The following is a 144,179-nucleotide window of genomic DNA, read 5'->3' as shown; positions in this document are numbered from 1 at the left end:
GCCAGAAACATAATATTGTTTTTCACTTCCTTGGTCTGGAAATGCCTGGACAGTCTATGCCAAATGTATCCACTATGACCAGAGAAGTGATTGCCATGCAGGAGATGAGAAGGAAACTCCTGGGTTATTGCAGTCCAGGTGTTCACCATGCCCAGGAAGGGGGAAGCTTAGCGGGCTTTGAGAGTCCTTCAAGTGATCCTGTCAGAACAAAGCAAACTTGAAGCACTGGAAGGCTACAGCTAGCTCCTCAGCAGTGATTCTTCTTAGACGTGTCAGCAGTTTCTGCATGCAGGGAGCATCAGCCTTATTCTGACAAAGAAAAAAATAGACTCATGGCAGTAAAGGTAAGAGGCTCTTTGCAGTCTGAACTAAATCCACATTCCTTGAGCACTCAGCCGGAGTAGCTGGTTACTACATCCATGAGTTGTGACCTATGTGAAAGACATGCATGTGACTCAACAACAGAAAGGAGCTTGGACAGTCTGTGCAGCACAGGTCTGCCAGGGCTGTGTTGAGGGAAACCTTTCCTTCTTCACTCAGTGGTGTCCCAGTCAGACACACTGGAGAACCACTGGCACATGACCATCCTGTTGTATAGTGTTATCTGAGTTAGCCATGTTGATGGCTGATTAACCTCAGCTTACAAACACCAAATAATACTGCACGTGGAGGTGGAAACAGATGTCTGCGGCATGAAGCAGAAAGGTAAGTAGTGGACATCTGGCTCTCCTCTCTAGCTCCATGTGACAGCTCTGCTGCCACAACATGCAGGAGGATGCAGCATGTGTCTCCTTCATCTGCCTGGGTCTTATGGTTGTAAGTGAGGCAGCAGCAGCTGCTTTAGGCAGTATTTTCCCCCTTTGTAGAATTGGTTATGCTCGTTTAGAAGAAATATTTATTGATAATGTGCTCAGGGGGGTAGGACAGGATGTATCACTGTCATGGTGACAGATGGGAATTTATGGGCGAGGCTACATATCCATGCTGTAATGGACAGGGAATACTGAGACCTTGGGGAAGAAAGAAGGACACCAGCCCTGTGATATCCTTGTTTGTGAAGGGTACAAAGATGACAGGGACCTCCTGGAGAGATGTCTCTGGGCTCAGCATCACTCAGGCTCAGAGGACCTAAGACATAGCCTCTCTGGGCCCTCTGAGAAATGCAGTAGCCAAAATCACTTCATACATATTCAGCAACTTTAATCATGCTGACACTGTTTTCTAGTACACTTGATAGCTCACATGGGGCCTTCAAATCTCCAGGCTTGGAGAAGAACTCTCCAATGTTTGCCCTAACAGAATTTGCTGAACTGGCTTGAAACAAACCTGGTCCATTTAACACATTTAGCAATAACTCTGAAGCAGCTGCATGGGTTTTTCTGACTGATATTTTCCTGGTTCCCATCTTCATTTTAATCTGTCTTTCTTGTTCCTTATCTGTGCCTGTAGCTGGTATATTTTAGAGTCATCTTTTCCACATCTACTGAAAGCTTAAACTTCATTGGAAAAATAGGAGAAGGGAAAATGGGTAAGGGAAAAGTTCTTTCCTTTCTTTCTTTTTGTTTATTTATTTATTTTATTTTGTTTATTCTTACAAGTTCCAAAGCTGGTTTATGAAGAGTTAGAGAGAAACTAGACCATGCAGGAAAAAGAGCAGAGAATCCTCAGGGAATCACCAGAGTTTCCTCATCTAGCTGTACAGGTAAGCAATAAATCACATTGAAAATTAATAGTTAGATGCATTCACTGCTGTTTTTGCAAAACTGTTATTCCAAAGTGAGGAGCTCCTATGTCATCCATCCGTGTGCTTAAAAACATGATTGTATATATATATATTAGGGCTTAATTCCATTTTAGATTAATTAAAGTCATAAATAGTTTCACAAGTCCAGTGGAAGGAGAAAAACTTGATGGAAACAACATTCATTTAACATGATGTTTTGAAATTAGAAACATTGCTTTGAAATTGAATGGTCGTTAGGCAATCTGGGCCTGTTTAGCAAGGTTGTATTTAGTCATCTGACTTTGAAATTAAAAATCAATTTCATAGTCATGTGTTTGTCCTAAACTTCTTTGCCAGTGTTTCTAAGGAGTCTTGATATGCTACCTTGTGTAATACTCCCTTGTTTTAATGGTGTGACAACTCTGCAAAAGATTGATGGCTGCTATTACCAGTGGAGAGCATACAGGTCTCATCTCAAGCTGCATATTTGACTGTGCTTCAGAACAGAAGCCACAGCCAATGCCAGATCTCTCGTCTCCTAAAATTTTGTCCTTCTTAGGATGACCATTTTTATCCCATTGTAATATTTATCTAATTTGTGATTATAATTTGCTGAATTCTGCAACTCTAAGGCCAAACGTGGTGCATCAGTTGATCTAACTTGGACCTTGCCAGGAGGAGGAAGTCAGGATGTAGAAGCAGTTAATTATTATTGAGTATGAAGTTAAGCCATCTGAGGTTAGAGAGAAAAAGGTTAGTAAAGCAATTCTAATTGATTTGATACGGACAAGTCAATGGTATTCACTTGTGATCAGCACCTATGCAATAAAGGAAATTAAAACAGCAGGATACCCCATTCTTTTGTATGTTTTACTAGCCCCTGGGTACAATCCCATGGTTCCTGCATGAATTTGAAGTTCTATTCCACTTCACTAATCATTTTCTCTTGCACAGCTCTGTCCAGCTTCATACAATTATGATTCTATGAATCTCACAAAACTGCACGTGATTAACACCAGTGCCATTTTTTATTCTTTGTCATCACTTTAATTTACTGCAAGACTTTTTGTTCTTTGATCCACTAATTGGATCCTTTCTTCATTCTCAATTTAGAATCTGATCTTTTAGGAACATTGAACTTGGCTACTCCTTGTGCCCAGTTTCTTGCCCTCTCTTTTTTATTATTTGTTTCCTTCCTTCTCCTGCTCATGGCACATTCTGTTTTTTACAGATGAAGAAGTTTGACACATGTCTATTTTTAGGCAATTGCCATTAATAAATTAAACCTTATCCATGTACATTCACAGATTATTATTAATAAATTAAACCTTATCTGTGTACCCTCACAGAAGGAGCGTGGGCTGGGAAGCTAGTAAGATGTGGCTTTCCATGCATGGTGCCACTTGAAGTGTCAGTGCCAGAGATTCTCTCATCTCCAGAAAGCAGACAGGTATGGTTAGTGTCCTTTCTTCTATTTGGGGAACCAAATTCTCCACTAGGAAAACTAATGAGATTACTACAGGGCAAACTGTGACCTAGTGTCTGTGTGATATTTTGTAAGTGTATATTTTTGCATCCTCCCTTAGTATATTTCCTTTCAGAATAATAAAGGGCATCTAACAAATACCAGCCTGTCATCCCATCAGTGCTACTTCATGGTTTATGTGCTGCAAATATAAAATTTGTGATGGATCTGAGGAATTAACATTTCTGTGTGGCTTTTGCTTCTGAGCTGGCATGGCCTCTCCTCCACACCTGCCCTCTCTTCCAGAGCTGGGCATGGTTAAACCATGCTTTGGTTTAACAAGCTCCAGTTGTCTTTCCCCCTTGAAAGTAAAATCCTCATTAAAAAGACTGGACTTACAGTGACAAAAAGATACAAAATGAACACATATTTTTATATTGGGTTATAAACACTGAGACATTTTCTCTGGGAGAAGACAAGAGAAGAATGCATTTACATACGTGTCCTAGATATTGAAGGATAAATGCTGAAACTTTTGCATTTGAATATGTATCACAGCAACAAACTAGAGACTCTGTGTGGGAAACATCAGTAGGTTTACTGTATAATAGCTTTTATTTAAATTTATCGACAGTCTTCCATAGCATTCACAGTGAATTAAAAGATTCCATTTAAATGCTTTTTACAATTTACAGTATTTACTGTAAGCACTGAAGGTTGACTGGGAACTATTAACACCTATTTATCAGAGTGTTATGTTCAACAGTCTTCAGCCTTGGAATATGCATAATGCTTTTGGAAGAGTTTTGCAGAGACAAAAATCTGCTGTGTGTTTCAACATTAACAAAGGACACAAGGAAGGCAGAGTTGCTATAGTATCTATATACATAGCAGTTCCTCAAGCCATATTCAGAGTCAACTCAAACATGAGAGAGAGTTGAATTCTTCTCTTTGCTGTTTACTATGAACAGAAGAGTCAATTGTGTAAGATGCAGCTACTTAAGCACAAGAGAGGATGGCTGAGAGGTGCCCAGAAATGGAATTTGGTCAACACAGTCTTCATTACTGGTGATAATACATGAGAAGAAAAGAAAGAATCCAGGTTGCCACCCATCTATAAAAGCATTTTATAATGCTTAAATATAAAGCCCTTAGAAAATGCTCTGAACAATTTTGGCATTAGAAAAAGTACCATGGAGACAACAAGAAAAAAAAAAAAAAAAAAAAAAAAAAGACGTCACAGAAGAAAAAATAATGCAAAGCTTCATAATATAGATTGCTCCTTCTCTTAAATATCTGAAAGTAATATTCCAGACATAGATCTGTAATGTCTAGGAGAGATGTGACTTTTCCAGAAAATATGCAAATCCTCAAGTTCTACATTCTTTTTTAATACCTTGGACGGAGACAAAGTAATATTACACTTCAGTAAGCCAAATGTTACAATTTTCTAATATCATATACAATACAGTATTTGAGTTTTTCTAAATAATATAAGCTTACAAATTAGAGAAGCTGTAACTATTAGATGGTGGATTTGTTAAGCGAGAGTATGATCTTGCAACAATGCCAGTGATCTTCAAGCAAATAATCTGGAAGACAACAGATCTGCAAAGAGGTGTCCATGGAACATATTTTTTGCATGTACATATGTGCACATGTGTTGTGCCCCAGTGGGCAGCCAAGAAGCACACAGCCATTTCCTCACTCATCCACAGTACAAAAACAAACAAACAAACAAAACAAAAACCTTACAGATTGAGATAAATATAGTTTAATAGGACAGAGAAGGAAGGAAAATTAATTATATAAAAAACAAGTGATGCACAGTGTGATTACTCACTACCTATTGACCAATACACAGCCCACTGGCCCAACAGCCCCCCTCAGTGAATTCCCCCAGGTCTTATTGTTCAGCACAACACCACCAGGTGTGGGCATCCCTTTGGCCAGCCAGGGCCAGCTGGCCTGGCTGTGTCCACTCCCAGCTTCTGGTGCACCCCCAGCCTCCTCGCTGGCAGGGCAACATGAGGAGCAGAAAAGGCCTTGGCTCTGTGAAAGCACTGCCCTGCAACAACTAAATATATTAGTGTGCTATCAAGAGTATTTTTCTCCTAAGTCCAAAACACAGGCACATACCAGCCACTATGAAGAAAATTGTCTCACCCAAAACCAGGATAACATGCATGTACTCTTACATACATCGTTTCTTCAAGCGATAAAGTATTATTATTATTATTATTATTATTATTATTATTATTATTATTATTATTATTATTATTATTATTATTATTATTATTATTATTATTATTATATTATGATTATGTTTATTTTATTTATTTATTTATTTATTTTCAGATTCAGTACTTCAGATTGTCTGATGAATGATACAATATTTCTCCCATTACAGAAATCTCCTATACTCCTGCTCCCATGAGGAAATCCAGACTCTGGTCCACACTGCTGCAAGGAACAACTGCGCTGACTTTTAGAACTTTGGATCATACCTTTACTAAGCCAGACACTGACTGATTTTGAATTTGGCTGGAATATAGTTTGTTATTTAGTTGTCTGAGACTAGCATAAAATTGTGCTTCCTGGGTTTCCTGTAAAACACACATTCAACAGGCTAGTAAAGTATACTTTAACCTGATGCAAAACTGTCTTCATTGCCCAGTATTTCTTTCAGCTATACTACATCACTTGCAATATAACTATTATTGTGATCTGACATAATCTGTGATAGTGTTTTCTATGTCTTGCTATGGACAAATTTAATAAATAATTGTATGTTAGATTTTATGCCTTCTGTTCATGTAATTCTGTGACTCTGGTTCAGCCCCAAATACACATAAAATTAAGTCTCTGTGTTTTATCATAGATTAAAATGTCACTGTGAACAGTTCTACCATTGTCTCAATTAGATCTAATAAATGTATTCTTGTTAGCCAATTAAATAATTCTGTTTTATGAGAGATTGCATTAATAACAATTGGTATACATTAATTCAGTTTTTAGGAAGGTGTTGCCATGAATACAACTCATCAAGAACATATCTCCCTGCTGTTGTTTTCAGGCTTCTATCATTTAAATGACTTATTATCTCAAAATTCAGAACAAAAGGACTTGACTGAAGCCCTTTTAAGTTGATTGAAAGTCAAACAAATTTCAAAATCCTTAGAACTAGCCTTGCTAGTTACTGCTATCTTTCTATCATAGATTAATAGAAAATCAGAGCAGGAAAGTCCTTTACAGGGTCATTTAGTTATATAACCAGAAACAGGAGCTGTCAGTAAGTTCAGTGACTGCATAATTCCTGGTGATGAAAATTTACTTATTTTGAATGTTTTTAGTTCTTTCTTATTCTATAAAAGCATGTCTTTTCCCACTGATCATTTTTTTCTCTTTTCCTGGGCTGCACTGAGGATACAATTTATTTCAAGATGCTATTTTTTCCTGTCAAAATGACTTTTTTTCAGCCAGTTGTATTCCTTCAGCTCAGAGTCACAGCAGAGCTCTGCCCCTCAGAGGACCCCTATACCTCCCCCCCCCCGTTGAACACATCCTGTGAATGGCCCCTTTTGCTCATACCTATGTCCATGTGAGGTGTCCTTCCACTTAACAGATGTACCAATGACGAAAAAATGAAACTATGTGGACTGTGAAAAGAATAGCAGGTTTGAGTATTTACTGTTTTCTCTTGCTTTTTCTGTGTAATTTCTTCAGAGAACAAAACAAGTTTTATTCCTAGTTGCTTAAACTACCCTGGAGTTTAAACATTCTGTAAAGCAGATTGGCCTCAATGTGTACGGTGTCACTCATTTATCTCCCCCTTGGCATTCCACTGACATAAGTTTACTCTCAAGTAAAGGCCTCTCAAGTGTCATTGCTAGCTCTCTGCAAGAGTTTTGCTAAGCTTGCATAAGCACTCTACTTATTTTGTTGCTATTCCTTGCTCCAGAGTGCACTTTTCATGCCATAGCTGCTGCTGTTGTTTGCTTTGAATGTCTCTGGGCTTTCCAAAATTCCACTGACTCTTCCAGCCTTCAGGGGAGAATGAAGAAGAGCAACTGATGCAACATGGAGATCACTGTAATACCGCAATACCACTCTGTAATAGGATGGGATGCCCTGTTGAAGTTTGCAAAAACATATGAAGTATATGAATAACTGTATTCATATTTAATTTTTAAGTTTCTTTAATCCTTAGTTAAGTTAGTAAAGAAGGCAGAGACTTTTCCATAGAAAAGCTTGACTCAGGATACAGAAGACATGAGTTACAATAGTGCTGTTCTCTTCTTATGAGATCTTTTGCCCAGCATCGGTGGCAATTTCTCTACTTATGTTGGATTTATCGCCAGCCAGTAATCCATCAGGAAGGTTGTGCTGGTAGCTGCTAATTGCACAGTGGTTTCAGGTTGTCACTGCTGCCATTTTGATGGATAGTGTACACAGAAGTTTCTTACACCTCGTCTTCCAATCTAACTTAAGTCTCCTCACAGCCAAACTGGTTGGAATGTTTTTTGTGTCCTCTGTGTTAAATTTTAGAGTCTTTATTTTCTGTAGAAACATGGGATGACTTGTGATTAACTGCAGAGCTTTGAGGGTTTTTGAAAGCAGTGTTTCTCCTTTCACGTAGGACCCACTGCTTTGGCAAGAAAACGTTGACCAGTCAGTACTTTTTTCTTGCTTCATGAGTTGCACTTTTGCAGTTTCTCCAGGTTATTCTTGGTCTTGCTTCACTAAATTCAGGAGTTCACTAGCTCATAATGTCTTCCATAAGAAAATGTACAGAAAACATTGTTCTGTCATTTCCATTCCATGATTGCTAAATATGCATCTTCCACTGATACCTTGGAAAAGCGATATACTGATTTACTGATTCAAAATTACATAACAGTGAAGATAGAAAATTATATTTGTCTTGCAATAAATTCTTTGTTATAGTCATCCAGATCCCACACATTTTTTACTCATATTAGAATTGTTGACATTGTTACTAGCTTCTAAACATTTGTCTCCAAGTATAGCCTTATCTGAAGTATGTATCTCGATAGAAATAAAAAATATACATCTGTTAACCACATTGTGCACTGAAGAGTGATACATTCAGAAAACGATAACCAGCATTTTGTCACTCTGCAGATTTGAAAGAAAATGCCTGTGCAAGCATTTAGCAGTAAAAGATACCACTTTCATTAGAGCACAAAGTGGAAGGATTTGTGAGGTTTGAGGTGTTTTTAGAGGGAAAAAGTTAGGTGCTGTTGCATATAATGGTTGCTTGGTAACACACCTAGGATTACAAGGTAACAGGGTCATTGATGTGGGTTTATTTCATCACTAATACTGAGGAAAGGGAAGGGAAGGGAAGGGAAGGGAAGGGAAGGGAAGGGAAGGGAAGGGAAGGGAAGGGAAGGGAAGGGAAGGGAAGGGAAGGGAAGGGAAGGGAAGGGAAGGGAAGGGAAGGGAAGGGAAGGGAAGGGAAGGGAAGGGAAGGGAAGGGAAGGGAAGGGAAGGGAAGGGAAGGGAAGGGAAGGGAAGGGAAGGGAAGGGAAGGGAAGGGAAGGGAAGGGAAGGGGGGAAGGAAGGGGGGAAGGAAGGGGGGAAGGAAGGGGGGAAGGGGGGAAGGGGGGAAGGGGGGAAGGAAGGGGGGAAGGGGGGAAGGGGGGAAGGGGGGAAGGGAGGAAGGGAGGAAGGAAGGAAGGAAGGGAGGAAGGGAGGAAGGGAGGAAGGGAGGAAGGGAGGAAGGGAGGAAGGGAGGAAGGGAGGAAGGGAGGAAGGAAGGAAGGAAGGAAGGAAGGAAGGAAGGAAGGAAGGAAGGAAGGAAGGAAGGAAGGAAGGAAGGAAGGAAGGAAGGAAGGAAGGAAGGAAGGAAGGAAGGAAGGAAGGAAGGAAGGAAGGAAGGAAGGAAGGAGGAAAGAAAGAAAGAAGGAAAAGAAAGGAAGAAAGAAAACTGTGTTGCTTGTCAAGTTCTGTATTTTAGTATTTTGTGAGCAATTCAGTGATGCCAAGCTTTTGGAAATATATGTTCTAGAAATGCAAAAAGAGAGTAGAGGGTTGTTAGTCACTGCTTTTGTTGCAGCAAATAGAAAGCCAGTTTCGCCTTTGGGCTTGGTTTAGATTTATTTTCATTCGCCTTGCCTGTCGGTTTTCAAATATACAATGCACCTTGGATGCTCTTCTGTATGCTCCACTGCTTTAATAAATATTTGTTGATGCAGCTTTTGTAATATCTTTGGACAAGGTCCTAAAAGTCTAATTCATATTGAAAGCACAATTTATTTAATAAAATCACTCATATTCAGCTACTACTCATCACTGAGTGGCAGAATTATATTCTACATAAATGTACACTGGTGAGATTTTCTAAACGTGTACTTAAACCTATACCTAGGTTATGGCTGGACTTGATGATCTTAGAGGTCTTTTCCAAACTAAATGATTCTGTGACTCTGTGATTCTGTATCAGGTTGCTGAAAACATACCCTAATTTTCACTGACATTGAGTACAAACAATGAACATTGCTTGCCATAGGCATTTTGATTCTCGGAATGTCTTGATTTAGGCAGCATTCAACAATTTTTGGCATCAAAATATGCTCAAAATTGATGGTTATCAAATACAGTTGTCACTGTCATATTCTTAAGACCATTTTTTTCCTCCTCCAACTTGTCCTACCTTTCTGGCAAGTCTGCTCCAACCAAACTGGAAACAGCGACAGAAGTAAAATTTTGCAACTGGTTTCTGAAAGCATTTACCTGTTCCCTTGAAGAGTTTTATGTAACTTTCCCAAAATCTCACTGTTAGGGACCAGAATTCATCCTGCTTCATATCTTGTTTACTAAGTTTCTCTTTAAAGCCATGGCATCAACAGGAACCAATAGTAATTGATGATGAATCACAGTGGTCCTTGAGTTTCTTCTGCAGTAAAATCAATCTTCCTGACTTTTGCATAGATGTGCTCAGTCTGTGACCTCACAGCTAGTGACCTGTGCTGAAGCATGGTACAATGAATCATAAATGACTTTATTATAGACTTGGTTGGGAAAATTTGCTTTTTGCAGCCCCCTGGAATCTCTTCAAGGAACAGGACTGTCAAGATGGCCTGCATTACCCACTAGTGCAACTTACTCAAACAGCCAAAAGGCTCAGACAGAAAAAGAAAGGTATTCTTTCCTATGCAAAAATCTTACAATACTTGTGATCTGGGTCAGAGGGGGTGAAGGAGGTTTTTTTTTTTGTTTTCTGATTTTTATTTATTTATTTCCTCTTGTTCAATAAATGCTTGTGTTTTTCATCCTTCACTCCTGTGTTCCTTCATTCTGCCAGAAAAATAGAATCATATATTCATAGAATCATTTAGGTTGGAAAAGACCTCAAAGTTCATCAAGTCCAATTATCAACTTGACCTGCCGAGTCCCATCACTAACCCATGTCCCTTTGTGTCACTTCTGCACGTCTCTTAAATACCTCCAGGGAAGAGGACAACACCACTTCCTGGGCAGCCTATTCCAATGCTTGGCCATCCTCTCTGTGAAGAAATTCTTTCCAGTGTCCAGTCTGAACTTCCACTGGCACAACTAGAGACCATTTCCTTGCATCCTATTGCTTGTCATCTGAGAAAAGAGACTGGAGCTCTCCTTGCTGCAACCTCCTTTCAGGTAGGTGTAGAGAGAGAGATGATCTCCCCTCAGTCTCCTTTTCTCCAGACCAAACAACCCCAGTTCCCTCAGCCACTCCTCATAGGCCTTGCTTTCTAGTCCCTTCAACAGCTTCATTACTCCCCTGCACACACCTGGGCATCTCAGTAACCTCCTGAGTGAGGGGCCCAAAACTGAACACACCGTTGAAGGTGCAGCCTCACCAGTGCTGCATACAAGGGGACAATCACTTCCCTGCTCCTGCCGGCCACACTATTCCTGGTGCAGGCCAGGATGCCATTGACCTTCTTACCCAACTGGGCACACTAATGGCTCATATTCGTCCTGCTGTCGACCAGCACCACCAAGTCCTTTCTTGCTTGGCAACTTTCCAGCCACTCTTCCCCAAGCCTATACACTTCATGGGGTTGTTGCGATCCAAGAGCAGAACCCAACAGTTAGCCTTGTTGAATGTCATGCAATTGTACTTGTCCCATCAAATAAACCTATTCAGATTCTACAATGTGATACTTGGATCATCAGTAGTTTGCCACATTTGCTAAGATGTTTTTAACATCAGGTGTGGAATGTAAGCTCTGGCACTTGTGGACAGGGAAGGGAAAAAATGGGAGAATCACTGCACCAGCTTTTTTCAGACACCTGAGCCATACTTTTGTGCATGTGGTGACCTGCATTGTCCAGAGCAGCAGAATCTCTTTTTATTCACACTTTCCTCACAAAACAAACCTTAATCCCTTACACACCTCTCATGTTTGTGCCATGCTTTTGTCTATAAGAAACTGCAGCTTTTGATGTGCAGTATTTTCTCAGTATGTTTTAACCATTTCTACTATTGATAAATATGAAAGACGTATGTTCATTACAAATATGAAGCAGTTACACATTGTTTTCTCTGGGTATCCTTACTCTGTCAGGCCATCTTTTCTGCAATGAAAGTCTTGTATTTAGTAGTTTGAATTCTGCTAAGCAGAAGCCTTTACTTTTTTTTTAAAAAAAATATATATATATATTTATATATATAAGCAACCTTTAAGGTCTCCTTTCTAACATCATTTTATAATTAAAATAGGTAAGAAAATCTCCTTCTTACTTTTTATCTCCAGAAAAATAAATAAATAAAAAAATGTTTTCTCTAGAGTATTCTTCTCTTTTAACTACCTTCTTAAATTTTATTTTACTTTTTCTTTACTCAAAGTAATTTTGCTTTCCAGAAATTAGTGACGACAACGTGTTGGACAACAAACTGTTTCAAACACTGGGGGAAACCTCAGAAAAATAGTTTCCATGGTGCTGCCAGACCAGTATAACTGTTGCTTAGTGAGGAAAACAAGACTAAGGCTCAACAGCAGCAAACCAGACAGGACTTGATGTTCTGGGCTTCAGACTGCCTGTTCAGTCACACTGGCCAGCACGTGGGATCTTCCAGCCAGCCTGCTGATGTGCTGTGCCACAGCATTGGTGGGGTATTTTACCAAGGTGAATTTGCTCAAGATTCTCAGTCTGAAGGCCAAATCATTATGTTTCTTTCCTTTTCACTTGGACAGTTATAATGAATAAAAGATGATGCTAGCATCTTTTATGAAGGGGTAGATCTACAGAACTCCCTCCTTCAAAGGCCACTGTTCTTCCCTTAGCTCACCACTCATGTGCAGGAGGATTTCACTGTTCCCTAAAAATAAAAAACAAAAAAATCCTTGAGCTTTTTAGGCGTTGCTCCAAAACTGCACAAATTCACCATGAAGTTGGAGGCTGGCTACTGACTATCCTGGAGCAACAGTTCAAGGAATCACAGTAGAAATCTGTGAATTGTGTTGCAACATCTTAAAGCCAGGAATGCTATTTCTTGCTTCTACTATCTCAGGGAAGAATGTATGGAGAAAATCTCTCTGCAGGGCAATCTGCAAGTGGGACAGGCTCAGGTGTAGAACGATATAAGAACATGTTTAGAACTTCCCACAAGACATCCTGTCATTTCCCTCAGATATTAAGTCAGCCCTCTCCCTCCCCAACCTCCTTTTTTTTTTTTTTTTTTTTTTTTTTAATTTCCTGATGAAAAGGGAGTCATGTGTTGCTCCTGTCTTGATCACAGGCAAGATCTGGCAGATCCAGGGGCCTTTCCTTCATTTGTATGGGACCATACAATGCCTGAGAGCACTGAAAACACCTGAGCACTTCAGAAGACCCAGAATGCTAGCCTGAGGAATGAAAGGCTCACCCCTGACACCATGGGTGTCCCCTGTCCCTTCCTGCTGTGGCTAACAGAAAATCAAATGACTTCTACACCACACATATGAGGCAGTCAATTTAAGGGACAGGGGACAGATAGCTCGGTCCTGTTATGTCCCATGTTCCAGAGGGGATCAAAGTGCACATTTTGGTGGCTGCTTATAGGCACAATTTCCTTTACCCATTTTATCACCCTCCCTAAGCCAAGTACCACCAGCAGTGCTGCCCAAGTGGCATGCAGCCCTGGCTCTCTCTGGGCTCTTTCCCATGTAGCTGTGTTTTTAGCTATTGCATTACACTGATTTATCAGTCCCTGTTAAATCCATCCCCTGTAGATACAGCCCTGCGTTTCACTGTCAAGCTAGGAAAAAAAAAAAAATCTTTAATGTGTTAAGCCAACTCCTGCCCACAAGTGCTCCATTAATTCCATCAAATCTATTTTTGTCTTATTTCTGCCATCAGTTCTGCCACATTTTGTGCCAGCTCAAACCAATAAGCTAAATTATTAAGCCTCAGAGCCTCACTCAGATAATATGGGCACTTTCTGAACAGCACAGGACAAAGGTTAACAGCAGACCACAGCAGCGAAAAATGAAGTACAGAAGGGATGTAGCATAAAGATGTCACTAGTTTTCTAGCTAGTTGTGGCATTAATGCACTTACAGATTTTCCATGTCATTTACACCATCCTTTTCATAGTTAATTTTGTAATCTGAATCTGAGAACTGGGGCTTGGGGAGGAGAACTCTTCTGGAAAAGGAGAGGCTATTTCAACTATTTGAGAATTTAAGCAGAAATAGTAGAAATGGTGAGATGGAAAGTTGGGAAATTTTGTCTGGGAAAATGTGTTTCATTTGACTTTCATTGTGCTATAAAATGAGTGTAAATGAATTAGATTGTGGTAAGCAGCCTTAGTTTAGAAAGATCTCAAAGCTCTCAAAAAATGCAGGTGAATTTATTTTTAGAAGAAAATTCATTTTCCACTGAAGTGGAAATGATGCTTGATGGAGAAAATAAGGACTAGATAAGCCTAGTTTTGTTCCTCCTAAATTGAGGATTTAGGTTTCCAGATACCATACCATACCATCAGCAGAGATTCTCAGGTGTTAGTGTGTCTTTCCAGCTCATGATATCCAGGATAGAGACCCTAATCCCTTCTGCATAGTTCACCCTCTTCACCTTCGGGGCATTCACCAAATAGGCAACTACTTTATAAGCAAGCATCTTTGTAGCAGGTCTTGTTCCTTGGGCTGCTCTTCTGCCTTAACAAATGGCAGAAGTAGTGAGCTAATGCCCTTCACACATTCCATCTCGCCATTTGAACAAATAGTGCAGGTTGAAATGGAAGAATCATCACATTTCCCATTTCAGAGTTCAAGACCCCAAAACTGTCACTACTTATCTTTGCCTGCTTTCTGGATATCTGCCACTTGTTTGAGATGGCGTTGCAGTCACTGGAGACATATTATCAGTCCCTGAACCGAAGAGGGATATTGGGCACATCTATTTCATAAGAAGAATCACTGCTAAAATGCAGATACATAGATTCTGAAGCAGTCAGGCTTTGGAACTTAAATTAGAAGAAATGTAACCTAAACAGAGCATGCATTTTACACATGCATCAACAACTGCGAACTTCATTCATGTTAAATTATGTTTCCTTCACTGGATTTCCTCATTAACTCGAGGTTTTTCTTTCCTGGGCATCAGGGCTGAATCACAGTCTAAGACTGTTGAATCTGCAGGAGGATGCCTGACGGGTACCTGAACAGGACAGTTCTGATTGTCTGAATTTCCACTAGGTTAAATGTTATTCTTAAACTGGAACAAGTCATCTGAGATTAGCGTGTTGCAGCATGGGTGGGAATAAGATAGTTCCCCAGTTGTTTTTTTTTTACGTAATTGATTCTAACAGATTCTTAGTACAGGCTATGCAGTCTCTTCCTAAACTTTCTTATTACTCTCATCTGCACCTTTAGAAAGAATATTTTGAGATAGTTTAACCTGAGTACAGTATCCTTATTGCAATAGTTATATCTTGATTTATAAATGGGATTATGACCTTTCTCTTTTTATTCTTCATACCAGCCTTTTGAAGCCTAATATTCCATTTGCTTTCTGATTTTCCTTCACCTTCCATCATCATTAGTTTGGCTTGTGTTTTTTTATTATTGTTGTTTGGTTGGTTAGTTTGTGTCTTAAACAGTTTCTAGTCCATGGCAATAAATTCCCTTGATCCTACTGAATTTCTTTATTAGTTCAATGTGAGGGATTTTGTCAAAAAGCAGTTACAAAATCTAAATAAATTATCATCTATTAATTTATTCTATCAATATTCTTCTTCTTATAAAAAAACGTCCTGGCATTTTGAGAGTGCTAAATGGGTAAGACATAATCTTCCTTCTGGTATACTCATCCTCACTGAACCTTATGTTCATGAGTCTTTAGAGGATGTATAATTATGGTTATAATTATCCTCATAACCAATTCACAAAGGAAAAAATCATGAGATTAGATTTTTTTCTAGTATGAATAAAGATATTTATCAGAGTTTAATACTGTATTTGAATAAGAACAAATGCTTCTGAAAATATAGTTTCTCAGCAGCAAAAGCTTATGCATTGTGGAAACTTACTGCATTCAAACGGTAAGTTTCCCCTTGCAATCATTCATGCAGCCATTAAAAAGGGAGGTCACATGGTATTATGCTGATCTTTTAAGAACAAGACAACCATGTAGAAGATCTCAATACTTCTGATGTTTTCAATTACAGAAATCTTGTTTGGTAGAAAAATACTTCTACCTTTTTGGTGAACTGTTCTTCAGGACCCCTCACTTATCACATAGGCCTCTCATTTTTATTAATCTGTTGGTAAATATGTCATAGCACACTGGCATACACCAAATGCCCTATAAAAAAGGAGTTTTTATGCTTTAGTGTTGATTTGGTACTAAAGTACTTTGACATATTTGTTCATTTAAACAAACAGCTTCATTAAGGATTATAAGACATTGGTTTGAACAGTCTTAAAAATAGTAATAGACTGGGTTGTCTGATTAAATAAAAGTCAAATTTGTTAAGTAGGTAATTAAAATGTTAGATCACACTTTTCCTTCGGGTTCCCTCTAGAATCCTAAATCACTTTTACAAGGGGTAATAATTGTCAATTATCCCCTGATTTAACTGGTCTGAATGTATCAGCCCAATACGCACATCTCCATAGATTTCTTTTGTGTTTCTGTCCAATCACCATTTCTTCCCCATTTTGAATTGCCAGACCATGTTATTATTATTACTAATAAAAAGCAATAAGTAATTTTCTGCACATCATTTCCCTTCTTTTCAACTGGGATAAAAAATACTTTCCTAAGCTCTGGAAAGGTCCTGGAGGACCGAGCATGAAACACAACCATTCAGAGCGTGAGTGAACTTACTTATCTTGCAATAGACATCAAGACAGTAACTGCATTGCTTTAGAGAAGTACTTCTCTCTTCTCATTGACTGTGGAAAATAAATGATACAACTACATGGCCCAGCAGTGCTACACCGAGATACTTGTGTTTATTCTGTAGCCAGAAGCATGGTGGGCACTCCACCCTCATGAACTAGTCCTGAAAAAGCAGCACCGGGGCTGAAGGAGCACCTCTGCTTGACACTGGTATTTACACACGTCTAGGGAACTTTACACGCAATATACTGCATTAAGTAGGTGTGCCATTACAGGTTAGGCAAATATCAGATGGAGATGGCAAGTCCAGGCTCAAAAGCTGCTGGAAACATGCATCTATTTTGCTCTTGAAACCATCCACAAAAATATCAGGCAAGTCTATATATCTAATATCAGGCAAAATATGTCTCCCATAAAACCGGGGGAGGGGAGATATTCTAATGCTAGAAAGCCTGATGAGAACCTTCTGGCCTTCAAATTATTAAAAAGGGATACATGGAGAACATAAAGTGTCTCTGATTCTTTAAAGATTTTGAGTTTTTAACTAATTATAAAGGATGTTTTTAAATCTTAATTTCTCATATTGTAAATAAATTCCTTTCCACTTGAATATGTAGATTTTCTCTGTGCGTACAGAATGCAATTTAAATCAACTTTCATTTTTTATTTTATCAGACTATCGATCTGAATAAATATTTAATCTGAGACTTCCTGAATAAAAATAAATTTTCATGATGGAAGACCATTAGAAGAAAATCAAGTAATGAACATTACTTCTAATAAATTAAGACTGATCTTTGTATATTAAACTTTATTTTCATCATGGATATCTTGACAGGATTAAGTGAAAAAAAAATGTGGAAGCTTCTCCAACCTGTTCCCATGTACTGTTTTACTCCATTACCAGGTACTTGCCTCATTTTCTCTCTAGTGCATAGGTTACATGTTCACTCAAGATGATATTGGATGCAGTCTAAATATGACTAATGTTTTTAACCAGATGGCTGTACAGATACCTCTTTTTCAATTATGTTTTTTTGTTTTGTTTTGTTTTTCTTCTTCTACATTTTCTTCCTGGATCTCTTATCTGTATTTATTTTTAGGTTTTAGCACCTTACATCCATCTTCTATACCTCTTAATTACTTGGAATTGTTATTCAACATTTTCATTATGAAAGACTCCACAGAACAGGGAAATAATCAAACTGTTACAGTTTATTATCAATTTCATACTCTAAACTCTTTCATATTTTATTTAAAATAATTATTGTATCTTCTGCAACTAATGCTGTGTCCTGTGATGTTGTCCAAAGAGACATCTTCAGAAGACATGAAAGGTTTGCGTGTTCATTGAGCAATATGTTTGTGAAGACTAAGTTCAGCATCTATCATATCCCCACTTTTGGATATGCAAATTTCATTATTAGATGACATATTTGCAAGAAGTGAGATTGTTTCTGTAGAGAAATACCAGATTTTTCTCTTTATAATAGAAATAGGTGTGAATGAACACTCGATTTTGCAAGTACGTTTGGTGACTGCATTAACATCTTCCTAATTTGGAACCATATTTTCCACTCATAAATTTAAATTTATTTATGTGAATAATACCATGGAAATTTGTTTTATTTATTGTATTTTATTGAAAATATTTCATGTACAATGTCTGATTAAGGATGTCTATATGAAGGTGTTGTTTCTCTCTATGTAAGGAACAAGAGTTACAGATAACTGCTGAAGTAATCTACAACAGGAAGAAAACAGAAGCATTTTAAGATGTGTAACCATTTTTTCACCAAAATGCAGATTTTATTGCAAGTAACTGTTTGCAGTCAAGTGGCCTGAAATGGGCAGCGATCTTACTGGTTTACATCATCTTCCTGGATGTAGCAAGTGGGGAGTCACTGCTTTACTGAGAACCCTCAGCTTATGTTTGAATTTCTGTTCTGTCTTCTTCTATTAGCAGAATATTGGCACAAAATTTGCTCTCATCAACTTCAAGCTGCCTGTATATCATCAATATACATCTATATTATTTTGCTTGGTGGTTCAAGCAATTTTCTTTTTGCTCTTTTGAATAATGTTGGAATTGTTTCTCCTTTGGAGGTGACATATTTTAAATAGTTTCCTTAATTTGTTATTATAAAAAAGGTACTTTCTAAAAAGTCAAAAATGATCATGCTGATGTAAAAGCTGTTAAGTATGTTGAACATAGAATCATAGAATCGTTAAGGCTGAAAAGCTTAAATAAAGCTTTAAACTTATTAAATACTTTATCAGAAGAGTTTCTTAGAGAGAAAAAAATCTCATATAGAGATAAAGTTAATTAATATTGGCAATGGATTCACCATGAGGAAACAACATTCCTCTCATATAGTCAACTAAATGATGCTTTTATACTGACTAAATCAGAAAAGCTGTCATCTTGACAAACAGTACAGTTCTGTGGTCCAAATACCAGATTTTAAAACTAAATAAAACCAGATTTTGTCACAGGTGTTGGACAGTTTGTTCTCATTTTGCCTGTAATGTGATATCTCTTTTGGCAAAGTATGGTGCGCTCAAGTGGTGCCTCCAGAGATCTGAGAGATGGCCACTGGCCCGAGGGAAGCAGAAGGGTTCTGACAATGGGAGAGCCATGGCAAGAAGGCAGCTGCTAGAGCCCTTAGCGGTAATGCTGAAAGGAGCAGGGACTGACCCCTAACAAAGCCCACACAGTGGCAGAGAGAAACACTTTCGGGACCGGAGGGAGCTGGCCAAAATCAAAATTAAATTAGAATCGAAAACCACTGTGGTCGTAGTAACCAAGCAGAGAAGCTAGAACTTGTCTGCAATGATGTAATGGATAGTCTTAAACCTAAAGCAGGGGCCAAGACACCCACCCCAGAGCTTTACCTGTCTGTCCTCTTGCACCATGGTGCACTCACATCTTTTGATTAACAGTATGCAGGCTTTGAAGTTACCAGAATTGGTGACAAATCAAGAATTCCATCCTGTGAAAATGGCAAGGTTTCAAAATTTGTTCAGTGTCCAACAAAATATGGATAATCTTTAACATGCAAATCAAATTTAATGGCATCCCATTCTTTTGTTATGTTTTATCATTCCAAGCTAAACAACATATCTTAACAGTTCCAGATACTGAGTTCGTCCTGAGCTCAACCAAAAGCTTTAGATTCATATTCACCCAGTTTACGCTGAAACTTGAGTAATAAATCCTGAAGGCTTGGTCTTTGTACCTCCATTTCATTCTAACTCTATTTATAAAACTGTTTATGAAATGTCCAGTGGCACGCTGAAATATTTCATCCTCTGCTTTTGAGTTTGGGGATTGTATTTTGGTTTTTAATTTAGGAAAATTCCCAATCAACTCTACTTTTCATTTATAAATATACCAGGATTAATTTGAGGAAGAAGTTTTTATGGCATTCCCATGGAAGAAAACTCTTAAGTTATTTAATAGTCACTATATTTTTTTATGTTGGCACTATAAGTCTCTATGGTTGGCACTGATCTACTTCTTCCACTGGCCGCTTTCCCCATTTGGACTTAGTCCCAGATCATCCAGAAACTTGGGAAAACACTACAAACATCCTAAGAATGTGGTTTATACTTACAAGATTATTATTTTTTTCAATTATCTGTATAGTATTAAGTTATAAGTATGGAATAGAAACCTTACATTTCAATACTGCACTATTATTAGGAGTACCCTTTTTGTGGCTAGAGCCTTAATTTAATTCCTAGAATAACTGCTGTTTTCAGACTCTGACTCCCTGCTTCCCTGTTGGTGCTCTCTACTTATCTCCTCCTTCACAGCATTTCCTTTCTCTCATGCTGGCTTCGTATGATCTCTTACATTTACCACAAATACCATTCCTGAGAGACAGGCAGGGTCATCCACAAAGCTTCTTAGTTCTGTGGGAAAGGCACAAATGATCTAGGGCCATCAGGATTTGTTATTTATTTATTTATTTGCAGGCAGAGAGCCTAATTCTTTAGTATGAATTAATTCAAGGTATTTTAGGGGTAATACTCATTTTGGCTGAGTAGCTGAGATAATTTATTTTTTGTGTTTCTCCAGTTTTAACCAGGGTTAAATACTTGAGAGCTGTGTCTGAGATGTTAAACAGCTTCCTTATCTAAGTACAAGGGAATATTTTTGGTATCCATTCTTGTTGCTTTTTTATTGTTTGTTTGTTTTTTATAAAATTGGAATTTATAACAAGGAGTACCTAGGAAATCGTTAAAGAAAATCTTTTTCTGTTTACTTTCTTTCTGCCTTTATTTTTATAATTGAATATTGAAATTATGTAAAACCTGTCTTTACTTTTAGTATGCTGTTCTACTTTACTAATTTTCTTGTTTCTGTAATTATGGTGAGATCCTGGCATGTGGAAACATATTTCTAGTTGACAATTTGATGAGTATTGTACCACCTTCTTATTGTGTGTGCATACTGTTTTCTTCAAACACTAGTAATTTCTATGAGTCTACATGAATTGTGTTCCTGTTTAGTTCTGACTAAATGGTAAATGAGAACACTCTAAAGAATATTGCATTTCCTCATTCACACACACTTACAAGGGTATATATCTATATGTGTGTGTATGTGTACATACACAGACACATATGTATATATCCATTCTAAGCCCAAGCAAAGGATAAAATAACTGCCATTTAGCCATGTGAGAATATCCTGAAGCTATTAGACAGTATATATTTTTACACTGACATTATGTCGAATATTCATAGTATTTGTGACATTTTCCATTTTAGGCGTTTAGAACTCTATAATTACTATCCAATTACACTATTATTTTTGCTTAAATTGTTCTGAGTTTTATGTTGTCCACAATAATTCTGCTTAGAACTGGGGAAATGCAGTCATAAAATTAAAAAGTATTTTGCCTTATCTATTTGTTTCAATGTGTTAACAATTTCATTTTAGATAATATTACCTTCTGCTTTCTCAATATAAAGTTATGTTAGATGTTAATTTATTGTATGTAGAACTACTTTATTGGAACTTTTGTTACCAAATTGCACAGTAAAATAATGTATTTTCAATCTTCCAATAGAGAAGAAATAGTATAGTTCAGAAGGTGAAGGTCTGGAAATAACTCTAATGCATAAAGGGCCTTTCAGTGGACAGGTGCTTCAAATAAAATAACATCTGTAATGTGACAGGCATGCAATAACTGGTTTCTTTGCCTATTGTGATTTGAACACTACTGAAACCCACAGGATATGAAGATCAATTTGAATATGTAACCTAGTGCCTTGTTCTAGATTTGTGATGTTATGGTTTTTGAAACCCTAACCCCGCTTGCTTAAAAGCCACCCTGTAATACACACCCAGTAAACAATATCTCTGCCTCAATATACTTATTTTTATTTTGAAGTAGGAGACAGCTATGGAGATAAAGAAGGAAAACTAACAAGTAAATAAATAAATAAATAAAAATAAAGCAAATGTGCAATGAGAGAGGAAATAGCAAACAAGTGGTCACACTACCCAGATGGTTTATCCTGCTTTAATAACAATTCATGACAATTCATAACTGCTGCATACATCCAATTTAAATGCAGGATAACTGTCAGCAGTGACTATGTTTTGTAATGCTAGCTAAGAACTGTTTTCACAGTATTACAAAGTAGTCTCCTTCATATTTCTTATTTCAAAGGAATAGATCTATTGCCTCACAAACAAGATTTCTGTTCTATTTCTAATCTAGTGCTAAGAATTTTAATATACTTAATCTTCACTTGATTTATTCATCTGCTTGATTGTTTAAACAGTGATCGCACATGTAGGTGTCTCTGGGATGTGCCTTCTCTTGTATTTTCTATAAACTTGCCATCCTTTGTGCTGAATGCTTGTCAGAAGAAGTCATCTTAGTTAGCACTCTATTCAATTATAGGACTGTTGTGTTTCACCTTTCCTATTTGTGTAGCATGATTTCATCCAGAATGTTATTTGGCTTGTCCATTATTATGCAAAATAGTATTTCCAAATAACTTTCTTTCTTATCTATAATTTGCTTCCTCATAGCTCTTTCTGACTGCTTCAAAATTTCCTTATTTGAATTCCCATGGTCAGACTCTCTTTTCAGCATGAGTACAGGACAACTTGGACAATATATCAAAGTATTTTGAAGCTGCTGGCATTGCTGATACTAGTTTTCTTTCCTCCAAGCACAGCTTTCTCCTACCTCCCGTTTTGCCCATCACTTTAGCAATCTCCTTTCCTTTGAACATCTTGCAGAGCAAGCATCCTTAAAGTAATATGGAACATTGTACTTCTCTAACGTTACTTCTCTTATCCTATTTCTTACCCTATTCCTTCAGTCTGAAAGACTTCCAATAACACAGCTTTGCCTCTAGCAGTGCAGTTGTCATGATAATTAAAGAGTAGCAAAGTTACTTTTTAGCTTTTTACACTGAAATGAGGAGATCTTTCTTAAATGTATTTGTAGGTTTTTGAAATACAGGGAAGCTTTTCTAGGTTCTGGAAATCATAATACAAAGGGACAGACCCCACAGACACAACAATGCTAATTACTAGGCATAAATCTCCGTACTTCAAGGGCTATAATCTTAGAAGTTCTTGGGCTCCCAGACGTTCTGATAGCTGTAAATAGAGATTTTGGTATTACTTCTAAAATCCAATCCTTAGAAGGGTAATTCTTAGGAGCACAAATGAAAATATGTGCATATGGGTGCTGTAACTGAAATAGTGAGAGTATGAGCAATTTTGTGGCTGTCTTCAATGGTAATTTAAACCGATTCAGTCAAATGCCTGCACTGATGAATTGCTAATATTGACCTGATAAATGACAGACTATTGAATATCTCTGTAGCATAGGCTAACCATGCCCGGGTCCATTCCCAGCAGGTAAGTTGGAAGCGGCTACCCCATTTAGGAGGCTGAGAGAATTAAACAGGGTGGGCACAGGCAAACAATGCCAGCTGGCCTGGGGATTCATGAATGGACCATTGGATGAGTTAGTTCCCTGGTACAGATATCACCATCTTGTCCACTGGGTGCTTGGCTATGCATTGAGCACATTGCAGAATTGCAAGTGGACAAAAACCTTTCTGCACCAGGGAGGAGGAATGGGGCAGGAGGTGGGAGTCTGACAGCCTCATCAAATCTGATTTAGTTATTTCACACTAGAGGCAAAAATCCAGAGCCTGAAATAGGTGTGAGGGAACAGTGTTTGAAACCCACAGCTTATGCAAAGGTGGCATCCATATACAATTCACAAATTGTGTCTGCATGTATAGAGAGTGGATTTTATAGAGAGTATCTGTATTTGGGCCACAAGCACTGGAAACTCAAGGACAAAAGCTCCATGCAGGCTCTGATGACCTTTGTAGTGCTACCCCGAGAGGGAGCTCTTGCATTAAGTGCCAGATGGTAATAGGCCCTGAGCTGAAAATTCGCTTGCACCATAAGATTTTTGCTGTGCTTATGAAAATAAATGGACTACTGTAAATAGGCATTTTATCAATTTCCCCTGGTAACAGATAAGGATATAGCAAAGACAGGTAATAAGGTGTGTCATGTTGGCTAACTCTAAAAACCGATAGGGGAAGTGCTATCATTGTAGGCATTATACCTTTTACATTGTTATTTCACTTTCATAACACTTGTATCTGTGCAGAACAAGATTTGCTTTTATTTTATGCTATAAACTTAATGTTCATAATCCTCCATTGACGTTCACTCCCTGTTTCCTTCTATGATCTTGGCAATATGTGTAAAATACTACTGATCTCGCTGGATTTCTTTAGATCACTTTACTGTTTCCTATACAGAAATAAGAAACATAATGGAAAATAGGTGTGTGTCATCCAGGAAAGCTAATATGAAGTTGGTGGGGCTGAGAATCAGCATAGTGTTAATCAGCAGTGAAACAATGGATGAATTATGGGTGGATGGATGATGGGTGGATGAAAACAGAAAGGATTTTGGTAAGTTGCCTTCTGGAAGGGTTGCAAAAGATTTCACTGAGGCAGCCTTTGATGTACAGCCACAGATCCTGGAAGAGGTGAATGCAGGTCTATATTTCTAGTAAATTCTTATTACTGATACTACAATTTTCCAAGGTTATGTTGGAGGACAAATATAAACAACTGCATAGGCATTTACACAGGAAAAACAAATATAATAGAATAACAGCCATATGGGTTTGTGCACCATATTGAGTTGATAACTGAGTTATTAGAAATGGGACAACATTTAGTGGCAAAAAACAGAAAGCTAAGGATTGAGGAGTAGTTTCTAGAGCTTTTGCAGTGAGTTAGGAGCTTGCCTAGTTGGAAAAACAGACAAGAAAAAAGCAATTAGAAAAAAAATAATAATAATCTGGTAATGATCCTGTGACAGACTGATGTGGTGCAGCCATATAAAAAGAAAAATCATCCTCAGGGACAGGGAAGTAGTAAATGGTACTCCAGCAAGAGTTTACCTGGAATGTAATGTAAAATTATAGCCAGTCATGCAAATTAATTAAGCATGATGAAAGGCAGAGAAAGACTTTAAGATAATTAGGTGAAAGAAAGGTTATCTTCTGAGAGGAACTTGGCTTTCACAGTCTAACAAAAAGGAGGTCTATAATGTTGCATGCTAGTACACCAGAGAAAAGCTATTTGAGCTAATGATCACTGTTGGCACAAGAACAAATGGGTGTAAACTGGCCATTAATAAATTCATCCTGAAAAGAAGGTTTCTAAGCATCAGAGCAGCAATGTTTTGGAACAGCTTTCCTAATTGCAGCAAAAAAAAATAAAAATTGTTGTTAAACAGCATGATCACAACCAAGAGTAAATGATGTGATTTACCAAAATAGCAGAACTCTGATGCCTTCTTATGGCCTATATTACTAGAGAGAAGCATTACACAAGGTTTTGGGCAATGGAAGTTAAGATCCTGTACACCTAGATATGTTTCTGAATTCAGTGCGCACTTATATTCATTGTTGCTTTTTTTTTTTTTCTTGCCACATTTAATTCTCATTTTTGTGTCTGTTATTTGTAAACAAGAGTTTGTGCACTTGATTGTACATTGATTTTCTTCTTTTTAGGTACTTAGGTACTTTAGGTACTTAGTCATTAAATGTGTTTTAATTCTTTTAATAATATGTATAAATACCATTTTATTATTTCAGCACTACTTTAGACTTCTGCAAGATACTGTTAATTTTTTGGTTGCGTTGTTATGTTTCAATTTGGCATGCTGATGTGTAATGTCCATTCTCCTCTCTGCTTAGGTTTCTATTGGTTGCTATAGTTACCAGCCGTTCCTCCTCTCATGTTATTTATATAGGCTAAATTCTTAATGACCCTAAATGTGTTATCATATACATCTTGTTGTTCCTATTTTGTAGAAAGGCAAGGCAGTCAGCTTGATAGATGAGGGAGACTTCCAAAGAAATGAATATAGCTCATCTGCATGACAACGTTGATCCACAGTATGCATTGCCATATTTTTGAAATCCACATTAATAATAACCAAGCAAGGTGTTGCACATGCTGTAAAAGAATCTATCTTGATATTTAGTATTTAATCTATTAAAAAAAATGGCTCTCTTAACACACAGTTAGGGGACCAATTAAAAGTCTAGAAAAACTATACAAAGTTCCTTATGTAATTAGATGTTTCAGGGCATGCTATTAAGGGCCATCTGTTCTCCTGGTTGACTAAAACTGAGAAATGAGATGTTTGCTTTTGCACTTGGGGTTCCTCTGTCTGGAGTCTGTATTTGATTAGTGCTTTAAGGGGGTAGGGGCTGGATTTATTTATAATGGTCTTGATTTGCATTGTCTGTTAAAGTATGCTTGATTGGGTAGGATGTTGAACTGTGTAGCATGTTAGATGCTCTTTATTGTTTCAGTGCAAATAACTCTCTAAAACATTTTTTCAGTGAGAATCTCCCTCATTTTTCTCTTGATTACTTTCCTCTATCACCTGTTTTTTTGTTTGGTTGTTTTCTCTACCATTGATGCAATTTTTCCATGGAGTACATGGTTACAACTAGAGAGAAACCACTGACATTTCATGCATTTTGAATTTAGCTAGTAAAATCAAGAAGATCTCAATATAAAAGCAAACATATGCTGTAAAGTTACAAGAATGGGCTTACTGTCCCTTCTGTAACATCTGTGCAGTCCCACTGAAGCTAATGTAGAATATCTCAGACAGTAACACAGTGTAGAGGTACCCAAAATAACTTTTAATTTAGGCATTTCTGTTATTCTGCTAGCCTAGGCATGTCAATACCTTTAAGAGGAGAGCTCAGTCCCTTTGTATCAGTGCAGATTGTTCTCTACATTCTTCCTAAAGCAACACTAAATCCTACCAGAACAATGACACATAGCAGTACTTCCATTTAACGTTTCTAACAACTAATTGTTTCAGCTAGATTCTTCCACTAGCAAGACTTAAAGCCTACACCTGGCTCTAGAGATTACTTTCAAATATATAAGTTCATGTAAATAAGATCAAGGGTCTCATATGCTCTGCCTATAGGAAAATATTCTCAAATCTGTGCTGAGCCATCTGGTCATTCTGCTTTGGTTGGAGTATTGTGTTTCATTATATCTACTGGGCTTAAATATTTCATCCACTATATGTACAGCAACAGGTACAGTTATAGCACTATTCAGGCAATACATTTGTTTATTCAGTTACTGAAGTGCTATATTATATGAGGAATTAAAACTGAAAAATGAGTTTACAATAGAGATTGTTGCTGCATACTTGTCACTGCTCTAGCATCACCCTTAGATATGTTAGATATCCCTACAGCTTGCCCAGGTTGGAAGGCTTCCTGTCAGTTTTAGGAATGGTTATCAAAATCCATAAACAATTTAAAAACAGTATTTAAAGATCATTATAGGCCCTTAGGGTAGGATCATTTCACCAAAATTTACAGAAAGTTAGCTATCAAGCAGTGAGTTACTTACCTTTGGCTCCCTTTAGAGTCAGTTGAGAATAATGGGTTTTTCCAAATGGCAATTATTTCCCCCAGCTTAGGAAAGGTATGTAATTAGGTAGCTAATTTGTAGTGAGAAGAATCACCTAGGAGCCTGCATCTCTTATTGCTAAGAAAAGCTTGACTTTGACTTGTCTGTCTAACTTTTAGTCCCCCCTCCCTGAAGTTAACTTCATCCCCCCTAACAGCACATATGTCTCCTTGGCCCACAATGAGAAAAACTTTTCCTTTTTTCTTCTATTTTTCTTCTATTAATAGAAGAAAATTTTCTTCTATTTTTCTTCTATTAATAGCTGACTCTAGAGGTGTTCCTCCTCTCTCTTGAGGAAAAAGGGCATGCATTTTTCTGCGAGAGTGATATAAGTGCAGCCACTATGACCATGAAACTACAGCCATTTGTGATGCACACCATAATGAACATAGTAAAGTCATTTGAAATTTATTATCCATTGAGAAGGAGAAGTGGATACTTCCAGATGTAATTGGAAAGAGAATTTAAACTCCTTTTTAAAGAATGCTCCCTTAAATAAAAAGTTCCAATTTTTTATTTGAAATGAGTGAAGTTGCTTAAAGAACACAACAAAAGCTATTAAAACTTTGACAGATGTTCTGCTCTAGTGAAATGTAAAACTGTGTTAATTTTAACACAAATAACATAGAGATAGGTTGAGTATGTCAGAACTTTTTGTTATAATGCTTTTTCTGACTGAAATATTTCTTCATATTATTAATATAGTCATACTTTTCCCTCAGAAATTACTTTGTTTCAAAATTGAAATTATTCTATAATCAGAAAAGTGGGGGGAAAAAATGAACTTTTTCTGGAATTTTTATTTCAGAAAGTATTTGAAAGCATCAAGATTTGGGGAGAACCGAAATCATCCAAGAACTGGAATTTTCATCATCTCAGGCACCCTACTTAGAGATCATTTCGCAAAGGTCTTTTCATCTCAAAAATGGTCATGTCTGCTCCCTGGTGATAATGGACAGCACTTCCAACAGTTTTTGTAACATGGAGGATGGTCTAAGTCACTGCAGATTATATCACTGCTACATAGCAAGAGCACTAAGTTTATGGGTATTCTCATATTTATAATTTTCTGTGTAGTGTAAGAACTGTATTTTCCAGGTTCTTCAGTAGTTGCTGTGCTTTCTCAAAATTTAAAACACCTGATGAATCATTATCATGTTCCCTATTATTTTTCTTGATTTTATTGCTTTATACAAATGAAAATAAGTGGGCCCCTCAGCTTCAGCAAACCTGTTTATAAATACTTACAAGGGATGCATTTTCTTATAATCAAGAGTGAGTGGCTGGAGATTCAGTGAAGCTTCTGTTATTAAATGGCAAGTACACCTTTCCATTTCAATACTTTACCTAGAGACACAGCATATCCTTTGACCCTCAACATCTAAACTGAGACCAGGTTTTTATCTTAAATCTGTTGCAGATCTGGTGCAAAAATTCCTTGGTGATATCTGCAGCTCTCCATGCCACACAGTAGGCCACAGGAGATCAACACCCCCTGATCCAGCTGCAAGAATCTGTGAAAACTTGAGAGGTGTTTTCAGTGACTGACATGTAGGTGACTCCCTCTTCATAAGACTGCTCTTCCTGCCTGTCCCAAGAAGAGGGAATTGCCCATGAATTCATCTGTACCCCTCTGGCAGACACCTTAAGCCCCATGTCCAATGTTCCTCAGCATGACAAGCCCTAGAAGTCTGTGCCCACAACGCTGCTGTGTGTCCCCATGGGATAGGTCTGGGTTGAAGCAGCAATGTGGGTAAAAACACAGCACCCAACCTTCAGGGAGCAGTTGTCTAAAAGACACCGGGGGAGCTTCTGCATCCATGGGGTTCATAGCTTTCATTATTTAAATTTTGTTTTAGTAGAGATACAAATAGGTATGCATATGGGAAAACTCTCCTGTTAGCAGAATATTTTAGATTCCACGTTTGATCTTTATTTTAATCATGGATATCAAAAATACAGACTGAATGTTAAAGACGTTCTAACAGGCAGAAGGAAGGATGAGTGAGAGCTTAGCAAAGTAATACAGATCTGGAAAATAAGATTCAATGACCTTTTAATCACTGGCTTTCTGGGTATGTAAAGGAAGATAATTTATTTTCCTCTTGCTTCATTTTCTTTTGGTACAGTGGGGATAATACAACTTACTTTAAACCAGCCTTGCAGGAAGAAATGTTAAACATTGGCAGTTTATTACAGGTTTTGATCAAAGGATCACACTAGCTATTTACTTTGGGCAAGTAAATTACATGTGTGGAAGCAGAATTTCAATTTAAAATAGGTCATGAAATGATAATGTGGTAAGGCACTCCTCTCTGACTCTGATCAGAGAGTACCAGAGGACCTGTGGTACTCTATGAGACATCTGTACCATGAGCTAAAAAAACAATTGGACGTTAGAGAGCCTTTGACAACCTTCAGAGGAAAAGACGAGTTATCACTTTTAAATCTGAAATTATACATAATTACATTCTCCTCCCTCAGTCCCCCTGTAGTTCCAATTAGAGTTGCTATTTCTCACTTCCTCTCCCAAAGCGTGGCACAGTGCCGCTATGCATTATTGAGCAGCTGCCTCATTTGACCCCAGAGGTGACTGTTTTTTGGGCTGGAAGAAACCAGCCATACAGATTCCTTGACTACATCACAGAGATATTGTGACTGGCTTAATTAGATAATGCTCAAGAAGTGTTGCGAGATACTTGGATTAAAAGAATTATATAAGGCCAAATTAATTATGAGTATTAATACAATCTTGATCTAAAGAGTAATTTGAATAAAGGATAAAATAATAATGAGATCTTTGTGAGTCACATACAAGAGTGCTTTGCCTCTCCATATAAAATATCTCCCACATCATTTAAAATGTTTCTGCGGAGCTGAGTAGGGCAGTGCCGCTCAGAAGTGACAGGAATATGTGCTGCTGAATGTGAGTCATAGTTGAACTCCAACATTCACTCCTTTGTTTGCATTTCAGGCATAAGACACCCTGTTCCCTACTACAGAATTGCCTGCAGCTACCTTGATAGAAGGGGAAATGAAGAACCTGACAGGCAAAGGGGGGTTATTGGGTTTTGTTGTGAGATGTGGAGGATTGTCTTCACTCCCTGTGCAGATCCGTGGTAACATGGCACAGCCATTCTTGGCCTGGGGTGAAACTCTGACATTTTCAAATTCAAGGAAATCTTTCCATTGACCTCAGCAGAACCAGGTTTTCAACCACTTACATATTTTATTGTCATGTTCTTTCATGGAAGGAAATGTGGAAAGGCTGGTAATTACCTGAATTTGTGTAGCCATGTAGACAATTTCCCTACAAAAATTGTAAGTGAAAAATCAGACTGAACTGATCTGAGTGGTCTCCAAATCTCTCTTGATAGCTGGGTGGCCAGTACAGCTTTCCTCTGAAGCTCTTTGCTTGGTAAGGTTTATACACTTTGGGTGCACCTAGAAAGTTTGGTATCAGATTTATTTTAATGAAATCTGAATGTATGGAGATTGGATTTCTAGCTCTAAAGTTTTTATATTTCTTAGGGTAGATTCTTTTGATTAAATATACATATCTACATTATATTGAAGATATCTGCTTTAGGCTGAACTGAGTTTCTCCTAGATCTGCACTGACTCTAACTGGAGTCTGCAGTAACTAACTACATTCAGTCATGTGGATTTTTTAGTTTTACACTTACATTTCAGTAAGTATTTTAGTGTTTTAATGAAATAGGGCTGAAATACTGAATTATTTAATGTTACTAAACTAGTTAGCACAGAAATGTGAGCAAAAAATTGTATTTTAACTTTAAAAGCAGTGTATCTCTGCAGATTTCTTCCTTTGTTTACTACCTAACAGAATATTGGAATTGAATAACTATTGTCTTTTCAGGTATTGGACAAATATATCTAATGAATAGTCTTCACACAAACTTCACTTATAATACCAGATTTTCACTTGCAGTCTTCCTTGTCATGTAAAACTGGAGTTGACTGAGTATAGCAGAGCATAGAAATGACATTCTGAACATTTAGTTCTAGTCCTTTTATTTTTGTTTACTTCTCTGCTTCATTATAATGAGATAAACATTTCTGTGTGCAGAGGATTATAATTACTCATGTCCATGGAGCAGCTCACTAGAGAGTATAATTATTGCTCACATTTTGGCTCAAGGCAAGAATTAGACTAGCTAGCCTGACACGGTCATGACTCTTACATTTTAATTTGTTCACCTCCTGGTAGCACCCAACAGATCACCTATGCCTCTCCTAATTTTTGAATACAGAGATGAAACTCCTACCTCTTTTCCTTGTTTTGTGAGGATGCTCCTCATTTCTCAGAATGAAGTTCACCTTATGAATAAATAAAAATGCAGAGCTGTCTGAATGGTCACCTGGTGCAGAGATGGGGGTGGCACACAGGGCATTTGGCCATGCATGCGGCACAGCCAATGTCACAGAAATGTCCAAAACCACAAAGACATGTCCGACACTGCGAGGTGCACAGGGAATTCTCTTTTATGAATTCAGCAAGGACTTAGGGCAAGCTACCAACCTAGCAGGGCTGGAGAGATCTATTCAGGTTAGAGATGACGTATTGCTCATGAGCTACATGTCGATTGAGAATCGGTTTGTGGTAGCTGCTTGGGCTGCTTATAACTCCTTGAATACAGAGGGCATGGCCAGAGAGTCACCACCTAGAAGAAGGAGCTGTTCCTTTACTATTATATGGCGCATTATATGCCTGTGCATGACTGACACTTCTGGTTTCTTTTATTTTGTCTCTGGTACATGTTGTCATTTCCTGAGAACTCAAATGCTTCAGTCCAACAAGTCTTCAGGGTTTAACATCGTGTATCTGGTAAAGTAAGTGTATCAGTTTGTACTACCCTTTGGGCTAAACTAAACAAGTTAAGCTTTATCAACCAACAAAAACCGGCAGTGCCCATTCTTTGTCTATTAGTGGTGAATCCTGAGCCTTTAAACCACTGAAAAACACCAGGGACTCAGACTTTGCCAGGGCTGAATGACTCTGAGTTTGTGGGAATATTTTTCTCCAGACAAGGGAGCCCTGACCAGACCTCAGATCTTCATTGTGGGAGAATAATTTGGGAACTACAGCCCTAGCTATAATGCTAGTGTCAGCCACAATATCTCCATGAAACCGTGGTAAGGTAGATGAGTGCATGTAGAAAAGGCTTTTCTACTCTGCTTGCTGTGACGGAGAGAACAGAGCAGCCACATCTTCTATACCCTTGGTTGAGATCTTTCCTTTCACTGTCACCATTTACAGATGCCTGCCCTGACTCCAGAAAATAAAAATAAATAAATAAATAAATAAATAAATAAATAAATAAATAAACGAACACATATCCACCTTGAAGGTAGGCTAAGGAAGTACAGATTTTCTTACTTCCATTCTTTTTCCTATGTGTGGTTTATATTTTATTGCAACACTTTTAGTATTAGTTGCCACACATGGCCATTAGGAGCTTTTCTGAATGTGACATCTCACTTTTTTGCTAAAGTGAAACAGGATTATAGTTTTTAAATTCAACCTAGGTTCAAAACTCATGAGAATTCCACACAAATGCAATTTTAATGACTTAAATGTACCACTTATCTCATGCCTAAATGTAGCCTCAAACGAGTCATTTAAAAAAAATAATAATTTTTCAGATAATTGTCTGCATTACAAAAATGCTGGAAGTGGTAAGAGTAGATTGAGCAAGCAAGTTGCAAATATCCCGCATTCTGTTTCAATAACTCTTTGTAGCAAATATTTACAGAAAGTGTAAATTAAGAAGTTTATTCTGCATACTTTAAGTGCATTTTACCCATTTCTTTTATAAGACATCTCACTCTAGAATTTCAGGTGGTTTTACAAAATTGCTTCAAAAGCAATGATTCTGTAGTGTTTGCATACACTTGATATATATCTTTTCAATTATTTGTTCTTGTCCATCCTTTTACCTACAGAATAAAGACTGTTTAAACTTTTACTAAGTCAACTTGTAGTTTCTTTATAACAAATAATGAAAGCATTCAAAGAAGATTTAAAGGTAAGAAAAAAAAAGCTTTTTTCATGAGTGCACTACTGTTGAACAATAACATCATCTCTGACACTGAAATCTTAGTTATTTAATGAAATCCTGGTAAGCAGTACTTTATCCCATATGTGTCACGAATTTTCAGTGCAATAAAATGAACTTCAGTCCTAATGTGTGCTATGGGAGAATGAGGCACTGCAAAAATATTACAGCAGGGCATTTCAAAGATGGTTAGCTCAGCTGTCTTTGATGGTATCTTAGTGCTGATAACAGCAGTTCCCAGTTCTCTGTCAGGCCATATATGTGTGCAGGAAAAAAAGATGTCCCTGTTTTTCCCTTCCCCTCCCACCAGTCATGTTCATTCAAGCTGATACTTAACTCATCTCCCCAGCTCCCTGCCCTGCATCACTAACCATGACCCAGCTGCAACTCTTCACCCACCTACCGTGTTCACCACAAGCTTTTCTTTGCCATCACACCAGCCCCATGCTCAGCCAGCAAGCCTGAGTCTGGAGCTGCGCTGCCAGCTGTGTTAGAAGGCCCTTGGAGAGCCCTGGTTTCCAAAGCATTGACATGTCAGTGGTCACTACCTTCCACATCCATGAACACGTTCAGTTTGGTGCCTTGGCAGCACACAGGAGCTGCTGTTCTGCAGTAGCACCACACCATGAGTGGTGCCTGTGCCCCAGTAATGCATTAAGCCTCAGACTGTGGTTCCTCTCACCTAGCATCAGCTTTCTGAGCTTAGGGATATAGATGCTGATCTGCTCCATTTCTAGCTAATGGAAGGAGACAGGAACAGCTGCACTCAGAGCCAAAGCTCCATGTGGACCTCACCACTCTCTGAAGGTGTCAGTCCTCCATCTACAGGAATGACAGCCGACTAACAGTAACTGCATGGGGCACTGCTAGCTCTCAAGAGATACCAGAGCTTGCCCTTAATGTGCACCAAACTCATTTTAGCGTTAGCAGAACTCCCTTATCTCAGTAAGCAAGTTGCTCTGCATAATGAAAGACATGCACAGGGTCAAATTTCTTTTGAAATTATTAAGATGCAAGAGCAATAACAACAAATAGTATAACTTTCCACACTTCTACACTGGTTTGCCAGTAGCCCAAACCTTTTCTGAGTTGATTGAAAAGGATTAAAATGTCTGACTTTTGAAAATTAATGAAACAAATAAAATCACAATAACTTTATCTGAGCAAAATTATAGGTGTAACCAAGAAAAGTGGAAGCAGTTTATATGCACTTTTCAAGGATTATTGCTGAAGTATATTTGCATATATAAATGGAAAAGGAAAAAATAATTTTACTGGGGCAGATAATGATAACATAAGGGGGAATGGATTTAAACTAAAAGTGGGTAGGTTTAGATTTGATGTTAGGAATAAATTTTTCACTCAGAAGGTGGTGAGGGGCACAGGTTGCCCAGAGAAGCTGTGGATGCCCCATCCCTGGAGGTGTTCAAGGCCAGGCTGGATGGGGCTTTGGGCAACCTAGTCTAGTGGGAGGTGTCCCTGCCCATGGCAAGACAGTTGGATCTGGATGGTTTTAAGATCCCTTCCAACTCAAGCTATTTTGTGATTCTATGATGAGTAAGCTGGTACTATCCATAAATCAACAAATTTAAAGTAATACTTCTTAAGTAAATTCATTGAGTATTGATCCACTTAAAAGCCATATAACATAAAAGAATAGTGTTCTCATTATGTGAAGTGCTTCATAAATGAAGTGAATAAGTAAACCACTGAGTAAATTCAAGTCATTCAAAACCCACATGAAAGAAGATAAATGTAATCAGCAGGACAAAAAACATCTGCTAAGTCTGTTTCCGTTCAATATGAATTTCTTGTTTACTGCCAACTTAAAATTTCTCAGACTTCTTACGCCACTACTGTTTGATTCTTTATATTAAAGATTTATGTGAATAGAAAGCCAAAGTATATTTTTTTTATTTATTTGCAAATAGGAAATAACTTGAATTTTGATTAAACACATTTGATTAAATGTCAAGTCTGGCACCAGGATGTAATTGGAAAGCCCTTCCAATATAGCAAATGAATTTTAAGCTCTTTTTGAAGGAAACGTGTTTGCTTTCTAGCACTATCATTTACTTTTTACAAATAACACTTGCTGTGCCTTATTTTTTTGTAATGGAGCTGTTTTGTCTGATCTCATAGTTTTATAAGTCAGTGAAAAAAACAATGAAGTGGAAGCCTTGATAAGGCATTGAATTTTCTTCTTAAAGGAAGAAATAAATATAGTAGCATGGTTCTCAGTACCTTTAGATTGACCTTCCCTTCTACTCATGAACGAAGAACATACGAGTGTGGGGAGAAAATACAGGATTTTTCTGGGCCTCAGGAGAAAAGCAGGAAAAAAAGAAAAAGCCACCATAATATCTCAATAAATTCCTTAAAAGACCATCTCTATCTTCCCCTGTGTGTTTTGTGGGTGGAGGGTTTTGAGCTGGTTGGTGGTAAACACAAGTTAACATAACCTTCAGAGTGTTACTAGGAGTGGGGGGTTGTTAATGCTTCTCCCAGCATGACCTGATAAACAGACCTGCTCTGCCAGACAGCCCAAATATATATATATATGGAGATTTGGAAATTTTTGTACATATTTACTTGATCTTGTAAAATACAGGGTTTTCCAGGTCTAGCTCAGCAAACTGTTACCCAACTCAACTCTACGAAGTCCACCAGTTGCATGTATGATACTAAAAGTCTTCCAAGGTCTTTCTGTTCTCGTACCTTTTTTTTTTTGGGGGGGGGCGATGTAATGTTAGTTGATATAAAACTCCCTTCTTAAGCTGCATCCATCCCAGAAGTTGGAAAATGAATTGTCTGAGTATGAATGTGTATACACACACACATACAACATCAGTCAGATGTCCAACATCTGCACCAAAAATTAAAGAGGGACTGTTTGATGTCAGAACATGTCAATCCCATACTGAACTGAAAAGGTCAATACATCTTTTTTTATAAAAGGTTCTTCATACTGAGACTGCCAACTTAACTAACATCGGTCACCTATTTATCATCACTTAATTTTCTAATTGTTGTAGGTGAAAAATAGATTTAAACCAAAGTCTCAGAAGCATGAGATTCCATAGTTACATAGCACTTCACTAAACAAACAATTTAATCAATTCAGATTTCATTTACTTGTGAGAAGAGTATCAAAGAATCTGAAGATTTTCTTTGACCTGCTTATAATGCTTTTAAGAGCTCTGGCAAGATTCAAGCTAGAGTAATGTTACTGGTTGATAGAAACAAGTTTAATGTCAGAGAAGAAAGTAATTGAAATATCCGAAGCTATTGAAAGTATTTGAAAACTGTATTTCTTCTACAAGATGTTTTTCCTTAGTCTACTGACTTATGAGTGCCCAATAAAACTGAAAAACTGAAAAGTTTAATAGCTTTTCAGATAAGTTAATAATAATCTAAGTTCAACAAATATTATATATATATATATATAATCAACAAATATTAGAAACTATCTATCTTTTTGTTAGCCAGCTTATCAGCCCTGGTGTCTGATTGGGAGAATTCTTGGCTCTCGATTGACTGTTGGAGGAGAATTTACAACATCAAAATAAAAAAATGGTTTTCATGCAACTTTAACTTTTCATTTTGTTTCCTTAAATTATATAAGGAGATTGATTTTTTTTTTTCTCTTCCATACTAACAAGAGACTAGGAAAATTTGACAACAACCAAGTAGATGGTAACAGATAGCATATTGAGTATTGCAATAAGATGTGACATGCTGCATATTGCAAATGACATAAATTATTAAAAACATTAATGTTAAAGGCTCTTAAGTAATTTATGCATTTTCTTGGCTAGTCTGCAAGTCAGTGTTTCAAGACTAATATTATATTCATGGGTTGTTGAACAATGTCAGTGGTCAGTTCCCTTCTTTTCCTACCACCTTATTTTGTGATTATTGGTGTTATCATTTAACACTTTATTGAACTTACATTTGTCTGTTTTCTCACTACATAGATATATTTCTGTTCCCTGCAGCCAAGTATCAATACAATAATATGAGTAATATCCTAATTAAAATGTAGTGCCATTATGAATACATGCTTAAGCACACAAAAATTGCTCAAAGACCAGTAAGTAAAGTCAACATCTCAGACAGTATTGCTAAATTCTTCTCACTTTTCTACTGAAATTTGTATACTTATTGAATTGTAGGATCATATAGTTTATAACAAATACTAAGATCCCACCCTGACTTTGTCCTCCTATTGATTTTGTAACAGTATGCACTACACTTCATCATCTTAGAAAAATAGGAAGGAAAAGAATGACAATTGTATTTTTCTATTCATCATTGATCAGCATATAAAATTCTACTCTAAGCTATTTGAAGTTCCACCTGAAAATTTTAGCAGAAAATGGTTATTGAAATACACACATAACACAAAGGAATTCCATTAACTCAATTAAAATGGAAAGACAGATGTCAAGCACAAAGAATTCCACAAATATTCGTTTAACATCATCCTTTGCTATAAGGTAGCTGTGGAAACAGATTACCTCTTTGTTGGAGGAAATACCAAGCCAAATGCTATTACTGCAGCCTAAAAGAAGTGGCACAATGCCAAAATGTTTTATTCCTATAATTTATTTGACATTTAATGGTTCAGTATGCCTTTTTGTATGTGTAAAAGATTTGTTTTCAAGAAATTAATGGAAAGGAAGGACAATAAGAATGAAAAATGGAAGACAGGGATAAAATTAACTATCTATAGCCATGTATCTCTCCATTGAAATGCTAAATATCTTTGACATTTGGATAGTTGCCTGCTTTGTGTGGCAAAGGGTGTAGACGAGGCACTATCTTTCTCGGAAACTGCACCAGCTTTCATTGGTGACTCCCAGGCTTATCAGCTCTTTGCAGCAGGAAGTCTACCTGAAGATGAGCTGTGGTTCAGACCACATCTCCTTGTCCCCTGGCCTGGTCACTCTTGTCACATGGAATCTTGGCGGTGTTGACCACCATGGTATGACTTGTCCTGCTTGTTTGGAGAGGTAGGACTGGAACAACCTGTCCTAACCTGGGCTGGTGCAAGCAGTGTTTGTTTCTTTTATAGCATGATTCCCATGCATCACCTACCGATCCAAAACATGCATTAAGACTCACCCTAAATGAGAAATCACTCTACAGTGCAACCATGAAAAATGCAGTGTAAATTACAGTTAGTGAACAAAGGATGGATAAACAGAGACTTTTTTCTTTTTTTTTCTGGAGTGCATTCTTATTTTGTTAATAATATCAATAAGCAAAATCACTTGTCTTCTTAGGCAGGCTAGGAAATACAATCAACTGGGACTTTCATTAGCTTGTTTACACAGGTACTTTTTGCTAAATAGGCATATATTCTTGCATTCTTACTACACGGACACAATAAATTTGATAGAGCTCAAAAGAAACAAAGGCAACTCCATGGAGACTGCAGATACTTATTTAATCACAGGACTGTTTACCTGATTTTCTTAAGCATTTTTTGCATTCTGCTCCCTTGATTTCAAACCCATCTATAACAAAGACTAAGAAATTCACCATACTTTGAGATTCAGACATCAAAACAAGCCTATTTTAGCTGATCAAGTACATTGAAAAGAAAATTTCTCAGTATTTAGCACATTAAAAGATAAACATCTTCTCCTGCCTTGCCCTCCCCCACAAACTTACACCTTGTCTCCAGCAACAGTCATATAGGAAGAAGCCTGTCAATTACCAAAACTTTTGGCACTAAGACTGGGATTAGACAGAATATAGATGCATGTTTCAAAATTAATGCAGTAAAGAAATATGGCAATAGTAAAGGCTGCCTTTTGCTTCATTTTAATATTTCCTCATTTTGGTTATTGGTTTGCAATATTGACATTTTGTTCAAGCCCAAGCTACAAAGAAGGCTTCAGGATAATAGATCTTGTTTTAGGCACTAGCGTTTGAAGGGAAAGGGACAATTTAATATTTTAAAGTCAGTGGATCTGTGTGTGGGCAGTAAGGAAGAGGGTCTTATCTGTAGATTTACTGTGAAACAATTACGCTTCTGCAAGCTCTAAATCCCTTTCCTACTCACAATTAAAGGCATAGATAACTTCTTAATGCACAGCAGCTGACAGTTCAGATGATTGAAAGCCAATATCTATCAGTCTCTGTTTACTTCTTATTCCGTATGGGGAAAACCAGCCATACACAGAATCCATGGGGGACAAAAAGAGCTTGACTAGCAGTGTAGAGATCATTTCTAGTGTAAAACAGATTCATCCATCAACTCTCGAGCACAGCACGACAGGGTGCTTCATTTGCAAACCAATGGAACAAACAAACAGTTCCATGAGAAAGGGAGAACTCTCTTCAGACAGAATTTCAAGCTCCTTCTGACTTTCTGAAAGTCTCTGCACGGTTCCTTGATGGTTCTTTTGTTTGCTTGTCTGTCCTCAGAGTGGTAATTGCCATAAAAGTTGACTTGAACTAGCAAGTGTTCATTGGGAGAGAGCAGAAAAGGAAAAGTTGTGGAATATTGACAGGTACAATGAATCAAATCCCAAAGTCTTTCTTTGGTTTGTTTTAGAGCTTATACAAATCTCTAACCAAATCTGTCAGAAACTTCAACACTTCAATGCCTTATTGGGACCTTTCAATATTTAAAGAGGGCTGGTAGAAAGCTGGAGAAAGACTTTTTACTTGTTATGATAGGACAAATGGTAACAGTTTTAAACTAAACAAGAGTAGATTTAGATTAGATGTTATAAGGAAATTTTTCACTCAGAGGGTGGTGAGGCACTGGCACAGGTTGCCCAGAGAATATGTGGATGCCCCATCCCTGGAACTGTTCAAGGCCAGGTTGGATGGGGCTTTGGGTACTGGTCTGGTAGGAGGTGTACCTGCCCTTGGCAGTGGGGGTGGAACTGGATGATCTTTAGGGTCCCTTCCAATCCATACTGTTCTGTGATTCTGTGGTGAGTAAGCTGGTACTATTCATATATGAGCAAACAGTTCTATGAATCAGGAATCCCAGAATTTGGCCTGCTGTGTTTGGCTCTGAAGCTTTTAGATCCATCTATTAAACATTATGTTTCATTACTTGGACCTCTAAACTCAGCTTATTTCATTAGTAAAATTTATCCAATCTGCCAGCAAAAGTTACTTTTAATGCACATTACTGCTGTCTTCTAGCAGAGAAAGCTACGAAACAGATTCTTCTGGATCCAAAGCATTCTGTGGCTCTCCTTGAGCTCTTTGGAGGCAGAGAGTGGGCCACGCATTTCAGGATTATTACAGCATCAGAGAATTATTGCCCAGGGGACTTGACCTCCATGATACTTGGATTGTCAGTTTAAGCACACTCGTAACTATGTTCTATGTTCTTGTTTTTCCTATCAATCTCTTATCTGAAAGGATGTAAAAGGAAGACTGACAAACTAATCCATGTAAATAGGGACCCAAATGAAAAGTTCAGATTGCCTCCAAAATATCGGTAAAAACGTCCCAATTGTAATATTACTTTTCAGATTTCTGTATCCTTCCTCCTCCTGTTCTCTGTTAATATCACGGGAGATTCTAGGCTGATCCTTAATTGTCATGGATTTTTTTCAATGAATTTGTTAAAAGGGAGTTTAATGAAGGTGCCTAGTAATATCCCACTTATCCTGTGGAGTAACCAAGGAGACCTAAGACTTGACTTCTGTCTACCTACACTGGTGTGTCCAAACCCGTAAGTCTGATTCTTCTAACTACTTTCTGTACATGCAAAGGTGCATGAATCACTTTGCGTGTACAGTTTTCATTTGCCTAGGTTGCCTACCAGCCTGGCCTAGCAATTTCTATGGAAGTCTGGTAGATTACTGCTAAAAGCTGAAAAGCAGCAATTCCTTCTGTTGACTTCAGAAGGAAACACACCAGCTTCCTGGCCCTGACCCAAAGGCCCACCACTCAAAGGGATGTGTGGAAGGAGCTGAATGAAATCCATGATCAGCTGTCCTTGGAAAAAAAAAAAAAAAATGAGTCTATTCTGCCCACCTGCTGATAATTCAAGCAATTCCTTGATCTGCAAAACATTTACCAGAAGAGACACATAATCTACAGTCCTTGGAATATATGGGTACCTTGTATAGTGTTAAATCTCAATGATATAACATTGAGAAATGAAATCAAAACCACTCTGTGTCACTTCTGCTCCTTCACAATTTCATTTCAGCCTCAGGGAGACTGGCAGCAGACTAGGGCAAAGCAAAGATAACAGGTACTGGTCTACAGTGAAATGATTTACTTCCTTATCATTCATTGACCCAAGTGATTGAAGATCACCTTCCTAGAAACTGGCACCAAAAAAGCACAATCAGCTGTTTTTCACCTCACTGGTTATTTTAGTGTATGTCTGCAGCAGCATTTTTATATTTGGAAAGGAAAGAGAGGATTCTTGCTTTGATCTTAAAAATTTATACCAATATTTTTTTAATGGGTTCAGTCATACCTGAGACATATCAAGAAAACCAAAGAAAGGATTTATATTGATTCTTGGTTCTTTCCTGTTTCTATGCAGAAAGTTCCTACAGTTCCTTCTATCCTCTTTCCAAATCTAGGTGTTTCTGTTGTTACTATTATTAGTGACTAAACAAGAAGACATTATACTGTGAGTTTGTTTGTTTGTTTTCCAATTTAGACATAAGAAGATGACCTCTTCAAAAAGATTTAAAAACATACTTTAAAATGAGATGTTACCAAATATTTCTCATACCTTTCAGACTCAAAGAATTTATCCCTATGCGTTTTGTAACTACATCAGTTTTGCAGCACCATCTAATCACCATATAAACCACATTAGCTTCTAAGAAGCGATCCTAGAAATTAAAAATGGACTCTATCCATTGGCCTTCTCCATTAAATGGCCTTTATTATATGGAGAAAAATAATGAAGAAGATGGAAATAATATACCATTATTTTGTAGAGGATCAATATTATTTTAAAGCTTTTGATTTTTTTTAATTTTATTTTTAAATTTGAAATATAAATCTACATTATTTTTTTCTTTTTAGCTTGAACTGTTTTAGTCACCTAACAATCCGTTGTTCATGATTTTCTGATATAAATGCTCAAAAAGTTCCCACTCAAAGATCTCCTTTGAAAACTTAATAATCCCTTTCAAAAGTCTGATTTGAGTTGCATTTATGATTTTATAGTTAAGAACGTGTTATTTTTCTATTATGAAGTTTTATTTTCAAGGTCGTTCATATAATCTTTGAATTCATTCAAGGACATCTGAATGATCCTTTCAGAATTTCCTGTACTTACCAAGAGCTTGAAAGGTTTTTATGAGCTACTTAGATATCTCACATGGACTTTCTTAGCTCTGCGGTGCAAGCTTACTGCATTTAAATCATGGAAATGTAACTTAATGATAGAAAATTGGTATCGAATGACTTCTGACACAATATCCAACATTTTTTTTTTCAGTTACAAATTCTGTAGTATCTTTATTTGGGTGTTCTTACACAAAAACATAAATATTCTGTCCTGCAAATTTGCAGAGAATTTAGGATTTGTTTGGAATAGTGGCTTGGGCACACGCTAAAATCTAGTCTATTGAATTTATAATCAATTTATTTAAGCACCCAGTTTTTGAAAACTGCATTAGCATCTCTGTTGCACCAGTGTCTTCGAAAAATATATAGTGATCTTTTATAAAGATATATCCAGGCTTACAGCTGCCATTTCATGAAAGAAGGAGGAAAAAAATATAAATTTAAAAAAAAAAAAAAGAAGGCAAAACCAAACTCTTTTGTCCAAGTTAGTTGTTGGTTACTATTTTGTTAATCACATGGTTCAAATGGGAGATAACTGACTCTATTACATAGGGTTCTAGTAAGGATGCTGAAGACAGAATTTAATTTCTCACACTGTGTTTGATTACCTGTTACACTCTGCTTAAAAAAAAAAAAAAAAAAAAAAAAGTTTAAGCAATGGCACTTTTCTGACATGAATTTGGTTAAGGAAATAGCAAGATGCTCAGCTATAGCACTAATGAAGGGCTCAAAATTGTCTGAGAGCTGAAGCAAAGCACAGAGGAAAAAACAGATGCCAGCCAGTAATCTCCAAATAATATTCTAACAGCCTTTACTACTGTTGCTATAGGATAAAAAAATGGGTTAGATGAACCCACTGGGGCGTTTCTTATGCTTTCAACTGATGTGCACTTCCATGCTTGGTGTCCCTTCTGCTGGATTTACCAGATATGAAGACCCAGGTGGAATCATATTGACTGCCAGGCTAAGGAATGATCTATGGGACACTGGGATCATCTCTTTGGCTCAGCATCAACTTTAAACTGGAGTAAACTCCCAGAGCATTCAGACAGTTTATCTTTACTCTTTTCCACAAGGGAAATAAAAATAGTGAGGACAAGCTGATCTTCATGAAAATTGACAGAACAATCTCTAGCCTTGAAAATAAGTATATAAGTAATCACTTCAGAGGAGGAGCATATGGGGAAACACCAGTGGCAATATAGGCTTCTTTGAAATTTGACAGTGCTTCACAAATTATAAACAGTCTGGAGCATTTTAAGTATTAATTCTTAAAGATATTTAATAGCAAGGAACCATGTTCTGAGGACTACCTAAGCAAACATTTCAAATGAAGAAACAAAGAGGAAAGCATCTTTTTTACTTTTTATAGTATCTCACTTGCAATGGCTTTAACTGTGGTTGAGAAGGTATTTCTATCATGGCATTCATAGGTTTAAGAACATAATATGTTGTGCTGACATTTTTCATGTTTGTTCACTACCCAAATATGAATTATTATGAAAGTGTGCTAAAAATCCAATTTGGCTGGTTCTGAGTTATGGAAAATGAGGAAATAGATTCTGCATCATTTGAAAAATGTTTAGGGTGCCCTTTTATACTCCAATTCAAGAAGCATTTAGTATGACATATACCTGCCTTTGGCGTGTCTGAAGAAATCTGGTTTTGAAATCATCAAGCTATGCATCTTAAAACTACCTACCTCAATCACAACTGTGCCTCATTGCATATTTATTAAAGGCCACATTTTCCCTTGAGATGACTCTCAATGAAGTCATGCACATATCTGTGTGTAGAATTTGGTGATAAAGCATAAATAAAATAGCAGAGTTGAAGAAGGAATGAAAATTATAAAAGCTTTTGGAAAATAACTCCCCTCCAAATGCACGGTGCATGGGAATACAAGAGGATTATCTCCATGAATACTTTACTTGGTCCAATTTCACCTCAGGTTCTCACAGATTGATGCTGAGTAAAACTTTTGATTAAACTTCAGTTTAACTCTTACAGACCTAAAGGAACTTGCATATATAGTACATATATCAAGTGTCATATACACTCCACAGAACTCCACAGAGAAAGATCTCTTTGTTCTCAGATATGAATTACCCAAGTAACCTGCATAAGGATTTAACTCTGCTGACTTATTTTTTCTTTCATCTTCCCCCAAATAGTTGAGAACTCAGGTTATACAACAAATCAAGCTTATAGTAAAGGGCATTTAATAAAATGTTGCAGCTGAAATGAAAAAAACCCATGCATTGATTTTACATATAATAACTCAAAAATTAAATAGTGAATTATTTCATCAAAGGGCTAGAATCAAAGCCAGAGCTGAATTAGTTTAGTTAATTTTATGAACAACATTTATGCAACTGCTTTCGTGGATTTAAATGAAGCATCCTCCCCTCTCACAGGTGTCTCAGTGATGTTGCAAGTCACAACCACTCAGTCTAGTTCCAAAATTACACATATCATAAAATTTATATTCACATTCATTGCATATTCTTTCCTCTTAATCATTTGTCTTGGACAAATTTCTTAATAGGTAATTGAGAAATACAGTCGACCATCTTGTATACTTTTCCTTTAAAGTTCCTTCTGATGTTTTTACTTCATTCTGCAGAAACATGATTAAAGACAGCATGCATATTTTGGCAGATGGGTGATTGTCTCTTAAATTCTTCTACAAAATAGATACTAGTGGAGTCTTACAGACACGTGCATTTTTTTCCGCCTTAAAATATGCACAGCCCAGCCTTTGTGGTTCTTATCCATAGCCTGCAGCCCACTTGCAGAGCTGCAGATTTCTGGACAGCTGCACCAGGACTTGTAATGATTTTATTTGAATTTGAAATTGTTTCACTTGAGCCATGCCATGCACGTTTTAAATGGCATCTTCATTTGTATCTACTGATGTTCACATTTGTGTATCACCACCATTTTATTTCAGGCATGGGAACCACAGTAACTAGTCCCTCTCATGCTCTCAGCAGATGCTCTTCTTCTCCACAGCAACAGCTCAGTGCCTGGAAGAAAGGATTTGTTAGGTCCATTACCCTTCCCTGATGGGCTCCAGGAGCCCCAGGAAGCACAGGATTAGAGTTTCAAAACAGATACAGTATTGACTGCAGCTCTCTTGATCTGTTAAAATTACGTTCAGCCCTTCAGCTGTAAAGTTCAGTAGCCGCTGAACTAGGACAAGTGATGGCACTTTTTTAAGGGAAAGAAAATTGCATATAGAGGGGACAAAGTGTTTATTTTATCTTTGGAAGCCAGCTGCTATAGTTGGAACATAATAGGCAGATAACAAAAATTATTTTCTTTGCCTCTGTCTACAGCTTGTTTCACTTTAATATCTATCTCTCTGCCTGTCTATGTATGTATGTATGTATCTATCTAAATGCATGTGTATATACATCAGTAGAAGTACATACCTCTGTATATGACCTATTCTATTTATGGTATATACTGCATTACAAATTAATTTTACTAGTCTAAAAAAATTTAGTTTTTCTGAGGAATGTTTCTTCTTTCTCCAACCCCCTTTCTTTGTTTGCTAGATACAACTAATTCTCAGCTTCATGAATGTACATTTTTAATAATTTATTATGAAACTTACATTTCACACTAGGAAAAACAAATGAATTAACTGTTTTATCTTGTTAAACACACTGGGACACATTTACAATTACAGCAGACTGACAAAACACCTTTTGACTGAATGAAATGGTGACATGGCTGAGTAGCTTGCCCTGCCCCTCCTCACCTACAAGAGCAATACATGTCTTTTGAGGGAAGAAGTTGCCCTAATTTTGGAGACTAAACAGGACTGCTTAGCCCATAGAACTAGGTCTGTCAACTACTATCTACATGTGCACATGAGTACATATAAACAATACAAGCTTTCACAAAATGAGAAAATGTTGTCTTTTGTGAACTGCAGGAAGAAGAGTACTTTGGCCCATATACAGTTCACAGACTCTGAAAGTTCTCCTGATCTGGAATAGTAACGTCTTTCACAAAATATAGATAGTATGTACCTTAACATGTTTCTATCTGGTAACACCATCTTGCTTACAGGCTGCAGTGCTCCTCTGGGAGCCAAGGTGCAAATTTCCCCCAAAGAAAAAAAATATTCTCCATCTCTCAATCTCTGAACAATAAGCTACTGCCTAGACAGCTGCTAGCAACACTAACACTACTGCTCTGTATTAAGTGAGGTAGCATGTGAATTTTTTGTGTGTGTGACTTGCAATTAAGAGGGTATGTTCCAAAGATTAATTTGATCAAAACTTATGCCGGACCCGTTCAGGTCAGTTGGAAGAAATTACAGAATCACAGAATGGTTTGGGTTAGAAGGGACCTTAATGATCATCTAATTCCAACCCCCCTGCCATGGGCAGGGACACCTCCTACTAGATCAGGTTACCCAAAACCCCATCCAACCTGGCCCTGAACACCTCCAGGGATGGGGCATCCACAGCTTCTCTGGGCAACCTGTGCCAGGGCCTCACCACCCTCTGAGTAAAGAATTTCTGCTGCATATCTAATCTAAGCCTACCCTCTTTTAGTTTAAAGCTGTTACCCCTTGTCTATCACTCCACTCCCTGACAAAGAGTCCCTCCCCAGCTTTTCTGTAGGCCCCCTTTAGGTAGTGGAAGGCTGCTACAGGGTTTCCCTGAAGCCTTCTGTTCTCCAGGCTAAACAACCCCGACTCTCTCAGCCTGTCTTCATAGGAGAGGTGCTCCAGCCCTCTGATCAACTCCTCTGGACTTGTTCTAATAGGTCCATGAACCTGGAAATTAAGAGGAAATTAACATTGTAGCCCGTGATTCATCTAACACCCAATGTTTTCACAGAGGAATGCCAATCAATATGTCTCAGCATAAATCCAAATAATGTAGATATTTTAAGTCACTTAATTTTCTGTATTCTCAGGTAGTTAGGGAGGACTTACATGCCTTAGAAGCTCTTTGATTCTAGCCCCATGTGTGGAAATGTAATCTGAATTTTCTTTGTCATAGGATAGATATTTCACAACTCTAATATTCAAAAAGAAAAGCTCAAGGAATCATGAAGTAATAAATTAATTGAAAACTTTTTATATGTACTTACATTATTTTTTCTTTCTTTTCAGTTGTCTGTTGTCCTGTAAAATGGAAATGAAGAATAAACTCTCACAAAATTGTTTGGTTAGTCTGAGATCAGTGATGAAATGCAAATTCAGAAAATTGTCTGTTACATTGTCACATCATTTTTAAATATATCTACATTAAAATATGACCGTCATTTGGATTACTTGCCAGGATGTTTTTGCCCTTTTTTCCTTACCTGATTTCACTGGGATCTTTTTGTATTTGTTTCTAGACAGTGAAATCCTTGAAGGGAAAGGTTTTCTCTTTGTTTAGTAGAAGAGAAGAGAATGGGTTCTGCTGTCATATCGTGTATGTGCATCTAATTTTACAGTGTTATGTAAGTGCTAACATTTAAATAAAGCACTGTAAAGTATTTCTTCATAACAAAGCATACCATGATAACTGATGGTATGTCGCGTCCAATTAGTAGTGAGTGTTGTTTGTTTCCCTGTTCTTCTCAAATTGTGCCTAAGTTTTTACATTGCTTTTGGAGAAGCGAGATTTTAATTTCTTCAGCTGCTGAAGTGTTATCTTTCCTTCCTGATGGTGATGCTTTATTTCTGAACAGTAACAAAGAAGTCATTGCATAACTTCATGAACGTCCTAAATCAGATGATTTGTTTAGAATTGCAGATTATGATCAAAGAGGCTAATAATGTACTTGAACCATATTTATGTCATCGTAATTACATACAGAATAGAGCCATCACAAACATATTACAATCCATTTTGAAGAGCGTAATCTTCAAAATATATATCTTTAATTATATATAGCACTGTAACATAGAAGAATGAAAGCTCATATGAGAAGACACTGACATTCCTGTTAGTGATTTTCACTCACTCTTCTCAGATTGGCACATCTCTTACTCCACATAAACTACACAAAACTGCAAACTACATCTGTTGAGACAACATATTTGTTATGTGTTTTTAGACACTTCCAGCCCGTGGGTAAATTGAGATGTGCTAAAACATAAAGATGTCTAATGAATTCTGACAAATTGTAGTTCTCCAAAAGAAAAGTTATACTTTCATGTTTGTTCAAATTGTTGATACTGCAGGCATCCAGTAAGAGCAGGGCCTGCATGTTCTACAGTGATATAATTCATTTACACTTAACAATTGATTGAAGGTTGTGTTTTTGTGTTTAGTTGACCACTGACTTGTCTGTAATTATTCAGTGTATGGATTGGTTAAATACCGAGAATGCACGATCTCTAATGCAATTAAACACCTGCACCGCTTTTATGTTTAATTATTAATAAAAGCAGCTAATTATTTCGTATGACCTTGTGCCACGAGTATATCCTTTGACTATTTTTCAGATCAAAAGGCATCTTCAGAAACAGAGATCAAAAGAATTTATCAGCAGCTAGTAGAGTCAGCTCCCTTCATGATATACAAACTCCTTATTTGAAATCAAAGCTTGGTTTTACTGTTGCTTCACTTGAGATTACATGCAGTAATAATCACCCAGTGTTTGGGTATTAAAATGGAAATTGTATCTTATTTTTTATTTATTGGATGTAACTAGCTTGCACACATGCACAAATGCACACACATTGTTCCTTGATTGCGAAGCTAATCTATTAGATTATGTAATCACTGGAAGTGTTAAGAACACAAAGTTAATGCAAGTTTAAAAAAAGCTACATGTTATGCTTGAGAAGTGTTCTTCAATAGACCAAAATTATGTTTCTCAAATTGAGTCTGCAGCCGATTGTGCCTTTATTTGCTGCTTTCTGATGAACAGCAAAGAGATATTCTGTTTAAATGGGAGGTGGGTGGGGGGTAGAGAGAGAGAAAGTTTTTTCCACCTTAAAATATTGGGATGCTTCATTTAATTTAAAATACAAAACTAAAAACTGTAAAGTGTACATGGCTTGTATTCTGAAAGTTGCATACAATGAGTTTAGAAGTTTGAGACACATTGCTTTTAACTACTATTAGTTCCGAATCCCCCCCAAAAGAGCTGTGAATCTAAAATTAAATTTATGCAGATCTTGAATGTTTAAGTACAAAATAATCAAGCCTAAAACATTCTAACTGGCAGCTATTTAGTGGTAGAAGGTCTCAGACTTGGTAGATGTCTCTCAACAAGCCTACCCTTGTGGGTACCACTGGTACTTTAAAAAAAAAAAAAAAAAAAAAAGCAAACAAACAAACAACAACAACAACAAAAACAGTCAGAGCCAATTTCTAGTTTTAGACAGTAATAACACTGCTTCTGCCTAATTCTGCCTTTTACATTCATCTCTCTGTATATAAAACCCAGAATTGCAGGTAAAAGCACTAATGTCATGGTTGGACTTGATGATCTTGGAGGTCTTTTCCAACCTAAATGATTCTATGTTTCTATGTCTCTCAATTTTTTCTTTCAGTCACAACTGAAAAGATTATGTGAAAATCTGGACATTTTGTTCTACATAATGAGTGTCCACTTTGAGAAGTATCTGCATCACTTTTATGCACAGCAGATGCACAGAGATACACAGGAAAGGATAAACAAAGTATGGTTGCTGGTAAGTTGTTGTAAAGTAAAATAGTAATATAAAAAGTCTGGAGAATATTTTGTTATTTTTTTCCCCTGGGCTTCACTGAGAAATAAGTAGCACCATCAGAAAGAAAATACTCTCTAAATTATTCAGTCTAATTTATTTTTATCATTTGGAGAATAAAATGAAAGTTGCAATGTGTTAAGTTTTTTGTAGTGAGAATGGTGAATTTATTTTTAAAGAAAAAAAAAAAAGGATCAGAAATCTGACGCTATGTATCTTGATAAAAGCATTAGGATTTTTTTTTTTTTTAAATAAATTAGCTTAAGGTGTTGAAAACAAAGCTGTTTAAATTATCCAAGAAAAAAAGGGAGGGGTGGGGTTGAGAATTTTAAAAATACATATTACTTGTCATAGCTGAATACTTCTGTGTTTATAAAGATCAGTCCTCCTATACTGAGGAGTTTTATGTATTTTGATAAATCTAACTCCAATGCAACCAACTCCCTTACTGATTTCTTATCTTGCCTTCTGCCCTCCCTCCCCTCCTTCATCAACTGCTGAGAGACCATTTCTGGCCAAGAAGGACTTAACACAAACTTTTCAGCATAGCTTTTGTAAAGAATTTAATTATACATACAATAATAACTTCTTCAGCTGATTGGCAAGCTTTGATCACAGTGTATAAGCCAAAAGGGAGCATACATCTCCGATGTACTGTTAAAGAAATACTGTTTCAAAGTTTTTAAGATCTCATGGATATCCAAACAAGAAAAGAGAACCTAATTAACCAAGAAGTTCATGAGACCTTCTTACTCAATAAAACTAATGTCAGCTTGACACCAAGCACCCATCAGCATAAAAACATGGAGGACCATTTTATGAGACACAGGTGATGATGATGAGCTCTAAATGAAAACACCGCCTCAACAGCCAACATGAAAAGTAAAATTAAGAGCCTTATTGACTAGCAGCTCCAGCCCGTGAACCAAGCCATTGCCTCTGCACCTCTCAGGGCCTTGCATGCCTGCTTCCCTCATGCAGAGGGACTCCCTGCCTGAAACCAGGGAGGTGGTTGTTAATTTGGCCATCTTCTACAAGGCTTCCATGCTTCCCCAGCCTTGTTTTTCCCTCAGCCTAAGCCAGGGCCTGGCAGGGCCCAGGCAGGCTTGGAGCCAGGAGCTTGCCTACCCCAGTGCAGCCCCTCAGCCCTGGGGCTGGGCTGCCACCTGTGAGGGGGCAGCGTGGATCTGAGTGTGCCGCCTGTGAGGGCTTGCCATGGAGCTCCGGAGCGTCCCCCAAAGCAGGGGTACTGCTGCAGGTGGGTTGAGGCTTCCTGAAAGCCTTCTCCATAGGGTCAGGGAAATGCTAAGGGTGGCTGGGTGAAGGTGCTGGGCACCGGCCTGAGGAGATGCCCCCACCCAGATGCCATTTTGTTGGTGTGAGTGGGTGGCCTGCCACTGCTGTTGCCGTGTGGGGAGACATTGTGTTTGTAAATATCATGTTTTGGGTGGAGATCTGGTAATTACCTGGTGCACCAGTGAACCCAGTGACAGAAGCAGGCATCTTCGTTTCAGCATGTGCTTCGTTGAGCACTGGCTGCCTGCATGGGCCTGGTGAACCTGGAGCCATTTTGTCCCGGGCAAGCTGTGTGAGGGGCTGCCATGGCTCGGCTTGTTGGGACGGGGCTCTTCAGGGTGAGCTGTGAATAAAGTAGTAATTGAACAGAACTGAAGCGTAAGAAGTAATTTATTTCCTATAGACTTGGTTGTGAATGCTTGGCAAGTCACTTTCACTATAACGATCTTTTACAACTTCCAGTGCTTCACAAAACGATATTCAAGAACTATGCATGTAATTGTGGTTATTGTTATGTTATCATCTATAATAAATATAAAGCTTTGTTCTTCATCAGATACTGTATGCTTTTTAGAGTACTAAATTCCTAGTAGCCTGCTATTCTTCTCTTTGTCTCAAAAACCATTTGGCTTCTCTTGAACAAACTCATCTTTCATTCTGCCAGTATAAAATTTGTGTGAGGAAGCCAAGCTTTCTGCTAAGTTACCTGCAAGTTACTTGTTCACTGAAAGCTACTGATTTTGCAGATATAAAAAACTTGTGAGAATGGAACTGTTCAGATAAAGGTTGGAAATGTGAAATTGAAAAGTATGGTAATGTTTTATTCAGTATATTTTTTAACGTGGGAAGTAGAATGAAGCCAAATAATCCCTGTATAATCTCCCAAACCGTTTATGATTGCCTTTTTAAAATTCTTCTCAGAAATTCTAAATTCAGAAACTAATGCAGTAGATAAAGCTTGGAGGTACAGCAACTTTTTTGTTGCAACTTGGTAGTATATAAAGACTAAAGATAGTCTTTATGTATCTTTATGTAAAGATACATATATTCATAGTCCAAAATGTCAACTGTAAATTTATACTTTATGTGACTAAATACTATTAACAACGTGTGAATTTTTGTAAACGACTAAAGATCTAACTTTCACAGTGTATTTTTGTAAAGCAGTAATAAAAAGTATATTCTCAATTTCCAACTAATTACAGTTTTGTTTCTGTAGGGGAAAAAAATCCATGCTAAAATAAGAGCAGAAAGATGTCCACCCCAGTTATACTTTAAGTTCTGAGCAGCAGGCTTTGTAGAATAAATACCCGTTTACATCCATACACACATGTCTTCAGTGCTGAGAATGGTAAAGAAAAACATGGTAGTGATACTTGTAATGTGTGTCAGGTTCACTAGATAGCATTGTAAGAGCCACAATCAAAAAAAAAAAAAAAAGTTGGTGGAGAAAAAAGTGCAAAAGGAAGAACTCTCAGCTTGAAGGGAGAACATATCATAATTTAAAATGATCAGAAATCTCAGGCTTACATTAGGGTTTTCTACTTGGCCTATTATGATGGCAATGGAACAAAAGTAGAATACTTTTATCTCTTTAAGGTTCCTATAGTGCATAAGTTGTCTTTGCTGCCAATACTTTGTAGTTTCTTTAATAAGATTGACAGGGTTGAACTTCTGAGTGACTTAGGATTCTTCTGTGTTTGTTTCACTGCAACAGCATATTAGGGGAAAAGAAAAAAACAACAGCTGATTCTGTTCAGAAACCAAAATGCCAAAACAGTTCAAACCTTGAAAGAGTTAATCTAAGCATGTAATACAGTTATGGAAATATATCTATTGTATATAAACTGCCTTCTCAGCCACAAGTGTGCATATATATACACACACACATTATATATACTATATGTATTTACAGAAGGCAGTCTTCTTTGGTATCTAAAAATGGGAGTTTACACATCTTAAAATTGGTAGGAAATAAAGTATAATTTCCTAATGTGATCTTGCTGAAGACTAATGCATAGCAACTTTATGAAGGGCCAATCTAGTTGTTTTATGTTTATTTAATTCTGGACTTCTAGATACTTGATGCCTCTTGTGTTTTACTTGGCATTTATCTGTATGCCAAGTTTTTTTGTGCATGAACACTTGAAATGTTCACAAGGTTCTCAAAGTTTTTCCATGATTTCTGGATTTTCTTCTAGAAAACTTAATTCCTTCTGAGGTGTTCAGAAAACCTAGAATTACAAACTTATTTTAAAAGGTATTTATTTTAACCCTATATAATTTCTCTTGTTAGCTAGACATTTAAATACTTTTTGCAGGTCTGAGCTTTAGGTGCCTGTGATGCACTCATCTCACAGTGCACAATATGTGTGTGTGCATCTGATCCCATCATTTGAGCTCCCTTTGTAGCCCAAGGAGGGAAACATTCATTTCTGGGCCATGTACATCACAAGGCAGATGTACAAATCACTTGACTAAGTGTTATTAGAAATCCCTGTTTCTGCCCGTTGATCTCTAAAGGAAGTTTAGACAGCTAACTCAGCTGTAGCCTTCTGCACTGTAGATTTCTGTAGTTAAGAGGAGATAAATCCTGCCTCTTAAGTTTTACCAAAATCCTAAGGGGTTATGCTTGCTTATGTTCTTAATGCTAGGCAATGTTTACAGGTGGTGAATGTTAAAAAGCTCTAACATATTTTTCAAATCGTTCTTCTTAATTGATTTTGGAGAATTTATGACTCCATTTTAAAAGCTAAAATGATTTAAGAGTTAAATGGTTTGAAGAAATAAATCTTATGGTGCGTTTTAATCAAGTTTCCTTGTGCTTTTGATATAACATCTTTTAAATATTTATTATTTTCAGTATCACTTTAGCATCTTGAGTCCATAAACAACAACAACAAAAGAATATGCTGGAGGTATTGTTTCAGATTATGGTAGTAAAATTGAATGTTTCCCTCAGTAACTATATCTACATTACATATGTTTGTATATTATGTTGTTTAAAAATGACACCATCAAGCAGCTTTGGTTTAATATGCATTTTATACATTTTTACAATAAAAGCTGCTTAATTGGAACACAAGGCATACTTTAGTTCATCTTGATTATGCAGCTGTCCCATTATCATTATTTATTATATGCATAAAAGACAGTATTATGTTTGGCATACTAATTAAATCAAGTTTATTTTATTGTTGCTTAATGTTATAGCCATATGTGTCTGCAGCTCAGCTCAGTTCCGCTAGAGCACTCGCATCATTTTGTGACCTATTTTGTGTGCCATTATAATAGGTCAGTGTCTTGGTTGCTGTCATGTAACACACAATGAGGTTACACAGATACTGGCGATATTTTCACCTTTATCTTCAGCATGAAATTGACAGACCAGTCCTTTAATGTGTATCATCTATTTCACATGTGAAGAGAACTAAGCCCTTGATGCCCTGGAAGTTAATTGAGTTATAGTCTATTTTGTGTCTTACTGTATTAATTTTTAAAGCTTTCAGTCTTAGATGATGATGTCCTGAATAAGAAATAAATGTCCTGTAAACAGTAAGGTTTTGCCAATGGAATTTGAAGAAGTTTCTTCCATTATTAGCCATTATTTACATGGGCAAATTTAGGGATCAGGCCTAAGGTGTGTAGTCCTGTGACATTAGTATTCCTCTAATACTGAATTATTTCAAACAAATTCAGGTTTTGGCTGTATTTTGAGGTGCCTTATTTTAAATCACAGTATAACTGTGTTTTTATAAAAGCACTCATTTAACCCCCTTCTCCATTGTCACCCCCATCCTGTAATTTCCATGTCTTCAAGGTCAGTCAGAAAATTATAGGTAGAGTTCAAGAAGATTATTTATTTAAAACTCACGTCCCTTACCCATAAATAACTTCCAAAATACTTTTTAAAAGCTCTTGAGCTGAGGATTTGCTTGTGTGAACCAATTAGCTAATCCCTCTGTCTGGCAGGTACTTTCTGTGGTTGGTGCCTGGTAGAGGAACCGAGAACTGGGTGAGGGAGAATGAAGTACGTCTGGTTCGGCCCAGGGTTATCATTTTGGTGATGTTAGAGGATCTTTCTGGGTTAATTGAGCTTCAGACTGGATGTCAGGAAAAAGTTCTTCACCGAGAGGGTGGCCAGGTCCTGGAACAGGCTCCCCGGGACAGTGTTCAAACAATAGAAAATTGGTATCCCTATCAGCCTGTGGTTGATGCTATTGCAATTTCTGCATGAGGAGAAGAAAAAAAAAAAAGCCATATAGCATCCATAAGAAAAAAATATATATTCTTATGTTACATATATATTACTCTAGAGACTTAATTTGGTGTTGTGTGCTGCAAAGAAAGCAACAGCTATGCATTCAGGAGGTGAGGTTGAACTGCACTGTTTTGTTGTGTGTATTTAATGGTGAAAAAAGACAGTAAGAAAAAGGTAAGAGGTAGAAAGACATCTGCTAACAGCCAAGAGAGTGCTGGGGTGGAAGGGATGCTTTTGTGCCAGTAGCAGGCTTTGGAAGTTCTTTGTTTCATGTCTTGTGCAAGAGCTCAACTTCCAGTTTTTGAGACCTTCATAGAGGGAGGCAAGTGGGGACCACTAACTAGCGAGGTGCACAAACAGCCACTTGTGGTAGTGCTGTTCAGCAGCCAGCTGATACGAGCAGGGATGCTTGAACTGCTAACAGACTTTTACTGAGCTTCAGAGCTCCTGCCTCTGTTTCCAATTCATGTGAATGTGCATTTCTTTCAAGTACTGGTATTCATGGTCAGAGTTGATACTTTTAAATTAGGCTGCTTTAATTTTGCATGCAAAAGAAATCTGAAGCAAACGATAGTATGCTCTCTAGCTACTTAAATGATTTTAGTGAATGATTTAAATTTAGGTGCAAGTTGCATGGCTTTAATAGGTGTTTTGTGTTGTTTTTTTAACTAATGAATAATTATATATATATATATATGTATATATATATATATATATATATATATATATTTTTACCAATAATAGGAAATCTTTGACCTTAAAGTAGTGCTAAATACATGAAGTTTCTAAATGGGAAGAAAGCAGACTTCAGTGATCACCTGAAAATAGTTTTTATTTATTTATTTATTTTTTATTTATTTGAGAATTCTTTCCTCTTCATGTATAGCAGACAGTGTTAAACTGAGGTGAGACTTGCCATAAAGGTATCTTTCAGTAGCTGATAGTGTAATATGAAATGCTGTATCATATGCAGCTGCACAACAGAAGGACTGGCGAATTGGTGTAGTAAGATTTAGCCCATTTCTGTTTTTCTGTTTATATCTAAGGTCCTCAAAGGATCTTACACTACCTCTTAGTTCCCCTTGTTATCTAACATGGAGCTGTACAGGATGGTTGATGACTTCTTTTGGAATTATTTCAGCAGCTGGAGGATTTCTCAGCTGGGACCTCAACAGGGTTGAGTTTAGAGGGCTGGAGAAAGGGTTCCTTATTTGGGTCAAGAAACTGGAGACCCAGTCCTGTGTGACAGGAGTTTTAGCTGATCCCATCTTCTGATTTCACTTCCAGGATCAGTCTGTGGATCGAGGCTTTGCACAGGAAACTTATCAGTTGATATCTGTTGTTGGGGTACTGCTTCCCACTTCTAGCAGGGTGTCTTTGCTGGGTGTTAGTGGTTTCCTCCTTAACCATTGAGTGAACACGCAAATAGAGCTTTGTTAGTAAGTAGCTATTCTCCCTGAGTAACTTGGGTACCAGTTGTGTTTTGCTGGGTAATTCCTCATCCTACTGGTTCCTATCAGATATATTTCGGCACTAGTCAGCTAGACTGACTTCTTTCTGCTCTCGTTGTGTTATCCCCAACCAAGGAAAATTTCTGGTTTGGCTTTGAACCTTTTTTTTTTTTTTTTTTTTTTTTCTGCCTAACCCCACTGGTGTCACTTTTATGCTGATATGAGCGAAAATAGCATTGATACAACTCTGTAGCTGCCAATATGCTTTTAGTGGAGTGCATTCGCATTTGGTGGTCTTCGGTGCAGCACTTCCCAAGAGCAACAGATTGCTCTGCACTTTTTGCTAATGCACAATTGGCAAGGACCCCCGTATCTAACAGCATCAACCACTGAGTTATTTTCTAGGATATTTTTGCAGTGGTTAGTGAGAGAGTGGCTTTCTGTTTAGGGAGTTGTGGAAAACTTGAATCCATTCTTACAGCTGCTGCTTTTTCTTCCGGAGCCTTCTGTTTCCACAATCATAAAAAAGGAAAAGAAGAGAGAGATGGTGATGGGAGAGTAATAGGAAGAAGGTAAACAAGCTGTGTTCCCAATAAAATCTGTATGAAATACATTGGTTCCAGAAATACATGCAGGTATATCATCATTTCTCATAAATTACCTGATTTAAAATGAGATTTTGAGATTCCAGCGGAATTCTTTCTCCAAAAATTGCTTCTAATGTGTCCTATTCCTAAGGAAGACCAACTTTGTAATCAGTACTGCTTTTTTTTTTTTTTTTTGAACAACATCTTTACAAGGATTTTTTTCCACAAAAGAAGCAATTCTTTTTTTCTGAGTAAGAGCACATCATTAAGCTCATTCAGTATAAGATACTCCTACTGTAGAAGTGGGTATATTGAAGATGTTAAAGAGGAAAAGGCTTAACTCTATGTCCAAAGTATTAAGGTGGAATGCTGCTCAGTGTTTTGAAGCAAAACTAGCATGGTTTATGTGTTTTATTAGTCATATATTGTCTTTAGTAAGTAACACTTCAGTGTGGTGAGAGTGAAAGAGCCTTTTGCTTATCTGTGTCTGGGTTGTATAATATGTCCACTAAGTGTTATGCTCTGATTAAAATATAGTAGTGCCCTCTAAAAAGGAAAAAAAAAAAGTGACTCAATAATGCCCTAAGTAGGGAAAAAATCTTACTAAAGCAGCATTTCATACTCTTTCTTGAGCTGCAGAAATGCAGTCTCAACTATTCCCACTCCAGTTGCTTATAATACTTGTCTAGTTGTTGGGGGGTGTGAGGGAGGGCACTTTTTTCTTGACTGTGAATCATTGGATATTTCAATTACAAAGGCTGAAAACTTGGGATAGTCAGAGAGAACTTCCAGAATTCTTGAGTTTTACTTCAAGTAACGTAGACATGTTCTGTCAATAGTGGATTTTTAGAGGCTATGTGGATTTATTTACTTCCTTTGCCAGTGCAGAGTTACGGGCTGAGACACGTGAAGCGCATGGTGATGAAGTATCAGTGGTCAAACAGCAGACTTTGGCTCTTTGTCTGTTGCGTGAGTAGAAATAATCTGCACGAAAAGAAGGCATTGATGGTGATTCTCTAATGATAAAAGGTACATAAACAGTCACAAAGAGCTGAAATTAAATATCGTCTCCTGACCCATACCGGAATATTTATCCTTCTACAGCTTTCCAGAATGTAATTTATGGGAAAATGCTCGTGCTGGCTCGTACATGTTATAGAGTGGAAAGTGAGCGTGTATATATTTTTTTTTTTAAAGGAGGTGAATCAGAAAGCTTTTGCAAAGAAGTCTCCGGAGATATCAAAATGATAAACCAGAAATGAAAGCAATTTGTAAGAAGAGTTTCTGGCTGCCTGAGTTTTTGGCTCTGCTCTGCATGGGAACTTAGCGAGAATGGAGCTTGACATACAGTTTGAGTGATACCTACGTGAAACTTCTATTTAAGAAGATGAGATAATCTGGGGAGCACATCATTTCAGGTTCAGAGCCAAAAATGCTGGATCCCCAATTGTTACTGTTTTTTTTTTATTTTCTGTGTGGTCCAATGTATTTCATTTTAGTCACAGCTTTGACAGCTCAGTTGCTTGTGTGGTTCTGCATTTGCAAAACATTTCCTTTGATATATAAGGCGAAAGGGTGTCTTAAATCAATTAGTTGTTCCACAGAGATGTTGATTCTTTGGGGCTGAGGGAATTAACTTGCAGTTTTTCAATGGAGTTCCTAGCTATGAATGGAGAAGTTGAGTGAAATAGATTTTACAAGGAAGAAATTATATATGAAGTATCATTTATTTAATGTTCGACTGCTTTAGGCAGTGGGTATAGATAGTATTGTGCAGTTTCTAAGGGCTTACTCTTTCATTAATCTTTATCAGTGCCCTGGTGGCTTAGACTAATTGTTTTTTGCACTGTCAGAGCAGGAATGTCGTGTTTCAAGTGGAGGAAAATAATTTAGAGAATGGCTGTGGTAGATCCTCAGGAATCCTTGTGGTCTTATCCTCTGCTCACACTTCAAAATGTGACTGGTGTATCTGAATGGATAACATGCAAGGAATGCACAGGAATTTTTTGTGATTTTTATAGGATAGGTAAAGGAAATGTTTGAAAGGCAACTTTTCTCTAAGTGCATGTGCTGGATAAATAAATGAATGGTGTTATGCCTTATTGTCCGAAGCTGAGGAGAACCAAAGGAAGAAATCAGCTTCATGGTATCAGAGGATCTGGTGAAAGGGTGATACAAAGTCCCTTACTGAAACCTGTGCCATTACTATTTTTCACAGTTATTTGACACAATTTATTATAGTACTTGTTACCTAATAATTGTGCAAAATGAGAGGAAAAAAATAGTATTATGGATAATTTTTGTGTTAATGCCAGGATGAAAGCATAAGAAGACTTTTTTTTCTTCTGGAAATAATTTTTTGTTTGTTGTTTTGTTTGTTTGTTTTTTAAGTAAACATGGCTTGAAATACTGAATGAAAAGAGTGCAGAATTAGAAAAAAAAAAAATAATGTTGCTAGTTAGATATCAAGTAAAATCCAGGCTATTTTTCATTTATTTTTTTCCCTTTGTTCCGAAGTCCTGTGCTATTGCCCATAAAATAATCATCTAGATAAGCCTTTTCTTTCTCTGACCCCAGTAATTCCGTTTGCCTCATCCTTGCTGTTTGTAAAAGAGCTTATAAAAATGTCCTTGTTTGTCTTACTAGCCACTTATGTCACTTTGAAGTTCTTTTTCTTGTCTGCTGTTCTCTTGTAGGCATATTTTGTTTTCACCTCAGTCTCCTCTTTACTTTTCATTTGTTTGCTCCTATAATCCATAAAATTAGAAAACTTCAGGATGTGTTTTTTGTCAATGCAGTCATTTTACACTTACAAAATTACACTTGCCTGTGTTCATGCATATAGTATAAGTTCTTGTTTCAAAACTTACTTGACTGCTGCGAAGAGCCTTACTTATAAGTGAAGTTGTTTGAGTTATGAGTGAAGATGTATATTCTTACTTTGAAGGGAGGAGATTAAATTTATGGATGTTGATGGCAAGAATAGGAAAGAAAAGACACCTTTATTCCAGCTTTAGTCTGCTTTTTGTAACAGTACTTCTCAGCAAAGACTTTCTGCAGGCCTGAGATATAATGTAGATTTAGGACCAGAAGTGCAGCATTACCAGGTGTCCAAAGCTGGAAACTACCAACATCCTCAGGTGTTTACTTTTTATTTTTCTGAGAATTGTGTCTTTTTGGTACACTATCACAAAATAGTATGTGTTGGGTTTAAGCTAGTATAGCCCCATTCTTCACTCGTGCTGTTAGGTTTTTAGTAGTTTTGTTTGTTTGTTTTTTAGGATTCTTAATGTTTTCATTTTTGTTTTAGTGGAGACAACGTTTACATTTAACGTTTTGCCAGAATAAGCCTATTTGAAGTGCTTGTTAATTTACATAATTATTCTCAAACACTGAGTTTTATTGTTATAGCTGGGGCGCAGCTCATGTATGTATGTTTTGTTCTCACATTGTGGACAACTGTTTATGGTTCTTCTCTTTGATTGATTTTAGGAATGCACTAGAAATAAAATAATTGGTCTCACTGTTGAACAGTTTTCAAAGCCAAAAAAAGTGTGCATAATTTGCTTTGATAAAGTCATGGTGATGTTATTTTTTGTTTGTTTTGTTTTGTTTTTTTCCTAATGTAATAGAAGACAAAGGCAGAAGAGAAAATCAAGTCTGGTACTTGAAAATATCAAAACTGGCTCTGGCTTTTGCAATTATCCACTCAAAACCACCAGGGAAAAGCTGCAAAGAATACACTGAGCACCTAGCCAAAATTGTATCTGAACAAGATTTTGGCTGGAAATCGAAAGTTGAAGTACTAGAAGCTGAAGTTTTTCGATTACGTCAAGAACTTCTTTTGAACAAGATCTGTCGGAGAGTCTGCTTGGAAAGCGGTAAGTGTCTGAAATCATTTCTGGCTATTTCTATGTTGCAGTAGCAAAAGACAAAACAGCTTTCATGTTGGCTGCACCATTTCTTGTACCTAGGTACTGGAGTCTTTAGTGTACAGCTTCCTGTTTTTCCAAAAACCTGAAGTAGTAGGGCAGTTACACCAGTTGCAATGGGATTTAGCTAGAGAATTTAATACATATTTAGAATATGTATTTCAACCTTCAAAATCAATGTGTATCATATGGAATAATGGCAGATGTACAAATATTACTGTATGTATGTTATACAAAATCTTACTCTATAATCTGGGAAACATTAGGGTCTTATATATATGTAATATGACTTTACCACTTTAAACATGCTTAAAATTAGAATTTAGGCCTAATGTGTTGAAAGCATAACTCTAATACGTGTGAGAGAGAAAGTTAGGAATGGCTAAAGGGCTATATGTATGCTGTCTCTGTTAATGTGGATAGACTGTGGATACTATGAATATTTATTCTGATGTGATAAAATTGTGAGCCTGATATTGTAGGATTCAGGAAAGCTTTTAATTAAAGACTATAAAAAAAAAAAAACACTATTTTGGAGAAGAGCAAGCTTGTTTGTTTTAAACAACTGTGTTAATAAAGGTAGATAAAAGGAGTCAGTAAATGAGAAGCCTGGAACTGGTTGCATGTCTCAGTTCCCCTCTACCTGCAAGTAAATTTTGAGAGATTTTTCTTAAGCTCCATGATCATTCCTGACAGTTTGTTCCAGTACCTCATTAGCTTAATATGATTTTGTTTACGTTAGTGTCTAAATGGAGCTTTCTTACTACAATTCAACCTCTTTACTACTTTTGCCGCTTTCTTTCTCTGTATAGCGCACTTGAATGCAATTGCAGATTTGCTAGATCCCCCATCTCTGCTTCCTTTTTCCTAGTTCCTAGACAATTCCTCTTTTTTCATTCTTTCACTCACAGTTAATTATTCTGTATCTCTGATCATACTCAGCAATGTTTTGGACTCTTTCCAGATGGCCCTCATCTTTCTTGAAATGTAGTGTGCTCTTCAAGGGTGTTGGATATCATGGTCAGCTGAGGTTTTATTGCCATCTATAAGTAGAGTGAAAGTATTGCTTTGTGTTGTAGTGTCTCTTCCTTTGTGGTTACACTTAGTCTACATGAATGGGTCACAATGGTGGGACGTACAAAGTTCTTTTCTGTGGAAATTTTATCAAGTTATCAGGTTGGCCAGGACCCCATCCAACCTGGCCTTTAACACCTCCAAGGATGGGGCATCCACAACCTCTCTGGGCAACCTGTCCCTATGGCTCACCACCCTCTGAAGAATTTCCTCTTAACGTCTAATCTAAATCTTCCCTCTTTTAGCTTAAAACTGTTTCCCCTTGTCCTGTCAGTATCTGCCCTTGTAAAAAGTCACTTTCTGTCTTTTTTTAGAAGACCCCTTTCAGTACTGAAAGGCTGAAATGAGGTATCCCTATGGCGTTTTCTTCTCCAGGCTGAACTTCCCCAGCTCTGTCTTTCTTCGTAGCAGAGGTGCTCCAGCCCTTTCATCTTTGTGGCCCTCCTCTGGACCCGCTCTAACAGCCCCACATCCTTCCTGTGCTGGGGCCCCAGACCTGGACACAACACTCCACGTGGGGTCTCGTCAGGGCAGAGCAGAGGGGGACAATCCCTTGCCCTGCTGGCCACTTCTGTTGATGCAGCCCAGGAAGCAGTTGGCCTTCTGGGCTGAAAGTGCATACTGCTGGTTCATGTCGAGATGTTTTTCCACCAGAACCCCCCAAGTCCTTCTCTGCAGGGATTCTCTCAATGACTTCCTCTCCCATCCTGTCCTCCTGCCTGGGATTGCTCTGATCCAGGTGCAGCACCTTGCAGTTGGACTCGTTGGGCCTCATTTGGTTCATGTGGGCCCAATTATCAAGCTTGTCTAGGTCCCTTTGGATATCATCCCTTCCTTCTGTCATATCAACTGCACCACACAGCTTGGTGTCATCTGCAAATCTGCTGAGGGTGCACTCAATCCCACTGTCTATGTCGTTGATGAAGATATTAAAGAGTATCGGTCCCAGGAGAGACACCTGAGGGACACCACTCATCACTGGCCTCCACCTGGACATCGAGCCCTTGACCACCACTTTCTGGGTGTGGCCTTCAGGTCAATTCCTTACCTACTGAATGGTCCACCCTTCAAATGCATATCTTTCCAACTTGAATATCAGGATGTTGTGTGGGACTGTGTCAAAGACCTTACTGAAGTCTGGTAGATGACTTATGTGTAAGATACCATGTTTAGTATGTTGTTTCAGTCTGATAAGGAACCACTGATTTATGGTTTTTCATTGTCATTCAATCATGAGTACTTTTAGAGCATGTTTTTCTAAATGGCTTGGTACCTATGTTGAAGAAGGGTCCTCTATCATGCTTCCTGCATTTGTATATGAGAGCATTATGTGAAACTGCCATTATAACAATGTTTACTGTTTTTCTGTAGTCAAAAAACCTGTTACGCTCTCATAAAGAAAATTTTATGTTGACTTGACATGTTTTTTTACTAAAAAAATCCACACCAACTGCTACTATTCTTGCTTTGTTCTGAGTGTTTATCAGTTGCTTGATGATTTATTCCAGAAACAGGTGTTACAGTGACTGCTTTTTGATTCTACATAAACCTTATATATATACATGTAAAAAATATATATTTACTTCACCTGTGTTTCACAAATTCTATAACATAACATCTTTTCATTGTGAATTTGTTTTGTTTTCTTTCAGTATTGTAAACTGATAATTAGTGATAAATGTCTAAATTGCCCATGCATTCTCTCAAGGGCTCTCCTTTATCTGAGGATGATGTCCTGCCCCATTTTCACATAACATTTTACTATTTGGTGTTCTAATAATCTAATTTAGTTGCCCTTTTCAGTGAAAGCTACTACAAAAAAGACAAAAATAAAACAAAACCACCATTTTCTCATATCAAAATCTATTGATAATATCTATTGTTCTGTTTATAATAATGTGATATGATTTCACCTAATCCTTGGTGTCCCTTCACAGTTGCATCTTGCTTAGTGTTTTGCTTTTTCACACTTTGATCCCTAGGAACTCTTATAATTTTTTTTTTCTTACTTGGGAACCTTGATATGACTTCCATTTTGTAAATCTTCAATCTTTGTACTTTAACATTGTTTGACGAGGGTTTCAAGTATTTTTTTTCCTGAGTTTTTTTTTTTTCCTCTTGTGTTCCCGAGATCAAGTATGCCATTGTTTCACAGCCACAGTTGTTCAAGTTAATAAATCTTACCCATAACCCTGGCATTATTAACTTGTATCCCACGCTTTAAGAGTGGAATGGAGATCATCACTGTCTGCTTTTTCCACCTCAGTATCAATTTTTATTTTCTAGCACATTTTAGCGATTTTGGGAAGAGTCTGTTGTATATTTCTTTTCTGAAATATGTCTGGATAATTGAAATCTGATAACACTGTTAGATCCTGGGCTCTGATGATTAGGTCAGTCACTCATGAAAGGAAGATCATTTATTTGATCTTCCTGATTGGACTGACTGTACCATGTCTTTCATGGGCAATTATATCCTTCTCTCCTTTAATCATTTACAAAATCTTTAGGTGTATGTCTCCTTCAGTGTTCTGCATTTCAGAAGATTCAGGCAGTCTTGATACACTAAGAAGGGTTTTTCATAAAAACATAATAAACATAATACATAAACATAATAAAAAATAAGACAGCAACTGCCTTTGCAATCAAGAGCTTAACTGTCTGGTTTGCTAATATGAACTTTGATAATTATTCCATCTTCAATACTTTCAGAGTTAAGTAGTGAAATTGGTTTTAAAAAGAAAAGTGAAACAAGTTCTGTCTGAGTTAATCTGACTCGTGTATGTGGAGTGAGATGTTCTTTCTCTACTCCCTGCGAGATCAGTGGCACAAGATGATCTTGGAAATCAGGCACTGGAGGACGTCTCCAGGCTCTGGGGAGACATTGCCTCTGGGAGATGGTAGTCAAAATGCTATGGGCTGAAATTTGAAGACAGTTCATAGCTGAGAGGAGTTTCTGGAATCAGAATGTCTAGCTAGTTGCTTCTGAATATGATTTTTTTGAGCCTCAGTATGATTTTTTAGAAGGTTCCCTAATAGAAAACTTGATGATGCTTTACTAGAATGCTTTTATACTGAAACTGTACCTTCTTTATTGCCTTGTGAAAAGATTTCTGGATTTTAACTTTGCCTGGGAGGGGAAAATGCAATGTATTAGATTTTACCTAGAAGTTTAAACATCTTTTTTTTTTTTTTTTTTAATACAGTAGGCCTTTCTCTTAAGAGATTTAATAACTGTTCATATTTAGCTACTGTTTGTGTGCATCTCTTCTGTAACCTGTTACAAACATGAAGCTTGCTTAAGAGTAAAAATAACTTTCAAACTGACAAAGCCTCATTCCTCGATGAAGCCAAACTTTAATTTCAGTCTTTGTTTAGGTAATGGAATAATAGCTCGTAGAAATGAAGATATGCTGTCTATACTTCTAAATTCCTTCAATTTCTCAAGAGAACAAAACCCCAGCACCCATATAAAATGAAAGACCAGTGGGTTTTCCCTTCAAGTTTTTATTATTATTATTATTATTTATTTATTTATTTATTTATTTATTTATTTGTACTGATGTTAAACCTGTTAGCCAGACAACCTTTTGACATTTTAAATATTTATGAAAGTTCATTTCAGCCCCTTCTACTTGTCTTGGACAGCATGTGAGGTAGGATGTATTCTTTCCTTTCAGTTTCCTTTCAGGGTGAAAGGAAGCAAAAAGATGTGGAAAATATAGTATCATTATTTGTTTCTTCATACATGCTTTCCTTAAAGGAAAGGACACTTTCCAGCTCTTGGAGTTTAACTTTGACGTGGCTGGGTTTTGTGGAATTTCTTTTGACTGTCTTGTCTCTCTTGTTCCCCTTAAATCTTGGCATGGTATGTAAATTCTCCTGATAATGAAACTGAGCCATCTGTTATTTTGAAAGGAAGATACTCTTCATCAGACGTGTAACTGCTGAGTGAGCATTCATGGTTATGCTTACACTGGAGATGTGATCGGTCTGTTGCTTTTGAGTAAAGAAAGATCCTTGCTGGTATCTGTTGGTGAGGTCTGTGAACTCTTCTGTTGATTCAGTCAAAGATTTATGTTAAGAGAAGAACACCTGAGACTAAAATTTAATGGATTGTTGAAGAGGCAAAGTCTACCTGAAGTATGGGATGCTCTACCACTGAAATCTTCTGGCCTGGAAAAAAAATTCTCCTGAGTTGTGCCTGTTTTGAGACTTTCAAATTTGTGGATAAAGTTGTGTGCCAACTGCTGAGAGGCTTGAAGGAAGTTAAAGTGATGTTCCATCCTGCTCACCTGCAGGGTGCTATATATTCACTACATTTCCTACCTAATATTGCACTAACGAAGTTCTCTTTTGGGCTCAGAGTAAACTGGGTTGTTTTTATGGGCCAAGTAATCTACAGTTACCATGGATCCTTTGTCCTGCCTAAACCAATGAAAACTTTGAAAGAATTAAAATCTTCGTCTTTTCTTTGGCTTTCTTGTGTTCTACATGTATGTAACAGTTCTATAGATGCAAAAATAGCGGTGGTTCCACAAAATCCGTCACCAGAAAATCTCATGCTGTAAGCATCAGATGGTGAATTTGTGTCTCATGCTGCATATTGAGAGCTGAAGAGTTTGAGTCTTTCAGCCGAGATTCACTTTGCAGCTGTCTTCCTCGCTCTGCATTCTGAATGTGAGAGCTGTCCTAGCTCACCTGCTGTTTGTAATAATCGTAGTAGGTTTTTCAGAGGTTTCAGGAATGATTAGAGACTGCCTATGAAGTTTTATTTCCCTGATGTGGAAAATTTGTGAGCTCTTTGAAACTGTGATGACTGTTTTCCTTCTTCACATAAAGATAAACACAGTATGGATGTGAAAGCACAAAGTACCCGTTTCTAAAGCTGTGTTGTCTAAATTGTTTGAATCCAATCTTATTAATCCATTGTTGTCAGTGGCACTAAAAAGTTTGGGTATTGTCAGTGAGGGGGAGAAGCATGTTTTGCTACAGGTAAACGATTTGTTTTCCAGCGTGGGTTGTTATAGTTTAATGTGCTGTTCATAAAGTTGCCACAGTATGTATTCACTGACTCTGGATGGAAACTCTGTATTTAACTTTATGTGCAGTTGTCTTTCTGAATACAAGGACACCAGTAGCCTTTTCACATGGTGAGACTTCTGGCTGTTTATCAGTCTTTCAAGGAGGAGAAGCAAATATTTTTTTTTGTAGCAGGTCCGTGACAAGGTGGAGAAATGGTCTGAAAGGAACCTCATGGAGTTCAGTAAGGAGAAATGCAAAGTCCTCCACCTGAGGAGGAACAACCCCAGGTACCCATTCTTGTTGGAGGCCACCCAGCTGGAAAGCAGACTGGCAGAAAAGGACCTGGGAGTCCCAGTGGACACCAATTTGACCATGAGCCAACAGTGTGCCTTTGCTAAAAAAGAAGTCCGATGGTTTCCTGGGCTGTATTAGACAAAGTATTGCCAGAGACTGAGAGAGGTAATCTTTCTGCTCTTCTCAGCACGGAGAAGGCCCCACCTGGAGTACTGCATCCAGTCCCGGGCTCCTCAGTACAAAAGAGACATGGACAGGCTGGAGAGAGCCCAACATATGGCTGTGAAGATGATTTAAGGGACTGGAGCATCTCACATTGAAAGAAAAGCTGAGAGAGCTGAAAATCTTTAGCCTAGAGTAGGCAAGGCTCAGGGTGGGTTATTATCAATATATATATTGATAAGGGAGGGTGCAAGGAGGATGGAGCCAGGCTCTTTTCAGTGGTGCCCAGTGCCAGGACAAGAGGCAATGGGCACAAACTGAAACATGGGAGGTTTCCTCTGAACATCAGGAAGCACTTCTTTACTACGCAGGCGATGGAGCACTTGCACAGGTTGCGCAGTCTCCCTCCCTGGAGGTCTTCAAAAGCCACCTGAACATGGTCCTGAGCAACCCGCTCAAGGTGGCTCTGCAAGAGAAGAGGGTTGGACCGGATGGCCTCCAGAGGTCTTTTCCAACGTGAACTGTTCTGTGATTCTTTGTAATCATTCATTATTTTTCACCTTGCCAGTATTGTCCTGACAGCTATGCCTATGAATAGAAAAAAAATCAGTTTCTTGCCTGTTTTTTGATAGATTCATGGATTAAAGTGCCTGTCCTCTAAGGCAAAATTCCTTAACCATGATCAGTTCATTAAATCAAGTCATATTGTTTCTTGGCAGCCTCAGCTTAAGAGTTGTGAAAAGCTTGCAGCTGTTACTCCAACTCAAGAAGGCATAAATGGAATACTCCACCGTTTTTTGTCCAGCATGTATGTGAGGAACGATGATTTAGAGGATAGATGTTTATTGCCTTAGTACTTTAGGCTGACAGACTTGAAAAGTCCTGAGTCAGTTATCCAGGGTATATTCTTAGCAAAACTTGTATTTAGCACGTTTTTGTTTTCTCTCTTTCTTAGCTTCACCTTCAGTCTTGGTTCATATTTTTGTCATCTTATGCAGTGGGTAGGAACTTACTGAACTGGTTGCTCCTCTAATAAAAAGAAAAAAATCAGCGTGTTTTTTTTTTTTCTTTATAATTAGTTTATTCTTCCTTTTAAGGATCATTTACAGTAGAACTTCATCTCCCATGTGCTGAAGGTCCCTCTCATGTTCTTGTTCTTAGCTTCCACAGTAGCACATAGCTGCCAGCATATCCTTCCATAGCCTGTCTGTGTGTTAAGGGAGAAGCTGAACTCTGATTCAGAACATGTGAGTAATGTGACTGGTTGACTTGCAGCTGGGTCCTGAGGCTGCATTTGACCTTTCAGGACATTGTCCCCTAAATTCTGCCTCCCCTGCCAAGACATTTTCATCAACTTTTACCTCTTTGGGGAGGTAAGGGAGAGCCAGAGACAAAAAGCATTTTGTATCCCCTGCTTCATGCCTTAACTTAGTGCGTTTCTTGAGGCAGTTAGCTGTACATTGGGAAAAAGGGAGCAATTTCCTTTGTACATTAGTATGAATTAAGACACTTCAGCCTCATTTTTTCTTGCTGAAAGTTCAGAGTTTCTATATACTTCTGCTTTTGCAGAATTAGAACCAACCAGCTCATCATCTGAAGTAAAACTGATTTTAAACTGTACAGAACTCCACTGAAGTATACCAGCCTTTTCCCTTTCCACTTCCCTGTAAGTCATGGCCTGGGTGTTTCTGGCTCAGCAGAGAGAGGCAGAACCTCTGGGTGCTCAGTTTAGAGCGCCAACTCTTCCTTTGGAGGCAGAGAAGGGGTCAGAGAAGTCCTGCTTTGTTGTGAGCAGCAAGAGTGCTAGCCAGCCAAAATCTTTTCTGAATAATTTGATTCCAGACATCTGAAAGGGTGAAACTCTGACTCAAATAACTTAGCTTGCAATGTTTCCTCTGCCTGTTTATGTTGATAGGAGCAGTGGAAGAACAGTGATAATATTTTAGTTTTGTTTTTCAGCCCTTTTTCAGAGAGAAACCAACTAGGTGAATCCAGAAAGAACAGACCAAACCATATGCAGATTCCTCAGTGAATATATAAGCTGCAGCCTCGTAAAGGAATATTCCTCCTTAGTGGAGGGAGCAGCAGTCCAAATCTGACTAAACAGTAATGATAAAAACTTATTAGTCTATTAGGAGACATGACTTCCTCCCTTGAAAGTAGATAATGGTGTGAAATGTTTACAGCTGTCTTGAATAGCACATAACAAATAGCTCCTACACCACAGTATAGGTAAGATAGGGGAATATAAACTTACCCTGGTAACTTGGAACTTCTAGTCTATGTACAGACTGTTTCTTCAGATCAGTATGTTTGAATAAGCTGCTGTTAGAGATTGCTATGTCCTATCACTGCTGCTTTTCCCCTGCTGTTTGCCAGGGAGCAAGGAATGCAACAGGACAGGAGCAGAAGAGTTGTCAGGCTCTGAGGGACATCTTTGGCTTCTTTATTTCCCTAGCTTCCTTTTTCCAAGGTGAGAAAATTCCATATTGGGCAGAAGTTAATGGTTTGCTACGGAAGAGATCTGATTATTTTTGTCTGATGGCTAGGGCTGATGGCTTCTTCTATGTGAAGAAATTCTCCTCTCTACTGAGCAAAGGTGGCTGGCCAGTGTTTTCTTTAGGCATGGTGGTGTCAGACAGATAGTACTTCAAAAATGAACAGTCCTTTAACACCTGTAGTGTACTAGTAGTGCTCCCAACAGTACTGATGTGATTAGGCACCATTGGAAGTAGTTCTTGCGACCTGAAAAGTATTTTTTTTTAGGAGGGGAACAGGGAATTAAGGACAGATAGGAGGTGACAAAAATGGGGTTAAAATGCATTCAGCATAGAAAATGTCTCTTGGAATAAGATGGTGAGATAAATCTGTTCCCCATAATTGTAGTGACACAATGGGGGAACTTTATGAAAGTTGAGGCCTTTTCAGAATAATTAAATAAGTGAATCTGCTCTCTGGAAAATGCACCAGTTGGAGCATAATCAGTCACTGAAATTTCAGAATACTGTTCCTTCCATGGATAACAGGTCTGGTTTGGTTCTCGAAACTTTCTCCCTTTGAAAGCAGGTGCTGTCTGTCTTATCAGCCGACATTGCTAAGCTCTCCTAGGCGCGTACTTGGGGCAAAGGGACCCAAGCAACATCTATTTCTTTCCAGGTTTCTTTATAACAAACCCATTCAGAGATGAAAACAACACAATTATCCTAGCAAAGGAAAGGGTTTGTGATTTTCTTGTATATTCCCTGTATATATTGAGTCCCTGATGAGATGCGCAGTGATTTTCAGGAATAAGGTTCATAAAAGCAACTGGGACCCATAATTTTGTTGTAGATTGTTCCCTTTCTTTTGGTAAACAGAATGATAATTTGGGGAAAAACTGAATGCATGTTGGAAAAAAAATAGTTTAAAAGTGTGGCCACGGCAATTGGGATCCTCTTGCCTTTAATTCTACGCTGGGGAGCTAAGGATCAATCAAATTTTCCTCTGCAAAGGCAAAATCCCAGAATGGCTGATGCTGGCAGGGACCTCTGGACCAACCCCCTGCTCAGTGCAGGGCCTCCCAGAGCCTCTTGCTCAGGACCACATCCAGACAGCTCTTAAATATCTTCAGGGAGTGAAGCTCTACAGCCTGTTGGGGCAACCTTAGCTTAACTCAAACTTAACTGTGAGTTCCTTAAGTAGATATTTATGGTTTTTGTGGTCTTCTGGGTATACAAACACACAAAAGAAAAATGAAACATTTTTATGGTATTGTTTTCAAGAAAATATATGTTTTTTAGGAATGCATAACCTAGCTGATTCCTTATGGAGTGTACCTCATTTCAACTTGTAAAGTCACGAAGAATATCTGGAACTATATTCTTATTAATACGCTAGCAGCCAGATGATTGCTGTGTGCTCTGGCTGATACTTCCCATCCCTTAGAGCAGCTGAGTTTTTGTTTTAGTAAGACCTAATATTGTGCTCCCAGTACAGATAGGTAGTCTTCAGAGGTAACATTAATTCACTTAATATCTTGCAATATCCCCTCTCCAGCGTAACTCAGATTTCAGTCATGTCATTGAGATGGTCAGTATTGCAAAGCATATGTTACATCATTTGCATTAAGAGCTACTTGATGAATGTTAATTGAGCCAAGTCTCAATTGATTTAATCACCTGATGATAAATCCTTCCTTGTCATTGTCACAAGTATTCTCTGTTTGACTTGAACTGCAGAAGATCTATGCGTCTTCCACAGACATCTCCTAAAATTAACATTTATATCCTCAAAATCCTTCTCAATTATTACTGAGTTCTAAATGTTCTGATTCTTTGTGTAAGTAAAATCCATAACAAATTGAAATACATGCTTCTTGGCTTTCTGAGAAACATTTAAATCCTGGTACCAAATTAATTTGGGAATTTTACTCAGGCCTGTATTCAATTCAGTGAAATTATTCCTACAAGGGACAAAGCGTGCAGCAAGAAGTACTTTAGCCTTTAAAAGAAGAGCTTTCTTTTCCAAGCTGGTTATAAAAATCCACAGAAATGCAGAAGTAAGGCGTTGGATGCAGACCTAATAATTGTTCCTTTGGAGAAAGGAAGCTCTTTATTATTTTTAATTTTGATTTCAAAATGTTCAAATAATAACCTGAATATGTGAGAAACCTGGGCGAAATTTGATTGGTTTGATGCATACAGAAGTATGACTTCATTCTAGATCAGGACAGCAATAGTGTGCTAAACAGAGGGAGAACAGACAGGTGTTTTTCTCAAACAGCTTTGTTATTGATGAAAACAGCAGAATAGAGAAAGGCTCACACAAGCAAGGTTATGAAGAAAAAGTGAAGAAAACCATTAATATGTGTGAGAAGAGGAACTCAGACTTGATTCATTGTTCATGGAAGGTGCACCTACAACAAATCTATCGATTAGGATTAAAGGAAAAACAACAGAGTCCTGAAAAATGTAGAGGTGGAGAGGTGAACAGAATTGGAAGAAACACGAATCATTTCATGTATGTTTTCCTCTCCTTTTAGAAATTATTGACTGAATATCTACTTGGAAAGTAGTATCACTAAAGAAGTTCCTAAGATTGTGAATATTATTGTCTCATTTTCAATTGACCTTCTTTTTTAAAAAAAAAAAAAAAAGTGGAACTGAACCCATCAATGGTAATTGAGTTTTAAGAGACCTTTGTGTTAATCTGTGTGGGCTCACAAAGTGAGGGAATACAAACAATGCCAAATGATTGAAAATGGACTACTTTTTTTTTTTTTTTCTTCAAATAGTATCTTAATTTTGTTCTTACATCTGCCACCTCTAAGACTGTTTTCTGTATTGAAATCCTTGTCGATAGTATAACTGCAGGTATATTAAGTTCTGCAAAAGGCTTGCAGGCGCTCTTGTGAATCCACAGCAATCTCATCAGCTGGGGACCTGTCTTCATTTCTTAAATTTTGAACCACATGTACAGCAGCATGTTGCCTTCCTCATTCAAACTCTGTCCAGTCTGCAGCAGCTAGTGCAAGTGTCTGAGAAGGTATCTTCCATCACCACCCCTCCTGCTCATGTATGCTACAGGTACTGCCTCACTTATTTTGCGTTGGTAGGACCATGAACATTTGTTCCCTTGTCTTTTCACAGCTCTGAGAATCCTTATGTTCATAGTGCTGACAGCAGGCACTCTGGAGACAAATGATTTTCCTGTACTGGTGAAGCAACAGGCTGCTCCTCCTCCTTTTCTTGTCTGTGAACTGAGCTTTGGTGTTTGTGTTAAGGTGACTAGTCAGAAGTGACAGAATTCATTTTAGAAGTGGGGTAGGCTATGATTGTCAGAGCTCTCCTGCATCAAGACTACCTGAAGACTCCATTTTCTGTAATTGATTAGCACCTCACTCCCATAATAGAAGTCTTTCACTACTTACACTTACACCTGTGCCCTGTGGTCTGGCAGTGACGTGTTTCACAGGGGCACCTACAACCTTGTTTACATACTGTGTGCACTATACAAGTCACTCCCTTCTTCCTCGAGCAACTGTTGATGTTTCAGGCCAGGCTCTTTCCACAGTGGTAGATTTGTGTAGAGGGATGCCAGTGCTTCAGACTTTGCACCCCAATATTTTTTTTTGTGACTGCCTCTTGCTTTGTTTGGTGAGCACAGAGTTGTGATTTTCAGCTCAGAATCTTAATATGCTGAGAAGCTGAAGTCCTAAATGGGAATTAAGAGTTTAAATGTTTAATGAATCCAATTTTTACAGAGCAACATTTTTACAGAGCCTGTAAGATTACTCATGAACAAATATCATTACCTTTATAAAGGTATTGTAAAATGTTGATATTAGTATATAACATGCAATCTTTTTTTTATTTCTTGTTTTAGTATTTTTATATTTTTCTTGAAATTGCAATTGAAGTTAGTGTAAGACAGGCTTAATACTGTTCCTTCTTTTTGTATTTGATAACCATATGGTGTGAACATCAAGACATTCTCATTTAAATAATAGGTATGTACATAGTGATTAGTTTACATCCTTTCAAGAAATAAGTAACAAGCTGGTTTCAGATATTTTGAGGGAAGTCATGAATATTTCCTGTTGGGTGAATTGTTTATTTATTAAAAGATAGCTTTTCCTTCCTCTCCATGTGACTAGAACATATAAATCATTGAACATTTTAAAAGCATTTTGTATTACAAATTCAACTGGAAATATGTTGCTATTGGGGAATAACTGTAAGGGGGTTTTCTGGAAGCTGATGGTGGGAGAGGTGTTTGGTATCTTGGCAAAGAGGAACCTAAGCACAAATGCAATACTGTCTCCTGCTGGTAGGAGTATTTCGTCTACTACCTCTGATTTTGGGATGGTTTTGAGTTTGGTTCTTATAAATATTTATGTACCATTCTTTTCTTCCCCTTTTCTTCTCTTTTCTCTTCCTTTCTTCTATTTTTATTTTTTTTTTCCCAAAATCACAGAATGGTTGAGGTTGGGAGGAGATAAGTGGTCCAACTCTTGCTGCTCAAGTAGGGACACCTAGAACAAGCTGCCATGCAGTTTTTGAATATCTTTATGGTGGGAGCTTCAAGATAATCAACAAACACGCACATGGGATTTGCACATACTTCTGTGCTTTACTTCTTTTGTCTCCCAGAGTTACTTACATCCCCATGAGCAATTTTCACACTGTCCTATGGGGTGAAGAACTAACAAAATATCCATGTAGTTATACAGGAGTAGATGGATTCCCTAAAAGTGCTTATTTTTCTTAAGTAGTAGCAAAAACAATTTTCGGTTGTTACTTTTTTTTTTTTTTTTTTTTTTGTTTTAGCGTCTTTTGCTCAAAGCACTAGGGAGAGAAGATATGAAAGATTGATGCCTGTTTTTGTTAGTTAGACCAAGGCAAATGTGCTTTTCTTGTTTGCTTGCTTTCCAGGTTTGATTTGCAGGGCATCTGGGAACTGTGTTAATATCTAAAATGCTAGGTTGGCCTTAGAAGCCCTGCTTCTCCTACTTCCTGGAAATATCAGTTGATTTCCCTGCAGTTAGCTCTTTCATCATGATTCAGTTGGTACCAGTCCTGCTCAATTTTTATTGTGTCTGAATGTTAAAGTCATGAAACTAACTAAAAACATTCAGGCTAGATATAAGAAAAAATAAATCTATACTCTGAGGGGGTCGAACACTGGAACAGGCTTCCTAGAGAGGTGGTTGATGCCCCGTGCCCGTTAGTGTTCAAGACATTTGGCAATGCCCTCAATAATATGCTTTAACTTCTGGTTGATCCTGAAGTGGACAGGGAGTTGGACTAGATGATCTTTTGAAGGTCCCTTCCAGCTGAACTACTCTATTCTATAAAATAAAAATAAATCATGCTTCCATCCAGTGAGGCTAGTGCTACTGAGATTAAAACTCAGTACCAGAGTATGTTTTCAGTGACTGAAGTAATGGTCAGAATTCAATATGAAAATGTGTATTTAATGGAATCTGTATGAACTTTTAAAAATAGTCTTAAATTGCTGTCATTGTTTTAACTTGCATAGTGTTTATGACATTTATTTGCCATTACGCCAAGCCATCTATGTTTTTTCTTATTCACTCGAGAATAGACACTGAGGTGTATTGTATTGCTTTGGGTCCTTATGGAAAATATCATCGTTATATACATGTTTTTTAAGAATGAGTGGGCAAGCAGTGTGTGACTGTGGCACACTAAGTGGGGCACAGCCTGGGGTTGAGCGCATGGGGCTCTAACCTTGCATCATGGCACTGAGATGTGTTGATCTTCCACTGTCTTTTGACTGTTTTGACCGTAATCTTTTGCCACAGGCAGTATGTAACACATGGGAGTCTGTTGTCATCTGTTCTTATGCCCTGAGGCACTAACTTAAATGTATCTACCATGAAACAGGATGATGGAGCTTGTATGCTGTTACATGAAAATAATCTCATAATAGTGCAAATATAAAATGTACCACCTGTAATATAGTTTGTGTATTTCTGAAGTAGGTAGCATAAGATAGGCAATGACTCAAGATATTTTTGATTTTGAGTATTTTTCTTCATTAAATAATAAAAAGCTCAAATGTAATGCTCTGTTCAACTTTGGCTCTGTTAGAATTCCTTACCTGGCCTGGGGAAAAAGAGTATGGATAGAGGAGAAAATCGTATTTGATGCGGTTGCAGTAACAGACCTTTACAGTTTTCTAAAAGCAATCTGAGTTCTTGATAATGAAAGTAGTGAAAAGTGTTTTAGGAGGCAGAAATTTACATACATTTCCTTCCCTAGGAATTAATGGTAGTACAGATGCTCACTAAATTGTCTGTGTGATGTCCACTTAAATTGTCCATGTGAAAACTTTAAACCATCAGGAAATTTTAAACTCAGAAATGCTGTTCATACTACTATCTGCATAAAACATCTGGTCCACAAATACGTTACCTTCTAATAGTTTTGACTTTACTTTAAAAACATCACCTTCCACAGCAGCTAAACTCCAGTCATGGGAAGCTCTCAGCAGCAAAGCAAGAACATCCTGTGTATGATGTGATTTTTGCATGGAAGCAAAAGGAGGAAGGAAGTAAGACATTTTTTGTAAACAAGTATCACATAGATGTAACGTGCACATTTGTATTTCAGGTAAACAAGGTGCCTTTGCTGAAACTCTTCTGGATCAGGAATGTATAAATCCTGTGAGTTACTCAAGCCAGTTAGAAGACTCTGGATGTGATGTGTCTAATGACTGCGCATTCGATTCTTTAGGCATTGCTTCTGATTTTCACCAATCTGAGCATAATATTGACGCATCTAAAAGTTGGTTGGAAATAGTTCCCCCATTGAATCTTTGCTGTGCTAGGAAGGATGAATCGCTGACTGCTCCTTTACAGTTTTTTCAACATCTGCTTGAAATACGAAAACTGTCAGAAGGAGGAATTCTGCAAGCAGACTTTACGGAGCTTGAGAATGATTCTTTTACCATATGCAATTCAGTGTCTCAGTTGCTTGATGGACTGACTGCTTTTTACAACAGTCCTAAATTTCCCGTTTCAAATGTTCTTACTGAGGCAGTTTGTGTTTTGATCAGATTAATAACTGATACTAAATTATCTAATCATGTTCTGAAGAAATGTTTCAAGAAGCTGGAAGAATTTAAGAAAAATCTAATTCAGATTATTTTAAGAAACAGCAGTGTCAATAGGGTAAGTTTAAAACATCTTCCATCTTTTATGTACCATTTCAGTATAATGTAATACTGTTCTGTTTTTATGCTTTTTAAAATATCGTCTTATTGGGTTCTGAAAGGTACTTCTTACAAATTATTCTTGTAGTTGTTCTTGTTTTGTGTGTGTGTGATATGGCCGATGAATGCATTTGAATAATTTTTGCTCATGCATGCAATTTCTTCTAGTCTACTCCTGAGTACAGGACTTTTTAAGAACTGTTAAGAAGGCAGATTAAGACAGATTTAGAGAAGTTATAAGAGAAAAATGTTCCCTCTTTCTTGCTACATGAGGATGTAATGTAGATATTCAGAAAGTAATGATTATAATTTTTAAATTTTTTTAGTACACCTAGATTACATATGTTGGTTCGCTTCAGATCATCTCTGTCACTCGGTAGACATTTACAAATTTGTATTTTAAAAACAAAGCAGAAAATGAGTAAAGAAGAGAGGAGTGGTATGTCCCTGGCATACCCAGCAAGTAGGACCGAGTTGCGTTTTGTCTGTATTCATCACTTTGCTTTGTTCATAGAATCACAGAATGGTTTGAGTTTGAAGGGACCTTAAAAACCATCTATTTCCACCCCCCTCCCCCCCCCCCCGCCATGGGCAGGGACACCTCCCACTAGATAAGATTGCTCAGTGGTTGTTCCATGCATCATCTTGTTGGTATCTGCATCCAGTTGAAATATCTCTAATCTCTCTTTACAGAACTTCCCATAAGTAATTAATTTCATTGTCTGTTTTAGGATTTTGGGTTTTCAGTCCATCTTTTAGAGTAACTTGAAGTAGACATGGTAGTGGAATTTTTAGTTTGAGTCTCTGATACCGCAGTGCAGTGTCTGCACGTACGTAACAACACTCACATGACAGTAAGTGAGGATTGTATCTATATAATCCATGGAGCCTGTGGAACGCTGACTGGTTGTTAGGTGCCTGTTCTAGGATGAACTCTCAAGTTGTTTTGAGCAAAACGGGAACTTAAACATTTGCTATGCCTGTAGACACAAGTATGTATTGGTCTTAATTTAGAATGAATCCCACTCACTGTGTGTTAAGTATTCCCATCAGAATGTAAATGTAAAAAATAAATAAATAAATTTAAGGAGTGGGAGGGGGCAAGGATGTCCCTGGATTTTGTTAGAGGTAGGGAAACTAAAGCATTCAGAAGGAAACCATTAATAAATACAGAAGCTTTTCCAGCACTAGAGCCTTGTGTCTCCAATAGGAGGGTGCTTTATATTTTGGTATTGCCATAGTGTGATACTTATTTTTTCCTTAAGAACTATCCTTGGATGTGAGCAGACAGCGTGTTTGTGTGATATGAACAAAAGAGTTGTGCGGGTGTGACTGCTGTTATTTTTTGTGTGATCATAGGGTAGACAACAAAGAAAACTTGAGTGCATATTCAGTGAGGACTTCTTCACAGCTGGTGATCTCCATTGTTTCCACCTGTTCCCTTCCTCTACTCACACAGGGATTTTATAAATAATATAAAGTAATGGTAATTGTAGGAGCTAAGAGGCTATCCAGAGAGGGATTACTGGTTGATTGGAGTAATCTAGGGAGAGGATGGAAGGAAAAGAGAAGTGAGAGATGTTGCATCTTAAATGGAGAAAATATCCTCAAAGATAAGGGATGTTTCAAGTTTGCAGAGGGCTTTTAGAAATCATTCAGGAAGTGTGGAATATGTCCACATAATTTGCAAGTGCCGTCTTCTCTCTGAATGACTTCACTGAAGCAGATGGCTTTTTATGAGATGCTTTGTATCTTGCTTCTACCACAGTATTGACTGAGCAGTCATTCATACCAGCAGCTAATGCTTCAATCAAACAGCTTTAAGAATTTAAAAATTGCAAAAAAAAAAAAAAAAAAAAAAACTGTTAAGGGTTAATCCTGGTAGTTTCCAGATTTCTAGGGAAAAGGGAAAGTGTGTGTGGTAAATGCAGTGTTTATAAAGATTTATTGAAAAAAATAACTATTTTTCCCACAGGCTTGGTTTTCTTAAACTGGGGTGAAAATGGAGATAAATATGTAGACTTCCAAATTAGTGGAAACTGTGCGACTAATTTTTCATGTGCTATGTAGCAGATATCTCCCACAGACACTTTATGCTTCAGTTCTAATCATCACTGTTTACTCAAGTGGTGATTGAAATATCAAGATTATAGGTTTAAAATAAAATTGCCATTAATTATAAGGCTGTCATCTGAAAAGAGTGGCAAACTATGAATTTTGGTTCTAGGCGGATGCTTAAATTCCTGCAGTATAAAAACATTAGGAACTTCGTTGAATCTAACCCTACTAACTGTCAAAAAGCGTTTGTATAGCCAGCCACCAGTGCAGCTATAGCATTTGACACTACTTTCCTTTTGCCATCCTCACCTATAAAACTGTCAGGATCTGTCGAGGAGGACAAAGGGCTGTGAGAAACACCTTCAAAAAGTGAACAAAGAACAAAATGGCTGTGGGTTACACTGAATACCTCATCTTCAAAAGCAATCCCAGCAGAGCAAATTAAATAACTTTAAAAACCTTTGAGAATTGGAGAAGAGATAATTATCTCTACATTAGATGTAAAGAAAGAAAAACAGCAGTAGAATTACTTGCTGTAACTGCTGAGTCCCATTGTTTGAGATGTTTCTAATTATAAAGCACTGGAGGTACTGTAGGAATCAGAAAGACATTTACTGAGAGCTTCTCTGCCTGGATTCAGTTGCCTAAAACTGTGCGCTTCGGATAGAATTTTTGACCTGAAACTCCAAATTGACATGAGTAGCAAATATATATATATATATATATTTATATATGTGTATATGTATACATATCTTTTAAGATAGAGAAGTAGAATAAAAACAAATATTACTTAAAATATAAAACCATTTAAAATCAAAGAACTACAAATAAAAAACACCTTTTGAATTTTCCTTATTTATTTTTCTCTTCTCCCACCGTATTTGAAGAGCAGCTCAAAAGTCTGCACATAACTGGCAAACAATCTTTTGGAAGGATCCTTCTGGAAGTATCTAGAAGGGGTCTTAGGTCACTGCTGCTAAGGGCAAAGCATGAATGCGCTGAGGGTAAATCCATCTGCTAGAAGACCTGTCTCTGCACCTTCTGCTGGAGCGATCTTGAAGCCCTGCTTTCTGACACGTAAAAGCTTGTGAGGATCGCGTGTGCAATTCTGGTACAGATGGGCTCTCATGTTGCAAAATCTGTGATAGTCACTGCTATCTTCAGAGCAAGCACTTTGCTTGTCACCAGTTTTTGAATCCTCGACACTGAGACTCTTGGAGGTTCATACGGGTCTGTTGCTGTTGGTGCGTTACTCTCAATGTGCAAATTGTTCATTCAGGTTAAGAGTCATTACGTTGTCAGCAGAACCACTATCCTGCTTGTACAGGTTCTTTCAAATCCTGCTTTGAAGCAAAGAGAAATGCATTCCTGTTACACGAAACCTCTGTGAGACTGGGTTCAGTTTCTGGAGCCACCCATTCTGCTTTTCAAACGGGCTGTTCTCTGGCACCTGGCAAAGCAACTATCAGTGGTTTAAATGCACACTAGTTTACATGCATCTTGACAGAAGTTCAGTTCAGTTGTGTACTTCTAGGTGCAGCTGATAGTGTCATTTGGAGTGTAGCTAATGCATAGAATGGTTTGGGTTGGAAGGGATCTTAAAGGTCATCCAGTTCCAACCCCCCTTCCATGTACAGGGATGCCACCCACTAGATCAGGTTGCCCAGGGCCTCATCCACCCTGGTCTTGAACAGCTCAAGGGATGGGGCATCCACAACTCTGGGCGATTTTGTACGAGAAGACTCTGGCCTTCACCATGGGTTTGTCATGGAGACCTGTGTCTGTCTGTTGGACCTCTTGTTTTAAGCAGTGAATCAAAACACTAAAATAGAAGACAGTGCTACAGTGCTTTAAGGATTCTAGACTAAAGCTGAGCCATGTAGCTCAGGCAATACTGCTTTCCTGTGCCTGGTTTCTGTTCAACAAATACCTCATCCACCTGTCCCCCAGTTCTTCTAATTATGTTCAAATATGTCTTGTCCAGAAGGAAAAGAGCCTGTTTCAGTGAACCACAATTGCTTTCTTCTTGTTTGCTGTATTTAACACATCAATACTGATTTCAGATCATGATGCCAAGACTCACAAATTGCCTGCACCATTTAACAAAACAAAAGGCATTGTTCTATTTCCTTTCTTACTTTTTTCTCTCTCTTTTTTTTTTTTTTTTTTCTCACTTGCACCTAGGAAGTTGGCTATCCTGCCTGTAGGGTAGTTGTTTTGAGTTGTTTTGAAGTTTTTTGTGTTAAGAATATTGAAACTGACGCTGAGACAGGAACAATTTCTAGAAAGTTTATCCTGTTTGGGACTTCACTGCCTTCACTGCCCATTTTAATTTTCTCTGTTCCATCTTAAAGTCTTCATGAACAATTTAGCTAAAAACTCAAATATTACTAATGGCACATTTAGTAGAAAAGCAAATGCAAGAATTCCTGTTAGTAGCTTAATGTTTTTTATGAGAAAGGAGTCACAAACCTTGATGAAAATGTCAAGTTGAAGTATAGTACGGTGAAAAACAGAAAAAGGGATTTGTACGAAACTTATTGGCAATTATGTTATGAAATATATGGAAGTGTGTTTGTGCATTTGAAAAAGTACAAATTAACCGGAACCAGGGTTTCAAATCTTTTCTTCTCTAGGATACATCTTGTGTGATTCATTAATGACTGAAATTGCCCAGAAGAGAGTAATCTTAGATTTACTCTGATGGTTTTAATGCATGCAGCAGTGTTCCAACTAGCTGTGGCTGACAGCAAGATCCCCCAGACATGTACGGTTTGCAGCATGTTTTGTCAGCAACTGCCAGGACAATACTTGAGTCATCAGTTTACGAGAGCCTTGCCTGCTCAGGGACAAATAATATTTAAAAATAGTTACTCCTGTCACCAGTGGCTCTCAAGTAAAAAAAACTAGTGAGCTTCAATTTTCTGAAATTAATTGAGTTCAAAGGGGAATTTCATGGCTCTTGAGACACGGTGCGTTTTGGTTGGCCAAAGAATTTTGCGTGCGTAGTGGAACAGCAGTTCATTCGTCTGAATATTAAAATGTGTTGCCAGGATTTTATGGTCTAGTAAAAGTCAATGTTTGAATCCCGTGATTGTTGGATTAAATTTTCTCAGCAATCTGTTGTCCTGTGCGGAGTGCTATTTAAGTCAAATGGTAATCAGAATCTATTGTCTTGTAAATCACTACAGTCTAAAGCAATCACCAAATTGACTGACTCTCATTTACTTCAGTGAAGTGGATCATAGGAATAACTAGTCAGAAATGAAGGAAATAAAATTCTGTCTGCCTCTAAGACTTCTGTCCACCTTCCCTCCTCAGCCATCCTCAGCTGATGTACATCATGAACTAAAGCTATAATTACTGAAGATTTACAGGATGAAGTTAGCTGGATTTTTATTTCTACTGTTAGGGAAAAAAAAAAGATTTTTTTTGGTGGTTTCCAACCCACCTGTAATGATGTACATTTACATTGGGTTTTTGATAGTAGTCTTTGCTTAAAGTGCGTGTATGTATTTTGATAACAAGGACCTTAGAGTTTCTCTCTTCTTTTGCCTGTTTACTAATGAACGTAGTAAAGTTCTCACTGCTTAAATTTGTCAAGCTTCTGTAGGAAATAGTTTTGTGTGCCCAGATAGGGGTTGTGTGTTTGTGTTATGGTGATAGGATAGAAATGAAAAATAAGCTCTGTAGAGCCTGTTCGCTACAGCTGGTTGCAAAGACAATCCTTGCATAACTTTTCAGTGCTCGAAGTCTGCATGCAATCCACAACCCTAAACAAGCTGTCTGTTCTCTCAATTCAAGGCATGCTGGATACTTGGCACTTTTAAGTGGTATTCCAAGTTGCTTGCTTATTGTGGGGAAGGAGAAGGAAGGAAACTGATGGATCAAGAAGTAAACATCTGAAATCCATTTTCATTTCCAGGGACTGCCTGTGAGTCATAGTCACTTAAATGAGATTTCGATTTGCATCACTAAAATTCCTTGAGGATGACCAGCACACTCTTTAGCTTTAAAAACCTAAAAACTTTAAAATACCTGTCTTAAGTAATTTATCCAGTGACTTTTTCTAAGTGGTCATCAGATTAAAAATTTGAATCCATAACTCTTCTGCTCTGGCTGAGCCCACGCTTGTTGCTCAGTGTATTCTGCATCCCTTAGCATGGGCTAGGTGCTCAGCATCCTCAGGCAGATAGCGGTTCTGCCTGCTTCTGCCTCCTTGCAGGCTTCTGACCAGCACTAGTTCAGAAGGGAGAATCAAGAGAAGTATTAATTTGAATCTCACAGGCAGGACTGTGAGACTTTGCATTAGAGCTACTTCTTAATAATCAGTAGAATATTTACACTAGGTCTTAAAGAAAATAGAGAGCAGCAGCAGCAGCAAACAGTCTCAGAGCAGGAGCTCTTGTGAATGTTTTTTGACTGGGGCTGATGCTATGTTCCTGTTAACAGTGTTTACTAGTCCCAGACTCTTGGATGATTTAGGTATCTAGATGATTGCTTCCTGAACCCCAAGGAGGTGCAGACATTCAAATATTGACCTCTGCCAATGTAGTGTTCCTTAAAGTAAATTTACCGGGGAAAACTCAGGTGCCAGCAGGATCCCAAGTGTCTTAAGTAGTTAGCTGGATTTCTTTGTAGATCAATTGGTTGTATTCAGTCTTCAGATGCACTGATGACTTGTGTGTTTGTGTGCCCTGACAGAAGATATATTTTCTGTAGAGGTGATTGGGCTGAGGTGCTGTAAGCAAGATGCTTGGTTTTAGTGTGTGGAAATGTATAATATCATCTTGAAGTAGAAGCAGAATTAAATTTAACTCTGATTTACAGCCCACAATTCTTTTAAGGCTATCCAGTTCACACTTTAGTTTTGTAGTGTTTTGTTTTGTTTGCCTTAAAAAACAAACAAAACAACAAGAATAAAAGCACACATCCACAACAGCGTCTCATATTTACTTTATCTGATCACTGAGGTGAGTTTTATTTTATATGCATTATCTAACTCAAGAATATAAGGCATTCAAAATGGGAAAGACAAGATAAATCTTTATCCCATTAAACTGGAGGGGGAAAAATTGTAATTATAAGTTTAGAATAAAAGGCTTGGAGATGGTGTTATTGTGAATGTAGGATTTCTAATATAGAATGCTCTATAATCGAGAGTGAAAGTTAAAAGGAAGTTATCTGGTAGCAGTTTATCTCAATAGCATACAAAGCTGTAGAGCAAAGTTAAAAGAATAATTAAAGATTTAGAGATAAAAGATATAAAATGCAATGCAAGTTTACCGGAGTTGAGTTGTGGCAGAACAACCTAAGAGCATCCTTTGTAAAATAAACTGTGTTTGCAGATGGTAATTTTGTAGTTTCTATCTGTTCTGTTCTGTTCAATAAAGGATTTGTTATGTAGCTCATGCTAGAAAATAGTAATGAAACTGAAAAAGGTGTTCTTTACTGCATTAATCTTTTGGAACTGGATGAGAAGCAGCAGCAAGTTGTGCTATGTACTGCTTATCCTTGGCAGGAGCGGGAGGAGAAAAGTTTGCTTATGTCAGTCAGTCAGAGGACATACTAACATTGGTGGCTAGTCCTGGCTCTGCATGTCTAGCATGAGTCTGTCCTTACCTTACTTCAGCAGTAACAGCCATCCCCTCTGCAGGGAAGGAAAAGAAAAAAAACCTAGTATGTAGTCTGGAAAATTTGCTTTTGCCAGAGTGGTGTGAACAAGCAGTAAGGGGGAGAAATAGGAAGGTAGCTGCAAGTCTGTCCTTCACAGCAATTGCTGGGCTCTCTCTGTTCTCTCTCTCCTTGCCGATGTGGCGGCAGCAGCCGGATTGACTTAGTTTAGGCTGCGGACAGTCAATGCAGATGCACTAATCACTGCCTTATTCCTTAGAGAACTGGCATTGGGATGACTGAAGCATTTATGGATCCAGAGGGATCATGCTGATCAGTGCATCAGAGTGACTGTTAGGCAACCTTGAAGAAATAACCCTAAGAAAGATATGTTCATGGGTGGAAAAAATTGCACCTTCATGCTTCCAGCCTGGCATACGAGTCTCATGGCCAGCAAAGAAAAGTGGGAAGAGTTTGTGTAGCACTCTTCCTTGGAGGTCTTCACTCCCCACACCACAAACCCAACACACCTGCACTGGAGCTAGTAGGTTGCACGTTTCTTTCAGTGAGTACCATGTTATACACTGCAGGCATTTGGGGCTTTTCTGGCATCATTCACTGAAGTGTTCTGGTTCTCCGGACACCTCGTGGGCTAACAGCAGTTTGTTTCTTTCTCAATCTCCATCCTCTGCACTGTATTGCAATCGTTCTTTCCCAGATACTGAAATACCTTGGTTTTGTTTTCTTCTTCTTCTTTTTTTTTTTTTTTTTTTTTTTTCTTTTAAGGCATCTTTTTCACATTTTCTTTGATTTTGTAAACATTTGTGGTGCAGTCAGACATGGTGCAAATAGTCCCAGCTCTGTCCATCAGAATGTTTTTCAGCCAAAGCTCTTCAAAACAGTATTGAAATACTGCAGAGTAGAAAGAAACCTGCTGCAAGGAAGGTAGCTGGTAGTCCTAGTAGAGAAAATAAAGTTTAAAAGAGCAGAAAGAAGCCTGAACAAGATTATGAAGGGGTAAGGGCAGAGCAGGGGCCTGAGATGAGGTTTACAGAGCCAAGAATTGGAGTAACATGTAACAAATTCCTCAGACTTGAAGACAGGATAAATACTGCAGCATAAGCAGGAGGAGAGAGATAAAATGACAACCATCAAATTCACAAATGAAGCAACATGACAGTAAGATAAGAAAAGGGATATTAATGTTCTCTGTATGTAAGTGAACATTTTTGATTGATGTTGGTGACTTAGTGGAAGTTGGGTGGACTAAATGGGCAAAGTGCAAGCATGACGTGAATTCACAGGCAGAAACACCACTTATTTTTAATACCTCATAGTTTGAGGGTACCTGTTTAATTATTTGCCTTTGTCCTCTGTTGCCAAATATACCAGTTGCTAGGGGAAAACAGCAGTTAATTGGCATGGAAATCTTAAACTGGTGAAAAAGAAACTAAGGTTCAATTCTCGTAGTCACAGGGTGTACTGAATCATGCAACTCATGAAGGAATTACTTTGTTTGTATAAGAATTAGTAATTTTAAAAATCACTCGTTTTGGATAACCATTATTAAAGGAAAGTCTAGCATTCTGGTAAATGAAATCTAAACAAATAATTCATATGTAAATATTTGTATCCTGGTTTCCTGCTTTTAAGAGTGTGCTGTTTGTCTTGCTGGTCAGCCTTTTCCGTACTAATAGCTTTTGAAAATGATAGCCAGTTTGAAATTATCTGGAAGGAGAAGTGGAAGGTCAAAAATACCTTCCAGTAGGTTTTAAAATTGATGGCTCGTTGGAGGCGAGACTGTATTAGTATGCTTGAGGCAAGCAGAACGCTGATGTTATATATTCATTTTGGCGACAGGCAGATGGACAGTTCACACGTCCTTCCCAGCCACGGGCACGGCTTTGCTGTCTCTTGTTCCGCATCGCCAGGAACATGGGAAGAGGACAGAAAGTGTGGGATAAGGGTTAGGGGCAAATGATGAAGCTCCCAAACACTGTACCAGGCACAATTCTTTTCTTGTGTCTAGTATGTTTTTTCACAATTTTCTGATTTCTTTTAAATGGGAATCCCTGAACAGCATAAGTTTTATTTCATCTGTACCATTAAGCAAGCTCAAGGGATTAAAAAGATCTCTGTTCCTTTTCTAACATTTGGCTGATAGACTTGAGAGCTGAGGATATGCTTTATTTTTAATGAAACTGCATAGTGTTTGAACTATTATCAGTCTGAATGTTTCCAGAACTTAATTAGAAATATATGAGTGTCACTCTGAAAGACAGGCTTGTTTTTCTTCTCCGCTTACAGATTTATTGCTTATATGTTATAAAGTCTGTGTGCATTTAATACATACAGCCTGTGAAGGTTATTTCAACCCTAATTCTTTGTCATTTTATCTTCATAAAATACACTAAGAGATGTGCCATAATGCAACATTAAATCCATACTCTTTAATAAATTACTTAGCAGGTGGGATTTTTCAGTCATTGATACCCATATCTCAAGTTCCTTAAGTCTATCATTACAAAATCTCTATGTCCCTCACTTAGTGGAGGCTCATGCTTTAAATTTGAAGATTCCCTGTGATCCATTCCTACAAAATTCTGACAAGAAAATGGTAATGCTTGACAAAATAGAAAGAATAGTCTTTTTTTTTAAAGATCATTTAGGCAACTTTCAGTTGCCAGTGTTAATAACTACAAAAATAATAAATATTTGTTTCACCATCTGTCTAAAAATCTTGAAACCACATAGAAGAGAGACTAAAAAAGAACAATCATAATTATATACCTATTTTGCGTGTGTTCTTTGGGAAGAGTAGCACTGAAAAATTACTTTATTGCACCTAAAGCAGATTGTATCCCTGTCTAATTTCTGGCTCGAATTATGGCTGAATTAGTGAGTTTTGCCTGTTTGAGAAGCATGTAATACTGACTGATATCTAATGAAATCTCATTAGTTTGTAAAGTTGTTAAATACATTATATACAAGTGTTACTTGTTTCATCCTAACAGAAGACTTGTTCATGCTCCTTATATAGTAGAACACAATGTAGGATAGAACTATCTGTGATAAGAAGTAGGCAAAATTTCCTTAGTATGCACAGATAAATTAGTAATACTTGTTTAAAATCAGCTCAAGATAGAGTGAATTAAGGTTTATTTAATGTAATCTGTTCAAAAGGCATCTGCAGAATTGTCACATACTAATGTCCTCTGCCTTGCTAACAGAAAAGTAGTGTTTGTTTTTTTTCTTTGAATGCTCATGAACATTACTTGCTATCTCGAGTTACTAAGGGTAGAGCAGTGTCTTCAGAGCACATTTGTTCTTTTTCATTCTTTTACTTGGCACCATTTTGTATTTTTTTGTTTGCTTTTCTTTTAGCGATAGCTTTTATTTTGATAGAACTCTTGCAAGTTCCAGAATATAATAGGTAAGTTATACTTACCAAAAAAATAATGAAATAATATGCTAAAATGCATAGGAGTAGATTTCCATAGGCTTAAGTATCTAATTGTAAATTTACATTTGAGTTAAAACTGATGCTTATCTTACTTCTACTTAAGAATATGAAGGTATGCATGGATTATTTTTTTTTTTTTTGTGTTAGCCTTTTGTACTCAAGCCATTGCATTGCAGCTGCAGGACAGAAAGGATTGTGGAAGACTGCTTTATATTCTGCAAGCTGTCCACTGTAGTGGATCCCAGGAATATCCAGACCAATTGTCTCTTCTTTAGTGGAATGGCACAAGAGGCTAGGAAAGAGGTGGCACAGGAGCAGCAAAGAAGCACTCTGTATGGGACACATACAAAAGATTTTCTGTTCATTTTTGTTGCATGCTGAAGTCAAACATTTCTGGAGCATATTATTTTGGACAGAAGACAATTGTGAGGTGAAGGGAAGGACAGTAATGCTAGAATACAAATAGGCTGCCAACTAGAGCATTTGAATGAGTATTGATTCTCTTTGCTTAGTGCAGATACTTTAATCTGAGTTCAGTGCTGTGACTTGAGACAGCATAAGTTTGAACAGAAATCTCTCACATCTGTTTAAGTGCTGTACCTCAACAAAGAGAAATTCAGGGATCTCTTACTCTTTCAGACTTTGGAAAGAAACACTGTTCTGGATTTTTGTCTAGTTCTCTTGCTTGCCAAAGGCAAGTTGGTGAGTATACTCAATGTTATGTCCTAAAATATGTATCCATCTTAATTTATAAACTGAAATGAGTAAAAATGAATAGCAACCAAAATGAGAAATGTGCTATTCTTTTAGCATTGTTTAAACCTCTGAGTAATGACTTCAAGCAGTCTTGCCCTTTTGGCACACATATACTGTCAAGAAGGCAGAACTATCCAGTTGTTGCAAACTTTGTTTCTGCTATACAATTTTAGTAGATAGTAGGGAAGATCTTCCAAAACTGTAAACATCTGGATTATTTTTAGCAAGAAGAATCATTGTTTTATTTGGAAGGGTATATGTTTCCAATATATGAAGGTCTGCTTTAATTCATATATCCTCATTGCACATGTAGGTGTGCGTGTTGTGCTATCCTTTCACAAGATTTTAATTGTTCAGAACCCTATTTTTGTCTTACCTTCATTCACGTTTCATCTTTGTAGAATCTTTGGTGTAATCAACTGTGAATTATTTTAATCTCTCAGATTTTCAAAGCTACACATACACAATTTCTGAATTTTCTTTAATATCAGGAGTTTATAGTGTATCTGTGTCAGCAAGCAGATTTGATGCTGATAGTAAGAGTTGTCTGTCTTTTATAGTTTTCTTGTATTTGTTTTGGGATTACATGCTACAGTGAGGTGATTAATGGCAAAGATTCATTAAAGTTTAATCATTATGATTGTGAATAGGAGATTGCCTCATAATGGTCAAATGATAGCCAGGCTGATCAAAGTCGTCAGTCTTTGCTGGTAAATAAGGTGGTAAATAGGCATTGCATCAACTAGCACTTTGACCATCTTGACAGTAACTGTAAATGTGAAGCTACAAAATTAATTACATTTCTACAGCAAAAGAAGGAAAGAGATGAGAGGAGGAAGAACCTGCATTTGTCAAGCAGGGTGTATCCACGTGATCTGTAGTCATGGAGAAATTAAAACAGAGTGATTATATATTACTGTTTTCCTTGGGTATGTATACTTTTGGTAGAATTAAAGGCTAAATAACTTGCAAGATGTATTTCTGAGATCTCTACCTGTTCAAATTGCACATGCTCTTGAAAAGCTGACATGTAAACTACAAGGTCCTTGAGGTTGCAGCTCTATGGAGAAGGGATCTTGAACGACAGGATAATTAGGAACCAGTACAAGTTTCATAGTGGAATGAATAGTCTCAGCTCCCAAAGCTGGTGGGATATACATGTAGTCAAAAGATCTGCAGCATAAGTATTCTTGAAGTTATTGAGCCAGTGTTGTGGGTGTTTCTCTGCTTCCATAAGCTTAAAGAAATCAAGTGTATTGTTTAGGACTCAAACAAAATAGCCACCTAAGTGTCCAGCAAAGTAAGTTTAATAAAACTTATAACTCTTAGAAGCCTTAGCTAATAAATGCCAGTTAATCCATTTAAGACCTGAAAATATGTAAATTAATCTGTAAATTATGTTTTTTTGAACTGTGGAAACCTGTATGAAGTAAACAACAGAGCACTTCATTGCATCTTAAATGCCATCTTATCACTTCAGAAATGCAATAGATTTCATGCTCATGGAAGCATTGTTAACTATGTTATGGTAGTAGCAGAGATTTAATAGAAACTGTTACCAGTTTCTATTAATAATAGAAATAAATACCTACCACTTGTAGGTATTGTATCAAAGCAAGGCAAAAATGTAAATATTGATTCACAAATTCAACTGAAAGGTACCCCTGGAGATTTAATTCCCTTCTCAAGCAGGTTCAGCTTGAGCAGGTTGCAGCAGGTTGTGTCCAGTCATGCATTGAATATCCTTAGGGATGGGGACTCCACAGCCTCTATGGGCAACCTGTACTGTTGTTTGATCAATCTCATGGTAAACAATTTTTTTTATCACGTTTAAATGAAAATTCTTGTGTTTCATGCCTGTTGCCTCTTGTCATTTCACTGGATATCACTGAGAAGAGCCTGACTGCATCTTCTTTACTTCTCCACATCAGCTATTTATATACATTGATGAGACCCCACTGAGCCTTTTCTTCTAAAGCTGAATAGCTGAAGCTACTCCTTGTGTTTCAGATGTTCCACTCCTACCATCACCATCTTGGCCCTTTGTTGGCCTCAATCCAGCATGTCCATGTCTTTTGTGCCAGGCAGTGCAGAATGGGATCCAGCATTGCAAAAGCCTCTCACCAGCAGTGAGCAGATGGGAGGAATCACCTCCCTTGACCTGCTGGTAATGCTTCTGTTCCTGAGGACCGGGATGTTGGCCTTCTGTGTCACAAGGACACATTGCTAGCTCATTCAGCTTGTTAAGTTACCAGGAGCCCCACCACTCCTCCCACTGTTTTGTTATCTTTGAATTTGCTGAGGGTGTGCTCTGTCCCATCATCCAGGTCATTCATGAAGATGTTAAACAGTTCTGGTGCCAGCATTATGCCCTGGGTGAGCGGCCTCCAGATGTACTATGGGCCTCTGATAACAACCCCAAGGGTGGGGCAGCTTGGGCAGTTTTCAGTTTTCCTCACTATCCACTTGCCTAACCCATACTTCAAAATTTTGTCAGTAGGGGTTTTGTGGGGGAGTCTTGAAAGCCCTGTCAAATCAAGGTAAAAGCTGTACACTGTTTAACCTTCAGCCAGTCTTTTTATCACAGAAGACTATCAGGTTGGCTGAGCATGAATTCTCCTTTGTAGATCCACTCTGACTACTCCTGATCACCTTCCTACCTCTTGTCTGTTTGGAAATGCTTTCCAGGAAGATTTGTCCTATGCAAATTTGTTAAATGGTGGGTTAGTTCAAAATGCAAGCACGCACCTGTCAGCTAAACAACATAGGCAGGAAACAGCGGGTGGTCTAAGTGAAGATGTATGTGAGATGGCTAGAGGAATAAACTGGATTGTTCATAAAATGCAATAGTCTGCTTTTGAGTGGTTAAGACGTTGCTTTTCTTAGAGATACAAATTGGGGTCAGAGCATCCTTTTGTCAGTCAAAATCATTCATCTGCGGTGCATTAGCTGTTTCAACAGACACTGTGCAAGAGATACTGAATATTAATGCTGTAAGGGTATAGAAGTTTAGTAGTCATTTAATGTGTATTTTTTCTTTGAAAGAACTCTGGTACATTTATATATAGAAAAAATTCTAGTAGTGTTTTATGAAATAACGTCTTGTTTACTGTGTAAAGTAGTGTGTTACATAAAGTATAGCAATGGCTGTACATTTCCATTTCAAGGAACTAAGAAAATAATATATACGTTATTTTTTGATAGAAAAGAATGCAGACAAAGAAATTGCAAATATAATTCTTGTGTAAGTTCACGTCACTCTTGTTACGGTTCGAAAGAACCACAAGCTGTGACCTTGGCTACAGCTCATTAACCAACAAATAGAAGCTGACTTGTATGAACTTGAAAATTCAGTGCGCTTTCTATTAGTTAACAGGAATAAATGAGATTAAATGCTAACTCCATTGCCTGGGAAATCCGGTATAGCTCTAAGCTTGCTTACACATTTGAATTTCAAAGAATTAGTTTGTTATCATAGAATCATAGAATATCCTGAGTTGGAAGGGACCCATATGGATCATCAAGTCCAACTCCTTGTTCCTTTGCCCACCTGTGACAAAAAGAAATACTGACTGTGCAGGATGGGCACCCATTTCCTATGACAGCAGAATGGGCACGAGCACTGCTTATGCCAAAGAGCTGCCTCATAGGGATTTCCTGCCCTTGGAGACTTGTTCATATGGCCAGTCCTGCAGTGCTGAATGCAAGGTTTCTGGGCAAGAGATGTGCATTTCTCATATATGTATGTGAGACTATATATATATACATTAAAACTGCATTAACTATATATATAAGCTATTTAAAAAACTCAACTTTATTCTTAAAAAAAGTATAAGTTCTGTTACCGTTGAAGGAAATCATTTGGGGTAAAAAAAGACACAGATCTTGAAAGCTTAAATTTACTGATATTTCTTTTTAGTTTCAGGCACTGGATGCTGTATCACACACACTGGTTTTGCTAGGAAGGAACAAGATACTAAGGAATTCTTTAATATCTTTTCTACTGTCAGAACTACGACAGTTTGCTGAGCAGCTGTTGCAAGCTTACCAGGTACTGCCGCCTTGTCTTTTGGAAAAAATCCAGGGAGTGGTTTGGGGGAGTGTTTTATCTACATTTATTTCATAAAATGTAATAGGTAGTAAGTAACATTCTGTGTTATGTTCTACTGTGTCTGGATGGGATGGAGTTAACTTCAACAGAGCATCCCATATAGTGCTGTGCTCTGCAGTTGTAGCTAGAATGGCATAGATTCTCAGCAACGTTTTGGCTATTGCTGAGCAGTGCTGGCACAGCATTTTGTTTCATGAAGTGTGGTAAGTTGATGATTCTATAGAATGTGCAGGTTTAAGAACCCAGCAAAAGCTAGCATCTAACTTCACCAGCAGATTTAAAAAAAAAAAAAAAAAAAAAAAAGAGAGACAAAGTCAAATAAAAGTTGGACAAAAGTAAAATTATCAGAATGTATAATAAATACATAGACTGTATAGGTTTTAAGATCATGCTATGTAATTTTGAAAATACTTGCGTTAGTATGAGGAGTTAGTTAAACTATTTCTCAAAAGCTGTAAATTGTGGTCTGCATGGGCATACAACTTCGGTATCCAGCTGGACCCACAAAGAATTATGGCCATCTCCAGTTGTATCTGAGATAGAAAGGAGTAGTATTTTCCTTCAGAATTAGATTTCATGCTTCACATTATAATATTAATTTGTATGATACAAAAGTTTTCAAGCACTTAAAAATGTGCTTTTTTTCAGTTTGTTGTAATGAGCAGGAGATGAAAAGCACAATGGAGAGGAGATGATGTATTTGGCAAAACTAATTTCTAAAATTTTTATTTTGAAAGTATGCAGAGCTTGTGTATGTGGAATGAGCATAGTTTTATTTTCCAGTAAACTTTATAGGGAAAAAGAAAGAGAGACTAATTAAATGTCCCTTTAAAACTTGGAGAAGACATATGTGACATCAATTGTTTTTCATATATTTTGCATATATTTGTGTGATGGTTTGTGTACATAATCAAATAACTTGATTATGTAGTGTCCTAGAAGGGTCAATAAAAAGAAAGCATTCAGCTTTTTATTAGGTGGAAAAGAAAGTTACTGAGGTATAAAGAAAATATTCATCCTAGATATATCAACTCTGGTCCAGTTTAAAAAAAATAAAATAAAAAAATTAGCTGTTGCTCAAGCAGGTGTTGTTTTTTTGTTTGTTTGTTTGTTTTTTCCCCCATAAGGAATAATATGGGAGTAAATTCTGACTGATGGAGAGGGAACTTGTAATTTCTAACCTTAATTCATAACATTTGAATGATATTCTGAAAAGGCTTCAAAAAGACCACTCTTGAAAAAATTAGACAGTAAGCTGTGTTTTATTTTAAGTCACTAGTAGCATACCTGAGTTAATGATAGCAGACAAAAGCAAACAGTCTTAAATAAACATAAAGATAGGGAAATGTGTAATTAAAAATGATTTTGTTGGTTTTAGTTTAAACAAGTTTCTCATTTTTAACATGATTAAATCTCACCTGTTTAATAGAAATAGTCATCCCTCCTTTCAGTACAGCTTTCACCAACAGCAGTACAGAACCCAGGCTATTTGGTGCAAACCTTATCCTCTGTGTTCCACATTTGTGAAAAGCTTGCGTCAAACATGGGCTTTGCTGAATTAGTTACTCTAGTAATATTTATCCTTACCGTACCATAATTGTTTTAAATATAGCTTTTGTATTTGGTACATAAAATTTATTTCTAAATATTTGTTAAGTCTGACTCCTCTTTGCCTTTGCTTATCGTTGGAAGGAATAATATATTTTGATTTTAATCATAAAAAGGGAGATTGTAAAACTATATAAGTTGAATTTGAGAAAACTAAATTAAATTAGTATCCTGTGATTTTAATCATAAAAGATTCTCTTTAACTGCGCAGGTGTGATTTGGATTTTCCTATGGCAGTTCTTTTATTATGTGCAGTATAAATTGTTTATTTATGAGAAGATGGCAGAAGATTGGATTCATAAATAAATATTTTAAAAATCATAATTTAATCCTTAAATAGTTCCTATACAGCAGCTAGCATAGTAAATGTTTTAAATGTCAGTAAATGTCAGTTTCTCATGGATGGCTTCATACCCTTCGTTGATGTGTACAATAGTTTTTCAGTTTTCCTTTCTTTTTTTTTTCTTTTACCAACTTACGCAGGAAGAAATGGTGAAAGTGCTTAAAACCTGTGCCAGGAATTTTGGTAGAATTAGCACAGTGCAAAGTCTAAGAGATGTCATTTTTCTTCCTTGATAAGTTATTTTCCTATGTAACTCTTTCCTTAGTGTCTTTCCTACCCTTCCTCAAGAGAATCTTCATATGAAAATTCTTCATGTAGAGAGCTGACCCAGGTTCAGAGCTCAGGAGAATTTCTAGGGGGGCAGGAATATACACACCTTTCATCTAAAAAATAAAACAAAGATATTTTTGATCTTGTACATTTATTCTGTTTCTTCATATTTAATCTTTGTGGACTGAAATTGAGTAAAATGCATTTGTTAGCTGACCTGTTTAGCCTCAGGACCAAGTCCTTTTTCAGATTAAGGCTTTTCTAACTATTGCTCTCTATCTGCCTCATTTTCATTAACTTGTATTTGGGCTTGCTGCAAATCTCTTCTGTTATCAATACGTGGTACTGAATTTCAGATTTGGTACTGGGAAGAACCTTCACAAAACACCTCCCACTTTTAAAATAAGATGTATTATTACTATAGTGCAAAAGGAAGGGTGGAAGATTTTCTGACAAAACACTTAATGAGGTTCCCTTTCACCCTGTTTTTAAACAGCACTTTTTCTTCACCCCAAGAAATAATTTAGTTCTCTTTCATTCAAGAATTTAGAAACATATTCACACAAGAAGACTTTCCTGCTCTGCTTCTACTTCCTCCCACTGTTATCAGTCTGCCTTCTGCTGCTGACACATGATACACCTTTTTCCCGTCCCTTTTTGCTGCAGTGTCGCATGACGGTAGTGAAGGCATATTGCCTTCTGATAAATGCATTTATTTATTTATATTTTCCTCATCCAGCACTGTCATTGTTTCTTGGAAGGGTAGTCGTCTTGATCAACCAAACAGAAACCCTAGCCTGGAACAGGACTTTCATATAATCTTACCAAATTTATGGTGCTTTCTTTTGTCTCCTTTTAAAACACATTGGTTTTAAGTATGCATCAGGAAAGTAAGTGAACTTAGGACACTTAGGTAGTCTCCAATGTTTTACAGTAGCAAAGCAGTCTGGAAATGTTCAGCCCCAGCACACTTTTCTGGGGACTGCGGAAGGTTCAAGGTGGCTGAAGGTGTAGCTACAGGAGCTTTATGCATGTGTATCTATAGGTGGCCCCTTATAGGAGTATATGATCTTGAAAAGCTGCAGTTCATGTAGAGAAAGTAACTGAAGTTTTGGTTTGCTGAGAAGTTAATGTTGTTTGTTTGTTTTAAGTTCAAGCATTCTTGTATTTAGTTCTACTAGATGTTTTCTGTTCATTTACAAACCCTTACACATTCTGTATGTGACAATTATTGCTGGAAATAGTGACTTTGAGGAGCATTACCTTTGGTAGAAGTGATTATGAAAGGAATTAAAATGTTTTTTTCTTGTTTCATAATTAAAACTAACAATACAGTATCAGTTAGAAATATTGCAAAAGACAGCATTAACAAAATTTAAGTTTTTAAATTAGAATTTACAGAAGGGCAATATTTTTATATAATCCAATTACATTAGCTGACAAGTATCCTAATCCTGTTCTGTTACTTAAATGAAACTACTGTTAGTAACAAAGGTGTTTCATGTCTTCCTTTTCAGATAGTCAAATTAAGGACCTACAGTTTTAGTTATGATTAAAGGTGTGCAAATGCTTTTTTTTTTTCTCTTTTGGTAGATGGGACAAGTAAAGAAATTTTTTGGGGATGTGCATATGTTAGCCTGCAATTAACTCCTAAACAGTTTGAGTTTTATTTTTTAAAAAAGGCTTTTTCATCCAAGCAAATTTCTGTCTTTGATATTGTACAATTATAATGATTTTCTGAAAGTTGAAAGTGTTTTATAATATTGACTTGGTTTGAAAACAAAATTCTTTTTAACTTTACTAAACGAATCCTCTAGATAGTGTTTGTTTGTTTGTTTGTTTTTAATTTTAATTTCATCACTAGAACTTGAGCAGAGTTACAATTAATTTGTAAAATGTTGACATTCCAGAATATGTAGCTTCGTAGCTTCACATGAAATCATTTCTTCAGTAGGAAGTGTGTGCAGCTCAGCTTACGTAGGTTTGTGGATGTATTCTTTGATAAATATTGAAAGTTTTTGACTTTAAAATTCTGACTGATTAAGAAGTCTGTATCTGCATCCCCTTGGAACACATCTATCTGTCTATGACCCACAATTTTAAAGAGCTACCTATAACCCTAGCTTTAAAAATTTAAAATTAGGTTGACTATAGTAGTCAACTGAATGAAAAAAGACAGAAAAGTATAGGAATTGTGCTTCATGTTTTTATATTGTTCCCTAATTGGCTAAATCTGCTAATCTTGGAATACAAAAAAACTAACTGAAATACATGAATAATAAACCTTTGTTTAATATTTTTGACCAATATTCCCATATGTTAATACAGAAAATAAAAGTTACTAGGGATCATGTTAAGCCATGTAATTATCCTGTTTTTTCATCCATTTAAGATGACTTTTATGGTAGTAAACCCTCAAGCATATTCGTAGTTTGCTTTAATTCATGTAAGTACTTCATCATGTACTTAAAGTAAAACTTGTACTTCAGAACTTTGCTGACTCCAGGAGGTTAACTTCTCAGCCATAATATATTAATATAAACTCAGTTGACTCCTTTAATTTTTATTGATGTTGCATATGTACTTTTCATTTTTATCTGTAATAGGTACCTTCCCTGCTTCATAAATGTGGTTTATCAAAATGCAGCAACTGAACCTTATCCTCCTGTGAAATAGGAATCCATGAAATAGAAATCTTTTGATATCCAATAGGATTCCTTTGGCAGAGCAGATACAATTTTAAGATACTGAGATTTCAGAATGATACGGTGGAAGATGGATTATTTTTCAAATGTTGAGCTTCTCACCATGATAGCAGATCGTAAGATATGATAACTGTTTCAAATGTTTATGATAACTGCTTCAAAGACAGAGAACCGTAAATGGAAAACACATATTAGTTCAGTAGCCATTTCTAACCCCCTAGGTGTTAATTCCAAGAACTTCAAAAAATAATAATAAATATTAAAAAACAAAACCAAAAGAAAATAGCTTCAAATGTAGAAAAAGGGGAGACATACTGTGTTTTTGTAAAGCCCTTGCTATTGCTGGTACATAGCGATACATATTGCATTCCTTCCTGTACAGTATTATTCTTTTTTTAAAACCTTAAAATGTTTGTCACAAAAAATGTACACTGAATAGGACATTTAAATTGAAATATGAAGATACTTGTAATTCTTAATACTGTATATAAGCATTAAATTTAAATCCATATCCAAATGTAGGCACTAACTTTTACCCTGAAAGTAATAGTATGGTTAGACTTGGACACAGAATACAGGGTAGGATTCATTCTATATTCTTTAAATGTGTCTAGTAAAGACTGCTGTCATTCTCACAGAAGTCAACTAAATAACTAAGGTTAACTAAAAAATTGCCACTATTAAGACAAACAGGCGTGTAAGGCGTTGCTGAATATTACATAAATTCTTGAGAATCAGGTTTATTGAGACAGTGTAGCTTTGACTCAATGAGTTAGAGAGATACATGATGGGATTTGTTTCACTCCAGGTTTCTGTGATGTTTCCATCTGAGTTGCTTCATTTATTTTCCCTGTATAGCCAAGAGAGGGAAAGAGGCATTTATTTGGGAGCATGTATTTTGGATGTACATAATCATAATATTTTGCCCTATAGATCTCTTCCTTCTTCTGGCCATGAGGAAGGAAACTTAAGTTGAATAGCTCAAAGGTAGACATTTATGTTACAGACATCTAAAGCTAAGTGAGGAGAATCCCATCAGATTTCTCTGAAGATCTCTTTCTAGATCATCTGTGCCAGAACTGTTATGCCAGGGAAGGGCTGATCCTTCAAAACAGTTGTAACAGGTAATTGTTCAAAGTGTACTTCTGTCTGGACACTGATGAACTTACGTAAATAACCGCATCAGGTATCTGACTTTGACAATAATAAAATGATACATTTTAGTTAAGATAATTAACAAGTGAACTTAGTTCCCAGATCCTGGAAGTCTTTAAGTGCAGACCACATTGGAAGAGATTAATGAAGAATTGGGGTGAAGGATACATGTATTGGAGCTTCCTGTAACTTCTCTTCAGCCATGATCTGTCTGATGCATGTGCCTCTAAGTAGGAACTGCTTTTAAACTGACAGTCTACACAGGCTTTTTTTTTTTTTTTTCTTTTTTTTTTTTTTTTTTGAAGGAAAAGAGCAAGGAGTAGAAAGGATGTAGTAAAATGATGAGCATTTCATAGATTTTTTTTGTTGCAGTTCAGCTCTGCACAACAAACAGTCATATCACTGAAATGCCAGACTACATGGCATTGCATGGAAGCATATGGAAACGCTCCTGTGGCTGGACAGCCATTTTCTGTGGTAGGTCTGCATAGAAGGGACTTTGTGAATATTGGACTAGCTCCGCTGGTGATCAGCCCATCAGGGAAAATAGGATTTGCCTGAAACAATGTTCAGTTAGATTCAAACAGAAAGGTTTGAAGTTCTAAGAACTGCACTATTAATGCCAGGGTTTGTCTTCATAAGCCTTTCTCCATGGAGCCGTCCTATACCCACTGGATGTTGTGGGTGGGTATGGTACTCAACAGTGCTTTGTTCCAAATGCAAGTGTGTCTGATGTGATGCGGAGAATTCTTCAAATAAGCAACTCTTTCCAAGGATTGCGCTTTGTCTTCTGAATTCTGCAATGTCTTATCTCTTCAGCCATACATTTATATTTGTTGTAGTAGAGCTTTAACACAGGATATAAAAATTCCTTGCTACTTTTCCCAAATATTAAATTTTTAAATTAGAAAAAAAAATAATAATTTGCTGGCTTAAATTGGCTTTAATTGTTAATTAGAAAAAAATAGCTGAGAACATTATGCAACTAGAAAAAAAAAAAAAAAACTTAAAATGACTTTTCAGCCTGTTTGGCTTTTTTTGCAGTTTCTTCTGTTGACTTTCAGATACACAGGTAAAAGAAAAGAGATTTATGGTATGTAGACCTCATGAAAATAATTAAACTTGCATCTGGACGTCCGTTCATCCTTTTTTGAGATGGCATTTCTTTCCTTAATCTTGTAAGCACAAATTGTAACATTTCAGATTGTTATTGGTGAAAGGTGCTGCAAAATAGTGCTGTAGGTAAATATAGGATTACTTTTTTATTCCATGTGACTGCTGATGCCACTGGTAACAAATGAATTAATGGTTTTATAGAATAATCTATATTTTGTCTGCATTTTGTCTCATAGATATGTACCTAGTTTGGAGGCACATACTTGTGAAATAATAAATCTCTCCCCTAAAAGAAATCAGTGAAAAGATCAGTCAAGACTCAATACATGTCAGAAGAGGGCCATATATCTTTGAAGTGTATGCCTACTTTTGCTGCATATGTCATTCCCTATTAAAGATTAGATTTTAAGATGCATACAAGATAGTGTGGCATGTCAGAGCTGGAAAATGAAAAATGGTTCTTCCCTCTCATACTATCATAAAACGGTAGCACTAAGGAGAAAGGGATAGAGAAGTGTTCTTACAGAGCTAAAAGATGGTAGGGCTCTGACTGTTCTTAGGTGGTTTGCAAAACTGAGGGTGATATAATCAGAAAATGTTATGTGTGCTTGGGAATAGAAGCAATATCTGTTACACGAGGAGATCTCTGTATAGCTGTTGACCAAAGAATTACTAGTCTTAATATTGGTGATGCATCTTATTCATGGAAACATAAGTACTGGAAAAGGACAAATGCCTAATTTCAGACATCAGAATATACCTCAACAAGTAAAAAGGTAATATTCCTAGAAACCTTTGTGTTTAAAATTATTCACAAAATCGAGGCTTTATAAAAAGTCTGTTCAAAAAGTAAAAATAACATGCTTAAAAATCAAAGTTTACCTCTTTGAATTCCTTTTGTTCTTTAATTCATCTGATCCTTGTGGCACACATGGTGACCCACTAGTCTGGAAGACCACTTAATTATTACTTAATCTGTGTCTGCAAATAGGTATGCTCCTGTTAACCTGCTTTCTTCACGGGGCATTTCTGCTTAATGGCAACGATCTGCAGAACAGAATGATGTTACAGAGAATTAAGCACAGCTTCCTTAATGCTTTTGGATATTGCAGTTATCTATGTGAATTAACATATACACCATATGTGCTCTTAAAAGTTCAATTTATAGGCAAGGTAACTTTTCCTTACAAATTTATTTTCCAATTTTATTTTAGAGACTTGTTTAAAGTCTTTGTTATGATGTACTTTTAACACAGTTTCACTAAATGCTTTCCAGGAAACAGTATAAATGCGTAGTTCCTGTGTCAATGGCTTGCAGTTTATTTGCTGCTTTAGTATTTTGTATCCCCATATAATAGAAATGGGAAGCATTCTAGCCCTAACTGGAAGTTACTGACATAATGGATATCTGTTTAAAAAAGTAGTTACAGCCGATGGTTAAGCTGTCTTTAAATAATAACCTAGTAAAATATAGTAAACTGTAAGTGGAACCTATGGAAGGATAGTGACTTACTAATGAAATCATTACTTCAGCTATTTTTCAAGATGATCTTTTCATTTTACAGGACACATTAATATCTTTGGATTTATTATTTTCATGCCTACTTGTGTCTCTCTAAACATCTGGGACAGTCATGTCCATAATGACTTAGAACATTGGCCTGCCCCATTGGGAACTTGCTGATTTATTTTATTTCATTTTTTTCTAAAAATACCTTTGAAACTGTGCCTGTTGACCTATTGTGTTTATGTATAACCATCACTACTTAAACCACAATATCAAGAGGATTAGCTGATGTCTGTTCAGTGCTTTCTAAAATGCTAAAGTGCTTTTAAAAAACTATTGGTGTAGCTGTGAGATATTATAAGCATGAGGCATAAGGCACAGTGGTATATCTTCTGCTGTGATACTCCATCAAGCATAGAAAAACTGCTTCTGTTCCTCACATATTCTTTGATAAGCAATGGTTTTGCTTTGCAATCTGTTTATCAGTTTGATTGGGCTGATCTCTGGATTTTCAAGAAACCATATGGCTTAGTTTAGGTTGTTAGGTGGTAGGGGTAGCTGTAGTGGGCTTAAAAGTGGGTTTAGACTTAGAACAGATTTAGATTTAAGATGGGAAAATAAGATTGTCAGAACAGCGGATAAAGTTTGAAAGGCAGTGTTTATCATGACCTACCAAGCTGTGGTCATTCTGCTGCCCAGGTTTTAATCAGGCTAGAGCTGGTGTTCGAACATGCTGAACATGTCCTCAGCTGAACTATCACAGACTACAGTTGTGGCAGTGCTGGGGATTTGGGTTGGCTCATGCTAATGATCTGCAGTGAATGCCACATCCAGAAGGAGCTGCAGTCCCCAGGTTGGCTCCAAAAGCAGAACTCACGCTGCTAGGTTTTGAGTGGGTAATGTACAAATGATTACTAGGATAGTTTTATGTATGGGCTGAAAGGGTTGGATACAGTTTTGGAGTTCTGGTCTAGGTTTTGTAGCTAAGGGTGGCATTATGGTTTGCGTGGCTGAAAAGCACGCAGTAGGTTGAATCTGGTTCTGTAGTTGGTCTAGACTTTGGTGACAGCACTCACCTGGCTGCTTAAGGCTTGATCTGGCAGGGCAGCAAAATAGTGCTAATGCTATGCCCAGAGAGGGAAGTAGGAGTTGCTGCTGACATCAGTCTGAAACCTATTCAGGTTGTTAGATTCAAAGGATTTCTGGCATGGATTTAATTTAGGGAGATAGGATACGATGAGCTAAAGCTGAACATGGTTACCAAAGGGATCACAGAGCTAGACTTGCATTGTTGAACCAAGGGCTCAGGAATTTGGGGTTTCATTTTTAATTAGACACAGTTAATTCTGCAGGTGTAATGTATGACTGGGATTGGGTGAGTGCAAGAATGAGAAGCAAGTTTAATAATGTCTTTGGGACTCATAAAAGTTTGGGAGATACAGAAAGGGGATGCTGTGCTAGGTTTATGGAGATGGAAAAAGGCAGCAGCAGTGGGCAGTGTTTAGATCTGAGTATCAGTGATGCGAGTTGCTGGGTTGGTGTTAAGGTACAGAGCAAGGTTTGGATGTCCAGGATTTTTCCAGCAGAGAATGCTTCACTAACGTTGGAGGTATTGCAGGAAGAGGTGTGCTCAGGCAACAAATAATTTAAGTGGCTTGATTAGATTTAGGATTAAGATATTTCATCCAAGTTCAAGAATGCAACCAAAAAATATGTGCAACCAGATATATTTATTCAGCTGAACCATAGCTCTGAGTGTATACACACATGTACACATTCTCAAAATAATTTACAGCAGCACACTCTTTATTGCATGTCTTCTAGAATTATTTCTTTCCTGCTGAAAGACGTTTGAAATGCATGTAGCACTAACAAAATTAAAATTAGATTTAGTAAATAATATTCATGAATCTACTCAAGTTTAATTTCCTGTTGATTCAGAATGGTTTATTTTCACTTGGTTCCAGTAACAATTCACATAGGCAGAAATAAATTGAGTCAAATTTGTAGAGCAAGGAAATGGGAAAAATAGAAGAAAAACAGAAGAAAAAATAGTTTGTTGATATTTGTTCTTTTTTTGTAAATGTTGGCATCCCACGTTACATGATTACAGCGCAACCTTTGAAGACTTAGCTTGTGTACTTTGTATTTGCTCGTGTCTGTCAATCCCTTAATTGAGCTGGCAAAGCACAATTAAACCTCTAGGTGTTTTATCTTGAAACAAGATACTTTTGGCTTCATTTCATCCTTAAAATTAGCTCTTTCATTAAAAGTTACTCTTAGTTTCTCTGAGTTTTCAGAATATCAAACTTCTAGCTGAAGTTGCTGTTTTAAAGAACTCTTTTTCATGTAGCCTTATCATTTATTCAAAGCTCTTTTACTAAGCCTAGCTATTACATTTAATATAGGATACTGCAGGGAATTGTATATGAATGAGAGAGAGAGGTTACACATAGAGATTAAAATCTGAGTAGTAGTTCTGCCTATAGGAATAAATTATAAACAGAGTTTAGTTTAGGTTAACATATTCAGTTACTCAGTTTGAGGCCTTCCTACACAATTCTATTATGTGAACTGCAGTTCAGTCCTAGTAATTAGCTTAAATAAAGTGTGTTCGTCAAATGTTCATGGAATTACACAATAGCTAAGAATGGAAAGGACCTCTGAAGGTGATCTAGTGCAGCCTGCCTGCTCAAAGCAGGCTCAGCTAGAGCAGGTTGCTCAGGGCTGTGTCCAATCAAGTTTTGAATTTCTCCAACTAAGGAGACTACAACAGCCTCTTTGGGCAGCCTGTTCCATTGTTTGATCACCTCTACCATCTCATTGTAGAAGGCTATCAGGTTCATTAAGCATGACTTTCCCCTTTGTAAATCTATGCAGACTGAAGTCATACTGTCTGTCACCATTTTCCCTATCATGCCCAGAAATTCTTTGTGGGATTATTTGCTCTATCACCTGCCCAAGGGTTGAGGTGGGGCAGATTGACCTTGTAGTTCCCTGAGGGTGCTCCTTCCTGAAGACAGGAATGTCACTTGCTTTCCTTCGTTCCTCAAGAACCTCTCTCAGTAGTCAAGACCTTCAAAAGATAGTGGCCTTGACATGACATTGATGATCTCCCTCAGAAATCTTAACTCTTAAATGGTCTTATTCCATGGTCTTATATGTCCAGTTTCTTGAAATGTTCCTTAATTGCCCTCCGTTGAGGCTAAGTCTTCCTTTGTCCAGACTTTCCGACTGGTCTCAGATATGTGGTGCTCCTGAAGGCTGATCTTACCAGTAAAGGTCAAGCTGAAGAGGACACTTCATCCCTTGTCCCCAGGTTCTGGGAAAGGACCTGGGAAAGGTCTTTATCTTTGTCTCACTTTTGCTGATGATGTACCTCTAGAAATCTATCTTGATGCACTTCACGTTCCGTCTCAGATTCAGCTCCAGATAGGCTTTTGCTTTCCTAACTCTGTCTCTTCAAATTTGGACAGTGTCTTTGTATTCCTCCAAAGTCACCTGGCCTTGCTTACACCTAATGTATGCTTCCTTTTTATGTGTGAATATTGTCAGGAGCAATTTGTTCATTTCTGCCCCATGCCATTTCACTTTGACGGGTAGACCATTTTTGAGCTTGATCCTTGAAAATCAACTAACTCTGCCAGGTCTCTTTTTTTCTCCTGAGTCATATCACATTGAATTTTTCCTAAATACATTCCTGAAGGAGCTGAAATCTGCTCTCCTAACACCCAGGGTGGTGATCCCACTTCTTGCTTTTGTTAAGTTTTCCAGCAGTAGGTGAGATTATAGTTGCAAATCAGTTGAGCTCCAAGGGAAAGTGTTCAGTCATATAGAGAAAAGTCACTTTTCCAGCTGTCAAGAAGTAATCTCCAGGAAAGTTTATAGATGCTTCAGTAACACTCTCAAAGTCAGCAACCAATTATATGAAGGTAATAATTCATAATGAAGCCTACTTCATTTGTGGTAATTTAAGGTGACTAGTGAGACATGCTCTGAAACTCCTCCTTTTCATCAAATTCCCTTCAGAAAACCTTAGAGAAGGTAAAAACAGTGTGGGATCTGTACTGGAGGACACTTTATCCACTAAGTTAACCCATATTCTTCCATAGCCAAAACATTTTTCAGAGAAACCTTAGGTAACAGCTAGAACAAAATATATTCAAGTATGTTCCATGCCTTGATGCTGTTTTATTTATTTTTTAATTCTATTGTTTGTTTCTTTGTTTTTCTGTTTTAAACAAGGGAATTGAGAAACTAATGTAATTAGTTTAGATAAAATAAATAAATAAATAAACTGTTATAATTTAGAATTTGATTGTAGGAAGGGTCTTGCTTTGGTTTACATCATGCTGTAGAACAATTTGCAAGCTTGCAGCTGAAATTACAAGCTTGACAAAGCTACGTCTGTTCACGTTACAGAACTTTCTTTCTGCCTTATTATTAAAAAATTAGAATCATAGGATCACAGAATGGTTTGGGTTGGAAGGGACCTTAAAGATCATCTAATTCGAAGCCCCCTGTCATGGGCAGGGACACCTCCCACTTGATCCAGTTACCCAAAGCCCCATCCAACCTGGCTTTGAACACCTCCAGGGATGAGGTATCCACAGCTTCTCTGAGCAACCTGCTCCAGTGCCTCACCACCCTCATTGTGAAGAATTTCCTCCTAATATCTAATCTAAACCTACTCTTAGCTTAAAACCTTTACCCCATGTCCTGTCACTACACCCCCTAACAAAGAGCCCCTCTCCAGCTTTCCTCTGGGCCCCCTTTAGGTACTGGGAGGCTGCTATAAGGTCTCCCCAGAGTCTTCTCTTCTCTAGGCTGACTAACTCCAACCCCCTCAGCCCATCAACTCCAACTCTCTCAGGAATAAGACATTCAGTAGGCTATTTCTCTGGCTCCACATCTAGAGAGTGTGTATGTATGAGCAGAGATCCCTGAACTCCTTAGAATCTGAATCATTCAGGTTAGAAAAGACCTCCAAGATCATCAGATCCAACCATCACCCTACCACCAATGTCACCCACTAAACCATGTCCCCAAGCACCATGTCCAACCTTTCCTTAAACACCCCCAGGGATGGTGACTCCACCACCTCCCTGCACAACCCCTTCCAATGCCTAACCACTTTTTCTAAGAAGTTTCTCCTAATCAGCACCATCTCCCACAGCAAGGTAGACCGTTTGTTGAGCCATGTAAGACAGATCAATTGGAGATGAAATGGAGAAGACTGCTGCTTAGATCTATGGTAAGGATGAGCCAAATGATGCTGGGTGTACTCAGTATCTGCCTCCTTTGCCACAAAGGGGCCTCCTGTGATGCCAGCTGCCACCTACTGTGATGTCACCTCAGTGGTGACCTCTGGCCCCACCCTATAAAAAGGGCTGCCCCGTGCCTGGCAACATCTTGCCAAGCTTCTTGCCCCTGCAGTTCAAGGCGACTTGGAGTAGCCAGGGTGCAGAGGAATCAGGCAGGAACTGCCAGCCTTTGAGTGATGCGTTGCGAAAGCCAAAGGATGGATGTAATGTTCCGTCTGGGACGGAAGAGGAAGTCTCAAGAACTGGATGAACTCAGTGGCCAACCCCCCTGTAAGTGTTTGAGGCTGGATGAAACGCTGCGGCTGGGGAGGAAGAGGAAATCCTCCCAAAAACTGGATGACCTCGATGGCCAAACCTCCTGTAAGCGTCAAAAGGTAGATGACACAGAAATGGATCTGGACCCACTGACAAAGCTTTTGCGGACCATCAGGGCGTGGGTTGACATCAACAAAATGCTGGCAATTTGGGACAGATAGCCACCACCAGCCTTAGCGCAAAGCATCAGAGTTCAGACTGAGAACACCATCCAGGCCACAGACAGACACCCACCAACCAAGCTGGTACAGACCACCATGGATGAGGTGTGAGGCCGATGTCCAGCCCAAGAACAAGCACCCGCAAAGAAAAGGGGCAGACCTTCAAGGCACAGCCTGAGGAGGATGATGTTCAGCCAGGGATGGATTGGGGGAATGACTGTGGATTTACCACAGGTGGGAAGCAGGGGGTACATTAGTGCAGCTGGCCCCTGCTTGCCTTTTGCTTTCCACCAATAAAGACCTGTTATGTTTTAAACTATCTTTTTCATCACATATCCTGAAGTCCTATCCACATGTTAATTGATGCTTGTTTGTTTCTTTGATCAAGTTTCTTTGATCAAATACCTTTAAAGGGAGCAGGAACTACATAATGTGACTGTAAAAAGTGACTCAGACATAAACCCTTGCATTTTGTTATTCATCTGTACCTAGAAAAGATCAGCAACTAGTCATCACTGCTGTCAGTAATGTCAGTGATGCCTCTTCTGGTACCAGAGCACTCATGCAATCACTTCCTTCACAGCCAGCCAATGCTCCAAAGTCGATGCAGGACCCTGCTTTATACCAGTGCAAGTTTGTGCAGTCAATTTCCTTTTCAGAAGTCCTTCACACTCACAGCTGCCATCTCCTTTCCAGGCACGTTGTCCTGAGCTCTGGCCTTGAAGCGTTAACCTCACATGGTGCAGCACAATTGAGCACATCTGTTAATACCTCCATGCCAGAGGAGAATGACTAAGTGGTGCGGGAAGGGAAGGTGTTCAGCTCAAGGTTGTCTAATCCTGCCATTATGTAAAACCTCATCACAAAACAATATTTAGCCAAGTTCTAGGCTAAATAACCCAAATTCTCAACCTTTCTTTACAGGAAGTGTGCTCTAGCCCTCTGATCATTTTTGTGGCCCTCCTCTGAACCTGCTTTAACAGGTCTATGTCCTCGTTATGCTGCCAGCCCCAGAGCTGAATGCAGTACTCCAGGTGAGGACCATGAGAGGACCTGCTTGCTGCAGTTTGATGGATACAGGATACAGTTGGCTTTCTGGCCTGTGAACACACTGATGGCTTATGTTGAACTTTTCATCTACCACTACCCCCAAGTCCTCTGCAGGGCTGCTTCTATCCTCTTGTCACCCAGCTTGTATTTGTGTTTGGGACAGCCCCAACCTAGATGCAGGACCTTGCCCTTTGTCCTTGTTGAACATGTTGTTTGCATAGGCCCACCTCTTTACCCTGTCCAAGTCACTCTGTATGGCATCCCTTCCCTCCAGTATATCAACTACACCACACAGCTTGGTGTCATCTGCAAAGTTGCTGTGGGTCCACTCAATCCCTCTTTCCATGTCACCAACAAAGATGTTAAACAGCACCGGTCCCGATACAGACAGCTGAGGAACGACACTCTGCACCAGTTTCCACTTGGGCATCAAGCTCTTGATCACAACCAAAGTTGAGTGTGACTAAAGTAAACCTAGATATTCACCAAGATCTTTTTTTTTTTTTTTCTGAAAAATAAATGGCATGTGATTCCATTTGGTGTTTTCAAAATGGATGGCAGAATTCAAGCAGCTAGTGCTCTTCTGTCAGGTAAATGCTATATGACTGAAAGGCATTGTATCATCTCTTGAAAACAGAATAAATTTTAGTTATAACACATGGAGAGAATACTTCTGACTCTTACTAAACAGAAAAAAAGACATGACTTTGCACAACAAAATTAATCCACGCTGTAGACCTGGTAAATGTTAAATGTCAGTGTTTCCTGTCATAAGACCTTGTTTTCGCTTTTGGCAAATGTTAACCATTCGGGCTGATTCTTTTTTCTATAGATATCTACCTCAGACCATTTTTATATGCGTTTGTTTTATTTTTGTTTCTGTGGGTGCATGTGTACAACTTTGATGTACAAGGTGTAAGAGCTCACAGCTTTGACAGGAGCCAGTAGGAGCCGTGCTTTGAATTCATTCAGTTCTGTATGATGCCAGGCATTGTAAAATCACATCCTAGTCAGCTAGCAGACTAGGCATTAACAGATACTGTATTTCAAAGATTCTGTTGTAATAAGATAAAAGCACCACCTCTTTCTAAATGTGGTGATGAAGTTAAAGTTATATACGTGCTATGTGTGGAATTATAGCAGTGATTGCCATTAAAAAAAATCTGTATTCAAAGCAGAAAGCGAATGCTGCACATTTATATCAATGCATGTAACAAAGATAGGAAAAATACTGAATAGTATGCCTTCTAAGTCAGCATCATCAGGAACAGAAGCAGGTACCTTTGCAAAAAATAAAATAAAATACAGGAACTGATCGTGTTATTAAAACTATAGGCATAAGAGTCAAATTAGGCTTACAGTTTCATTGTATTGATTTAAAATTGCTATTCCTAATTAAAAGCAGGTAGCTAGTAGTACATTAAGAAACCATAAAAAATAAATGAGATAATTAATTTGCAATATTAAAGAACATAGTCTGAATCATAGACCTTAATTTCCTCAGTGTTTTATGACTGCACTAATGAGTTCTTTGACCAACCTTTGGAGTACATCCTGCTAGCTCATTTCTGCATAGCGGTTGCTCAAGAATCATTTGGAGTTAAGTACTTTGAGGAAGGTATGCCCTGATTAGTGTCCAAATTTAATGAATCAGCAGTTTACCTTTCCATTGTCCGTAACATGAGAGCTAATTCCAGTTTGTGGTTCCAGAAGCTTTTAAGCTAGTTTTCCATGGTCACAGATTCTTAAAATGTATTAATTATCATGTGGACAACTGCTCCTTCTAAACTATGTCTGTGCATTTTTCTCACTGAGGGATACCACTGTAGAAAGAGCAGAAGTTAACTTTCAGGTACAGTATAAGGTTTCTGAGACTTCCCTTTCCATGATTTAAGACTAATGAAAAGGAAGAAGGTTTTAGCTCCCTCAGTGGTTTTAGAAGATGCACATGGAGATTAAACTGCTTATAGAAGTCTTTTCTTTATATAATACTATTGGGCTACTTGCCATACAACACTACTAGTCAACTTTAAAGTGTGACTTCTTAAATCATGGAAGACTTACTAATATGGGGGGGAGAGAGGGAGTAAGGTTGCCTAACATTCATTACAATTACTCTAATATGTAAGTAGGTAAGTTGCGATACAAAGAACTGGTTGATCTAGATGTCACAACGTATTTCTGTGTACTGAAACAATGATTCTTGGCAATTTTTGTTGGGTTTTGTTTGTTTTTCAGTTTTTGATCTATTTGAAAATGCAGTAAATCGTGGAATGGATCATTTTTGTGTTTGATTTTTTATGCGTATTGACATTTTCATGGGTTTCTTTGAGGGCATGTTTAATGTACATTAAGATACCATTGTCGAAATGGGAACATCCATAAAATGTTGAAGGAGCTGGAATCATTCGATCTAGCAGAAAGAGGGCTGAGGGGAAGAGCAGCTGTAATGTGTAATAGTCTTTCAGAGTGGGAAAAGTTGCTGCACAAGGAATATGTACAGCAAATTTTTGGCTCCTGAAGTGGACAAGAAGAAATGTATTTGGTCATTAAGATTATGTGTTATAATAAGCATTTTAGTTGTTAAAATGCTTAAGCACTTGAAGCAGAGTAAGCAGTTAGCTGCCTCTTAGGATGGATGGCTAGAGTGCGCAGGAACAGCCAACACAGAAGTTTCTTCTCTTTTACTGAAGGTCTTCAAGTACATAGGTGTACTTGAACCTGTCTCAGAATGGAAGCATTGGACTAGAAATTGGTCACCTGGGGATCCTTTCAGTTATAAATCTGAACTCTGTGCCCTCATTTATTCATTACGTTAACATTTATAATTATGGTTAAAATCTAAATCTGTTGGAGGGAGGGAAGAAGGGAAAAGTCCACTGCATATGTGTTCTGCTCCTCAGTTCCGGAAAATATGGAAGTACTATTCTGATTAATTGTGTGGATGATAGTCTGGGGGGGATTGGGGTATAATGAGGATTTAATAATTAATGCTTGTAGCTCAGGAAAGAGGTTTTGCAGAAAATTTACAAAATTGGACCGATAGTTTAGAAGAGTTCTAATCTGTTCCATGACTGGGTTTTCAAAGTGCAGGAGGTTAAAACTCTCGGGCAGCACCGCAATTCAGGCTGTAGGTAAGATGTGTCCTGGCATGGGGTTTAAATGGGTGATTTTTGCACAGAATTGACTGTTTTGTGTCATATTTGGAGTCCAGTGAATACTGTATTTCTCAGGCAGATTACTTTTGATGTCTCAGCTTACATTCAGCTTTCACTGTAACACCTGTGTATAATATTTTTAATCTATAGACATGGAGAAAACAGTGATTTTAAGTGAGGTCTCAGAAATAGGAAGAAAAATGTAATGAAGACAGTACTGGATTGAGATGTTATAGAGTTGTGCTCAGTAACAGTGGTGCTATATGTATGTATAAGTGTCTGAATAATGAGTAGCTTACAGCTGTGCTCGCTTGAATAGCGTTTCAAATAATATGTACTGTTCTGGGTTGTTTTATGCTAATGACAAAATTAATATTATTCAAGAGGTTTTTGCTGCTTATTGCTCATTTTAAAATATTTCTATTTATCATAAGAGCTGTTCTTCAAAATGTATTTTAGCATACATTTCAATTTCAGAACATACAGCTTAACTTCCTTGTAAACAATTTTAAATGCATTTGAAAGTTAAATTATATTATTGATTCATGGATTCTGAGGTCAGAGGGAGTAATTTAATCCAATCTCCTTTCTGTACAAGTGAATGAATTTTCCAGAAGATGAATTTAAGATAGTTTTATTAATATATCTGATCTGAAGTCTGTATTGATTCTGTTAATTGTTACAATTTTTATTCCTCTCCTAGTTTAATAATAGCTTATAATTTGTCTTTTTTTTCTGAATTTTGTTGCCTAGAATTCAGTTACAATCTTAAAAAAAAAAAAAAAAAAAAAAAAAGAGCCCTGAACAGGATTGATAGAATATGCTAGAATACTATAACAACTACATAATGCTGTGCAGTACGATACATGAAGTTATACAGAAAGCTAAATTATGAACAAAGCCTAATTGCCAATTGTCCAATCAATTAGTTTTATGTTGAATCAACTTGGATCAATAGTATTAAATAAGTATTGATCTTTTTTGCTATTTATTATATACATGTATTTGTAAAAATGCTTATTGGAGAAAAAATACAGCTGATGGAAACAATTTGTTTACTAAAACTCAATTCAAAAAAGTGTTAGCTATGCTTAAAATATTCCCCAGATTTCCGGATCGGGTAAGACAGTTGTGAATGATCCAATCCTGGCTGTGCTGTGGTCTGCTAGCAGTCTGTATGCTGCTAATGCTGCAGTATCTCAGAAGTTAAAGACGAGATCTAGAGCCTGCAGGAATCACTAGAGGACTCAATTTTTCACTTGGATAAATCCTTCGGATGTATATGATAGTATGAACATAGTTGCTGAGAGTAGCTACCTTGAAAATAATAGAATAAGAATTTAAAACAAGAGTTGAGAGCTTGTTTACATATATAATTGGGTTTCCTTTTATCTGGGAGTTTATAGTTTTCCTTCTACTTCAGACAGTAGGTATTTTGTATCAGCAATTTTTATTACGACCTCATGTAAAACATAATTTCATCTTTTTTTTTCTTTTTTTTTTTTTTAATGAAAATACTCTTAAATAATGTTAACTGCATGTATCAGTGATGTTTACCTTGCTTGTCTCTCCTACCAGATGCTCTAAAATAGGTTTATCTCCCTCTCGCCCTCTGTGCAGAGTACCATGTTTAGCAAAACTGAACTACTGTATTTGCATTTGCAAACATCTTGCTGGCCATTTCTGTTATGATCCTTGTAAGATTACAACGGTGACAATAATATATATGCAGTAATAAATTCAAATATAAGGTTTAAGAAGAAAACAATTGTGTAAACCATTTCGTGATTGTGATCACTTTCATGTCATCCATATTTTCTTTCTTTTTTGTTTTAAATTACGGTGTAAGATATTCAAAGACATTGAGTGAGATTTTGAGTGACTACCAGGTACAAAAAAATAAGATATTAGAAACTGTTCCAGAAGTTCAGTCTTACTTCTTCTTCATGGTGTTGGAATGAGGAAGACATTTGAAGCGCATTTGCTCTTTCTGATGCCAGGCTGAGCTTTTAGGCTCTTGCTTTTCCCTGTGACCTTGGCACCACATCAGCCTCAGGTCCTGTGGCACAGTGCCACAGCCAGCCAGCCCTGTTAGTAGTGGATTCTCCCTTTAGAGCTGCAGGACCATTTGTAACAGCATGACACATCTTTTACCATCCTCAGGTGCTTCCTAATTAAGTCTCCTACCTGAAAAGTGAGGGCAGAGGAACCAAAACAGGGCATTTTAAATACCCTTGCTGTTAACCTTTAAGAGACTTTAGGAAAAGTCTCAGAAACTGTCACGCTTGCAGGTATGAGAAATTGGGGCACAATAGTATACAGCATGCGACATAACTTTTAATTTTACATGCAGTACCCCCAACAGAAAAGATCAACTTCTCATTTGTTATATTGTCTTTTAAAATGCATTTTTAAATCAATGCATGCTTCCTTCTTCTAATAGGCAATGTAGTACTAGGAGAGGAAAGAAAATAACATTTTTTTCTTCCCTTATCATAATTGGTATGCATGTGTGGATGCACTGTGAGTGACTGGGACTGGTTTATGTGCTCAGAAGTGGTGTCACCCAATGAATTTCTGCTCGAGCAGGTAGTGGTATATATACACATGGCAAGTTTTATTGAAATCTGTACACAAAACACTGATTTCTATTACATTTGGCTCTTCAGGAGGCAGATTTCTGGAATTTCACTCACAAAGATGCCTGTAGTCATTTGGGTAGCAGGGGTAGCAGTATCTTATTTGTAAAATATGAGCCCTTGCTAAGTTCCAAATTCCAAAGAAGACATAAATAAATTATGTATATTACATATTTGATATATATAGCTTTCTAAATACTATATATAAATATATATATATAATATATATAAACATATATATATATATAAAAAAATACATTAAAAATAGCTTTATATATACTATATATAAAAGTCTGAAAAAAAGAAAAAGCCTTGCTTCTAAGGAACTTTTTTCTTTAGTTAGAAGTTTAAGAAGAGTCAGAGTTGCTATTTCACATGATACATTTGCAAGATTTTGAAGAATTTCTGTCTATCAATGTAGTTATAGAACATTGACAGTACAGTCTCTGGAATTTATTTATTATTTGAGACATTGATTTAGTTGCTCATGTGGTATATTAATGAGCAGCAGTGAACAATTATTTGTCACATTATAACTGTTTCTACCATTGACAAAACAAATAAGCAAACTGTTTTGCAGAAACCTGAACTGTTAAGTTTAAAAGAATTTTATCTGGAGAACAAACTCAGATACAGGCAACCAGTTGAAACTGGCGTATTTCTAACAAAACCTTCAAAGCTCTGTTGCTGTAGTGGAATACTAACAATTAATGTGAAATCTAGTAAGTGCACTTCTGCTAAGTTAATAAATAAAACATAGGCTGGTTTTATTAGCTGCCAGTTGTATCCAGAAACACAAGCAGTGAACTGTGATACTTAAAATAAATTGGCATCTTACAAATACTATTTTAGAACTAATTATAATCCCTGAAATGATTAGCCATAATAATAAATTTTGCTCTTCTACTTCTTCATGCTCTTTTAAAATTAATTAACTATATAAAAGTAAATTATGATTTTATGATTTAATAAAATATCTGTTAGTGTCAGCATCTTTCTGAGGCAGAAGAAAGGTCTGTCTGATTTGATACTCCTAATCTGCAGTCCAAACAATGAAATATTCTGTTTGTGTTGAAGATAGCAACATAGCACTTGTTATTTTTTGCACAGGAAACATCGTGGGTTTTTTTTTGTGGTTTGGTTTTTTTTTTTTTTTGGTTGTTGTGTTTTTAATATTCAGAGTGAGCATAGGGGGCAGAACTGTGTTATAGTTCATTTGTAATTGTACAAAGGAAATCTGCTTAGCAGAAGGCCCTACTGCCTTATTAGAAAATGCTTTATCCTATCGAGTTAGATCCTTCATACAGTGATCTAGGGCTTAATGTACAGACATTTGATGCTTTAACATGAATCCTGATGCTGTGGAAAAAAATACTGGAAAGGTGCTCTGGAAAGAACATTGAGAGCATCCCTTAGCAAAGTACTAGGCTGTTGCAGATGCTGTTTTATATCCTCTATTTTCAATTCTGTCTAGAATATCAAATGATATCCTTTTCTTCCACTCCAACATCAGAGGAAAAACTTGTTTATTTTCTGCTTTTTCTGCATAGCTACTTATAATTTTCATGCCTTCCTTTAGTAGGGTATCTTAGTTTCTCTATGGCTTTATTCTTATTCCTGATATGCTTTAAACTTCTTAATTTTTCTTTAATCTACTATTTATTGATATTCTGTGATCCGTTTAGATTCTCTCGTTAGTCACTTGCATTTTTTTCTTACGTTCAGTACTATTCATTGCATCCTCTTCTGTTTTCTGTGCAGAGATTATTTAATACTGTATCAGTGTTTTCATGTTTACTTTTAATGGGTTTGTTTTCACATCAGCATACTTTTCTATCTCTAATATTAACACTTGGAAAATTCAGGTTATATATGAAAGATAACAAGGAGAATAGCAACTTCTATGGCTTATCTTTAATAGAAATCTAAGTGCCTTTCTGAAAGATGATTAACTGCAATTTCTAGTACAAAAAAAAAAGTTGTTTTTTTTTTTCTTTGAGACCCTTTATGATCGAACAATATAATCTTTGTGGCTCCTTCTAGATACAAAATTAAAGACTATGTAAAAACATCACACTACATTATTTAATATTGTTTCAGATACATGATCACCAAGAACTTGTAGTTATTTTACAAAATGGAGTAGACTTACTGCTCTGTTTTTGTGTCGTTCTTTGATGTAAATCAATATATTTGTTCTGAAAAATATGAATTTGTTTATTTAGTTTCTTTTTACACTCTCTTCCCTTCGAGGCCAGTTGTGCTGTAGAAATGCCACTGAATTAATACAGACTTCGAATTAGGAAGGAGAAAGAAACTGTCATAAGATCTGAAAACAGCAACAGAAAGAAAAACTTTTTGAGAATTGATTTGTAAGTAAGCAAAGTAACAGCAAAGGAGAATTTTTTTATTTATTTTGATTTTATGGACTGTGTAGAATTACTGCCTTCTGCAGTCCCACATACACACACAAAATAGAATGTCACAGACTTAAGGAAAAGCTACAAATAATATACAAACAAGGACTGTCTGGCTGTAAATCCTGAAATAACTGATTTCTTATCCCAGCTCACTGTTGTTTCTGGTTCTTATATTGTGTGCCTGCTTGAAGCTAATATTTAAGACTGAGCAGTAGATGTGATTTTCTGGTTAGGGTGCACTTCTCAAAGTGGGCTAGTGAGTCACCATCACTGTCTGTTCAGCTTTTTGCTGTCAGTCAGTTTTTACTTCTTTTTTCACAACTTTTTGCTTTTCATTTTTAATAATTGATCCCTGTCATTTCACCACATGGTTTACTCCAAGGTTGTTGATATTTCTAGTTTCAGAACTTTTTAATTGGTTCACTATGTTTAGAAGCTGAACTGCTATTCATCTTATTTTTATTAAATATTTATATTTTTATCTTGTATCTTTCTTGATTTAGAAAACAAACAACAGAAATGCTTTGTACTGTAAGACTGCAAGTGTCCCATCACAGTGGGACATAACTGAAGAAGTACCACAGTGCTTCCACTTGTATGTGTCTATTTCTCAGTGTGAAATCTTTCAGTAAACTCCTGATACAGTGCTCAGAAAGAAGTGAACACTTAAGGATAGGCTTGACAGCAGTAGATACAATGAGTGGGAGACAGCTATTCTACAAAGTAGGAAAAGTTTAAGAAATGCATATTTCTTAAATTTTGTTTTTCGGTGCAACTGTCCTTAGAGATTCAGTTTGTAAATTGCAAAGTGGTTTCCTTAGTTGAGGAATCTAAATCTTTTATTTCAAGTTGGAAGTGGGAAGGAAGAGATTTGCATATATTCATTTAAATAAAGTCAATCAGTACCAGTGCTTTTGATGTCCCATTTTCTTACAGTGTTACTTTCTGCAGAAATTATAGATTTGTACACTTTCATCTCTGATTTATGCTAACAGATTGCACTGTTATTTGCAGTTTACTAAGTTCTATACCATACCACTTAAAATACTGCTTATATAATATTCACATTTGATTAACTAATGAAGCACAGCAAAACCAGTCCAGCACTAAATAGGGTATGTAACTAATACAAAATACTTGTTTCTTACATCACTTTCCATAACGAGAGGACAAAGTAGAAGGGTTAGCAGAACTAGGAAGACACCCATCAAACACGTTTTCCCAGTCTTGCTAACTCAGTTTCATATTGAAAATACCTTAAACAGTGCATTTTGCTAATCTTACAGGTCATTCATATTTGTATTGCACTGATTCTTCTTTTATTTACGTACACACCCTGTTAAAATCCAGAGTTCCTTCTTAAAATAGATTATCAAAAGTCTGTGGCAATATGTTCTAATGGTGTTACTACTGTGCTGTAGCTTTCTAAAGCAATTCAGAACTCAGTTGTTTGTCTCTTTAGTGAATACTGAAGGTACTGGAATAATCACTAAATACTTAAACTACTTTTTTTTAAACAAAGAAAAAAAATACTTCAAGACTAGAGCAAAGTCAAATTAAAGCTAAAAGATGTATCTATGTTCCTGCAAAATTATTAATGCCAGTCAGTGACTGTCTTCTCAAAGGTTCTTAATGTAAATGTAAGGGGAGCATTCCAATAGAATAAGTAATTGACTGCTATTCAAAACTGCTTACAAATATGAGTATTATAAAACCAGTAGAATGGCAATTACAGTCTGTGTGGAATATTAAATGTGCTTCTTTGCATGAAGTAGGCCTTTGTTATGAGCTCATTTTATAGGTGAGCCAGTGTAGATTGTTTTCAATATGAAATATGACAGGCAGTTGTATTAATAAAATCTTTTTGCACATATTGTCAACTCTTAATATGCAATTAAGCACAGTTTTAAATCATAAGATAAATCATACTGCAGTGCAAGAGAAGAAAATTAAAAAGCACTCCAAGTATTTTGTCATTTTTTCCTAAGTTAGTGTAGCAAGGTGGTGCTAGCTATTTTAGATTCAAATTTGGAATACTTCAGTTAGTGTTATTTTTCATTCTTGGCCATAATGAATGAATATTTTGTTTCACCCTTAAGAATGAATTCTTGAAATTTAATTTCATATCATTTAACAAGTGCAGAAAATAGGTTGCTAGCTGTTATTTCCAGGCAGAGCAACTGTTTTAAACTGTTACCAAGACTATGAGGTAAACCAGTAATGATACAGACTATGAGTTGCAGTGAGCATGTGATAATGTCTTCTCAGAAAAATATGTAACAGAACAGAAAGGCTTCAGATAAGAGCAGCAGATTTAGAGACATGTAAGGTCATCTATTCTGAGAGAAAGGAAGACTGTGATTTAAAGAGGAAACAAATGAGGGATTACAACACACGCATACAATGCAGAGAAGATTCCTTTGTTCAAAGGTAACACCTGGTATATTTTCTTTCCTGTCTTCAGATCCTGTGCCAGAAATTTCTTTCTACTTTTTCCATGTGGACATTTCATGAAAGAGTTAGCTCAGTCCATTATGTGAGCTAATTCTATGCAACCTTTTTGTCCTTCTCAGCTTTAACTTTTATCTTTGGGCTATTGATAACACTTCAGATGTGTTTCTCTCTAAGGCATTAACTTTCAGCCAGTATTTTGTGATTCTCGGAGGATCTAGGTCTGATGGATCCTAAACAGTGAATAGGAATGGCAGGTTCAAAAAATACTGTGTTCTAACCTTTATCATGTTCTTAGAAAATGTCATTAGAAGATACTGCAATTTATGCAAGAAACCCTGAATGTGCTAAAGAACTGGAAAGCTGTTACTGCTCCTTGAAAGATCTTGCTTGGTGTTTCTAAATGTTTCCAAAACTCTTCTAAGTTTGTCAGGAGGAAAAGGTGACACCTGGACAGACGGGAAGACCACATATAAATGGAATAACTTGTCTTGTCACAGTAGTATTCCACCTTCAAGTGTTGTTTGCTCTTAGGAACAATGCATGTGGATTACATCAATAAAAATATTTCAAATGCTACATGCCTGATCTGTTGAGCTTGTTTTCTGGTACAACTGACTGTGAGGCAAGAAACAGGATTGGTTCAGGAAGAATGTGCTGCTGACTATCTGACTCTCCATATTATTACAGCAGATAGGTAGCAGGACACTATCTGTCCTGCTAATGGTCAAATGTATTTCTTCTTTTTTGCTGTTGTGCACATTTGCTTGACAGTAAAATGTGTCTTAGGACAGAAAACATGAACTTAGTGCTCGAATAGAGCTCTGAAATAAAAGATGTTTGTCCCAAATGATGATGATTTACAACTGCTGAGTGAAAAAGGCAGAAAACTGTCTTTTCAAGTTCTACTACCCTTTTTCAGCATTAAGAAAAAAAATCACAAAACTTTGTATGATTTCTGTTGTTGGTAACTTTGTCAGTTATCTCTAATAAAGCAGCAAGAGCCATTGACTTTATCCAGAAGAAAGTCTTGTGTCGCATGCTTAAGCACTAGCATAAGATGAATATACAGTTTGCCACCGCTTTCATTCTTGCTGTTGGAGAAATATGGTATATTGGGAGAATTACTCTTGGAACTGCTTTAATTCTTTTAGTCCAACTCATTTGAGACTATCTGTCTTGGGAATTTGGCAGTATTGAGAAGTCACCTGGGAACATGGTGGATTGGAACAGATATCAAGACATATTTTATTCCGAAAAGAGTTTACAGCTATCCTAGAAAGCTTCATGGGAAGGTAAAACCACATACAGAGTGGTAATGGCCCCAGTCTGACCTTGAACAGTTCTGAACACTAGTCTGACATCCCACTGAGAGAACAGTAGGTGGAAAAAGTCTAATCCTTTATGATTAGGGAATTCTTTCAATGCTTATTGGCCAGAGGACTGAGGACTGAAAAGAGCATTAAATGAACCATAGTTTATATGTGGTGTTAATCACTCCATCTTCTGTAGGGATCTAACGTACATAACATTAAGGAAAAGAGACGGACCTGTGACACAACCAAACGAGAAAACCTTAAGAATTTGTGGACTGGAAAGCTTAAAACCATTTCTAAGTCAATGGCTGTATGCCAATATAGTGTAAGAGGACCTGAATTAGATTTAAATGAGTTAGGTCAGGTAGCAGAAACAGTCACAGCATGAGTTCCTTGTGGGCTAATGTGCTGTCATCAGAGAAGCTTGAGGGGATGTATTGTATACATACCTAAAAGCCATTAAAATGCAGCAGTAGTCTCTCTCTTACTTGTTCATAGTCTGAAAATTGCTGTGTTGTCCCAGGATTTTTCTCTCTGCTTTATGAGTGCTCTTGCAGAGAATATGGATGGTAGCAATAGAATGTAAAAAAGCCCAGATTCAGATAGTGACTTTTGTCTAATGACATAAGTTAGACCATTAAAACAAGAGTTTTATTAATATTGTAGCTGACGTCTTTCTCTGGTTAGTAGATTACTAGTCCATGTAGCCTACATCTTCTAATAGCTAAAAATTTGCTAGGTGTCTAGTACAGCATAACAGAGATGATCTATGCAGTTTAATTTTGATAGCATTTGATTTTGTTTCTTTTCTCCTCTTTTAATGAGTCAGTCCATAATGATTTCCTGTCATATTTTTCTTAATGTAATTTGTGCAGTCATCTGAAATCGTTTTGAAGATTTATGTGGCCTGTCTTCAGTGCGAGTTGTTAATATTATCTTTTAATACCTTGCACTGTAGTTTTAATCCTTACTAATAAATTAAGCAATTATGTTAAATTGCATTAAATGTACAACATTATATCTGTTTAAAGTAACACAATTCTATAGCTGAGAAAAGAGGAATGCCATTGTGTTGCTAATGGCCCTTAGAGAAGTATTGCTACATTCCTGTATGCATTGCCTACCGGTAGTCATTAAACAGAATTAACTGATAGTAAATAGATTTTTATGCAAAATAAAGTAGCAGGTATTTTGAATTGTGACATCTGGTTCACAGTTAGAAGGGAGTAATTGTTTATTTCTTGTTCCAGACCAATCTAATTAAAAGAAATCTGCCTCAAAATGAAGCTTAGCTATCATTTTGGAAAGTTAATTCTCCTTCACATTGCTGGAATTTTTCTAATCTTTTCGGTACACATTCATAATAAATATTGTGCCGTGTCTAGCATTGCATTCTGATTGCACAGTAAACCTGACATTAGCATTGCATCTAGTGTGCTGTGTGCTCATTTAATAATTGGCAGGCACTGTGGCACTGGCAGAAAGAACAGAATGATCTTTGAGAATGTCAGTTACCTTAGTTCTTCTAGTATGATGTGATTTGTTCTCTTACACCAAAGGTCATGTGCTGCCTTAATGGTGGTGAGGATTAGGGACTGTTTTCTGTAACCTCCTTGAAATCGTGTTAAGCTCCACAATTGTTTGGTAATTGTATGTGCCACGTTCTAATTGCATTTTAAACTCTGCTTTTCATACAAGCAGCATGCAGTGTTTCAGAATTCTTAAATACTACCTTGATCCTGTGGGAAGATCAAATCAAATTTTAAAAAGAAAATAAATCTATTTTGTTCAGATTCAGAATTCAGAGACGCGAAAGAGTTTCTGGTGATGAAAAACAGCGCATGTGTTTCAGATTAGTGTGGTTCTGTTCTTGGCCAAGAATATGGTCGTGCCAATGGGACACTTTATTTTGCCTCCTATTTTCCTCAGATGGGGGAGGGAAAAGATGGAGAAGAGCTTAAAGGGTGGAGATTGGGGTACTGTGGGAAAAGGAATGGCAGGGACATCATGAGGACACTACAGCCTCAGGTGAAAGGTGGGTTTGAACTTTTTCTACAAAGTTTAGTTCCACCAAGTAGAAGTATGTTCTTGACTTCCAGCAGTGTCATGGAATGATACACTGTTCTATTCAGTCTGTTTTATGCTACTGTGATGTACATTTTATGCAACTATCATAACACATCCCCATAAAGGACAATTTTCTTACTGGAAAATTCAGTTTGCTAACATTCATCAGTGTCCCGTACAGGCCTCAGTAGGTATGTTTATGTCAGCATTCTGTAATAGCTCCAACAGGCACCTCAGTCATTTGTCTAAAATGCTGTCTTTTAGGTTTCTCAGTGCAGATGCTGTTTCACTGGGCTTTGTTTAATTTATTTTTTTATTTTGACTTCAGTCATACAGTTCTGGTTGGGCAGTTGTTTCTAATGACTGCTGAAATTGGTGCTTCTGCTTTAAACTATTGTGATATCTCTCTGCACTTTACCTGCAACAGTCTGCTTTTGGGTGACTCAGTGAAATGCAGTACACTTCTGGTTGTTTTTAGCATTATTGTTCTTAGGTCTTTGGCGTAGTGTGGACAAGATAAAATTGACTGTCTTTTTCTTAGGGTACTCAGCTGTAAGGTGCCCAACTCAGCAGCGCTGCATTGTCCTTCAAATGAGTTCTGAGAAGGACAGAGGGGCCTGTACCTCTCTGTGAGCTGTCAGCTCTAGGCAGTGTTATTGATCTGTACTGGTATGTCATAAAAGTTATGCCACAGATTGAAAAATCGTATGCTTCTCCTGCCATGTGTAAATCTTTTGAATTTTTCTTTAACTTCCTTCTAGATCATTTCAAATCCTGACATTCCCAGATCCATCATTTCTAAATGGCATCCTGCTAGCACAATGAATGACTGTTGTTGTAAATGGCTGTGTGGTTGCTGAAAATGTCATTATACATCCACATTTTGACCTAATTTTATACTCTCTAGCATCTTTTCCTTTAGTTAAGGCCAGTTGTGCCGTTGTCAGGTTACACAGGAAAGATGCTTGGAACAATCCAGATTGAAGATTTGGCCATGCACAAAGTATGACTTGCACAGCAGAGAATGTGCCCCAAGGCTAACATCTGACATCTAACTATTCCAGATTTGAGTATAGGAAGCCTTTGGAGTTTGTTTGGTTTGGTATGGTCTCGTATATTTCAGTAATAATAATAATGCTCACAGATTTCAGATGTTTTCTAAGAATTCTTCCATGATTGTTTCTGATGATACTGTAACTTAGAATTATAAGCAATGTTTTGTACACAATCCTCTCTGTAAAGTTTTTGCATTATTTTCTGCTTCAGAAATAGAAGCCAACTTGATTTTCTTTCAAACCATTTGTTGTCTAATCCCTTTCAAGTTTACTTTTTTTTTTTTTTTTTTGTATGTTTGTCAGGATGCTACAATTTTCACACAGTTGTAGAAGTTTGTTGGTTTCAAAAGAATCTCTCTAAACGTAGCTGCTTTTAGAGGTACCCCAGCTTGCTGAGGGCCAGTCTTGAGCTGCATTATCATTGCTTTCCAGCGCTGGTTCTGCTGTGACATTGAAAGTTCCAAACTGCTGCTCTGAAGCTCTTAAAAACCTGTCTTTTTACACTTCTGTACAGCTGTAGCACTTAAAAATAAACAAACAAATAAAATAAGTGAAAACTTCTAGAAAACTACTGGTCTGGAGTTTTGCGGGAGAGTATAATGTGAAATTAATGGAAAAGCAATTTTGAAGGAGAAACCATATTTACTCACAGCCATACCATTTCACTTCTGTAAAGCCTAAAAAGATTGTGGGAAGCAATCTGTTCAATTCTCTATTTTGTCGTGTTTTAGGCAAAGGAGTAATTGCTCCTAAAATGAAGCTTTACAGCGTGTATATAATCTCTCAGATACACTGTGGTGTGCTCTTTCATAAAATTTTATATTTTGCATGATTTTCAAGTAGATATCATGTTTCTATAATTTCTCACAAATTTCAGCTGAATAAGCAACATCATTTTCATGTGATTGAATTCTGATAATCTATTCAAGATTTATTCTACATACATATTCCACATAATTTGTATACATTAAGTAAGTAAGTATCACTGCTTGTCTGTCCTATCTAATTTTCATGAAATCACAATACCCTAACTTGCCTCTCAAGGCTTCCTGTTAAAATTCTGCCATTGATTGTATTCTCTGAAAGCTGAGAGGAGGTTATGGGTTTTGTTGACATAATTCTAGTGGAAAGCTGGTGTTTTATGCAGATACTAGTGTTGCTGAAAAAACATGTTTTGTGCCTTATCTAAGGGAAATACCCATTTTCAGCAGCTAGTTTTTGGAAATGTTTTATTTAAACGAAATGTATATTGTATTAATTTATTTGAAATATAAATGTTTTCCTAAAGATTTTTTCTGTACAACAAAATGCAAGATTTATGCCAAAACAAGAGGAATAAAAAGTAGATAAATAAAATGCTTTGTCCTAAACCAAAGACAAAGGTTGATTAAGATAACAGTGTCTTGAACAGTCATTCAATATTCAGCCTCTGTCCATGGAAGAGGAAGAATAACTGCTGAATTGGAAGGAAGCCTATCGTCTTTGGCATTCCTTTAGCATATCCTTTTTTTTTATTTATGAAAAGAATACAGAGACTTTGATTCATTGGATAAAAGTGAAAGCAGATGTCATTTTCTTCTTAAAAATCTTAGGCTTGTGTCCCAACCAGCTTTGTGCTTTTCTTCATATAGGACAATGTCTAGAATCACTCTTCTTGCTATTTGGTAGGTTTTTTATCTTGTTTTTCGTGGTTTTCCTATTCTGTTTTGCTGCAGCTAGATACAAGTTTTGAATAGGTATTGTGCTTTCAGTTAGTCTGAAAACTCCTATTTTATTTTTTTTTTCTGTTCAGACTTTGTGATTGGGAACCTGGAGTGGTTCTCTTTGGCTTTGGAGGAAGCTGACTCACTATAGCTGATGAAGTTTGTTCTGCATAGACAGCAATTGTTTGGTGGCTTCCTGAGCTGAAAATAATCTTTACTTTCCCGCAGAAAGGGAGGGGATTTTTTTTTCTCTGAAGTAACATGGTGTTGGTAGTGTGTAGGGCAGTAAAGAAGACGGGAAAAGAGGCAGGGGAACACAAGAGTGGTTATGCTGTCGGACCAGAGGCCAAATATTCTGCTTCTGACAGCCATTAAAGTAGAGGTTTAGGGAAGGGTCTGAAGATCTTTACAGCAATATTTCCCCAGTATCCAACAATCTGGACTATCTAAGGTGGAGTTTGTCTGTTTGTACATGCATTTGTATACATAACCTTTCACGCCATGCAAACTTCCAGCATTCGCAGTGTGCTGTGGCAAGCAATTTAAATACACGTTGTGGGTTTAAACTACTACTTTGATTTCTTGTCAGACCAGCCATCTGTCACTTGCTAGTTTTATTTAATGCTTTTCATCCCTCATATTGGAAGAGGTGATTTTTTTAGTAAGTCAAGCTGAATGAGAGGCAAGTGTATCATGCTTGTAGAAAAACAAAAAAGCCCTGCGAGATGAAAAGCATGTTCAAAAGACTTCTTTTCAAAATGAATGAATTACGATAAAGTACTAATGAGCATATATCTGACATTACTCTCAGAATTGCGTTTGTTAGAACCACTAAAGCAAAGTGACTTTTATTTTCAGTACTTTTGTGCATTCTCCAAAGATATATGCATTTGTGTTAACAAAAATTATGAAACCAATACAGAATCAGAGACTGGCTGAGGTGGGCAGGGCCCTCTGGAGGCCATCTGCTCCAACCCCTGCTCAAGCAGAGCCACCCAGAGCAGGCTGCCCAGGACCATGTCCAGGTGACTTTTGAAGGTCTTGGAAGAGGGAGACCCCACGGCCTCTCTGGGCAGCCTGTGCCAGGGCTCTGTCACCCACACAGCACAGAAGTGCTGCCTGAGTCTCAGAGGGAACCTCCTGTGTTAGCAACAGCACAGTGGTTGCCTGGGTTATTCATACACTTGGTAAATGAAAGAAACGTATGTTAGAGTATGAAGTGATGTTGTGCATGCATTCTCTCTCACATTTTTGCTAAAACAAACCTGTCATCTTTAAGGCTGACCTAGGGAATTGAGTGGAAACTTAATAGACAATTGAGGCCATGAATGTGGTTCTGCCTGGGAAGACAGAAGGGACAGTCCATTCAAATATCAGCTGTAATCAAAGCACAGTAGGGTTTTTGGACAGGAAAAACTTCCTTCCCATTGTTGAGAACATTTGAAGAAAGAATATGAGAGCCCTCTCCTGTCCTACTTCTTCCTTTCCTCATGAGCACTACCTAATAAATGGGGAAACTGATGGGATGACAGCTTATATGCTTCCTGATCTTTAGGTTACTTTTTTTGTTATGTTCTTCTAACTTGATACATGGCTTTACCTTCTAATTGTAAAATCTGGATGCTCATGTACTGAGGCCTCTGTCTTTTCTTGGTTTCCACTTGTAGTTAGTACCTCATTCATAATAATCATCATCCATTGACTCCCTGAAAGCTAATCAGAACATAAGCAGAGAAAGAAAAACAAATCCCAAATAGGAGCTTAAAGGTGGGGTATCAGGTAAGGCAAAACAAAATGTGTTACAGTCTGTTATCTCAGATTTTTATGATTTTGATGGAAGTTGAAAGTCAACATAAATTGTGTTAAGGCTCCTTTTTGGAGAGAAGCGTATGTCTGAACATCTGAAGAAGACAGAAGAACTTATTATGTTTTATAGATGAATTGATAGGCCTATTTTCTCCCCTTTCCCTTTATTTTTTATTTTCTACTTTTAGTCACAGTGCTTTTTCCTAAGAGTTTACAGGTATAGAGGCATTTTTTTTTCTCTTCATCCAGGAAAAAAAAAAAAAAGAAAAAAGAAAACCTGCATACTTTATTGCTGGTATGTTTAATTTCTTACAATCTGTTGCAGAAATCATAATACTAGATAAGAATAATATTGCTTAAGAAGGCCTGGGTATTTCTTGAAATTCAGTTTTCAAGGACTAGTACCAGTGACCCTGGTAAATGATGCATGGAAGAGGCACGATGTTTCTGGGATAAACATCTTCCCCTTGGGTGATAGAATTTAAAGGGCTTGTTCCCTTTGCTATCAGAAGTGTTTTCCATGGTATGCCAAATTACCATTTCTGGACAGACAATTTTCAGAGGATCCTTACAGCTGCTTCTCAGACATCTCACAAAAAAGCCCAGGGTGAGTCTGGCTGGGACGTGCAAGACGATGTTGACAGAATGTTGCTCAGAACTGTAGTCACAGCACGCACTGTAGCAGCAGATTCATTTGTTCTGAGAGTTTAACTGACATTCTCCCCTCTTCAGTTGAACTTTCACAAACATTAGTTATTCCTTGAGCCTTTCTGCAGGCAAGTTTTGTCTTAATCTGTAAGTGGAATGTTTGAATCTCACTGAGCTACTTGAGGAGAAAGTGATAGCATCCATAAAGACATGAAAAACTAGAATTTCAGATCCCATTGAACAAAAGATCAAAAAATGCTTTGAAAAGACTTTATTTATTATTATTTTTTAACTATAAATTTAAATAGGGAATTGTAGGGTGCATGAATTTTGCTTTAAATACTAAAAGAGTGTGTAAATCAGTTTGAACTTCCTTGGCAGGTGAATATTGATGTGGGTAATGGAGATTATGATTACTGGGAGTGATGTTAGGGAACTATGCATTTCAAAAACACACAACAAAAAGCAATTAAAGAGAAATGCTAATCAGCTAAAGACTGTATCCTGAGGCATGGCAATTTGTAAGGTAATTACCTTTTAACAAGAGACAATGGTATTAAATTCAGAACAAAAAGATTTCCTGTAAAGTCTTTCATGTGTGCCTGCCTTTAATACTTCAGAGATGCTTATCAGCATGTTATTTAAACACTAAACAGCAATTAGGGATACCCTCAGTTACCCTACTGTGTGCTTTCTTATATGATGGGTGCTGTTGTTTTTGTGCCAACTAAAGAGGGGAAGAATCACCTCCCTTTCCCTGCTGTCCATGCTGCTTTTGATGCAGCCCAGGATACGTTTAGCTTTCTGGGCTGCAAACACTCATTGCTGGCTCATGTTGAGCTTCTTGTCAACCAACACCCCCAGGTCCTTCTCATTCTCCTCTCAGCCTGTATTACCCAGCTTGTATTTGTGCTTGGGATTGCTCCAGCTCAGATGCAGTATGCAAATGCATGAGCTAGTTGTGGCCCAAAGCAGGGAGCACGTGGCCAGCAATGTAGTAGGCTGCTGGACCTCCCTGCTCCAGGGCACCACTGGGCTCCTGCTCACTTGTATTGCTCCTTGGAGCAGTCTCTGTGTGACCTGGAAAGAGTGGCATGGGCTGTTTTACTAATAGCATGAGATTCCTTATATAAATGCATGAATGCTGATTAGCAGATCATTTAATGCAGCCAGGAGATCCACACAGTCCTTTGTTTCTATCTTATGTAAAGCTCAGTCTTATATAATTAATAATTTTTAAGTTACTTTACTTTGAAAAAAAAAAATGGATTGAGAAATCAGAACAAAAAAGTAATTTCAAAAGTTAAATTAAAAAAAAAATGAAGTGTTTGCAAAATACGTTTTATTGTTAATAAACATATTTCCAAATACCTCATGAGGAAAAATCAGCAAGGACTGATCCCATCAAAAAAAAAAAAAAAGTGTCCAAAACCCACAGTGCATACCAATCTGATCTGTAAAAAGTATGTTTATTTTTTTCTTTAAATTCTTTCTGAAAAAAATGGAGTTCATGTAAGACTTAATTAAAATTGGTATAAATATATATTGAAATTAGAGTCTATATAGAAGGTTTGCTTTATGAACATACCTCTGAACTTTCTGGATGGACTAGCTTAGTGCAAGGGTATGTATGGACGTGCACAAGTGCATATTCTGCTTCTCACTTATACACATTGGTAAGCAAGAAGAATAGGTTTGTTATCTAACTAACCATTGGTAGCAGTAAAGATATTCCTCTACTAATTCTGTGGCATAGATTTACATTGGTAGTAATTGCATCAATTAGCGCTACACAAAAACATCTGGGAAAAGAACTGGAGACATGTTTTGTTCAGATTATTAAATGGGTTGGAAAGGTTAATAAGCCTTGAGCCAGCAAATGTTCTAGACTGATATTTTTCTCCTGGTATTATAAAACTATTTTGAAGTGCCTTTGTCCCCTGAAAAGCAATTACCTCAATAAATGCTTCCTCCGTGCCATCAGACTTACCCTTTCTGTGCGGCTAAACCCATTTTATTTTAGTGCAGTAGTATTTGCAGATGAAAGGTAATTAGCTAGCTTGCGGTTTCTATTATCCATAATCAATTAGATAGTTTACTAAGTCGCAATTAGTTGCACTTTTTGAGACCCAATGAAAGTAACAGTTGCTTAACTGCTTGGAAGAGCCTGAGGTTATAGGGATAAGTGAAGTGACATAATTTCCTTTCTAAAACCTTTTCTATTGATTACTCATGTGAAAGGAGGATCTGAGTGAATTTGTAAGGCCAATGCTTACAAATCAAACAAAGGTTTTTCCTTGTACTTCTAATACCCAAGTTACAGCAGCTAGAAGCATAGAACTTCAAATTATGTTTCTGCATAGTCATTTTTCTCATCAGAATCATAGTTTACCATTGTATGTTGTTTCTTTTTCTATAATATTTAATGAGGGACTAACACAAATTAATAATCTGTGAATACACTGTTATTGAGGGAAAGAAAATGTATTTTCAGAGTGCTAGCCAAATGGTGATGACATGATGGTGCACAACAGAAGGAAAGAACCCTTTAAACCATGCAAGTTACAGTGTCAAGTTATAAAAAGGATTTTCCTAATTGTACAGTTGGGTTTAATTGGACTTCACAAATACTTAATATTCTGCTTTTAATTTTTTTTGTTATCTGTTGTGATAAGAATGTCAGTTTTGAATGGGGGTGGCTTTTGGACTGTGGTTTTTTTCTTACCAAGTTATAGAGAGACGTAACTGGAACTTGCAAGGCTAGGGATAATATTTTCATCAATTATCCTAATTTTTATGATGTCTGGAAAACACAGCAAAATGACTTTGCCCCATCAAGGCTTTGCAATCAGATGGCTGTAGTGTCTTAGTGTTGTCCTTGACATAGGAGGTCAATACCTGAAAGACATTACGCTGGGGAGCCTCAAACACAGATTTTAGGTTTAAGAGAAACACAAAGTAAACATTCCCCTGAACCACCATCTACTGAAGGGGCCTTACCAGGAGAAGGCAAAATGCTGTCTTTTTATTAGATTCTAGTGGGATCAAGAATCGCTTGCCTCATCTATAAAAGCAATTGTTACGTAATAAATGTTATACACTGGAAAATCTAGCAGTATATGGTTTAGGGTGGTAAAATGATTTCAGACTGATTTCATAGACCTACGTCAAAGCCTAGACCTTAGCTTTGTACTCTAGGCCTAAATAGTTGTTTAGGTTTGCTAGAGCTATTGGTCCATTTTCTATGATTAACCTCTGAGTTCTGATCAACCAGCTACCATAATTGCAGTCTTTTTCAGAACAAGGTCATCTAATGTTATTGATAGATTTTACTGTTAAGCAGGACGTAGAATTTCATTCCAAAAAGATAATTCCCCAAGGTTTAAGGTTTTATCATATCAGTTATTCCGCATGTACAGCAGAGATTATAAAATATCAGATTGAAACTGTGGTTTCCAAATACAGGACAGTTGCATTTACATCAGATAGCACTGATGTTTATAATAAATTCTAAGCTTGGTCAGCAAGCTTATTTGACAAACTGGCACTTCCCCTTTGTAATTGGGTGAGATATGGATAGTGATTTGGACGTTTTCTACTGAGAGTAAGAACCCTGACTTTTTATTTGCTTTCTAGAAGCATCATTTGCATAGATGACAACTGAGAGAATTTTTACGCTTTTCATTTCTCAGAAAATGAAAATCCACCAACTTTAATTATATGCCTAAAACAAAGCTGTTGCTGTTGATTTGTAGATCATTATTATATGTCACCGCATGTGAATAATTAGGTAGAGAAAACCTTCTTTGACTCCAGGACAGGAGGTTGTGCTGACCTTCGATATGGCAGTTTGATTGAGTTAGTTGTTTGGCTGTTACCACATAGAGGAAAACATTTCTTAGAAGTAATTGTGTCTGAATATGTAACCATTCTAATTATATAAATACTACGTATTACTGCAAATTTTAACATTATTCTTTAAACTGTCATCTGAGATGCTGGGCTTTTGAAACGTTTTCACACTGTGCTTATGCATTGATTTTCCTTTATTCCCAGATCCATGAAATATATGACATTACTCAGTATGAAAATATTTTTTCTTTGTTCATGATTCTGGAACAACTTCTTCAATATCAGACAGAAAAAAGTAATATTTCAAGCTTGGACTATGATGGAGAAGAAAAAATCAAATTTCTGAAGAACCTTGATCAAATTATTCTTCACCTTTCAGATGAATTCCCTTTGTTTTCTTTATATTTATGGAGAGTGAGTGTTCTTTTGAACTCAGCTCAAATACAAATTGATTAAAACAACCAACCTACTTCTTAACAGTGCCTTTGTTGTGGGACTGCATTGGAAAATGTTTGAGCCAGACAGGAAAATTGTAGTTATTGGAAAACATTTACTTTAAACTGCAGCAGTTTCGGAGATAATACAATTTATTTCCACTTTTAAATATACAAGAAATGTAATAATCCAGATGCTGTTTTGAATAAAAGCTATTTATTGTAATGGAAAACAATATGTTGGTGTTTGCATACACAGTGAAAATGGTACCAAAGAAAAATGTTTCAGGTGATGCTCAATATGCACTATGAACTTTAAAGCCAAGAAATAATGGGTGTGTAGACCTAGGCTTCCACATTAGGAAACAAAGAGTTCTGTAGCTTCTGTGTGCATGGGAGACATTCGATGGTTGGGCATATTGATAATACGAAATAAAAGACTGAACATCTGGAAAAAAAAAATGGCAATGACATGCTCAGTATGATGGAGCAAAGATTGCTGTCTGATAATGGAATCAGAAAAAAAAAATGTTTATTTTTAAACTTGGTAACTTATAAATACCTATTCTTCCAGGACAGTCTTAGTTTCTGATTTAATCAAAATAATTATTATCTGAGCAAAATAAAATCTGATGCTTAGTTTTACAACTTTCTTACTCTCATTGTATATTGCTTGGCTTTCCTCTGTGTGTGTAAACAGTAGGCCAGATTTACTCTGAGTTGACTAATGATTTCAAAGATTGTCTGATTAAATTTAACTCCTTTTATGATCGATTTAAATCTTTCTGTTCAAAATTAGTGAACATTGATAAAATCTCATTTGTATGGTTACTTGTTTATTGTCCTTTTTTACATTTCATTTTTGTGCAATACAATTGTATTCATAGTAATAATTAACATCACATGTTAATAGAAACATAAAAGGCCTGTAAAATGAGTTCAACAATAGCTTAACTGATCCAGAGAAGATTTAATAAATTGGGGGTGGAGGTGGTGGTAATTTTTATAATGACAGCATTTTTTCTAGTAGATAGACAGCATTTGAGTTTCATTATGTCTCCTTGTAGTGTATAGTCACCAAAAATCTAAAACATTTTTAGCATTTATCCTTATCCTTCCCCTTTTTAAAGACCAATTTTTATGTCCAAAAATTATCTGAAACATGGCATTTTCAGTACTGTAAATAATTTATCTTGTTAACTTGGATGCACTTGAGATAATAAACCTATTTTTTCTACATAGGTAAAAGATTTTTTTTTTGTATTTGCAAATCCAGTTATTTTGATGTTGAATTGGCTCGTGAAAGATATTCGTATAATTGTTTATATACTGTACAACATTGTTATGTTTTTTAAACTTAGTATTTGGTATGTCATAGTGTAACATTTGTTTAATCCTTTCTTTTAGCAAACTTTCTTTCAACAGAAGTCTATTTTATTTGCAAAGCAAGTGTTCCAGAATATTCACATTAGAAAATTAGAAAATCATATAAGTTTAGCCAAATTAAAGAAAATAAAGGTAAGTAAATAAGGACATATGTTTGGCAGCCACTCAGGAACTACTGTGCTTTTTTTTTTTTTTTTTTTTTTCAACTGTTCTATTAATTCTTGTTTGGTCAAGGTAAAGGATCAGTTCTTCCACATCCTTACATCATTCCTGTAACAGCACTGAAAGCATGTTTACAACAAGATCAAGGAAAGGGGAATAAGCAAAAGGGAACTGGTATACAATTGATGTAATAATTTAAGCAATATTCAGTCATTTTAGCATTAAAAAAAAAAAAAAAAAAAAAAAAGAAACTTCAAAAGTGTTTTGCAAAGAAATGATATCACAGGAGGATACTGGAATCTGAAAAACAGCAAAATGAGTTTTGTTTCAAGACTCCTGTTCTGAAAGAGAATGGTTTCAAAAACAGGTTGCACACCACTGCATATTTCCTGATCTGTTGCTGGTCAATTAATATTTTTTTGATTGATGTCTTTGTTTTCTTCCTTGCATATTGTACCATTTTCTCACCAGCAAACTCTCAAGGCCACTGAAAGAGCAATGGTTGTTTGGAGAAATATACGCATCCTTCATCAGTTCTGAAAAAACTGCTGAATCGAGACATGGCTTATAAAATCTGACAAGAATGTGGATATTTGGTTTGCAGTTTTGAAAATGCTGGGGCAGGATGAGAGTCCCCCTTGTAATACCATTGTAGCAGTTTAGACAATTACTAGCAAAAGTACTATTAACTGCTCTCTGGAGCTCAGTCTTCTGTTTCAGTGCAAAATTAAATAGTGTGGTTAATCCATGTTAGCAAGCCCTGTTTTAGCTGTGGTGGGAGCAACAGCCTCTGCAACCAGGATAGTTATTAGTTTGTCGTCTTGTGTTTCTTGAAGAGATTTTTCACCAAGATGGGACTTCCCTCAAGATGAAGATGCACAGATGTAGATGTTTCGATGTCTCCATGATGTTGAGATGTCTAATTAAGAAAAACTTTAAAAGTACCCTATTATTTTGCGCTGGATCTTCAGCTGCTACCACGAAGGTGTGTAGATCTTCTTTAAGTGCTGTGTCACATTCATTGTCTTCGTGTAAATGCCTCTGATACCCTGGAGCATCTTTAGTGGCATTGTCACTAAATGCCTCTTTTTTAGTCAACTGAGTTGAGCAGGTAATACAGTCTTAAATATGTAGCCCCTTATGACGAGAACATGCACTTAGGTGTCTTAATGTGAGAACTAAATCCTACCCTTGATATATCTTTGTTTTTAGGAGTAGGATGTCTTAGATTTAAGTCCAGACTTTTCAAACAATTTCTGCTTTTGTCCAGTAACTGTTAGATGTGATTCATGTGAACCATCACTGTATTTAGTTTTGAAATAAATTGTGATGATAGAGCCAGTCCTTGGAGTTAGAAATTATAGGCATATATTCTGAAGTGAGGTTTTGCATTGCAGTTGGAGGAAACCTTCCGGCAGCTTGAACTTCCTCCAGGTCTTACAGTATGTACTAAATAGGGACATCAACATCCAGCTTTTAAACATCTAGCCTCCAGAGAGGATTCCCAAATCTGGAGAAATTACATATGGTCTTTGCTGAATGGAGAAAGATGACTCAAAAGAACAGTTTAGAAGCCCCATGTGCTGAGCATAGCATGTCCGAGAGCTAAAGACTAGGAAACTCTAGAAGAACTCTGAAAGAAGTCTGACTTGTTGCTCCCTGGAATGTTTGACCTGGGTTAGCCATATGGGTTTACAATTAACAGTTCAGGGATATTTCTTTTGTCTTGCTGATTTTCTTTTTGTGAATACGTATATGTTAGAATTTGGCAAAATGCTAATGTTCTGAAAATGCAAAGTATTTAGGGTTTTATATAGATGTATATGTGTATATACACACACGCTGACAAATTATATATTTCTATGGTCAAATTAGCAGTGCTTGTTAATTAGTAGCCAGACAGCTGTTTATGATTTTGTAATTTGTTACTTTGCCACATTCATAGGTTCCCCTGTGACAATGTTTTGTACCAGTCTGCATCTGCTTTAAAAATAATTTTATGGTAGAGTGTCTCATTTTATGAGAGTAGAAAAATTATAATACAAGAAAAGTACATTTTTATTCTATTGCTGCTCCATTGACTGTTCTATTAACTAAAAAATCTTACATACCTGCTAATAACAGCAATGGTTGGGATTTTGAAGTGAACTGTCTGAGGATGTTTTTCTAAAATTTTATTTGGAATCTTTTTATAATGTATACGTGGTTTACTGATTTGAGGTAATTATTGCTTGTATATGTTGGTAGTAGTGGAAATTAAATTTTACCTCTTTTTTATGCTGTAATAATCTTCATTATTTTTTGTTCCAGTTATCTGTGCATTACTAGGTGATACAGAGTAACACTTTCTAGTTTACTGTGGCACAAGATTCAGCTGACATTCCTATGATCATAGAATAATTCGTGTTGGAGACCTCAAAAGGTCTCCAGTCCAACCTCCTGCTTGAAACAGGGTTAGCTGTGGGGTCAGACCAAGTTGCTTGTTGCTAGTTCAGTATCCAGTAAGGTGTTTAAAACTCCAAAGACAGAGACTGCACTGCCTCTCTGGATAACTTACTCTTCTTGACCGTTTTCATGGTGGAAAATGTTTTGAACTGTCTGAACCTCTGTTGTTTTATGCTCGGTGTCTTTAGTCTTCCCACCACACAGAGCCTGGCTTTGTCCCCTTCCTACCTTCCCCATTGGCACTGGAGACTGCTTTCAGGTCCTCCTAGATATATGTCAGTCCCAGGCTGAACAAGCCCAGCTCCTTTAAGCCACCTCACAGGGCAGATGCTCCAATTTTGGCCATCCTGGTGGCTTTCCACTGAATTCACTTCAATTAATCCTTTAGGAGTAGCATCCTAATTTGGATAGAAGAAGGCTGTGAGAGGCAGTGTTGGAACGTTGCTGAAGTCATCCCCAAATCCAGTCATTTTATCCTAAAAGGTAATCAGGTTGGCATGGCATGATTTACCTTTAGTGAATCCATTCCACTTAACTTTTTCTCCTCCACATGTCCAGAAAAGTGCTCTGAGAAGCACTATCTCAGTGATTTTTCCGAGGAAGTAAAGTGAGGCTGACTAGATTGTAGTTCCTCAGGTTGACCTTTTTTTTCAAGACAGATAGGTGTGACATTGTCTTCCATTGCCAGGGACCTCACCTGATCTCTGCCCATCTTTCAAAGACGATGCAAAGCAGCCCTGCAAGGACACTGGCAAGTTCTTTCAGCAGTCATGGATGTAGACCCCTTAATCCCATGGACTTGTATGAGCTGACATCTTGCAAATAAAACCCTAACTTGATCTTCATATACTGCTGATGGTTCCTCTCCTTGAATGCTTTCACTAAGCAGAAAGTTCTGGGAGACCTCACAGTTGAAGAATAAGGTAAAGAAGGCATTGAGATCCTCAGCCTTATGTGGTGCCCTCAATTTGATTGAAAGGCATCTGTGAAGTACCATGATATAAATCACTTTGAAAGTCATTGGTAGTGTAATTAAGATTATGTCTGCATTTCAGAAGGATCTAGCCTTGAAAATTCAGAATCGACATCACAGTTGTTTAAAAGCATTTACTCCAAAACTCAGTTTACCTCAGGCTTTTTAAAAGCTGTAGATTTGGGGTGGACTAGTATATGGTCATATTTTATTGATCTAGGCAAACGAATCTAGGTCTTTTGCTGGTAATGGGAACAGAAGACTCAGTGACTGTTTCACCAGACCAAAATAAATCTTACAACTTCTGCTTTTCTAGTAGTTCCACAACTCATGAGCATATGTGGCCTGGAGGGACAACTGAGTGGAGTAAAACAAAACTTACTTCTCAGAGGTGAAAAGCCCAACCCATAATTTGTTATACAAAGCAGAAGTGCAGAGCAAGGACAAGGGGAAAAGTAGCTCAAACAAAAAATAGACTGGAAAGAAGAATGGGAAGTAAGGAGGTTTCAGAAGAGCAAGAGATTTTGATATTGTGGCAGTGCTAGGTGAGATGAGGAATATGGGAATATCAGATGGCTGGGGCACAAAATGAGGTGCAATGGGCAGAGGGATTGGTACTGTAAAAAAAAAAAAAAAAAAAGAAATATATATATATATTAATCACTTACCCTTCTTTTCATAGAGGAGAGAGGAAAGACAAGGACAAAATTAGATTGATATTTAGCTAAGTATCAATTTGATTGATATTTAGTGTCATCTCACTCCCTCACTGACAAATCTGGCTCCACTTTCAGCTTCTTCCAGTCTTACCCCATAAATAAACTCCACCTTAGTGACCCTGCACAGAACTCAATGATCTGCTTGAGAGAGAAGTAGATGAAAACTACATTTGGGTTATAATCGAAGGATTAGAATCTTACATTTTTTCAGTTTAATAAAGAAAAAAAGGGCAAGTTTTAAAATGTTTTTAATTATTCATGATACTAAAACTAAAAATAGGAAAAGCAAAAGTTTTGGACGAAGTTTTGAGGTTTTCTTTCTTTGTTTGGTTTCGTTCTCTGAGCAGCTCTCCATGTATGTACATTTCTCTTTAGAGCTCAGAAAAGCTTTGCTCAGCTTTATGCCCATAGCTTTCCTGGTTTGTGCTTTTTCTTCTGTTGCATGACAGAAAGGGTCTTTTCCTGTTCTGCAGTTCTTGATCAGCTTGATTTCAAATAAGAGTTACTGCAACTTGATCCAGATGGTATGTTTCACCTAGAACTACTTTTAATCACCTCCTCTTGTATAAATTGTTTCACCCTCCTTAATTGTGTTTACTTTTAGTTTTCCCAGTTTTCTTTTAAGCACATTTATTTAGTCTGCACCTGCTTATCTAGGTAAAGCTGGTTTTTATCCCTGATTTAACTAGCCATTTCTTCAACATGATTTTTTGTAAACTTGCTGATTTCAAATTCATCCCAAAATTTTTGGGGCTATCACCACAGTTGTTATTGCTATTCTAAAGAGAACCCTATCTTTGAGAAGAGCACTGTTTGCAAGTCACCTGCTTACCAGTCTTGAAAATACTGTGAGCATCAGGTTGGAGACATCTCTGTCAAATTATGCTTCAAGGAACAATCTTTGCTAGCCAGGAAAATCCTCCAGTGAACAAAGTTCCAAGAAAAATCTGGTTGGGGTTCTTAAAAAAGGCAATCTTCTGTCTTTGCACATTTCTGTAGCTGTCAGAGACACATGTGAATGCTAATTCTGGTACCATACAGAATCCGCCAATTCAGCATGTGGGATTTAAAAAGAAGTGTACATACATTTATCACCAATTTTGCCATCACAACACCATTAGAAACCCAGCACTGCAGATTTTAGCCCTGGTGTTGGTTAGTTTTCTGAGAAGTTTCCGAGGTTTCTTGCTGTCTTTTGTCAGCTACTGTTTCTGGTATTTCTCCTGTCAAAGCATAACTTTTTGCGGTTATTATTATTGAATTTACTTATGGTTTTTGAAGACCTTTCTAGTTTATGATGTTTGAAGCCTGATTCTCTCTTCCAGAATAACTGTGTCCTCCCTGACCCCTGCATGGTGACACCTGCAGATTTCATAAGTATACTCTGTGATACATTCATGCAAGTTTGTACAGATAGAAGAATATTATGGAGTAAAAACTCAGGAGAAAGATACGAAGTTGAAACTCTTGTAAATTACTATTACATACTGTAAGAAGATAAAACATTGAAAGCAAAGGTATTTTTATAAAGGAAATACAGAGCATAATCTGTTTTTACATAAATGAGCTACATGGATTTAGTGAAGCATTTTCTTTGTGTTTCTGCTGAATGCAAGTAAAAACTGTGTCAACCTAATTTTCTATTACCTTTTCAATGTACAGAATTAACAAGAACGGTTTGCATCCACAAAAGGCTTTGAACACACATATTACTTCTTTTGTTACCTGAGGAAGATAGTGGGGCATCTCTGACCTTCACAACCCTGCACTGGTGTCTTCCTCTGGAAAGTCGTTATTTCTGGCCATTGGGTATTCTGGGTTTTGTCTTTCATACCAAAGATGAAGAAATATGTACTGAGCCAAAAGAAAAAGAAAGAATTAAAGATTAATTTTGTAGCTGTATTGGGTTTACGTGGCAAGGTTTTGGTAGTGAGGGAGCTGCAGTGGTGGCCTCTGTGAGCAGAGCCCAGCAGCTGCCCCATGTCAGATCAGAGCCAGCTCCAGCCGGCTCCAAAAGGGACCCACTGCTGGCCAGAGCTGAGCCAGGGACAGATGCTGGGTGGGCCTTTGGGAGAGCAGATTTAAGGAAGGGAAAAATCTGCTGTGCTACAGCAGCTGGGAGAGAGAAGAAAGAAACAGCACTGCGACGAGTGAGACCCAGCCCTGCAGCCCCCCAGGTCGGTGCAGCAGGAGGGCAGGAGGTGCTCCAGGCAGGCAGCAGCAGTTCCCCTGCGGGCTGTGGAGAGGCCCCTGGTGGAGCAGGCTGTCCCCCTGCAGCCCATGGGTCCCACATGGAGCAGATCTCCACGCTGCAGCCCCCCCATGGGTGGAGGAGCCCCCGGTGGAGCAGGTGGATGTGGCCTGGAGGAGGCTGCGGCCCATGGAGAGCCCCCGCAGGAGCAGGCCCCGGGCCGGAGCTGCAGCCCGTGGAGAGGAGCCCACGCAGGAGCAGGGGTCTGGGGGGAGCTGCCGCCCATGGAGACCCGTGCTGGAGCAGTTTGCTCCTGGGGGGTGAGGGAGGAGGTGGAAAAGGGTTTTCTTAATACAACTAAACACAGGCTGCTTCCTCAATAGAGAGCCAGTTCAAGCTTTTCTTATTTAAAAAAAAAAAAAAAATCCATCATGAGTGGGCAATGAAGACTGCTAAACTCCTATTCAGTGTTAATTTTTCCAGTTAATTATCACTTACTTTCTAAGGCAAACAAACAAATCCTTTATTTCAAAGGAGTCTTTGTTTTTTTCTCTTTTTGTGTTTGTCTAAAGGCTCTTTTGAATAGAAAGACTTTGTACAAAATTATGCAACATTTTAAATGTTAGTCTGCTACCATTAGAATATAATGGAATAGATTCTTATATAGATTTTTGGTGCAGCAATTTGTTCTGCTGTTCAGAAAACAGTTTGTACCATTTGTTCCTTTGAAAGTACACTCATATATTAGAAGCTAATAGGAGCACAAAGGAAGCCTGTTCCACATGGATACCACTGAAGTCCAAGTTCCTTGTTGCACTAAGGTATTGTTACAGGCATTTCTGTGTAATATTAATGTAAGTTTCTTGAGCAACATGCTCAACTTCACGTTTTTTGGTCCTAATGATTACATAAAACAAAGTTGACATCCCAAACTGTAAGAATTAAACTGACTGTGAACTTCAGCATTATGTTTGGCACTTCAAGCTTTTTGCTCCAAATGAGAAGGAAAGTTTCCTTAAAATAATTTATGTTGCAGTATGAAAATCACTTAAGGCAATAATTGAACCAAGTGAGTCAAAGGAATACATGTCAGCCAAGTATATCACTGGAATTATTTTTCACACGTTTTGTTGTTGTTGTTTTTTGTTACCTACTAGTTTATAGTAAAGTTAGAGAGGGTACTAGAGGCAGCATGCACTCAATTCATTTCTCTGTGAAGTTAATGATCCTGTTCCACACAAAGTGCCTTTGTGGTTATTTTGAAATAAAATAAGGTTTCTCATTTTTAACAGGGGAAAACATTGCCAGTCGAAGTACTTTGTTGCGTTCTGTGACTGGACTGCATGCAAATATCACGTTTAGCATTACTATTAACACCTTCCCTCCCTTCCTCAGCTTTGGTTAAGCATACCAATACAGTGAGAGTTTATCTGCACCTGGTAGGCCATTAACAGAAAGGATGAAATATTGAAATGGTGTGATCATCTTTATAATGAAACATTCAAGAGATTTTCTTACCTATTTTATTTTTGCTAGATGTTTTACCTTTATTTTGGTTGCTGCAAGCACAGAAACATAACTAAGTCTTAGACTTTACATTCCTTATTCAGGGTAACAGTGCAAGTGGATATTTTTGTTCCCGCTTCTGGTTTATTTCTTAATTAATCTATTTTAACTTATGGATGCACACATGGTGCAAGAATTATAGAAGAACAGGGTCATGAAGCCTCTTTTCCCATAACATTCCTGCCCCAAGGAGCAGAAAAGACAAAAACCTTATAGATGCCACTGGTGAAGAAGCCTGTGCATCTTTCCTTTCCTTTTGTATTTTTTCCTCTGGATGTACGTTTTCAAAAAAAATTTGAAAAAAGTGCTTATCATAACCAAACCATCAAATCTGCTTTTAAGCCGAGTGACAGAATTCTTTTCAGCACCAATTTAAGTGAAGATTAGAATTTATAAGTGAACAAATATCTTACTAATTTCCAGACTGATGAACAGCAGATCATTTTATGTGTTGTCTTGGCAATGTGCTACCAAGTGTTGATAGACAGGAATACATCCATTTAATATTCTGTGCCCCTGATCAGGTCTTATATTCTTTATTTGCTTTCATTTAACCCTCTCGACTTTCCCCCATGATTCAGTCTTTGCAGCCAGCCTTAATAGTGTTGATATCCTGTGAGATGTTTTGATCATATCTTAATATTATTATGCTTGGAGAGTAATTATTTTAAATGTGACTGAATTGATTCTATTTTGTATGATTGTAGCCTTCCTTGTCCATGTTGCAGGTGCTTATGTAAAACCACTGTACGTTTGCTGAATTCATTTTTAACTTTAGTCCACTAACAGTACTATTTATTCTTGCAGTAGTATTTAAACATGCATGCTTTTTTCAGAGAAAGAAGTGACTAGACACTTTTGATTCTTCTCTGAACACAATGAAACAGGTATTTTAGTTAAAAAATGTTAGTCTACCATGGATGTTCTCTTTATGGTAGCTCATTTCAACTGAGGTGGGTATTGGATGTTAGCACAAGAGCATTTCAGCTGGAAGGTTGTAGGCTGTCATGATGTCAGTCATTAGCAGCTGGAAATAATTTTGAAAAGTGACCTTTCCAGCTACAATCAGGAGAAAAAAAAAAAAAAAAAAAAAAAAAAGGCAGCTGTGTCTGCAGCCTTACTGATTCCTGAGTTTACTAGTTTGCTCTTTGTACATCTAATTCATCCCTTTCAGACATACCTGTTGTCAGAAATT

At 37.2% G+C, this 144,179-nt stretch overlaps 1 protein-coding gene across 1 annotated transcript; it reads left to right on the top strand.

Moving 5' to 3' along the window:
- Positions 1–23,401: 23,401 nt before the first annotated feature.
- Positions 23,402–133,564, top strand: MEI4 (meiotic double-stranded break formation protein 4; the record flags this gene model as incomplete). The annotated part of the gene is made up of 7 exons (XM_082756184.1): positions 23,402–23,424; positions 55,908–56,126; positions 59,118–59,203; positions 61,867–62,115; positions 77,838–78,397; positions 94,248–94,379; positions 133,313–133,564. 7 exons carry the CDS (start codon positions 23,402–23,404, stop codon positions 133,562–133,564), a joined length of 1,521 nt encoding a protein of 506 aa, XP_082612310.1.
- Between the last annotated feature and the right edge of the window lie 10,615 nt (positions 133,565–144,179).

The sequence above is a fragment of the Aythya marila genome, assembly GCF_965140915.1.
Source record: "Aythya marila genome assembly, chromosome: 3".
Taxonomy (NCBI): Eukaryota; Metazoa; Chordata; class Aves; order Anseriformes; family Anatidae; genus Aythya; species Aythya marila.
Note: the sequence above shows the minus strand (reverse complement) of the source record. Positions and strands in the feature narration are given on the sequence as shown.